This window comes from Excalfactoria chinensis, chromosome 3, assembly GCF_039878825.1.
Source record: "Excalfactoria chinensis isolate bCotChi1 chromosome 3, bCotChi1.hap2, whole genome shotgun sequence".
Taxonomy (NCBI): domain Eukaryota; kingdom Metazoa; phylum Chordata; class Aves; order Galliformes; family Phasianidae; genus Excalfactoria; species Excalfactoria chinensis.
The window spans coordinates 42161263-42286940 of NC_092827.1; the positions used below are offsets into that span (position 1 = coordinate 42161263).

General features: G+C 40.0%; 1 protein-coding gene across 2 annotated transcripts; it reads right to left on the minus strand.

Moving 5' to 3' along the window:
• Window positions 1-14341: 14341 nt before the first annotated feature.
• CDK19 (cyclin dependent kinase 19) lies at window positions 14342-120315 on the minus strand. Of its 2 annotated transcripts, none has more exons than XM_072332596.1 (13): window positions 119978-120315; window positions 104601-104676; window positions 79475-79585; window positions 70963-71103; window positions 41960-42017; window positions 41161-41292; window positions 28189-28332; window positions 27906-27975; window positions 26862-26934; window positions 24422-24519; window positions 22832-22910; window positions 18587-18853; window positions 14342-15083 (listed from the first exon to the last, which is right to left on the minus strand). In XM_072332596.1, the coding sequence occupies exons 1-13, from the start codon at window positions 120103-120105 to the stop codon at window positions 14952-14954; spliced, it is 1509 nt and encodes a 502-aa protein (XP_072188697.1). In that variant the 5' UTR covers window positions 120106-120315; the 3' UTR covers window positions 14342-14951. The 2 variants fall into 2 exon arrangements, with proteins under 2 accessions (XP_072188697.1, XP_072188696.1); XM_072332595.1 differs by lacking the exon at window positions 119978-120315 and adding an exon at window positions 77724-77736 and having other exon boundaries at window positions 104601-104610.
• Between the last annotated feature and the right edge of the window lie 5363 nt (window positions 120316-125678).

The window sequence follows — 125678 nt, forward strand, 5'->3', positions numbered from 1 at the left end:
ACGAGGGATCCAGCGACCTTCCTAGAGGTGCAAAACCTGCGGCTTTTACTGCATCTCTTCTTCCTTTGTGTGTCGGAATGGGAGTGTGAGCAAGGGCCTGAAGGCATTGCTTATCACAGACACTGTTCAGTCTGGACACCAGAGAGATCAGGAGAATGTGTTATTGCTGAGATTACAAATAATATCCAGCTCCACCTTCAAGACAGCAAGATGCTGGAAGTATCTTTGGTGACTGCATTCCCTTCAGCACATCTCTTTATCTTACAAACTCGTCTTCCTGTAGCAAGTGATAAGCTACGCCTCTGGGATGCAAAGGAGCTCCTGCAGGTGCCTTCACAGCTGTGCTTCTACAAGAGACATGCAGCACCTCACAACTACTACGAGTTCTAGAAATTAACCTCATCACAAGATAAAATGAAGCGGGTCTAAGCTAAACTCTGCCTAAAATAGCCATGAAAATATTTTTGCCATTCCTGATTTATTGATATATCATTTACATTTGGGCAAGAGTGGTTTATGGGAATTACATGATCCCAAGCACAGGCAAAGGGCAGTAGGGCAGGAAGGCTGGCCTGGCTCTAACCTTGCAGGCAGGCCAGCAGTGACTGAGAGCACACAGACCACAGCAGCTCCCTCCCCTGCTATTGCTCCAACTGCAGGCCTGAGCACTCTCTCCCAGGCACTCTGTGGATTACGCCCATGACCATTTTTTCTGCACAGAAACTTCTGCTTACACATGCTCCTGCACGTCCCACCAAGAGCCATTCTGAGAAGGTGCATTTCTTAGACGTTTCCATCTCCATTGCCTGGACAAACACTTCTTACCAAGCCATCCCTGTGTTGCCCAGGATCCAGTCCCACACAAGGTGCACAGAGTTGCAGCCTGGTTGCCACCGGCATATCTGAGCACTTTGTGGTTCAGCCTGCAGGGAACAGCAGAAGATGGTAGCTGTGCAGCCCTGCAGGCCTCTCTGGGGCAAACCACCACATCCTGAGGCCATCTGCTCTGTCAGCCTTCTTTCTTACTGGGACTTTCGGAGTTGTCTTCCAGAAAAGTGCTGCTGAGACCACAGAGGTTGTGCTCTGGGCACTAAGACAGCACCAACGTGAGCCTGCACCGCAGTTATGGAGACAGAGATCTCAGATCAGCTCTCCCTCTCACCAAGTGTCATGCAATCACCCAGTGACATGGGTGTCTGCCCACAAAGAGCCACACTGAAACCTCCCAGAAGGGAGAAGTGGTTGTAGGTACGTTCCCAATCTCACCTCCAGCACAGTCAGCAATATGGTTTTCCCTTGGAGAACAATTTCCAGACAACTAATTTGGACTCAAAGTATCTCCCTCCTTAGGGCTTAGAGCTTCAGGAAGGCAGAAACCCAAATTAGAGAGGAACCATCCAGTTTTAGCAAGGGGCTGTAAGTGTTTTAACCGAACAAAGAGAAGGGGCATCAGCCAGCCATTTTAGAATGCCATATAAGAGGCAGCAAGCCAGCCAGGCAGCCCTCAGAGAAAGGCCTCCAAAAGACAGATGCACAAACAGGACAGAAAGTTCCGGCAGGCCCAGAGCAGTGGGGTGGGGTTGTGCTGGTTGTGGTTGGGGATGGGAGGAAAACCCTGCAGTGTTGCAGGACACTGGGTTCTGCTTCCAGCTGGACTGCGGCATGGGGCAGAGAGTGAGCTGCAGCAGCTGGCAAATGGCTCTTGTGAGAACAGCAAAAGCCAGTGTTAAAATTAAATTAATAATAATAATTTTTAAAAAGCAGCAGATACTTCTAAATCCAACATGTATGTTAGTAGGAAATGCGTGTGGAGATACTGCAGCTTCAGGCTGACAAAGCACCCACTGTGTCCACTGCTAATTAATTACCTTGGCCCCCAGCTCTTTCCTCAGCCCCAGGCACTGGCCCTGGCTCCTCTGCCCACCCCATCCCACCAAGTCCCTTACAGCTGAGGGCCCCGGCACTGGGCAATCACCACACCACCTCAGCATCAGATTTATTATTAATTATCATTGTCATTATTACATAGCGCCTACAAGTCCTGGCTGCCCCATGCAGAATATTACACTGCTAATTTCCTTCCAAGATGAGTCTGTGCTGCTGCTGCTCTGCTCATTTGCTTGCAGATGCTGTTTTGCTGTCATGGCTGCGCTCTCAGCAGGCACAGCACCAAAACACCCACACAAACAACCTCTGTTCAAGGAGCTGTGTATCTTGTGTTATGGCCACCCCAAAACCACTGCTCTGCTCTGCAGTGCTAAGGTGAAGGAAAGCAAAAGAAGAGCAAAGGTTGCAGCTCCATAAATGTGAAGTAGCCACACTGAGCAGAGCTGCAGCCCCTTTTCCCGACACTGAGCTTCCCCTGAGAGCTGCAATGCCATGCGCCCACGTCCTGGGCACAGTCTGAGTACCCTCTTAACTTCTTGCTGGTATATGGGCTCACTGAGCTGCTGATACGGGTCTGGAGTAGTTCAGTGCCAGGGCTGATGGGTTCCTGGGCAGTCTGATCTAGTGGGCGGCAATCCTGCCCATAGCACAGGGCTTCTAACCAAATGATCATTGAGGTCCCTTCAACTCCAAGTCATTCTGTGATTCTATGGTTCTGTGTCACTGAGCAGTTTTAACAGGCAGCATACCAGGATGTATCTTTCAGATAAACAAACCACTGTTCAGTCATACCAGGGGAACCAAAACAATTTGGCTGCCAATGCAAGAGAGTCAGATGGACTAGTTAAGATGTACCAAAAAGCATGCCAGGTACCTGTCCCTGTACCCTTGGAGCTAAAGCAGCCAGATGCGGTACCTGAGGTCACCTGTTTGATGGCACCAGCACTGCCCCCTGGCTTCATTTCTGAGCTGCCCACATGTGGCTTCATTTCAGAGGTGGCCCAAAATGTAGGGAAGGGGCAGAACACTGGCTGGTTTTTCATGGACAGATGCACTGGAGTGCCACAGACTTCCCCAAAATCTCATTAAAAGCTGCCCTGCACAACTGGCCCTGCTTGCAACCACTGTCCAGCCACAAAACCCATCCTATTTCAATCCTGGTAAGAAAAACTGAAGGGATCAGGGAAATAAAAACAAAACCCAGTACCAAGACAGGCAGCGCTGAGTGGATCAGTCCAGTTTGGCTTTTCACAGAGACGCCAGAGGTGGGCTTATGGAAGAGGGTGGATACAAACACAGCCACCAGCCTCATCAGCTGGGAGCAGTGCCCTGGCAGGCCCTGCACCCACAGTCCCACCAGAACAGCACCAAGAAGCAACACCACCACAGCTTTCTTCTCTCAGTTCCCAACCCAGGCTCTATCCTCCCCCTGGGATTTGCCAGCAGATGGCAGGCAACCCCTGGCAGAGGTCCTCACTGCTGTGCTTCGTTCCTGAGCTTCCCTGTTCCATCCCAACAGCACAAACATCTCCCAGCTCTCCTGCCTCTTCATCTGCCGCCATGCAGTACCCAAGCAGCCCTTGGATGTGTGGGCAAGTGCAGTGAGGTTTGGTGGCAGCCTGCAGCATTGCAAGGAGGTGGCTGATGAGCCCATCAGTTGTTCAGCTGAGGGTGGACAGCGTTTGGCTTGAATACGAGCAGGCTGGAGGAGAGCCATGCTCAGTGACTTGATGGCCATTCAGCCCACAGAAGCACTTTGAGATTTAAAAGGAAGAAAAAGCAGCCAGGTCTGGCCTGCATCACCTGTGACACCACAAGGGCTATCTGCTCTGATAGCATCAACATTAAATTCTCTTTTAGCCTGTGTAGAATAAGTGTCCCAGCATCAAAGACACGGTGCCAGCACCAGGGGACAGGCAGACACTGCACCACATATTTCAGACTCAGCGTCCCTGCACCAATTCACCTATGTGTGGGTATTGCTCTCTGGCCAGGACACGGGCAAACAAAAACCTCATTTACAAAACCTATTGCAGTCTCCTGGAGGCTCATCAAGCAGAAAATGGCAATTGCTAAGTGCAAATATTTTGTCTTCAAGCCTCAAGGAGAGGTGTGTAAAAGCAAATGCAACTGCAGCAGCGTTACTCTGAAACCTCTCCATGCAGTCAGCACAGCCTGCTCCAAAATGCCTTGGTAAAGCGACTGGCTCTTACTCATGCTAAAACTGCTTGTGGTTTATTTGACAGAGAGCTTCTAGCCAAACTCCTGTCAAGAAGCGTGAATTTCAGCATCTCCACAGGGTTCTCTATCAAGGAGGAAAAGCCCACAAAACAAAATCTCTAACCGATAAACAGCACTGACTTCCTAAAGAGCCACCCCATGCTGGAAGGGCTGCAAAGCTTTGTGGGAGGGGCGGGTCTCACTCTGTGTCCATGTCAGGGTGCTGGTGGGCAGCACTGCTTCACTGCTCTTCCTCGTGCTTCAGCTTGCACGTGCTCCTGCCAGCTGCTGGAAGGTGACAGATGCAGCCCATAGGTTTACATTAGGCAGTTCAGAACTGACTGATAGATTCACAGAAGCAGAATCATAGCATATCCTGAGTGGAAGGGTCCCACAGGGACTACAGAGCCCTGCTCCTGGCTCTTCACAGGACCAAAATTGAAGTCCTTTGTCTGAGAGTGTTGTCCCAGTGCTCTTTGAACTCCAGCAGCCTGGCATCGCGCTCAGTGTCCTGGGCAGCCTGCTCCATGCCCACCACCCTCTGGCAAAGAACATCTTCCTAACCCCCTCCTGATCCTCCCCTGACAGCCCCATGCTGCTCCCTCGGGCCCTGCCGCTGTTGCCAGAGAACTAAGGAAAAGTTGTCCCAGCCTGCTCCCACCGGGCCCGCTGGGTCTTGCATGCACGTGGCTGCTCAAACGTGGTCTAGTGACAGTGTGGAGTGATTCAGAAGAAAATCATGGAACCGCTCCCACCTGCCCACGTGAGCGTGAATCATGCATGCGTGCTCAGACCCCAGCCAGGTGCAAATCAACAGGTAGTAAATGAAGTGTAAAGAAGAACGTCCTGAGGCGGCAGGTAGGTTTGCAGGGAGAGGGGACAAGAAGGTGAAGCTCCAGCCGGTGTGGTTCTGAGGGTACGTCCACACTGAGCACAGGAGGTGGGCAGGCACCATCCTGCAGCTCTGGAGGCTCCCTTCTTGTTCACTCCTTCAGATACCTCCTCACCATTGGCAGGAGGATCAGGTCACCATCCTGTCAGGTATTTTAGGGAGGCTGCTGTGAAATTAGGAGGTGGCCTGTGGGAGCCGCAAACCTTTGCAGGCTGTCTTCTGCCCATCGTGATCAAAGAACCTGGGCTTCCATTAGTCCTTTCTACTTGACTTGCAGGTTGGTGAGGTGCAATTCCTCTGTTGGCCTCATGTCCTATGAGCAGTAGGTCTGGCTTCATGGCAATGTCTGCAGTGCACAGTGCTTCCATCCACCAGTGTATAATACATAAGAAAATCTGAAGATAATTACCTTGTGAGCGCTTGGGGCATATACTAAAATGGGCCATGCTTTTAGATGTCCTCACCCATAAGCAGCAGTGTTGTCAGACAGCTCCCCAGGATCACCAGGGAGCACTGGTGACAGAACATTCTCTCTGGCAAACAAAGCAAAGGGACACAAAACACCCATGGGCTCCATGAATACACCCTGTGTTTGTGCATCTTCCAGCTGTAAAACCATATTGCCAGGTACAGGATGCAGGGGGTCAAGAAAAGAGTGGGTTTGTGTAGGAACATACCAGTAGGACTGGGCAGAGCTGAGCTACAGACTGGAGAGGGGTATTTGGCCAACTCTCCTTCTGACCCAAGCACAGCACTTGTTGGACCTCCCTAGCAACCACAGGGCATAAAACATGCTGGAAGACGGGCCTCCTTGTGGGCTCACAGCCACTGAACTACAGTGGTGTGCCGTGCCACCTTACAGCAATCTGGCCCTCACATGGGCCCCCACTTCTGCCTTTCCCGCCTGGGCCATTCAGAGCCAAGTGCTCACTCAATGGGTGCAGAGAAAATGCCTGAGGAGTAATGGTGACCTGAAAGGTATGAAACCTTCACAAAGACCCAAACACCAGACTCTCTCCTGCCCAGGTAGGAGAAGTGCAGCAGCAGGACCCAACCTCTCAGGTACTTCTGGCACCTTTCTTCAGACTCCCAATTAACACACCTTGAGCTGACATCTTGCAGAAGGTGGGCCCATTGCTGCCAGGGGTTGGACAATCTCCCTTTCCATCTCTGCATGTAGGCTTCTCAATAGAGCTGTGCCCCATGGCAGTGTGCTGCACTCACACCTGAAGCAACAGCCCCAGAGGACCTCCATGCCAACCCCACCACTCTCCAGCCCTTCTCAGAGGACCAACCAACTCAGTAGTTTGCAAATACTGCAGCCATTGCCTACTTCAGGTAGATGCAACAGTCTGTGCAGGAGAGGACAAGTTGCATGTGGCATGCCAAAAAGGTGAGTTTTCTGCTGGTTTTTACTTGACCTTATCTAGGTCAGGTAACCAAGTGACCCACCAGCAGCTCCTGGGCTGGAAGCTGGTCTGGCACTGGTTGAAGGAAGTGATCATGTTACATAGTGGGGACGCCTGGCCTAGAGCATCCTAGGTTGCACTGCAGCATGTAAACTTGAAACCCTCTGTATGAATGCTCAGCACTGTTATATTTAGTACACATAGTTATTCTGGCTACACAGAGTATCCTGATTTCTTTCTTCATCTTTGAGAAACTGGTTCTTCCTTACCTCCACATTTGGATATGTACATGAGAAAAATGATGCAGAAAATGTGGCCCTTCTTTTACAAAACTTGACAAAACTTGACAGATGACTATCAACATCAGTGTGGTTTTACTAGCCATGCCAGCCGAAATAAATGTCGGGCATTTCCTAATAATTTAAATAAGCACACTGCTGAAGCTCACCTATGTGGCAAGAGCCTAAAATCCTAAAGCATGGATGTCTTTTGCTTTGACATTCATGTGTAGCATATGCAGAGTCCATCCCTGATGCCACATAGGAAGGGAGCCTTCCTACCCTATTCTCTTGCCCTGTGCTCTCCACGAGTGTGTCCCATCTGGAATATCAGTCCATACAAGGGCAAGACTGAATACTGCTACTTTGGATTGGATTCTTAAGGTAGTATATCCACTACATGGAGCTGCAGACCAGTGAGTTGCTGTCCTCCCCATAGTACTGTGACAAACACGAAGGAGTTGGGTGGAATACAAATGGAATACCTCAGCTCTGACATATGAGAAGCTGCAGTGATAACAGTCTTGGAATAGCACAGCCTCTGCGTATTATTAATAAAAGTATGACACGCAGTGACTGATACATGAATTTGGCACATCAGGGGGAGGACAACACGCCTGCTTCTGATCTAGCTGGCAGGTCGTTTCTTATATTTTCCAGCACACACAATCCACTATCCTTATTTTATGAGTTTTCCATGAACAAGCCACAGTGGAGTGTTACTCCACAGACCAAATATATGTAAATGTTATCACACAAGATTTGAGTTCTCAGAGATGAAAGCATACAGCCGGCGTGCAAACACAACAGACGTCACCATCTCAGATGATTCAAACACACACAACTCCCGTATCGCTCTGGATGATAACAGAAGTGACACCATTTCTGCTGCCCAGGACTTTGTCACTGGGAACTTCCAGCTTTCACCCAGCAACAGCACTGCATAGAAGCAGCTTTTGTCCATCTGCACTGGGATGTATCCTCCAGGGTGTGTTAGTAGATGTCCCCGTTGTTTCATAAATGGGTAGGGATTTATTTTCTGTGCTAGCGGGATACTGTAAGCTACAAAAAAACACCCAACAATAACTAGAAAAACTTTTAAACACTTAAACAAAAGCTCTATTATTACCAATGGGAGTATTTTGAAACCATGAACTATGCAAGTATTCATTCATTTATGGGTCGGTAAGACAAAAGCCCATTAACTTTTTGACACAATTGAGTCAGCTTACTTGTATCTGGAGGATTGTGCAAAGGTGACTCGCTTCCGTCAACTTAGTATAACTTCCACAGTTGTGATGGTATCACTGAGCTACACCTTTCTCTTCTAAACTCAAATGTTTTCAAAGAACTGCAGTTGTTGCACAGCGCCACAGAACAGTGCTGCCTGCCTGGATCTCTGCAGCAAGAGGGCAGCGGCAAGGAGTCCTGATCTCTCAGTTTCTTCTCTGCTAACATTCTGAGTTTTACTGCCTAGATCGAAACACTGGCAACCATCCTTCCTTCTTCTGTACCACTGCAGGAACAATCTGCACAATTAAAGGAGGTTGAAAACAGAAAATTATAATTACAATTTCACTGACGGCTCATTCTACATCATATTAGACAATGGCAAGACCAAAACCAGATGTTTTTGTGCTGTACAGCCCAGCAATAACAATATGATCTGATGACCTCCAGTCACCTCGTAGCACCATCTATCAAACACAAGAACTTACAGGTTAAAGTTCAGTGTCCACTTGTGTAAATGATCCATGAAGCTCCAAACAGAGCTCCCCTGAGCAGGTCAAGCACTCGGGGTGAGAGGTCATCAGTCCAGAGCCACACTGCACAGATAACAGGGAAAGCGCTTTTAAGAAAGTAAATGTTTTAAAAAACACAATACATTTTAAAATGTATTCATTTAAAAGTTCATCGTGTTCTGAAGAACTTCTGCCACCACTTGATAGCATTATCACTTCATTAGAAGACCAAGAGGCTACAATTCTGCTGCTCCTTCGCTCTCTAACATACTAATAAATTCCTTCTGGTGGACGTAGGTAATCTGACCAATGCAATGCCTTTGAAAGGATTTCCAATCCTTGCATCATCCAGCAGGACCCAGTCTGAGATTAAAACTTCACCTGCTGAGAATAGCTATGAAGAACTCCTCTCTTCAGTGCTTCATGTGTTGAGATTTTCATTACATACAACGCATTGTAGCCCTGTGAGATGAAGAGCGCATTGAATGGATTACTGCTGGTTACCACACCACGTCCAGGAGTCAGCAACAAACACCTGATTTCTTTGGTCCTTATTTTGAAAGACTGTATTTCAAAAGTAATGCAGATTCTTATTTACTAACTTACTAACTCACTTCCAGCTGTGGGACCTGCACAGCAATTTCAGCAGCTCAGCCATAACCACACACACACCTTTCAGAACTTGGTTGCTGGTTTTAATCCAGCTGGAAGAATCATTGTCCTAATAAGTATTTATTTTACAAATGAAAAAACACAGTATTATTTTTTCTTTGTTCCTATAACAATAACAAAATAAACCAATCTTAAGGGCGCAAAGCTCTCTGAAATGTAAAAGAACAGTACCTACCTGCTAAAAAAACATCGCAGGTGATTAACATTGTGATTTGTTAGCTATTGGAATGGTGTTTGCTGGAGTTCCAACTCTAGCCAGATCAAAATGATAATATTCGGCATCAACGTGATGTCTTCTGTGTTCAAACAGCACATGAAATCACCTCTCATGTTACTACTGCATGTCACCCAGCAGTAAAAAAACATGGTATTTGAGTGATTTATTTGCAACAGAATGCCTGCAAGCACTAGTCATGAAACGACCATATTAGGACCAATGGACTCTTCCTGTCTCAGGGATCGCTTTAATTATTAAATTTTCATAGGTATGAAATTAAAAGCAGTTCAACAAGAGAAGCAGGAGATACCTAGGAGGGAATTCTGCAGAAATTTATGCAACAGGAACAAAGGGCAACCAGAAGCAGCATAAAAATGCTGGAGCAGGGTTGGAGTAGATGGACCCAGAGTCCCAGTCAACTTCCATTCTGTAAAGCTATTGACTAAGCGTTAACTGAAAAACAGACAGGGAAGCAGAATTAGGAAGCAAATAATGAGTGGTATAAAATTGGTGATGCCCAATTGTGCTGAAGTAACATCTGTTCATCCACAAGGTGTCTGAGGTGTTCTGGGCACTTTTGTTCTGGGCACGAAACAGACTTGAGAGCAGTACTGTATCCAAGTTGCAGGTAAAATTACAGTTAATGACATTTGCTGTTCAGCTGATCATTTAGCATAACGTAGGAAGCTTTCACAGAATCCCATACCCTGTAAGTATGGCCATGATTGGTGATGGCCTTGGTTCTATAAAATGCATTTAGAGCTTTCTAGAAGAAAGGCACTACAGGTACAAAAACAACCCGTGGAAACATTAAGTACAAATCATTCAGAATTGCTCTGTGAGTATTTTCCTTGTGTGAAAGGCTAATACCTTTGTCCATAAGACACACAGGGAACTGAAGTCTCTTTCTCAGTGTCATCTGTAGAGCAAGGAGAACCCAACCATTCTTCGCCGCGTGACTGTTAAAGGGAAAATAGGGGGGACCTTTAGAATAAGTTAACTGTCTGTGAAACAACAACTGGATGGAATGCAAATACACAGATCAGCAAAGCACACAGAGAGTCACTTTGAAAAATGCCAACATGCTCCAGCTTGCTCTCTTCACGTTGTCAACTGAAATACTTGAAATCCCCCAAGGTCCAGCGGGAGGAAGAAATAAGAAGACATTAAGCTTCGGAATGCAGTAAAATAGCTTTTCATTCTCTCTTACTTTTTGTTTAATTCCCAGAAAGCAAAGCTGTAGGATTGTCTCACTAACAACAATGAATCTCAACAAGTGCCACCAGTGCGGCATAACGGAACACTTTTCAACAGAGGACAAAACCTTAGAGAACCATCCCATCTATTCTTTTTTCCATAAGGCTTTATTATGTTTTGATAGACACACGCCCATGAATATCCTTGTGGACATTTTAAAAGCTATAATTTCAACTCTGAGGTTTTGCAAGCTTTGTTTTTTGTGGCATATGCTATCATAAACATCCTGAATGTAATTACAACTGCAATTTTGTGGGCTGTGTTTTCCCTGTTTGTAGTCCGAAGCCAATGTTTATAAAAACTTTTCAGCACGCTTACTCGATTTCAACTTTTTATTATTATTACAAATGTATATTATTTTATTTAAAAAATTCACACTGAAGCAAAGTCAATTTCATTTCATTACAACCAGGAATATAAAATAAATGCAAGGGACTCGTAGTTTAGTTTTAACAGTCATTTCAAGAGTGACATCGGGACAACTTAAAAGCAGTAAACTCTTAACTCTAGAATGAGAAAAGTATTTTGCCGTGTGGTTTTGCCAGCCCATCGGCATAGGCTCTGCTGAACATGGCCACCACAGATCGAAAGCGGCAAAGCTTTGTGGCAGCATGGGGAGCATATGCAATAATCCCTAATGAAAGCTACAGAAACAAAAGATGCGTGCGTGAAACTATTAGAAAAAAAAAAAAAGTAACTGAGACAGGCACACCTCCACAAACAGTAAACATGGGAAAATACAGCTAGAGCAATCTGAAAAGTATACTACCTTACGTATATAAAAAGTTCTTTAAATTGCTGTTAAAAAGGACACATCCTGTCCACATTTTGTGTAATACTTTTTAGTGTCTACACAAGACAAATTTTTAAAAAAATTAAATAGTATTAATTTACTACTAAATATTTAGGAGATAACAGTGCATTAAGGACTTTCATATAGTAATACACATCGCTCCTGTCCGGCGACATTTTTAGAAGATTACGTATGGCCTTATGTACAATACATTTATTTAACCCTAAAACAATTCTTTGCTTAATGGTGTTAAAGTACCATTCCTGAAGATTATGAAGAGGAACTAAGCTTATTATGTTTATATAAAATATTATACAATTTGAACACTTCTAGCTTCCCGCCATCCCTCCCGCTAAGGATGCTCTTCCCTCCCCCTCCCCTGATACAGTGTCACAGATACAGTGCAGGACTCGCAGCTCTCCCTACATCTCTCCTTCATTGTGCAGTCTGTGCTACATGAACTTCGCCCCTGTGTACCAGGCTGCTATCCCACTCCCAACACGGCCATTGCCTCTGAGCCCCAGTGGGAAAAGCCGTGTTCAGCAGCCCACTCTGCTGCTGCGCACATAGGAAGGAGACAACTCTGCTGGCGTCCCTCGCCTCCCTGGGTACCAACATGTGACACTTCGGTGAAGGAACAGAGCTTATGGGCAAAGACAAAGCTGGGAAGTACTAACCAAACTGCACGGGCAAAAACTAGTAGAAAAATAACATGGCCTTGGCTTCCCATGATACACTACATAGTTCGCTTCTTCAAACCTCATGAAATTACCCCTGAAAAGCAAGGCTTCTTTCACTATGACTGCCAGCCACCCCAAAAATGCACTGCAAGCTCACAAGAAAAGTCAAATTAGTTCCCAAACAGAAGACAACCAGCAGAGCATGCACAGTGCACACTGTCCAGCAGACATCTGTGCTCGTATTCACTCTCCATTCACTTGTTACTTCAAAGGTGATAGAAGAGGTCAGCTCAGCTCTTTGCTTCTGCACAAAAAAAACGGAGGGGACTGGGACATGGTCCATCTGCCTGAGCCAACAAACACAGATACCAGTTCGGTTTGGGCAAAGGGCATGGCAGCTGCTCTAGAAGCTGGAAGCACACTCAACTGAAGGACCTAACACTGCTGTGAAGTTTCACACTCTACACAGTTTAATCTACACCACAATTTTGCCTTGCTGGCACAAGAGCCCAGCATAACCCTACAGAAACAAAACACACCTCCCCGCTACTATTGTGATCAGCTACAGGTCACAGCAGGGGAAAGAAACATTGCATGATTGTAATGGAAGAGAGAAAAGGATATGGGCAGAACTGAAGGCTGGAAGTGGGAGGAGACAACAATTACTCTTCCATGGGTTAATTTCCAGAAATGTGTGATTCAAGTCACAGATATATATTAATAAATGATACCTTACAGCATTGGCCAAATATCAATTAGCTCAAGATCCTTCATGCTAACAACAGTAAGAGGTGGGATGTTTCTCTTACGGAAAGAACAGAACCCCAGTTCACTGATATAATAAACATCAGTCCCCTCAAACAGGCTACTGGAGTAGGTATATACACGCACTTCAAGGGCTACGCATTAGAAGTACTCCTTGGGAGACTATTTTTCCCAGAAAACAACTGCATTTTTTCCTTCCAAACTGACTCATTTCATTTCCACCACCTTCTTACCCACCTGATGACAAAAGCAGGCTTTAGTCTCTTTTCCAGAGAAGCTGGGTGTTGTCAAAGCCACGTGACAGTGGACATGGCCGAGCAAGCCAAATGCTCACTGAAGACATGAAAACAACACATTTTTGAGGGGGAAGGGGACAATAGAGTTGACTGGATCAACTTTAATAACCCAATAAAATCAAGTTCCTGTCTAGCTGTGCTAAAAAGCATTCTCCTCAGAGCAAACAGATCCACGTGTCTTCCTAGGTATGAGCACAACTTCAATGTGAACGCGAGCGGGTATGTACTGCAGTATTTACAGAAGAGAACACAGTATAAGTGATCGTAACATTGACCATTTCGCATATAAACTCTTCTGACTATACCTTTTCTCTGGACACCGACTTTAGAAGCTTGCTGATGTTACATTGCTGGCAGCTTTCTAATGGCATTAATGGTTTTTTCCAGGTTTTCTGCAACAAGACTGCCTTATTTCTGATGGCTGAAGGAAAAATGAAGCTGTCCCAAATTTCTTGTTGCTTCTCTACGAATAACTGTGGTTGCTGAAGCTGGACAATCATTCTCTGATCATGCTTCTGAAAACTGCTTATTTACTGGGGATTTTCTGCCAGCTACTCATCCACTTACAGTCCTTAGGCACAATCAAAACATGTTTGCTCTAGGGAAAAAGAAACATTTCAGTGCAATCAAGCGCATCTGGTGTAACTAATCTGGGTTAATCACAGCAATGTGAGGGACATAGAATATGCATCACAAACATGAAAAAGGAAGAATTTTCAACATGCTTTTCAAACTGCACAATAATTTCTCTTAATTATCAACCTAACATAAATTGACTAAACTTATTCGTTTTTATAAGTCTTAGTATTTCTGTCATACTCAGGAATGTGAAAGAGAAGCTACATTTATAGAACTCTCACTTACATTAACCAGCTGCTTAACGGAAAAACAAGCCATCATTCACATTCCTCCTGAAACTTGAGGGCGGTAAATACGTTTTCTTGACTATTTTGGTGTCCAGCCTGGGAAGACATTCCATTTTTCTGTTCCAACAAATCCTGAAAGCATCTCCTTTTTATGTGACGGTCATGGTTTCACTTAAAACAACAATTAATTTAAAACTAGTCAGAGCACGATCACTGTGATTTCAAGAATTCAATGTGAATGAGTTACATAATATCAGCAATCTTCTGTCTGGAGCTCACTCCAGTAGCATGAAGCGCATTTGCTGCTGCAGAGACCTGGGTCATTTTTTTTCTTTTTTTCCTTTTTCTCTTTTTTCTTTTTCTTTTTAAGACCTCGCCTGAAAACTAGACTAATAAAAACAGAATAGTAAAATACTCTGGAACAGTAAAATTTTGCTGTTCTTGACATCCATGAGCAAAACAGTAATATCCTGTGAAAATAACATAGTGCTTTAAAAAGGTGCAATATACCTGTATAGCTAAACTGGTTTGCCTAGTATAAAACTAACTATATACAAGCTTGAAAGCCTGGGAGTTCAAGATTTTAAAACTTTAAAATCCCATCAAAGAGATTGAAAAGACAGATTTATGGCAATCACTACAGCATAAAGGAAGGTGCACCAGGAATCCTTCAAAATTCCAAAGGTTAAAGAAGTTAAGTGCTGGGTTCAGATCAGAAGGGTTCATTAGAGTAACCACAATGGAGCACATGCAAGGGCAGGGAGGAAGGAAAACTTCACGAGAATCTCCTTTATGGCAATAAAGGGGCAGGGGGAAAAAAAAGTCTTCAGTAAGTAAAGTTTTCCTTTTGCAATTGTGAATTTTAGTTCTGCATCATAGTTTGTATTTTTGGTTCTTCTCATCATCACAAACTTCATATTGCTGGAGTCTTCTGGCTTTTAGTCCATTCCTTTTTTGAGTGCAGTCTGTTAAGCCTCTCAGTACCTGTGAGACTGGTGAGATTGATGATACTGAGAGCTCTGCTGAGATGATGTGGAATAGCCCATTGTACTCTGGGACTGAGAAGATCCCTGAATGTTGCTTTGGTAACTCAGGCGTGAGCTGGAGTGCTGGAGAAAAAAGAGAATGGGATCAGGGAAATAAAAAACAGCCTGTTAGGACTGAGCAGCACAGGAAATTTTCAACCTCTCTGAAGCTCATTAAAATCTGGCTGCTGGAGAAACTAACTGAAAGGTGTTACTGTCTTAAGTCCTATGAACAGGTTATCAGTCTCATCTGTAATCAGACTTAACTCTGCATGTTAAAAAATAAAAAATAAATTAAAAACAATACACCATGTCACTGGCAGACATTTAAAAGTACAGCACATACACATCAGTTATTTGAAGCACAAGCACACAAAGAACATGTCCAGTAAGATAGGACATTTGTCCAGGAAAATGATAATATAAAATATTATAATTTTAGGTGAGTCTTTCAACCTGTTGCCTTAACTACTGGAAGAGAAAACAGCTGCTTAGTGCTGGGCACGTGTGTGTTCAAATCTATATGTAGATGCTAAACGTTTTTTTCCTCCATTGTTTGAGATGTTAGCTGAGAGGACCTCAACTTCAGCAACCCAAATTCATGGATTATTCGTGACCTCCAGAACATTTAATCTGCATGTTTATTATCATACTATTCCCTGACAAGAATAAATAACGAGCTGCAAAATCACTTTGTATGAAAGGTACTGCTTAATGGATGGGAGACTCTCTAGCAAGGTAAACCCTACAATCCAATCCACAAGAAATGACAGTCCACGAAAAAAAACAACACATCTATTCACAGACAGCAAGCCTTTTGTTTTCAGCCAAGTTAAGTGCAGACTCAGGCATCTTTCAGTAGAGATTTCTGTTCACTGTCTAGGGCTTGGTTCTACCTGCCTATGCCTTAGAGTCATCAGAAAGACTGTGTCAAACAATGATGATCTAGAAAGAGTATTAAAATCCTACATTCTGATTAAATATCAAGATTAGGAGTTATGGAAAACATCCAGAATATTTGAGTTCTGAAAAGAAAGCCCACAGATACAGTGGGTCTGTAAGAATATAACGTTCTCCACAGAGAAGACAAATCAGTTGTCCCATCTAACCATCAGATCCTAACTACGAATGCTGTGAAATGGTCTTGACAGCTTTTCAGCCAGATGAAGAAGAGCAAGAACCTAAAGTTCAGGCACTGTCAAAACATTTCTGCCCTTTCTTTTCCTGTACATTAACTTTATATCTTTAATTTCACATAAAATTGAAAACATACTAAAACCTAAAACTACTGCATTATTTTTTCCATGCTCTGTTTAAAGACAGGAAATTGAAGGTTGACTTTGAGGTGAAGGACAGTGATATTAGGGAGAGATAACTGTCCAATCTTCCAGACCACTGTATCTCAATATAATATCAATATAATCAATATCAACTTCACTTGTTTGCAAGGGTCAGCTGGGGAGAGGACAGTGCAGCACACTAGCTTTGAAAGAGGTATCTCCCTGTGGCACATACACTATCGATAACCAGGCTGTGCTTGGACTGTGCAATTAGAGTGTTTACAAAGTATCTGAAACATACAATTTGCCACAAAATTTTGCAACTTTTAACAGGAAAGAAAAAGAATTACGTTAAATACAGTGATCTTATAGGAACCAGTTCTGGATGAAAAACATCACCTTATCACATTAAGCAAAAAACCTGAGGTTATTTAAGCAGCACTCAGTAAAATTCAAGACAGAATTCCCATTGTGATTTGTAAAAGTAACACACACCAATGCTGATGAATCACAAAAGAAATTCAACAGAGACATCAGATAACCAGCTAAATGAAACTCAAAGCAAAGCAATTCTTCCTCCTATTTTCAAGTTAGAATATAATGGAATAAAACTGACACATAGGAGCACAGGAACACATTAACTTGCTCGTGCTTATTTTTATTCTGCAGAGAGATTTATTTATTTATTTATTTTAAATTATTATTATTATTTTCTTTTAGAACTAAGTCAGACTTGGACAAATTGCAAACATTCCTTCCTGGAACAGAAGACTGTCAGCTACAATTTAAGGGCAGAGAGCCAGAGAGAGCCAGATACAAATTTAAAAATGGATAATCAGAGTTTAGCAAGTGATGTAAAGGGAGCACACAGATCATTATTTTGCTGCCTGTGCTGTTAAATCCTAGAAGGAAATGGTCATGGGAGGTAAAAAAGAATTTAACCATCTCAAAAAAAAAAAAAAAAAAAAAAAAAAAAAAGAGAAAAATTAGATTTAGACTGCTAAAAAACTTGTAAGGTGGAAACTTGCCAACAGTTTGGAGAGCTGTGTAAGGATTCTGCAATGTACATCATCTAATGCAGCACATCAGCTCGCAAATGCAGATCAAAACAGGCCAGCCATAAATACTACGTAGTCAGACAGCTGTAGCGATCTGTCCAGACTTCAAGCCCGCCTGGAACTTTTCAAAAAGGAAACCTTGTTGTCTTTACCCTTACATTGCCCTCAGTACCTGCGTGATAATTTGTAATTAGAAGAGTAAAACAGAAATAGGAGAAAAATGTCTGGCACTGAGAAATCAGTTGTGTGTGGAGGAGGTACGGGTGGAGAAGCCAAAGCAATTGCAGAGTTGCTTTGTTTTGGTTTAAAGCTGTTTATATTTAAAATAGCCCAAAAACATTTCTTGAACGTGGTGCACTCTTGAGGGTTGGTAGCAAGCAGAATCCCCAACATGCTTTAAAACATACCTTTACTAAGCTACCTTCCTGTTATCTGATTTGAAGAACCTGGTTGAATCAACTCTTTGGACACTTAGTGTCACTTTTTCAGAGGAAAGCATCATAATTCTATTAAGCAGAGACAAAGGTGTAGGTCCAAAAACAATTCAGTGATACTTCTTTTATGTATGAATGCCACTGAAGCCAAAAAACATGAAAGATATTCAACTCCTGCCACAACAGAAATTACACATTCTCATGCCCTGCTTCAGCATGATTCATACTGAAGAACCAAACTTGTGCTATCATGTAGTTTAACTTTAGAAGTATATTTAGTAAGATACTGGAACAAACTACAGAATTGTTCCATATGTGTGATGATATGAGGTAAAACAAAGCAGAAACCAAAGGGGAAAGCCTGGCTCTAAATTTGATTTGCTTCCCAGGAACTGCCTCTCACACAGGATTTAACCTTGCCAAGAGCCAAGTATTTTGAATGTGATATGATGCAGCATTTACATTCATGAAATAGTTGCAGTGGCTTCGCTAAGATTATTCTCAAATAAAGCTACACACATATTTACATGCTTTCCTGGAGATGTTGAGTCTTCAACACTTTAGAAGGAGAAGCAGATGTAAATCATTTTGTATTGGAAATTACTAACCACAGCGCAAAACCTTTTTACTGCCCTAATAGGCTTCATTTTTATCTAATATTTTATCTTCATTTTTATCTAATGTATCAGAGCACACATGCTAAGGTTACAAGGAAAATTCATTAAAACATGACTTTTATTTTTACTGCAGTGGGGAACAGAGAAAACAACATTTTGCCTCCACTCAATCAGAAAAGGCAGAAATTCAAGAGGTACCTGATAATCTGAAGGCATGACAGGCCCGCCTGAGTTAGCGCCTGAAGGCCCTATGCGTGGTTTCTTGTTTGGAGGCACCTGGTTGAGGCTGGAGTCCTGGCTGTGCTGGAGTCCCGCACCCGCGCCCCCTCCGCCTGCACCCGTGCCCCCAGCCGTCCCGTTGGTTTGGGTGCTGTTCTGCTGCTGCTGCTGCGGTTGCTGCGGCGCGGCCTGCGGCTGCTGCTGAGGTGCTGTTTGCTGCTGATGTTGGTTCTGCTGCTGCTGATTCTAAGGGTAGAAAGAAATGACAGCACACTGTCATTCGCTCTGTAGTTGTTTGTGATCCTGAGGGAGTCACTAAGCCGGGTGCCACTGTGCTGCTGGAAAGGCAGCGGGCCCACATGCTCGCCAGGAAAGCAAGGCCAGGTAATGCATAAAATGAGCTCCCTGCGCGCTCCTGCCTGCCTCAAATTGGGGTATCTCATTTGTGGCTCACTTCTTTCCGTTGCGGTTTTGTGTTGTTTTTTCTTTGTTTGTTTGTTTTTTAACAAAGCAGGATAGACTAGAGCTGGCACGACAGCTTAGTGATTGCTGCAGCTAGGCAAGCACTTCACCAGAGTAACAGGGAGCAGGATGGAAGGAGCTATTTTTAAGCACTTAATGAGCAGAATCAAAGCGCCCCAAATTTCACCAGCTCTCAGTGGCAGATGTGGCGAACCACAATACATTTTCCTAAGTGCTTTAACAGCCCCATTCACTTAGAACCAAAACCACTTTTCCAACTTCCACAGATGATGCACTGCAATAATCCAAAGGAGGCTGGCAGCGCTACCATCAGAAAGGTAAGCAAACCAAGACCAGAAACATTACATCATCTCTTCCAGTTACAAGGAAATTCTGTGGCAGAACCAAAAGCAGGTTCCATTACCCTTTTTCTCTCTTTCTTTTAAAAGCACCTTGGAAAGAGCGGTACACTGGGAACACAGTCCAGCATGGTACCTAGCTACAGGGTCTGAAAATCTTACTGAGACAGCAGAAAGTGACAAATGACCAGAGAGAAACAGCTGAAAATAGAAGAGAAGGACAAAGGTGAGATAAGAATCTGGCATGAGAAAGAAAAGAATAGCAAAGGAAGAGAAGTCAGGCAATTAATACAATACCATGGCCTAACAGGGAGAAAGACAGAGCAAAGTGTTACAGAAGGGAGGAAAAAAGTTAAGGAGAACACAGAAGCAGAAGAGTAAAAGATGCAACTGTTCTGGTTTCATAAGCTATGGACTGGAAAAAGTATTAAGGTCTAGAGAGGATAGAAAAGTAGCAAAATTGCAACTCTTCTCTCCATGGTTAGACATTCACAAGGAAAGACCACCTGTGTTTGTCTGCTTTTGAGCACTACAGAAGACTCCTCCAAGAAAGGAAGCAAGTAAGAGAACTGCAAAGAAAAGCAACTGTGCTCCTAATGTCGGGTATGCAACTTGTTCATCACAGAAAGCTCTGCAATTTTCATGTCTTGAATCAAAAATCCCTACAGTTAAGTCACACCCCCCAATCATAGTGTACTGCATGGGAGTGTGGAACATTTCAAGACCGTCTTTTTTCCCTGTGATATCTGCTTATGTAATTCTCAAAGGTTTGGTATGGCAGCCTTTATTACATCCTCACATTATCAGTTAATCAGAAATCATGACAAGCAACTGCCACTAGCACTAAATTGCTGATGCTCTCATTCACAGCAAGCCATTTCAGTTATCTCAGAAAAATGACATGAAAATCTGTATCTATGCCACTCATCACAACAGTTTCCCAAGATATATTCAGATCAAATTTGCAACAGTGTATGCATTTAAAATCTCAAAGATCTTAAATTTGCCTCTTCAAGGGTGGCTGGATGACATGTATTTCCATTTCACACTGAGCAAAACCAGTAATATATCCTATCACTAGTAATCCTCAAATGCCATCTCAGTCAGACTCTGTTTCTACGGAGATTTAAACTGTAAGAAGTTAAATAAGAGTTTGAAACAGGCTTGTCATAGAACGTGTTAAGAAGTAATTTATCTTATAATAGCGATTTGAGCTTCACATAGCAACAAATGCCAATGACTAAGGCAATATCTGTGCTAGATTCCGAGACCTGTATTTTCAGAAGGATGCTGGGATGTGAATGAGGTGGTTGCTACCTTTGAGAGCGGAAAAATTGCAATTTTTTTTTAAATTATAAGGAGATAATGGCAGGAACTCTTCAATTAAGAACCACCATTTGCAATAGTTGTAATGTCTGGCACTTTGGACACTCGCACAAAATTTTCTTGACTAGTATGAGCTGGCTCTTCCATGCAGCTGCTACTTCGAGTGCCCTGGTAGAGACTGAAGTCTACTCTGACAGATTCTGCCTGGGGTCTAATTGCACCACCCTAGCACATGGGAACAGCTCACATCAGCAGAAATACCTGCAGATCAGCCTAGTTCACAGTGGTTCCTAAACAAAAGACTTCTCCAAAGTAAGTAACGTATGACCACGATGCATTACTGAGACACAAATTACCAAAATCAAATTCTGGTCCTGCCTAGAAACAAACCAAAGAGAACCTGCCAAACAGAATGATTTCATTTTGTTTTACAAACACTTGTTTAAGCTTTGCTGACTAACAATTAACAGCTCTGAAAAAAGGAAGTTTGTGTTAAGGGTTACTCAAGTAAGATTCAAGTTCCAAATAAATAAACACAGAGAACTCTAAGTCTCCAAAGTACACAAATATTTGGGGCTTTAAAAACAAATCAAATCATACACCATAAAAAATAAATAAACAAAAACAGTTTTCACTTGCATCATCATCATAAACAAAGCACAGTACAGACTCAGTCTGTAGAATATTCTTTACTTCCACATTTTCCGCACTCTTAGAACAGATTCAATGAGTGTTTGACTCATGTATCTTATATTACCTACGTGGTCTGGAAAAGGTTTTAGTTGGACTGTACGTAAATACGTGACCGTCCCCAGCACTCCAGCACTCTCAAAGATCACTTACACAATGACTGTTTTGAATATAAACATTCCATTGTTTTTTTCCTCCCAGGACTCCCATGAAAATGATATTTACTTTTAAATACACCGACCTCACAAAAGCCAGAATCACTTCATAAGTCTTGTTCTTATTTTTAAAGTTGTGAGTTAGAGAAACGCCAGTAACTACAATACAATCAAATCAGAATCATGACTTTCATTGTATTTTTGCTTAGGTTTGTTTCCTCTCTTTGAAGAACTATCTGGACAAAAAATAAAAATAAAATAAAAAAATCAGGATGTGACCATTTGTTCTCAGTACAGAAGTACCTACAATACAATGCACTGAAAACAAAATCTTCTGTCTAAAACGTATTATTGCAGCCATGCTTAAACCCAGCTAGTTTCTCACTTCACGGGGAAATTTTGAAAACAGAAGATATGTGTAATCAAAAGACTTCTCAAAAACAGCAACAGTACTTCTATGCAGCCCTCAGACAATTACATTAGATGGCTGTTTTCTTCACATGCTACCTTTATGTTACAATTGGTGCCTCAGCGAGCACTTGCAGTCAAAATAACAAGCTGGTTCATACACTACAGCACTACTGTCCTGCCTTAGCACCAAGATGGAACTATCACTTTTGTCACGTAGCATAGCCAAACCAGACACACAAAGCAAGTTATATATGTTGCCAACACACCAAAATTTACTACACATACAAACATGTTCTCACTCATGTCTAAGGAGCTATGGGAAAGAGGGTACTCAGAGTAAATTGTCACTACAGAATAGCTCATACTCTTTATTACTCTTTTGTCTGAGGGCCCTTAAAACATGATCAGGAAACTGTGTGCAGACGGATTAAATGTTCTGATGCAATGCCAGAAGGCTGCCATTATTTACTTGAGACCCAGACAACCACCTACTTTCAAATGGCTGGATGCATGCCAGTTATACAATGAAAATTCCATTATTTTCTTGTGATCACAACACATTTTCATTGCATGACGCAGGATGAGGTAGGCAAGGCTCTCCTGGAATGACAGTGACTGAAAGCAGGCAGCTGCTGACAGAACTCAACTAGCTCAGTGCCCACATGGCAGGGGAACCTGGTGGTGACAGCACCCAAGACACCCCAAAGTGATCTGTTACTTTTAATCTTTTAATTTACTAGTTTTAATGTGGAAGAAACATAACTCTTCCTTATTTCATAGTTAAAAAAAGAAAAAAAGAAGAAAGGGAAAATCAATTATACCTTATCCCCTTTCTCTTCAGGTTCATCTTCATTGAGGAATTCTCGCTTGGGATATGGAATCTGACAGCCAGCAAATACACTGGAACACAGCAGAGACACAACAAATACACACAACATACTTTTATTTAATGCTATATTAAAGGCATGAATATAACACAATTTAATTTCTATAATTTCATGGCTTCTGTTTCCATGAGCAAGCAGCACTGGCTGCACTCAAGACAGCAGCAGATGCTGATCGTAATAGCAAATCTCTTTGCTGTTGGCATGAGGCCCTCATTTAGAAATCATGGTATGGCTGAACAAGCTTGAATGCGAGTATGACCACTCGTTGCTTCAGATGGCAAAATAAAGTGCTGTAGCAGCCAGATGTTACACAACACCTGGTTGGAGCACGCATGGCTCATTGAATAAAAGGGCCTGATCCAAAGAGAAATAATGTCTTGCGAGTCCTTGCTTGACTTCCAGTGGTCTGAAATAAACTTGCCAATCATGACTACACAGTTATGCTCAATTAGCTTCTCAGATCTTGTTTAGAGAAAAAAGCTTCTAAATTCATGTGGCTAATAGGGCTTAGAACATCCCTTCACGTTTATGGCAGATAAATCATCACAATGTCTTACTGTCATTCGTGAGGTGCTATAGTTCCACATAGGGTAGTCTAAGCTAAACACTACATGGAAGATCATTGTTAGATGCTGACCACTATCAGTTTCTTAGATCTCAGTGCTAATTGCTGAAGGCATTTAAAATAAAACAAAATCAACATGGTATTACTATGTAAGATTTCTCAACAGTGCTTTATCTAGCAGTATTCTGGTTTATCCAAACAGAAAAAATAAGAGGAAGAAAAAAAAAAGAGAACCATTAGTCTCAGCTAGACTTCATTTGCACTCTAGCGACTGTTCCCTTCTTTCCGTGTTTGATGCCTGCTAGTTGAGGAAGCAATGAAAGCATAAGAAGAAGCTTCCCTGCATTCAGATTCTGCAGATCATAATGCTTCTGAAAACTGGGAATAGAAATCAGAAGGCAAAGTTCTGTCACTAGCAACGGCATATATCATTTGAATATTTTCTTACAGTAAAATATACAGATATATAAAATCTGTACTCTCAAGCCTTTCAAACAAGAAACCTGTGGGATTTGTGGTACTCATTGATGTCTCTTCTCTCCTCATATTGTTATGTCACTGCACAAAAGGGCATGGGAACAGACTGTAGATCAAGAGAACTGCCCTAGGCCTAGGGGGAGCACATTGAAACCAGGTAATGGAGAGCAGAGCTCTGTAAGGCTGTGCAAGGCAGAACAGGGAGCCAATTAATTCTCTAAGTACTGCAATAATACTGGCTTTGATAGCACATTCAGAATTACAACACTCATGTAATAGGGGGTTAATGCTCACAGCCAGTCAAGGCATCAGTAAATACAGAATCTTCAGGGCTATGTTAGCAGTTTCTACTGAGCATACCAGAGCTACTACTTGTGGACACATGCAGACATCTGTGAATTTTCAAGCTGCCATCACATACCAGGGATTAGCATTTAGCAGAAAGCCAACCTCCTTGGAGAGCAGAGAAATGGAATACATACTCTGATGTAGGCAGAGGATCCTCTTGAAAGTAAGGGTCCTGCAAAGCCTGCTCTGAGGTAATTCTCTTTGTAGGGTCCATAGTAAGAAGTTTCTGAAGCTGTAAACAGTAAAAATAGCAAAAAGTTTATCAAACTATCACTTTCCAAACTTGCAACTTATGTAACTGTTAAATTATCCATGGCTTGTCCAGACAAGCCTAAACTATCACTTCTTGCAAAGCTAAGTTCCCAAGAACTAGATCACACATTCCCAAGAGCTACAGAACACTATGGCTGCAAATGTCTCTCACATAAGAAACACTTAAGGGCAGCTTGCAGTATTAATTGCTAAGGCTGACACACTGTCCTAAAGCAACATTAAATTTGTTTATTACATGTTCATAAAGCATAATTTCTAAATACTGGTGGCTGTTTTTTCATGTGCATAACTTTTATTCTGTTCTACAGCATGGCACAACAGGAGAACCGTGTCAGGAAAGACTGAATATGATCAGGACGCTACATTTCACTTTGAATCAGAAACGAAAATTCCACTCATTCTGTCACAAGTTCCAGTTCCACTCTAATTGGTATTGAGAAAGAGGAGGAGTACACCCTTCCCTCTTTGTTGAGCTCAAATTATATTGTGTGTATCCTGCTCTCACATAATGCCCTCCTAATTCAAGTTAGCAACAAAGACAAAATTCCTTCTAGAAAGAGTATCAGAATTCTCAATCTTCCAAGCTTCCAACAAGAACACTCTGGATATCCAGCAAAAAAAGGACCATCTGTCACCCCCATCATAAAACTGCCTCTAAACATTGTTTGTATCCTTTGTCTTTCAAAGAAAAAGCTATTGTAACCACAACAGAAAATCTAAAGACATCCAGAACGTTTAAGTGATCTGCTCACTCTCTTAATAATTCCCTCCAACCCAGATGATAGAATGTCAGTCAGCAGCATTGCACAATATCCTGTTTTTTGGTAAGGGTCACTTTCCATCCTGCACTGGTCTATTTGGTATCATGCTCACCCATACTGTGTGCACCACATATGCTGTATACATTAATGCTAAGTCTTGACCAACAAAGTTTACAAAGCAGATGTCTTCAGAGGTCAGCCACCTTGCAAGGTGGAGTTTACCTCAAGAAATAACGTAACTACCTTTGATATGGACAAGAAGTTTCAGCGATCATGTTTCAGAACACATACACCTTAAAGCTCATTACAGATGCATTTCTAATCTCTTGATTTGGGAGACCAATGAACACCTTATCTTTGAGCTCTGCTGTTTTGAGGATCTTTCACAAGATAAAGCAGGTACTGAGCCTTTTTGCTATAGAGTGGTTGTGGTAATTTAGGTACCTGTACCTCCTCAGTACAGTAATGAGAGGTATCAAAATAGGTGTTAGTGACCTGTGTATTCTAATTCAGAGCTCTGGCAGGCTCACCTATTTGAGAACAACTTCCACCTCTGTGGTCAACAGCTAAACCACACCTGCTCAGCCCTGATTATTAATAGGGAGAACTACCTTGGCTAAGAGAACTAAGTCTTCTACATGATGTTTAGTGAACAGCCCTTAGACCTCAGAAAATTTCAGTTCTCATCCTCATGGCTATATAGACGAATACACAGGTTACCAACTATCTGTTTCTTTATTCATCTTGTAATAACCCTGCCTGACTAATTCTCCATGATGAAAAGTTCTTTTTATTTTTTTTTTCTTTTTTTTTAATATACATTTTTGTCACCTTATGGCTAGTTTTTTACTCTTCAGAGATTTGATTAATATTTTCTTCTGGAAAAGTGGCCCACCTGCCTTCAGCTCAGTGTTCACAAGATTAATTAGTGTTAAAATCTAATACTTCCTTCGTTGCCCTTCCATAAAAGCAGGTTTTCTGGTGGTTTTCACCTCTTCTTCTGAAAGAAGAGAAATTCAGGTACTAATTGTTACAACTGTGGTCTTTCCAAATAGACTTTTCCTCAAGATTATTCCCATTTGTGTCCAGTAAGCTGAGTTCAAGAAATCTTGATTTTCATGGAATCTCAGACTTCTTCTGTGAATGTTTTCCTTCACACACAAAAAAATCACGATGTTTTGGTATGTACCCTTTACCTCACACAGGTCTTTAGCTTGAGAGCTTTTCAGCTCTCTGAAACAATGTGGAACCGAGGGTTATGTAATAGTAACCTATTTGTATAGTAGATAACAGTGCAAGGCTGGGTTTACAAATTCCTTGTAGATCAAAACTACGTAAAAGCTTCAGCTCGAGTATGAGCAGTTCAAGCATAATCTCAGCGTGGATGTATATAAAGAAAACATATCTCAAAAATAGCAAGTTAGTGATAAATGGTTTTTCATCAGTGTTCAGAAGAATGAATTAGAAGAACAGACGCAGATATTAATATTAGAAATACATTTCACTCCTACCATCATAGTGATTTTCAATTTGTGCTTACCAAAAGAAAGACTTTGCTGTCAGGCTTGACTTTGTGTTTCTCCATGTATTTTATGAGGCTACTATTGGCATATCTGAAAAACATTGTTCAAAGTCATTTCTGAAATAACAGAGCATTAAGAATATGGAACTGTACCACTAATCACAAAACATCAGCCTTTAATAAGTAAACCGTAGAAAGAACTGCTATCAGAACACACGTCATAGTTATCAAGCAGTTGACACTTTAAGTATGCTTTCCACTATCAGAAGTAGTAACAACAGTGTGCAGATTATTTCCATGGAGCATGCAACTTTTTATAGCGTATGGATAAGCTGTTGACATTGGCATATGACAGAGAAACTCAAGCTGAAGTTCACGCTCTAGTTTTCCAAAGCAACTCTGACACAGAAAGTGCCCAGCAGTTCATAACAGTTAGGCTATTGTTTGCAGCTGTAACTGAGAAGTTAACCATCCTTTTTCCCTCAAAAGAAAGAGAATCCTGAACTCCCTAATCTTTGTCCCCTGCATTAGAGCAGAGACTGTGTTACTCCTGACACCCTTTGATCTACCACCACCACTAATTTGGTTAACTTAGCCAAAGCACCTGGCAACACTAGAAGTAGGGAATTTTCATCCCTGACAAGCTTTACATCACAACCTATTGACTGCATTGCCTTCTGACCACTACTGTACTGACTCCAGATCTCTGCTGGTCAGAAGGGCTAAGCAGGTGCTTACCTATTCCTTCTCACACAAATGAATTAAGTTATCTTGAACACCTGAGTTAAACCAACCTTATATATGTATGTGCTTGCCATAGATTAAATGTCACAATGATCACTTCCAGAGAAATGTCGAGATCACTCATCTAATGCTTTTAACAAACAATTTGAGGAAGAGAACATTATTCAAGCAAAACAACCCATTTAAACAGGATGGCTGATAGGACTTCGGGATCCAAACACTCCAAAATCCCCTCCCCACAAAAAAGTTTCAGAACAACAGGAGCCAATTTCTGCCTATCTGCCTCATTCAGTGCAGTGTTGTGTTATCATTACTCACGTTGTTCTCCTGAAATCTTTCTGAAGAGTTGGATATTCTGGCATCTTCCTTATGTCTTCCCAATCTTTATCTTTGGTGGGGGCAAAAAAAAAAAGGAGAAGCATTTATAATTCTGGAAGTAAATGTTAAGTAATGCACACAAAGAAATAACGACGGTAGTTGTTTGATGTTTGATATTGGCCAGTACTATTGTTCCAAAATAGCCAACATTTCCAAATCCATCAAACCGATGTTTTTTTCACACCTATGCAAACAACTCAAGCCTTTAATGCAAATCAGTTACCTGCAGGGAATCCCATTACACTGAAAATGCGATCTAGCTGATCGTGATGAAAAGGATTACTTGTTTTGATGTCCTCCTGACGACAGTGAAATATAGGTTCTGAAGTCAGTAACTCAGCAAATATGCAGCCAATTGCCCAAATATCTAAGAAAGAAGAACATTCGTGTAAATTTACTGCTCTTCATCACTCTGATTTTCACTTCCCGTACAATTTCTCAATAATCTGTGTAATAGCAGTAAGGTAAAATGCCTCACTGTACAATTACATACAGTATTTTTTAAAAATAATGCATTAACATAGTCATAAAAAAAGAATAAAATCTGGGGAAACTTTTTTAATGTTTTATTTTCTTCACAAAGCAAGCTTTCAAATTCTGTTTCAAGCTGTACAGCAGCAGTCCAGCACTTCACATATTCACAGTTGCAGCAGAAACCTACGTGATATTTGGTGAGAACACAGCTTAAGGGGCATGAAACCGATCATCAAAATGACAATGTGAATACCTCACTGAGCTATACATTGACCTAGCAGTCAACCACTAAACCACAGCTCAGAGCTCCTCATCCAGACGCCTCTTGAACACTGCCAGGGATGGTGATTCCACCACCTCCCTGGGCAGCCATCCCAGTGCCTGACCACTCTCTGGGATGAAAAGTTCTTTCTTATGTCTAGCCTCAACCTCATCTGATACAACTTGTGGCCATTTCCTCGGGTCCTGTTTGTTGCCTGGGAAAAGAGGCCAAACCCCTCCTCATCACAACCTCCCTTCAGGAAGTTGTAGAGTGCAATGAGGTCTCCCCTGAGCTTCCTCTTCTCCAGGCTAAACAATCCCAGCTCCCTCAGCCGCTTGTGCTACAGACCCCTCACCAGTTTTGTTGCCCTTCTCTGGACATGTTCCAGGGCCTCACTGTCTTTCTTGTAGTGAGGAGCCCAAAACAGAACACAATAGTTGAGATGCAGCCTCACCAGAGCTGAGTAAAGAGGGACAATTACCTCTCTGCTCCTGCTGGCCACACTATTTCTAATGCAGGCCAAAATGCCATTGGCCCTCTTGGCCACCTCTTGGCATAAATATAGAAAACAGTTTATCCCTAGTTTAAAAACCTAGCGGGTTGCCTAACTGGAGATTGATGTAGTAGATTCATTTAATAGATTCAAAATGAAGAGAACACCAAAAGCCTCTTGGCTTTGTTACCTGCATGCCACTATTATGAAACCCAAAAATCCCACCTCCTGTGAGTCATGTTTGAACAATGTCACCTAAGAGACATGTTGTTTCCTAACAGAAGAAAAGCACTGATCTCTTAATGGAATCATAAGGCATGAATAAAAGAGCCGTTACGTTCTCTATGCCAAAGCACATCTGTTCCACTTCACAATATTACAAGCACAGAGGCTGGATTTTAGAGGTATCCCAATTTATAAGCTTTTCCACTTTCTTTATTGTAAAGCCTGATAACATCTCATTATTGGGCTTTACAATTTCAGCAGGGTATAACTCGTTCTGCGTGTTACATCAACTTCTTGGGCTTTCATCTTTCTTTGAATTGTTGAAAGCCTTACCTGCATAAAAACAAGATCTACAGCTCTTGAGATTTCATCTGTTCAAGCAGGTAATGCAGTAAATTAATCATGGAATCCTTTGAGTTGGAAGAGACCATTAAAGACCATTTAGTTCAAGTCCCCTGCAATAGACAGCGGCACCTACAGCTACATCAGGGTGCTCAGAGCCCCATTCAGTCTGACCTGGAGTGTCTCCAGGAACAGGGCTTCCACCACATCTCTGGGCAGCCTGTTCCAGTGCCTCAATAACCTAATTGTAAAAAACTTCTTCCTTACATCCAATCTAGATTTCCCCTCTTTTAGTTTAAACCATTTCCCCTTTTCCTGCCACAACATACTGTACTAAAGAGTCTGTTCCCTCTTCATAGCCTCCCTTTGGATACTGAAAAGCCACTACCAGATCTTCCCAGAGCCTTCTGTTCCCCAGGCTGAACAGCCCCAGTTCTCTCAGCCTATCCTCATACACAGAGGTAATACAGCCTGTGGATCATTTTTGTGACTCTTCTCTGGATGCACTCCGACAGGTCCATGAGTACAATTCTGCAACCAATTTCTCTTCCATCAAACATTCCATCCATCAAGTCCATATCTTTCCAATTTAGAGAGAAGGTTATTAACAGAGGTTGTCAAAGATCTTAAATCACAACTTGTACTTGGGTAGTAGGCATACATTACGTATTCCAGTATGGAAATTAATTATTATTTGAAAAGTTGTACTTATATTTAATAGTATCTCCTCACTCATTTTCATACTAGATAGTAAGCCCTTTTGGAGATGGTTTGTTTAGAGACCAAAGGGGTTGCACTTGTAACCACCTTAGCTACCGTGGCTTTTTCAGGACTCACTGTTCATCACATATTGAGAGAGAGGAGGTGCCACCGCTCATTATACTACTCATAACTGCTGTGTCCAGATTGCTCTTTTCCATTTGAAGAAAAAAAAATCACCAATATTTTTGTTGAGAGTAAGTTAACATGAAAATCTCCTTAATGCTTCTAACGTGGCAAATGTCAGAACTTTGTCCCTTCTTACATAAGATGAACTGTGTGAAAGAAGAATCCCCGTGACAATGAATTCTCACTTTCTCACTCCTAACTCTGTGATTAATTAGATTAATTAATTAGAGAGCACATCTTAATCAAAAATTCAAAAAGAATACAAACAACTGAGCCATTGTAACAACTGAAAGTTGCATTGGAATAAACCCTGATAGCTCCCAAGTTGTTATTTTACTTAGCATAAGACAAAAATTACTAGACAAGCCAAGCATGAAAACATTTTAACTCTGACAAGTCATCTCGCAGGTTACAGTGCTGGAGTTCAACCTTTTACATTTCTTGCTATGTACGCTGCAGCTTCAAAGAATTAATATAAAGTACTTAGTATAGAAAACTTGAAGGTTTAATTTCCGTAAGTGAAGATTAAACAGCTGGAAAAGGCCTTGCAGCCTTGAAGCTCTAGTGGGTCAGGGTCTTCCCTTTGTGCATCCAGCTCCTTTGTAACCTGATCTTGAACACATCCTTGGCACATATTGAAATAATTCTCAGAGTTAATGATTTTCTGCCAAATTTGTCTAGTCTCAACCCCCTCCTTTTATTTTCAACATATGGATTTATTATTTTCTTTTCCTAGCAGGAACACCTTGTTAAATTACGGCAAGTTTAAGAACTTCATCAATATGAGCATCTCTTACAGGTATTAAACTACCACATTGTTCATGTTAGTCAACTAAACAAGAATTTCAGATCCGACTATGGAAAAATGTGTCAACAATTAGAAATCTCCCCATCTGGTTCCATTTCAAACGTTTTCTGTCTGTGCTCCTTAATCAGACTAATGATTATAGCATCCAAATAGAATCAAATAATCTAATCCAAATAAGAAGTACTCTTTTCTCACATTTGTACTAAGAATTTAATGAATTCCAGTGACGACACCTCACAAATTTTGAAGCAACTTTGATGAAATTCTGAGTTCAGTGAAATTGACTGCAATTTTCTGCAGGACTTTCGTGGACCACAATTTCTTCATTCTCTCTCTACAAATACTTGCTTTAAGCTGTCAAAATATTTATTCCCCTATTTAAATTTCTATTCCTCAGCTTATCTGGATTAAACAAAGATCCTGGGATCATTTGATTTCATGCTTCTGCTGTGCATTAGACACATTAATTTGTACATTTAGACATTAACATGCAACTACACTTAAATTACTGTGGTGAGTTTGACAACACAGGTACAATAGACTTAGCATGGGGAGCGGCAGTAGGATAGAAGGCCCAAATACATACTCTTTGTGCAGTGAAAATACAAATGTAAGCAAAAATTCTACCTAGAGGAATTCAAATCTTTAATTTGCAGACCTTCACATTTCAAGAATTTGTAAATTTCACATTCACTGTTCTGTATATAACTTCCTACTTTCCTCATGCAGCCCATATGCTGAATTAAACAGGCATTCTCAAGACGACCCTATCAGCAACTGGACCATAAACCACAATAACTGCACTTTCACCAGCACTAGCAATTATTTTTCTAAGTTCCTAATACTTGGCTTTAGAAAAAATAAACAGAACAAACTAAACCTGTAAGAACTTTTAGCACTTGTCTTCCCAAATCACATCTCCACCCAAATCCTATATGCTTTTACCATCAAATCACACACACACCTCTTCAGTTGTGATTCCAAGACTGCTACTGTAGAAACTACAGGTTAACTACATCAGCCAGCAGTAGAGCAGGCTAGCATCCTTGAAAGAAAGAACAGAACCAATGGCTGTATGAAAGCATTTTCCATCCCCTCTACTTCCTGAAAATGTGGTGAATCCCAGTGTCAGGTGATGTCACTTCAGGACAAGTAATTAGGTCACTGGGACAAGTGCTGAGTTGTGGTAAGGAAGTGAGATACTTACAGAAGTGCTTTTTCCCTAATCCTAAACCTTTGGATGCACCAAAGAAGGCAGAGAGCTATTACTGCTCTGGTGCCTCCAAGATGCAGTAATGCATGTGCTGCTGCTTTTGTTCCAGCAACTGCACTGCTTATACCTCACAGGGGCCAAGTGTTACACTGGCAGGCTGCCAAAGCTTTTCAGGGAAACAAAAGCAGAAGAAACATGTTCTTTCAGTGACAACTCATCAAAAGCACACACGGCTCTGCAGCTCGAGGGCTACGTCCCCTTCCAAATATCAAATACAGCAAAGTAAAGGAAGCATGAAAGTTTCCATCACACAGGTCACAAGAGCCTTTTAAGCTGCAAAGTGTTAAGACATAATACAGAAGTTGTTACTGTTTCTTCCTACAGCATGGAAGGAATTAAGAACTGGCAAATTTTGCCGTTGTTTGGTAATACAGTACTTATCAAGTTTTTCAGGGAACATCCATACCTTCGAGTATGCACTTTATCACATGCAAAAAATGATCAACAGTATCAACTATCCATATGACTGGAAGGCCAGGAACTCCTGATTCCTTATTATGGTGTTTTGCCATTAATTTCCAGTCCGGTCTCCATTTTTTTCCCCCATTTTAGCTCTTCACTGCAGACAATGCATATCCAGTGTTGTACAATCTATACGCCACAAATAGCTCAGCACATCGGAAAATCGTTGCTATTGCCTGCACTATTCTGAACTGTAGTAAATGAGAAGACTTCACTGCAAAAGAAATACACTTTTTTTCTTATGCCTAACTAAATGTAGAATTCTGTAACAGAATATCTTAAGAAGCCAGCTGTTTTGTACACACTGGAGCTCTTTGGATGTTAACTCTATGCTAAACACAGAAGGACAATGAGTCTATATTCATCTGCGTTGTACTCTCACTTGGCTTGTGTCAGGAACCATTGCAACTATTTTTACTAGGTCTGGCATATCAACAACTAGAGCTAAAATGAACAAAAGACCTGCCTATCTAGTAGTCTGAGTTACTACAAAGAACACGTGCAAAGAGTACCATCATGGCCTCTTCCAATTCACAAGCCTAGTCAGTCTTATCTAGAAGTTTTTTATGCCTACACCTTATTTCAGATAGCAGAGAATACACACAAAGAAATCCTGCCTCTTAGTTGCACAGAGAGGCTTCTTCTTCCTACTCAACAGATGACAATATCTAAACACTTGTTACTAAGGAGTTCAACCTGAAAAGCTATTTCTAATCAGGCACAGAGAGTAACTCCTACATAATTATATGCAACTATATTGGATAGGCAATGAAATAAATGGCTGTGAAATGTAATTCTGCTGTCATTTATAGCCGCTGCCAAGAAGTCTACTTGTGAAGCAATCCCAGCTGTCCCAGTAATAAGTCATTCGACTGAATCAGTACTGCAGTGTTGAAAGTTTCAGTTGATATCACGGAAATAATTGTGCCTCAAGATCAAACTGATGAATTAGCTAAAATATTGAACTGCACCTTGTTGTGATGGCAGACACTTGGGTTTCAAACAAGTTCTACACCCAATTTATGTGAGTTTTTTAGATATGGTAGTAAACACAGCACTTTAAAAGCCTTCATTACTACACTATTTGGCTGGCATAAAGTATTTGCAGAACTAGGTTTTGTAACAGTCTATTGGATTTTTAAAGGGGAACCTCATGTTTAATTTAAGAAAATAAAATCAGTCTTGTGAAAGAAGAAGAAAAAACAAAGTAACAAGCACCTTACCAAATCAAACCAAATCACTTGTTGATATGCAAAAGGAACAGCGTACCTGCAGTATTTCTCAAAGAATCACTATTTACCCTGATACATATAAAATGAGCTATGAAGAGACAGTGGGAAAATGCACCTCCTAGATTTCTTCAAATGCTGACTCTTGCTTTCTCATGTCATCATTTATTTTTCACTTCCATGTCAGCATCCATTATTCGCTCTGGGCTACAGAAGACACTGCAAGAACTCCTGTCTTACCACTCAAAATCAAATTTTGAGCTGAGCTCCCAGAATAGGAGCTTGGGGAGGTTGGAGAATCAGCCCTACTGCTGCAAAGCTCACCTGCATAGTAAGTGACAAAGTCAGTGAGATACAAGGGAAGAACATACTTGCTGTTACAGTCATGTGATTATCAGCAGCCGGGAAGAAAGTAAAATGGATACTCCTAGGGAAAAAGAAATTAAAAGGAAAAAAGCAAGACTAACACTACTGAGGGCAGGGAGGGTTTAAAATATATATATATACATATATATATAAATCCATAACACTTACTGGAGCTCCCTATTAACTGATTTTATCTTCAGGACAGTAGCATTAAGTAGTATTCTCACTTTATAGATAATGAAGCAACACATGGGATGGGTTAAATGACATGCCATAAGCTATATTCAACATGTGGGACTGAATCCACATTTAAATCTAAGTCTCCTGAGACCCAGCTTACTGTACTACAAGATAACATTTCACTGTCTGCCCCACATTAGAGTACTTCCCCTGGATTTACATCAGAGATGGGTCTGACCCACTACACTGTAAGTCCCAGTTCTTATTCTCCTGACTCTTAAGCTAGTATACACTTGAACACATACACCAGACTCTCCAGAGCTGAAAACAGCTATGAGCTTTACCACCTTACTTTCAGACATCAATACATTTAGGAAGAGAGGGCAATAGAGCAATTAGAAAAATGGAATGCTGAATCTTGAAGGCATTCAAATGTGTCAAACAGTCTAACAGTCCTGTGGATTATATCCTGTGAGCCACTGTCAGCATCCCAAGTTTCACAAAATACTAATTAATGTTGCATTAAAATGTTCTATTTAAAAGACCTGCTCATAAATACTCTGGATTTTCTGGTGACTGCTACAATAAGATTGTGGAGTATAGTAAATTATGACCTCAAAAGAAGAAACATTTATAATATTTTTAGAGAGCACGGCCATGTAAAATAAAAAAGCAGCAGTAGGCCATACAGCACCTGCAATAACTAGATAAAAAAGCAACAATTAATCTTCAGTATTTAAAGGTTTTGCTCCTCAGAAAAAGAACAGCTGTGATTATCAAAATGAAATCAATTTACCATATGCCAAAATAAGTTCATGATAAAATACTATCTGAATCCAATCCCATGTCGTATAACAACACCCAGGGCAGGAACAAGGCTCCCTTCCTGGTATATCCTGAGTTTCCTTTTCAGAGTGCATAAATCAGTATTTACTCAACTACTTTACTCTTTCTTTTCTAGTTTTCCAACAACCCCTTAGCATGCTGAAATAAAATAAAAAATAAAGTAACGCAGATCACTATGTAGCAATCAGAAGTTATCTTCCATTCTGGCTACAGATTTACTATTCTTAATCATCTCAGGTACATACAAAGCAACCCCCCCCCCATGCTCCAATGCATTCATAGACCACAGGTGTGGAACCTCCTCTGCAATTTTTTTTCTTCCCCAAGTCTTCTGGTTGGCTCCATTTGTAATTTCAGGTTTATCAGATTCTTCAGATAGTCCTTAACTCTTCCCACCAACCCTCTCCCAGATCCAGAAGAAGCTGATGCACTGATCCAAGATGTTGAGAGGCCTCACAACCCAGCCAGTATGCCAACAATCTATGCACACATAGTGAGTACAGCTGATGCATTCAGAATGCATGGGACTTGATGTGCAGGCAATGTGGAGCACATATGTATATATTTCCATCCTAAATCCTACATAATACACCCCAGATATTTCTCTCTTTTTTCTTTCCTGCATAATGTTGAACTAAGTTGCTGGAGCTCAAATGGACCTCAACATTCATCATAAACTAATTCCCTTTGATGCACTTAACATTTTCCTGGGACATTTACATTCAAAGGCATTTGATAACACACTATACCTTTTACACATTTCCAGTTTCCATATCCACATCTTCATCTGGAAACAGGATGAGGTGACAGTGCACTCACTGCCCAAGCTTTAAATTGCAAGTTTTCCACGTGTACATCTTGTTTAGGCTCAAAAATGAAGTTCCCACATGGCCACTGCTGACATTGCTATTAACTTGCAAGCTAGGTAAGTGAATTAGGCAAATTAACTAACTTGGGCTAACTAACTTACAGAGACATTTTTGGTTCATATCTATTTTTTCTAAATAAGCAATCCCTCCCTTTTCTGGAACAGAACAGGTTTGGTGTTTTTTTTTTCTTACTAAATGGATTGCTGAAGGATCACTGAAGAACTCTTTTGCCAACAAAATACAAACAAGATAAAATCTTAGAAGCCATGTGACAATGTTTATCACATACTCTGTTTCTTTAGTTAAGGCAAGTGGAAAGGAGAAGTAAGATAACGTTATTTGATAGCACTGCCAACTACACAAGCTACAACTTGGTAAAAAAAACAAGCCTTAACTATGTGATTTCCTTGATATACTGCTCTAAGATGTCCAACAACAAACCAGAGTAGAGAGCGTCACGTTTTCTTAATAGCCTATGATGAGAAATTCTTACTAGTTCTACTTAAAATCATAGGACAGGCATCTTTGCCACACTTCACCCTTATTTCTTTAGTATTTTGAGTAGAAAAGCACTTTTCTACTGCACTGGGAACTTTCTGAAAGTTCAGTAATTTTATTAATGTCAGCATAATCACAAGCATTTCATATTTTCCCAGTTGCATGGTTTCACCTGAGGTTTGTTCAAAGTAACTTTCTTTGCATGTTTTACTTCTTTGTTAGAGTATTAAGATCAGCTGAACACATGGAAACAGATTCTGTTTTTGAATTATGGTGCTGGAAATGCAGACCAAAGTTTCCACGTTATGCAATAAATTTAGTATAGATTTATATTGTGGTAACAGTGCAGATAGTGACCTTTGGCTTCCCTCAATACCATTCTTCCCTATTTGTATTCATCTTGTAAGTCAGTTGAAACTGTGGCAGCAGATTATGTAGGAAACTTCATAAACAAGTAGGGCTTAGATTACAAATGTTCACAGTTCAGGAAACTAAATATTATTCCACATGAATGTCTCTAACATGGGCTTTTTACTACCTTTTCAACATGCAGTAAGCAAAAGCTATTTCCCTGTTTCCAGCAACAGTATTTTCCCGACACCTGAGTCTCCTCAAAATATGATATTATATTTGTGATGAACCACCCCTTGTTCAGCCAGCAAATAAATGAAAAGTACAATCTTTCATAAGGATGAAGGAACACATTAAATATAGGGAAAAAATATCAGTAAAAACTACCTCTAAAAAATGAAATATGCTTATATGTAGTTTTATGTAATACCTAATTCTTTCTAAGCAGACCGCACTGACTCCAATTCTTCCTCAACATCAAGTCTACAAAATGTAACTGATACCAGGTTCAGAAAACAAGACACACACACACAAAATCACATCTGAGACAAAAATCAAATTCCATTTTCATTCTTTGGTCATACACAAGGATTATGTGCGAGAAAGTATATCTAAAGGTTTTATTACAAGAAAATAAATATATCAGACTACAGTAGGCAGTGACCAGGGTATTATGAACATACTGCTAATAATTCCAGAAGCACACTTTCTGATATGCATATTGTATGTGAAGCTACAATAAGGAAGAAAATATGAGATACAGAGTACAGAAAATAAACCAAAAACATTAAGACTAAAGTCAGTAAAAACTTAAGCAAACATCTGAACTACAACCAGCACTGTTGCTACAGCGTTCATGTGTTGCAGTAGAGAACTGATTACAATGCATTCCTAGTAAATTCAAACAAAGGCATTTCTCAAAGTTCAAAACTTTAACAGACCAAAGCTGATATGACAGTGTTTTTAAACTGATTTCATTGATATTTATGAAATACACAAAATTATATTATATAGAATGCACGTGAAAATAGCTCTGTAAAATTAAAAACTACACAGACATACTTTTTCACAAGTTAGTGTATCAAATTGTCCTTATTCTAAATGCATATATTCAAGTGAATAGCAGTTAAATGAGAATCTTACATAATTTATGAGTGATTATTAAAGCGATGCATCAGGGCTCCTGAGGATTATGTAATTTTAAAATAATTTTATTTATTGCACAGAGATTTAATAGGGCTTTAAGAGTTGTACCTCTGCCAAAAACATTCATATATTAACCTGCAACTCTCAGTAGCATGATGAGCTCACTAAGGCAGCTTTGTTACAGCTGCATAGAAGGCTAGAAGCAAAACACAAGACTGGACTCATTAAACACACAAACATCACTGCTGTCATTCTGCTACCAACTTCTTCCCCTTACCTCACAGGGAAGATCACCTCCATACACCTTTCTTTCCTCTTCAGTTAACTTGCTCCTGTGGAAGCATTCCAGCCGTTTTGCCTAGAGTTATAGTAGGCCTCTCGGTTTCGGGACTCACTCTCTCTCCTATTTTACTTGATTCATTAGCCTTAATTTCAATTATGTTGTATTATATTGTGTTATCCTGTATTTCAATATAGTATTTAGTAAATAAGTGTGCCTCCTTAGATCGTTGCCGCTGTTTTCTTTTCCCTTTCCCTTTTTCCCTTTCCTTTTTGGGCCAGCAGCCCTGCGGGCCAGCTGCCCCCCTGTCACGGGCGCAGGTAGATTTTTGGTTAACCCGTGACAAACAGGAACACAGCCAGTAGATTCACCATAGATATCTCCATTTTTTAATGCTCGTGGATCACAGTCGGGCCACTTTAGTGGTCTGAATATAAGGCAAAACTGCAGATAGCTTAGCAAAGAGCTTTCAGGATGTTCAGGATCTGAAGCAGCTGACATGGGAGGAGAAGATGAGGGACAGGGACTTTCTCAGTCAGAAGAGAGACCACGAGCCGCCCAGTACCTACTGAGAAGCAACTGAGACAATAAAGTAGGCTCTCTACAGTGGTAGATGACAGGAGAATGAGAAGTTTGGGGTATAAATTGAAACAAAACAGGTTCTGACTAAACATAAGGAAAACATCCTTCCTTGTCCCCCAAACGTCTCTCAGAGAATACAAACTTCACTCTTTTGAGATTAAATTAAATCAAAAGATGTGTCGCTAACGAGCAGCTGTCCACTGCAGCACACCACATGAAGCCCAAAGTAGTCCCCATTTTGGAGAAATCCAAAATGAATTTAAAGTTGATCTAGGTAACTAGTACCATTCTAGCTTATGGAAATACTTGTATTGTGACACACTACTAGTTAATGTAGATATTGCTATCTTAAGAGTTGAGATTTTTCATTTCAGAAGAGGAAAAGGAATTCCAGCATATAAACCCTAATTTACTCAATTTTACTGGCTGACAAATTTGGTCCAAGGATAGAATTGCAGGTTATCTGCATGCAAGACTGAATCTATATATTCCCCAAAACTGCAATTCACAGCTTTAATGATGAAAGCATTTCTAAACTGTGCTCCTTGACTATAGTTATGCAGAAGCCCTCATAACCTTTTCCATGGTTCCTGCACATTTGGAAAGGCAAGTTGAACAAACAAGCATTTTGTTCAGTTCAGATAATCTCGCACTGGATTCTAAATGGCAGACAAAAGCAGTACAGAAATCTGATGTGAAAGTCCACATCAAAGAAGTCAGATGACAGTTCATTCAATTTTTAAACTTTTTCCGTATTCTCAAAGCGGTTTGATAAGCAGGAGTTATTTCAGACCATGAGATCTTACTGAAAAACACAGGTCTACACAAGTGAACATTCAATCAAGATATTAGTTGATCATAGCAAGCACTGTAGTTTTCTGACCAGAAGCCCACATAATATTACTGAAAATGTCTATGACAGGAAAATGCCTGCAACTGTGAAGAAAGCCACCTCCACATACATACGGGAAATTTAATCCCTTTCAACAGAAAAAGAACTGCAGAGGAAGCAATATCTCTGATACATTAACCTAGATATCTCTTGTGCACTTCAGTGTTTTTATTCTCTAAATAGTTGGGCGCTGAGACCTATTATGCTTATGAAACTTAATAAGTGGGAAGAAAGACAAAGGCCTGACTATCAGCATTTTCTGAACATGCAACGTTAGAAGATCTCAGGAGTGAATCTGCAGAGCGTATAGAGTCCATGAGACTCTCCTTATCAAACCATACACTTCACAGAAGCATGTGGACATAGCATACCCCAGATGAAAACCACTTATAAGTCATAGGTCTTTCCTTTTTAAAGATACTAGAAGATTAAGCCCACATCAGAAAACTATGTAGATCGATGTAAACAGTATTTTTATTAGAAAAAAATAACAAGAAAAAAACAATGCGTTTTAAAATGTGTAACACCAGCCTGAATTTATACTGAAAATAAATAAATAAAGAAATAAATGGTGCCAAGTTTTCATTGAGTTTCACCCTGAGTATTGAATTGGATCATTTTCTACCTACTGCTACTTCATGAAGAAAAGAAAAAAAAAAGGCTAGTCAGCTGACTGTCACATCTACTCTAAGGCTCCCCTCCTTTAGATAACTTAAAAAAAGAACTTACCAATAGCCTTTGTGTAATGCCTGGCTCCAAGTAGCAGCTCTGGAGCTCTGTACCAGAATGTCACCACAACTGGATCCAAGTCTGCCAATGGCTTCAAAGGTGAATTGAACAATCTGGCAAAGCCCATATCAGCTGGGAAAGACAGAACAAAAACAATCTTACTCCAAATAGCAAGTCAGAGTTGAACAACACTGCAAGAAAACAATTAGGACTGAAGTTCAAAACTGTTGAAATTCACAAATTCAAGTTTCTAAGTAATCAACAAATTAATACCAGGTCAAATTTATCTTAGGCTACATTTCGTTTACCTCCTTTATAAGACTACAAAGGATGACATGCAAGTGTTTCCACCATGGTACTATTTAACTATAAATGATAGTTGAATTATGTGTATTCAAAAGTCACACCTTATCCAAATGTGTGATTTATCTTCTACCCAACCTTTGTCTGAATCTTTCTGCTTCCAAAGTTATGAAACAGTGTATTTTTCTTGCAGTCACCCATACCAGTACAAATATATGACTAGAAGATGGTTAACTGATCATTTCCAAATGCAACAACAGTAAATAAACAGAAACGAGGCTCCTTCTTTGTGTTTACCACATGATTTGCAGCTTAAGATCACTGTTGTTTCCTACTTTGATAGCCAAAGAGCTTCTGCATAGCAAAGCTGCAGACCTCTGCAAACGCGCCGATGATGATAACATAAAAATACTTAATATACTGTATATGTTATTACACAACAATGCTATACAATCTAATCTTAGCTGTGCAATGAAATCTTTTTCAAAATATTTACCTATTTTGACTCTTCCTCTTTCAGGACCTTCTCCCATTACCAGGATGTTTGCTGGTTTCTGGGAAATGAAAAGCAGAACATTTAGTTGACCAACCTCTGATGATTACTTTTAGGCACAAAGAAAAAGAAAAACAAAAAAATCTACATTTATTCTGTTAAAAAAAAAGCCACTTTCAAAATTAAAGTATCCTTACACACCTACAATTACCAGACATTTGTTTTGCCAGCATTTGATTTTAATGCCTAGTTGCCAATTTCACAATTAAAAAAAAAAAAACACTGTGAAATACTTTTGACATTTCACAATAAGAATTGTAATCTTTTATTGTGTTTGCATACCCATGTTTTACCAGAACAGTCATGTTCATTAGTGGGATTTTCTTCCGTAGGAAAACATTACAATAGGTGATGTTTACAGTATACACCAAAAATCTGGCAAGATCTATCTTTTGCCAGTAGATCTTATAAAAAACTACATCAAATATTAGCATGCAAATGTATAGCCAAGAGTTGCTTCTGTAACATACAGTGAGACTTTTAGAACTGACTGTTTTGTTGTATAAATGCTAAAAACTATGTCTGTAAAAACTTTTATTCACAATGTTGATTTTATGCTATAATAACGTATGTAAAACAGGAATATATACAGAGAGTTACATCCCAAGCTTTTTGCACTGTAGATGAAATCTCTACAGGTAGGAAAAATCCTTATAGGCATTTTATGCAGTCTTACAGTTGTTCCCAACAAGCTGTTTGTGAACATCATATAAAATCTGCACATGACATCACAACAATTGTTTGGCAATTAGGATCCCTCACACATCAATAGGCATTCCTTGGAAGCTTTTGCCCCATTGTTTTAACAGCTGCAAAATAAAACTGAACAAGATTGAAAACATTAAGTGATTTGTATGAAGAAATGCATAAACTTGCAAACAGAACTTTTGGAAGGTTTTCATCCAAACATCAATTATATTTTAAAACACTATTCACAACTCCCAGCGTCTGAAGAGGTCTGCATAAACAGGATTTGCTCAAGAATCAGAGACATCAGAATCTCCCTTCACTTCTTGATTTCTATACATTTGCTATTATCTAACTGAGAAAATACGCTCAAACTACAGTTACAAGTTTGGCTAAAAGTTACAGTTAATTGTTACACTTATCAAGCCCTCGTTTCTTTACATTTTTCCTTTCTTCCCCCTTTCTCATTCCTCCCCCCCCGATAAAACAAAAACACACCAAACACCGCTACTTCAGTTATTTGTCCTCCTTGCTATCTGGCCCAATTAAGTTGTTCCCCCTTCCTACCTCTGCTGAGTGCTAGATATTGCTTCTTTCCTGACTCCAGCCACAGTTTCCTCTTTCCCATCTCTTTCTAACTGTCCCAGATGCCACTGTCTCTCTTTCAGTCCTCTGCACTTAAGAAATGAGCACCATCTCCTGCATTACTTTTTTTTTTTTTTTTTTTTTAAATCTCAGAATATTTCCCTTTTCTTTCATACCTCACCATACTTTCAGAAACCACTGAGAAGGGAAAATACGCTCCCTTCTTAAGGAAGGCAACAGCTAGTTTAATTAAATTGCAAGTTAAAACTCTTCAAATCTACCACTAAAAAGCCCTACTCATTAGGCACTCCTTCCCTTAAGCTGACTAATGCTAATAGATCACCAATTGCTCAACGTTGGTAAATTAATAATGATGCCAATTTTAAAATGTAAGAAAGGGCTTCTGCCAATTGATCTAAGTCAACTGTCATCTGCAAGTCCAGGATAAAGGTTCTACTTGCTCTAAAGGAATATTTAAAGATAACAAAATCTGCACTTCAGTGCAAAGGTACTAGACTACGCAGAGTATCCTGGAGAGCAGAACAATCACCTTCTACTTATTCAGAAACTGGGCAGCAAGAGAAGTGCATAAAGCACTGTGACACTTTATCTTCATCATAAATCATACAGATAAATCGTCCCAATCAGAACAGCAACAGTTCAGTTTCCTCATCAGGATTCTTCCCTCTGCTCAGCAACCTTGATTGTGACTTGAGTACAAATTAGAACTACTTCTATAGAACATCAGATTCAGGATTGGGTTTTAGGCACTACAGAATGCGTTTAGTTGTCAAGTGATCAGAACTGATAAAAAAGTAATTACCACACTGATTTCCCTGCTAGTTCTTTTCTCCACAGAAGTAGCATGTTGTGAGAAAAAAACTGTGTGATATCAGAAATTGTGCTAAGACAGAAGTTAAAAATCTAAGCAGATAAAGCAGGATTCACAAGACAACTCACAAGACTTGTATTTTATCTTTAATATTACAAGATTCTTCAAGCAGCACTTTCTATATATAACTAACTTCTGTTTCATCTGCTGACATAAAACTCGATAATCACAGAATAGCTGAGTTTGGAAAGGCCCTCCAGACACTGCCAAGTCCAACCTTCTCAGCTAAAAGCAAGGTCAGCTACAGCAGGTTGCTCTAGCCCGCAGCCAGTTAGGTTTGGAGCTTCTCCTAGGAAGGAGCCCCCACACTCTCCAGGCAACCTATGTGAGTCTTCAGCTACCCTTACAGTAATGTAGTTTACAATCATTGCCTCCTGTAGTGTCACTGGACAGCTCAATTTTCTTTAGTTCTTCTTAACAAGTATTTCTACACACTGGTAAGATCCCACCCGAGCCTCCAATTCTTGAGGCTGAACACTCAGCTCTTTCAGTCTCAGGAGGATACCCCAGCCCTAAAGACATTCATTGACACTTGCTAAATGTTGATGGGGACCAAATAGCAGATGTGAGCACAGTGATGTGGTGCACTTGCAGCAGTTGCAGTAGTGATTGTCGGTTACCTCTGCTGATACAGACTGACAGCAGCACCATACAGGCTCCTGTCCATTGATGGTGAAAATGCACACCTAATGGTGATGACTGTGTTGAAAAATAGGGTTCTGTAGCTGACAATTTGCTCTATCAAATAGTGTTATTGTACTCTTTGTTTCTGCTCTAGTTTCCACAGAAATAAACAGGACGTAGTGATTCCAGAGTGACCTACATAAGATTTTATGGCCAGCATTCAGATGCTCACAGGGTCCCCACTGGTCTGCAGATCGCTGTCTCAAAAAGCAGTTTGCATTGTGGCAGCTTTCCAAGAGGTGAAAAATTCTGGTTCAAACGTAATCCCTCAAGTCAGGAGAAAGCATCCAAACTTACTTATTTCCCACACAAGCAAATTCACTGCCTGGTTATCAATTACAAATAGATAAGAACTTTCCAGAGTTCCTTCTGCTAATGAGAGCTGTTCTCTGGTTAGTAAAGCATTTTAACTACATGTACACCGAGCTGCACAGAGTACCACTATTGTGATAGTTAACACGCACCTTTCTGAGATGATACAAGATAGCCAGTTCCTGTGCCCATTAATTTTTACTTACTCAAAACAAACAGCTTCAAAGAGCTTAAATCATTTGGTGGGCTTTCTATATGATAACTGCTTAAACAACAAGAATTAAACCCTCACATGTCCCCAGGAAAATAAGCATGGAACACTGCTGTCATGATGTAAGGGAGAGGTCTGCTAGTGGGAATGCAAACAACTTTTTGGAGAAGGAAGAAAGAATTCTCATCTCTGAGACTAGGAGTTTTAAGCAGGAATTTTAAGTGTCAAACCGTTTTACTCTGAGATAGCTACCCAGACTACTTTAGAATTACAGTCTTATGCAACACACTTACTGGACAATTCCAAACAGAGAAGTTACAAAGCTCCACACCCCAGGTATGTTCAGAACCTTTGAAGGTTATAAACTCTGCACAATTTACTGAAAGAAGTTTTAGAGCTGTGTGATGATGGAAAACTTCATTTTAGGTGGAAAAAGGCCCAAGCAGATAAAAGAAAAATCAGGCACTTTGAGTAAATCACATCTCATTACTGCAAGAACAGAACTTTATTCAAAGGAGACTGGGAAGCCCTACTCAAAATCATTAACTGGTTCCTCCATAAAGGGTGAGGTGCTTCAGCAATGGCTCTACTTCTGAATAAGTTACAACCCAGTTTATACAATGCCTATTTTCCCAAAACTCCTCCCTTGCTGTGAGCTCAAAACGCCAGCTGCAAAGCAAAGCGATACTGCTGCCTTTCCACATAATTTGTTGCTATAGGAACAACAGAAACAGTATGAGTTTGAAGTCTCACATTTAAGATCAGCCATAAAATTGAATAGACAAATCCCTGCTGAGCAATACAGTTGAGGTTTGACTGTCTAAAGAGCATTTGCAAAATGAGCAAGGTCAACAGCAACAAGAAACTGGAGCAAATACCTGAAATATCTGGGAAAAAAAAGGGAAGTTGATGACTGCCTTAATAGATTTCTTACAAGTAATAAGCACAGCTAATAGTATTTACTTTTCTGCATCAGTGAGACTGTGGAAATGAAGCAATTAGCAGATCTTGGTGGGAGATGAATGAAAATGTTGGGCTAACAAGTATGTTTTCATAAATAATACAAATACAAATGGGACTCACATGGACATCCATAACATCTCAACCAATGGGCTCCTATTCAAATATTTAGATAGGAGATTAGAGAAAAGGCTGAAGGAAAAAACCATCTACAGCCTTCAAAGAGCAAAACAGGGCAAAACAGGAACAAGAGCTTAACAATAGATGGCAATACTTCAGTTTTAATGGTTATTGTTATCTCCTTAAATATAGTGGTGACACTGTTCTTAAGAGACTTGGTGCAGAATTACATTCCTATGAGAAAACCTCCGCAGGGACACAGCACTTTCCATACACCATTCTTTATTGTTTATGTCCAAAAACAAATGTGTTTCCCTTTTGGAATGCATCACTGGACAAAGAATAATCTGGAATTAGGAGGCTTCTATTGTGAGCGATACTGCAAGTCTTATTAATAAAAGCTCCCCCAAAATCGAAGAGATTGGCTTGTGATTAGGTCTTTCCCAGTCTTAATGTAAAAAATCTGCAAATAACAGTGTTGATACATAGACACACTTTCAACTCATGGGCCTAAATAAATAAATAAATAAATAAAGAAGCAGAGTTGGTTTCAGCTTACTTTTTAGCACACTACTCCACAAATGAAAAGTTCCTAAATGGGATAACACTGTATGGGCACTGCTCACAAGACCAGGGAGCCATAAATGAGGAGGGAGCTGCTGATCTGCACATCACGTTTGCACAAACATGCAAATAAAAGTTTTACTCTTATCTGCAAGAAAACTCCTATCTGCGTTTCTGCTCTTAAGCCATTGCTATTCAAACCCAGATACACTCTTCTGACAAATCCTGCATACTGCTACTACTGCTTTTGATAACAAAAGATGTAATTAATGTAGGATCTGGGGGGAGGAAGCAAGGAAAAAGGAAGAAGAAGAATTTCTTTAAAGATTTCAGTGCATACTGCAAACCTCCACATTATTACCAGTTCTATTTCAATTGCTTCCACAAACTAAAATACATAAAGAAAACGTTTTATCATCACTTCCTTTTTTAGGACACCATTTGGTCAACATTCTTCTGATCCTGAAGCAATAGACAAACACATAGCACAAAGAGCAAAATATGTTCTTCACATCTGCTTCCCATTATGACCCATACATAGTGTGAACTCTTACTAGACTTACTGCTCTGATTACACAGCACCACTTTCAACTCATTTTTTCAGCTAAGTCAATTTCTGGTGATGCTAAAGCTTGTATTATCTGCCCACCCACAGTCTTCTTTTACTATTTCCCTGTGCACTGAAACATTAACAAATCCCAATAAGATATTTATCATTTTATTAAAATCATAAAGGATTCTATTATCAAACTGAGCAAGGCCAAATATAAAGTTGATCATCTAAAATATAAAATTGATCACCTAGAATGTAGTAAGACTACAAAAGTTGCTAAATATTTTAAAATAATAATCATTCAAATGAAATCAAAACTTGTTTACATCTGAAGAGGTAGAAAACCATGCAGAATAAGTATTTAAAAGCACAGGAAACCAAAGAAAACCACAAAAAGCTTTTAAAATTAAACTAAAATAACTTCAATAATATATAAAAGTCATTATGCATTAAAAGTGAAAATACAAACAAATGTGGACATGTAAAACTTCACAGCTGTTTTGCCGGATTGTTATCTTTGAATTGTTTCAAACTCATACTTGATAATCATCAGAAGAACACCAGGGACAACAAAAATATTTTCCAATGTACTCGCAGTATGGACGAAACACATTTAACGCACATACATTATATATATGTATTTATTAATATGGTAATAATAAATGTGTTAGCACAGTTCTTTTTATCTACAGTCACGCTCCTTATAAGGATTATTTTTAAGTGAAATGTATGCAAAAATGAAAAGAGTGGAGGCATATGCCACTATCCAACAACAGTAAGAAAAAATTTTAAGAGATGGAAATTATATTCCATCATTAACAATGGCATCAGAGAAGAATGTCAGGGACTTACATATTTCATAGCTGATGAAAGGACACAACCAAAATAATCATTAATTTCAGATACCAGAAATTCTAGTAGCAACAAGAAGCACAGAATTTATCTTGAGCTCTGGGACTTGCACAGAAATGAAATACTGCTAGGAACAAACTGGGCAGTAGATATCCAAAATATTTCCTTGGAATGTCTTAGATAAGAATTTTGGTTAAGCACATCCCTTGCCTGTACCCATTTTGTGTTGAAGGGGGAAAATTGCTGCTCTATATATCAAAGCTAGCTATCAAAGAAGTACTTTTGTGTTTATATATTCTTACAAAAATTCCCTCTGCCAAGAAAAGCAGAAATGCTAAATCTATGTCCAGATCTGCACATACTAAAAAGACTAAATAATTATCTAGCCCATAAGCAACAGCAAAGAGGCAGCTGCACAGGCTTCAATACCAAATGACTCAAACCATCGTAGAACTTTGGATACTTCCCTGGAGCATCATTCAAAAAATCATACAATACTTTGAGCTGCAGGGAACCTCTGGGGGTCATCTGGTTTCAGCACTGCCCAAAGAAGGGCCAGCTTCAACGTTAGAGCTGGCTTTGAAGTTGAGTTTGGTTATAGAGAATCACAACCAAGAGAGCTGCAGTTTCTCATAGATGGAGATTCTTCAGACTTTCTGAGAAACCTGTGCCAATGTATGATGACCCTCATGAGAAAAAAAAACAAAACAACCCTACAACATTTCTTACCACTCAACCAAAATGTCTTATTGCAAATTGAGTCTGCCCCCTCCTCCTCCCTCTATGTACCTCTTCCGATGGCTTCATCTTCTCTATGACCTCCTGACACACAGCAAAGTCCACACTGACAGCACTACATGCTGATAAGCACAGTGGCCGTGAAGGTGGACACAGTTTTCTGCAGTACTGTTACACTCCCAGGGTAACCACCTTGGCTGCACAATTGTGCAGCTACTTGCATAGTGCTGGAAACATGTGCATGAGATGACAGAGTCAGTCTGGAAGCCCTGGTTGAGGAACACGCTTGCCACAAATGTATTCTACCATGGGAAAGAGTTCTCATTCTTTCTAACCAAATCGTAACATAAATATACATAATCCAGTCCTTTATATTCAAGGTACTGTACCTTCAATTACTCCTTAAAATACCCATCCCTATAATGAAATCAGCATTCAGGTAAAGTAATCATTTCTCAGTTTTACTTCATTCTTCCTAGCCTGGGCATTCTTGGGAGAGCTATTTTAGCATATACTTTAACTGACAATAATTCTTTAAACTCACTCCTGTCAGGACTCTCTAGAAATGGTCAAAACATTTCTGCTCCTTTATATGAAATCACTGCTTCAAAATTTATTTAAAATAATGGTTTCTAAGGCAATGGCTAGAAAGAATACTTAGTTTAGAAACTCAATGCATTTGATTGCTGTTGACACAAGAAAAGATTATTTACTGAACTCTGTTCTGTGGTTAGTCAACAGGTAACGTCATTGCAGTTACATCACTGGGAAATGTATTGCAAACACTAGGGATTTATGAATTAAGAGTAGTCAAAAGAGAATAATATAATTTTGGGCTAGGTAGAAGCTCAGAAATGAAACAATCGTTCCTTTACACACCATTTGTCTCAGGTTTCTTATGGCTAATGGTGCGTGAAATTACTACAAGACAAAACTGAAAACTCCAGACAACTCTGGACACTGGGCATCGCTTCTATTGTAATAATCTGTACAATGTACTACTAATGATTTTACCTCATTTCACAATGTTGTTCAAGTGAAAAAGAAAAGAATGAACAAAAATGATAATCAAGAGAATGATAAAACATTTGACAGAAATTAAACTTTATGTTGCTATGCAACATTATCCATAGCATTCTTCAGCTTATTCTAGAGTAGCACGTTTAAACTCACTAAGTTACTTGTAATCATCAGGACAAAGAGGGAAGATCAGTGGAAACAAAGTAAAATACCATCATAAATGACCAATGAAAAATAAAAGGTCATAAAGCAAATGTTCAAATAATATACTGAATTCACATTGCTGCTGGGATTTTCAACACACTACAATACACACCACAGCAAAATTCCCACGTAGCTACTCAGGAATCACTTGGGGCTTTGCTCTAGGATCCTGCCTGGGCTCTATGGGAGCAGCAAGTTCAGCATGGGACAAGACTGATTACGCAGTCTCTGCTACCCTATTCTTGCAGATGTGCAGGCCCATCATACTTATGAACAGAAGAGAGACTCACCTCAAAAGTCATTTAGCAAAATGTTCTGCTTCCTCTCTTGCAGAGAGAAATGGATAGAACAAATTCCACTCCGATGAAGTACACAAACTGATATACTAAATATAGTATCAAATGAATAGATATAAATGTAACCCATTTTCATTACAAACCTCATTCTGCTTGGATAGCTTACATTGCTTGAATTAAGTTGAAATATTAAAAGTTCTTTAATGGAAATTTCAGAGGGACAAAAGAAGTAGCAGTGAGGTTACTCAGAGAGTTTCCTTCCAGATGGAGTGGGGGGGACACAAAAGCATCCTTTTTTGTCTGCAAATGGACACAGGAATATAGCTGAAATAGCTTAAGGGACAGAACTACACAACTACAGAACTACTTCATTTTTATTTTAGCATAGAAAATTTCACCAAAATTTTAAAAAGTAGAATAAAAAAAAATAATATTTTAGCAATTACAACAGCATTTCATACTGTTTAATTAACTCTGACAACTTTTACATATTTTGCCAGTTTATTATGTATTACAATTCTGCTGGGTTACTCTGAATTATTTAACCCCTTCTCAGATATGCTGTCTCTCTTTGCTCACAATCTCAAGGAAAAAAGATGAGGACCCATCTTCCCGCCCTTCTTTTATGCTGAGTCTGAACTGCAGAAGAATCTAATCCTTACTTAGGTGATCAGTTTACGTGTTTATTACTACAGAATCAACTTTGCCATTAGAAAATAACTAAATCAGTGACCTACAACTAACCTCAATCTTTCCATAATCCTTCTCTAAGTACCTTTTTGACGGAATCACTTGGCTTCCAGTATCTGCAGGAATAAGATACAACCTTATTGTTAAGAAGATGAGCACCAAAGGCTATGTTCTTTAGTAACAGCAACACTTCAAACCCAGTCTTGCATCATCATAGCTGGAGAACATGGCTTCTCCTAGTTTCCCTTGGAGGCTATCCTGAGGTGTCTTCAACTGAACAAGCAGCTACAAACTTAAAAGTAACCAGGAAATGTGGAATGCTCGGGGCCATGCTCCAATTCAGAAGAGTAACTGTTTCATGACATCAGAGTTTATAGGAAGCTGGACTGCCTTCATCTTCTTAGGAGATGACCGCAGAGACACAAGCTGCATACTTGCAACCATTAAAACCAAGTTTCAGGGGAACCAGCACACTCTGCAAACACCCTGCACTCATGCTCAAGGTGCTTGAGGCTGGGGCTGCACTGGACTATTTGCATCAAAAGGTAGTGATGAGGTTTGAAGAGGCGGTAAACCTAAGAGGAGACAGAACACAGCATTCTTTGATTCACCGACATTCCAGTATCCAGCACCAGACTTCAATATTACAAGCCTAGTCAAAAATCAACGTGAGACAATAATCCTCTTGAAGCTACATGAAAACAGACTAAAAAATTAGAGAGAAATGACGGAAGATATGTTTAGAGATGGAGTTTTACATTACAGTCTTTCTACCTGTGTTCTGTAGCCTGAGATAATTGATTACCTTTCAGTTGTAAATATATTCCCATACAAATGAGATCCAGATACATGAAGCAATGTATCTGCTTGTGTTTACGTTAGGACTTTTTAATGTTTCTCAACAGTAAGTATTTTTAATGCATATGAAACTCAGAGGGATGCTGCACTATCTGCTCACTTGCATGGTAAATGCTACAGATAGGAGTCTGAAGTTGAAGTGGGATTTAAGCTGTTAAGGTATTAATTCCATGGTGCAGGGCCCTCCCCTCACAGTTAGATTAGCCCAGTTTGACTATAAAGGCCTATGCTGGCACAATCAGACTGAAGAGTTATGTGCTCATCATTTAAACCAACAGATTCAGAACTGTCAACATTTCAAAAATAATTTGAAATCTTCTCAATAAGACAATTCTTCAAGTCAAAAGTCACTTGTGTGAACAGATTTTCTACCAATTCAACACAATTTTCTAACAAACTAGGTAGCAACAAGCACAAGCTATTTCACTGCAGCATGCAGTTTTGTTTACAATTGTAAACAACTGAAAATTACAGGTCTAGAAAACTGCTGTTTCAAACATGAGCGAATGCTATCTTCACAACAATCAAATTCAAGTAATATTCTGTTTATTTATGCAGCCATTCTGGTACACATAAAGGGCTCCAAGGGTGAAGCATGATTAATCTCTTGCTTTGAAAAACCCCAAATCCAAGATATGCAAGCCAGTAAAATAACAGGAGGGAACACAGTGTGCTGTGCAGACGAAATAGTGACTGTATAGATAGGACTTGGGGAGTTTGGTGTAAAGGCAGGGCACAGGCTTGGGAAACATCACCTTTCAAGCCAATAATTATCAAAAAAAACCCACAAAATATCCCAAGTTGGAAGAGATCCACAAGAACCATCAACTCCAACACCTGGTTCACACAGGACCACCCAAAATTCAAAGTCTATTATTTGAAAGCATTGTCCCAGCACTCCTTGAAGTCTGGCACCTTGGGGCTGTGCCCACTGCCCTGTGCAGCCCGTTCCATGCCCACAGTCCTCAGGTGCAGACCCTTTCCCTAACCGCCCACTGCCCCTCCCCTGGCACAGCTCCATGCTGTTCCCTTGGGCCCTGTCAATGTCACACAAAGCAGAGCTCAGTGCTGCCCCTTCACTCCCTGTGAGGAGCTGCAGCTACCATGAGGGCTGATAAAGACTGACCTCCAAGCCCTTGACCATATCTTTAGCCCTCCTTTGAATGCTCTTGAATACTTTTAAGGCCCTCTTATATTGGTGATGCTCAAACCTGCACCCCGTGCTTGAGGTGAGGCTGCACCAGTGCAGAACACAGTGGGACAATCCCTTCCCTTGGCTAGCCAGTCACATAAACTAATGGAGATACCAGGAGAAACAAAACTTGGCTTGGAAAACAGAGATTAATAACTTGATCTTAGTTCAGGAAAGTACACGTTATTTGAAGTTATGATTTGGTAAGTCTGTTTAAAAAATAAATAAATAAGTAACAAAGACCACAAATTATCCTTAAAGTCAAGCATTTACCACAGTAACTTACCTGTCATACGTAAACTCCAAGAGCTACGTTTTCTTGATTTGGAAAGGATAAATATTTGTATTTCTGTTACCATAGTATTTATTGCATCCTGATAAATATTGATTTTCAATTGCTTTTTCAAAAACATAAAACAGTTTCTACTTTGTAGAACGGCATCTCTAATCTGTGTTGTGGTTTCAACAGTCGTAGCCTAAGGCAAAATGGAAGCAAAGTCCATAATGCCAGTACATACACTGTACTTGGGCACGAGAACTACTTCTCACCATCCATAATTCCTTCTGTTATCGTTCCTAGATTTTTACTCAGAAAAACACCATCCTGGCTTTCCTGCAATATAAAGCGTTTGGTCCTCTTGTACTTGAATGTATAAATGCAAACTATAAAGCGTTCATAAGACATGTTATTCCTACTAGAAAATGTAAGCTTTCCTCGCACATTTGCTTGAACAACCAAACGCAGTAGTGTTCATACATTTCAATAGCATAAATGAGATGCAGCCCCTTTAGAAACAGTTTACATATACATCCATTAAGTAGTCACAACTACATTCTTAGTTTTTCCTACTGGCATTTTTGTGTGTAGAATAACACATATGGAAATGCCTTAGAAACTCATACAGCCAGACAAATTATTTGGGATAAGTGAAGTGTGAGCTGTCAGCATTTCAACTAACATATAGGGAATCACCGTGGGCACACTCTTATCATATGGTAGCTTGTTTCTTTTCATGAGGAAATAAAGGTACATCTTACTGCAGGATGTCACTAGTAAAAGCACGCCCACATGCAGGTAGTTAACAGGTTTCTAGTTTGTATTCTCACTTGTACTGAAAATAAAATTGTCCTCCATCCATCAAGACAACGTGCTTGTGTCTGACCTACAAGCTTCAAAGGAAGAGGCTCTCCAGCTTAGATACACCATGTGCCTGATGATCAAGGTGCAGCAAAGAGGTGGAAAAATTTCTTCAGAGTAATAATGAGTTTATCTGTTAGCTCCAATCTCTTACCATGTTGACAATGTCAACATAAGATGGACACAATCACACTTTATCACATTCATGAATATTCCATTAAGGCTTCCATAATATTTTTGGCACCTCTCAGCCCCCAAAGTTACAATACCCAGGTAAGATGAAGAATGTACTAAGAATATCTGATGAAGTGATTTGAAATGTTTACAGAAACTAACATAGTTCATTAAAAGCTACACATCAGCTAGTAAAACATTCATCTCTCTCCCCTAAAATTGCATCTTGATTTGTGAAAGAAGAAAAAAATGTTAGAATAAGCAACATCAATCAAGCAGAAATAACATATGGAAGAAGCAAAGCATTTCTTAATGTCTGTTCTGCAGAAACACACAAGAGATTTAGGGAGAAAAGAGATATGAAATATTTATTTCGCAATATTTAGCATGTCAGATGACAGAAGAATGCTTCTCCAATATATTTATAGTAACTTTTTCATTTTATTATCAAATAAAAACTCAAAAGTCAATTAAGTTAATAGATGCTTTCATGAACAAATATATTAGGTATTAATATTACTCATCCTCAGTGCAAATCAAAAAACAGTTCTTGGCACAAAATAAACAAGTGGTTCTTAAATATTTTAGGTACCCAAATTAAGACAAGGTGTGGGAGTCTTCTGTAAATTAACCTCTTTTCAAATGACATGTGAACTCAAAACAAGAGAACAGTAATGTTGGAAAATTTTAACCTAACATATTATCAGTTTTATTAACTTCATCACATCTCTGTAGTTATTTGCATGACTTCTGTAGTAGTTCTATAGTAAACATCAAAATTCCTCTTATATCTTGGACAGAAATGACTACTGAAGTGTATCTAATCCTTTGTAGAGGAGCTATTACTGACTTGGAGTGTCTATAGAAAGTTTCCAGTAAAAACTACTAAAAGGTTTTGAAATCACCTGCTAGTCCAGGCCATTTCTGCACTGAAGTCTATTGCCAATGATACTCAGACGTCTACAAACTCACTGCGCTAAATGACAGCACATTTATTAATGGTGACCTGGGATCGGCTTGATACCTCCAAAAAAATCTGTTGTCCATTTTCACATACACTTGCAATAATATAAATACTAAAATATTCCAGGAAAGTTAGCTTTTGTGGAGGTTTCTGTTTGACATTCACTTCATAAGGGATTTTTCTGTTAATCCCAATATATTTTACAATAATTAAACTATTACAGATCAGAACTACAGAACGTAGTATTTTATATATATGACCTCGGTTACACTAGTCATTCTTAAAGGCACTAACTGAAGTTAAAACCTGGAAAGCATAGAGAAAGATTTAGCACATACAACTACGTGAAAAAGCACAGGAAGGCTGTTTTGGGTGCAAGAGTTTTAAGAAAGCTGTTCTCAAAGGCTTTTATGAAGCAGAACCATCACCACTGTTGGGTCCACTACCAATGCAAGGCCTAGAGACCCTTGATTTTTAATGAATTGATAAGGTTCTCAACTAAGTATGGTAACTTAACTAGATTCTACAATAAAAGAGGATGACTGCATCTAGGAGTGAGCTTCTCTCTCCACGTTGGTCAAAGTAAGTATGCAGAATTCTACCTATGAAAGCCACTGTAATCTCCAAGTTGTGAAGGCCAAAGGGAGGAGCAATAATTAGTGTCGTGAAGATGAAGAAAGAGGAGTATTTCAGGAAAGCCAAAGCAGAGTCAAGGTTGTATGAGTAATGTTGAAGAGGTGGCAAAAGGCAGATCAACAGATAGAGGAACGTGGGCAGATGAGCAGGAAGTTGGATGCAAATGAAAGATTTGTGTCAAGAAAGAAAACAGAAAAGAAGAGTTGTGAAGAGGGCTGCGTATGCCAAAACCAAAATGTTAAATAGTTCAGAGGTAATTATAATATTTTTCCATTCAACAATTATGCCCTTTTTACAAATGAAAAACAACTTGCATAGGCATGCAGTGGCTATGAAATACCGCCAATTCCTGAGAAATGTTCTGTGATTCATGCAAAAAACATGAACACGTTAAAGTATGGCAGATCAAGCTGTCCTAATTATTATTGTTGTTTTAGTTAAAGAGATCCAAACATACAGTATATTTTCAAAGACAGACATGATTGTCCTAACTGACACAAAGTTGTCCCAACTTACCAGGAAAAAAAAATGTGTGGTGTTAGTGATTAAGGTCTATGCTTCCCTTTGCTGTTGATGTTGCCAGAATAAGTCTTTAGTCATTTTCACAAAACACTGTGTGTTTTAAAATGCAAATAAGATTCCTTAGGATTTTTTTATTTTTTTTTTAAATCATGATTATTGTTTTTCAAACTGCATAAATAGACACAGCTCCTATTCCTCAAAGCCAGACCACTATTCTCAAAAGCCTACTACACGACGAGTTATCTCTGAAAAAGATAGCTTTCAGAAAATATTGTCAGAGCAGAGCAGTGCTTACAGCAAGTCAAGGTCCCTTCAACACAAGAGCTCAGAGGGACACAAGAAGCTGGGAAGGACAGAACCAGGAGAAATTACACAAACTGACTTAAGTCTTCCATTTGTTTCCAATTCACTCTCCCATTCTACTGAGGGGGTAGTAAGGGAACAATTGCGTGATGCTGAGCTGCCTGCCAGGTTAAACCACAAAATACTCTCTCCTACATTTTATATGTGCTATGCCTATAAGCTAAAAATCTTCACTCTATTTGTAACAACCATTCTGAAATCAGTGAATTTACAAACTTAGAACAGAGTTAAAGACTAGGATAGCTTACTTGGGTCAATAATAGACTTAATATCAATTTAATGACTGGCTGTACTATTAAAAATCCCAAAGTTATTTAATGATTTGATGACTTGAAATCTGATACTAATACAACAGAAAAGGATACTTGACCCCTATTCCCAAGCACCATTTTTTTTTAACACTGAAGTTGTTCTCACATATTAACACTAGTAGACATGAACTATAGGAAGACTGAGCCCAGAAGGTTGAATCCTTTTGCTATCTCAATATACTATAAAAACAAACAAACAAAGTCACTGAATGACATTTTAGTTACCAACTGTTATTTTAATGAAATAACCCTCAAAAACAGCATAAAACAGACATCTGAAAATTAACACAGCATCTGTCCAATTGTAACAATGGCAAACACTGGTCAATTTTATCTTAGTTCTATGGAACAGCAGGATATCAAAAGTCTATGCATTTTTTCCAGATAAAAACATGCAGGTAAGCATACTATTCAGTAACAAATGAGTGTAAGCCTACACCCTAGGCTGCCTTGCTATAACTTGTCTACAGAGCCATACCCTCAGCTTTATTTCAATAGAAAAACTAAATTCAAATTACTCAAATACTGCAGTAGGGTTCCAAGTTCCATGCACCAAGAAAAACAGCTGCAGCAACTGAAAACGATACTGCCTCTAGCAGACTGCACCATCTCTTTGCTGGAGATAATCACCCAGACAGCAGAAGATGAATGTGGAGACACTCCTGCACCTGAGCCCCACCTTCACCCACAGTGAGGGCTGTGGCCTGAACTGTATTGGGGATATCAACAACAGAGCAAGAATGCTCCAGTACCTTCCACTGCTGCAGCCAAATGGAGCCCCACTTTGGACCTCAGGTTGCTCAGATTACCTCCAAAAAGCAGTAAAGTGATTAAGGCAATTCATTTCAAACACTGGTTAAGACTTTTCAAGAGTGGTCTTATGCACACAACTCAGAGATGAGCGAGATGAGGATCATTCAACACTCATGTATTTCTGCAATGCAGAATAAAGACAACTTTCAGCTCCCCTGATTCACTGCTACCACAAATCTCCTGCATCCAGTTGTAGCTGTTCATGCCCAGGAAGAATGACTATGCCTCAGGTTCCCAGGAGATACAAGGACAGACACAGCTTCCAAGGACATCCCACAGGCTGCCAGCCACAACAATACATCTGATCACAGTAAAATCAGTAAGAAGCTGCGACAAAACTATGATACTACTCAGATAACCAGAATTTGGAGCCCACACAATCTAAACACTACATTTTAAAGGCCAGACTGGATGGGTGCCCTGAGGAGCCTTATCTGGTGGGAGACAGCCAGGTCCACAGCTGGGTACTGGAACTGAGTGAGCTTTAAGGTCCCTTCCAACTGAAGCCATTTCTTAATTTTAGGATTATAAATGAGTTTCTTAGTTTTAACCATCAAAAATTCAAATTTAGAACTGGTTGCCTACCAAGTATATATAAGTTATATTTTGAACTCAGAGAAGCAAAAAAATAAACAATTTAGAGAAGTCATTTACAGCTGGCAAACAGCTAATTACACCCACAGGTCAGTGGCCATAAAAATCATTTTCAGAGCAACAGAACTTGCTATCAGCTCAGTAAAATACAGCCTACTGGATTTTGCACACATTTTAAGAATCAAGATCCACAACTGCTACATCAAAAACAGTTAAGTAGAGGAAAATTGTAAAGGCAAATCAAAGTACAAACATGCTTCATAAAAACTTCTAAAACAGAAAATATTTATGAAAAACCCACTCCAGAACAATTACAGCTTAAGACAATATGGTTTGGGCATCTGAACACCAAGGGGAATTTAGGAATGCAAGATATCGTCTACAGAACTATTTTCATAGACAAGAGTGATACAGAATGTTACCACACTGCCTTTGTAAAATTATTATTTTGGCTCAATATTTAAGTAAACATAAACTCTAAACACCACCATTCTTACTACTCTTTGGAGGTTTTGGGTTTTTTTGGGGCTTTTTTGTTTTGGTGTTGTTTTTTGTTTGTTTGTATTTTAAGTAAAATTCTTAAATAACCAAATAGAAGTAGTTGAATAGAAATAAATGAATGAAAATACTCTCTTCCAGTATCTGAAAGGTGCTTACAGTGAGAGCGGGGCAAGTCTTTTCTCCCTGGTGACAAATGACAGGATGAGAGGAAAATGGCCTCAAGTTGCGCCAAGGTAAGTTTAGGTTGGATGTTAGGAAACAATTCTTTACAGAAAGGGTAGTTAAACACTGGAATAGGCTCCCCAGGAAGGTGGTTGAGTCACCTTCACTGGATGTATTTAAGAGCTGTTTGGATGAAGTGCTCAGAGATATGACTTAGCAGAGGGTTGTTAGAGTTAGGGTACTATGGTTAGGCTGCGGTTGGACTTGATGATCTTTGAGGTCTTTTCCAACCTGAGTAATTCTATGATTCTATGATTTAAAACAACCAAAATTTGCATTGTAGCAAATGAAGGCTACAGAACTGCCAGGTAAGTGTTTTTCCAAGACTCTAAAAGGCAATGAGTTGTGGTCTGGTATCACTGAAGTACTGAGCAAAGGGCAACTGGGGGGACATCTGTCTGTCTGAACTCCTGTTACAAGTCCAGATGGGCTTTAATTTCCAGAGGGCAAAACAACAGAAGAACAAAGAATCGATGAAGTCTCCTGGTACTACACAGGCTTCATACAGTGAAAGATGTATGTGTTCAAGACTGGTTACTTGCTCCATGATGTGCCTTCATTGGTTGGACCCTTGCTACTTCACCGTTGACAGGCAAAAGAATTTCATAAACACTTGTACCAGTGGTCCAGATTTTCTGAAAGTTTGTTCCTGTTTTTATTAAAATTACCTCAAAATCTAATTTGCAAATGTTTGAACATGAAATTTATTTATATATATATATAAAAGAATGCCAACACCCTCCCTCAAGAATTTAATTACCTGATGCCTTGTTTTCAGGAAGACCACTCAAATTAAGTGGAGACCCTTCATTACTTGTACAAAAGGTTTCCCTCACCCTCCAGCTGATACAGCTGTGTTGTTTGCTACTGCAGCTACAGCAAGGTCAGCGGTTTCTGAAGCAGGATGAAAAAGGAAGGAGACAAAGAGGCCTCGAGGCAAGTTGTTGGTGGAATACCAGCTGATCCTCATCTACTGCGCAGATGACATGGATCACAGGGAATGAAACTGAGGCAGAGACTACCATCCTTTGTTAGTCACAGCAGTTTACTGCATCACTGATCAGAGATACTTAATTTAAATGAAAGACCATTTGTAACATTATTACAACATCTTAGTAGAGCAGTAATGACTTCACTATGCTTGCAAATGAACAGAAATACAAAAGGCAAGCAACAGGATGAACAACTGCAAGGAAAAAAAAGGGAAACACTGCATTTTTATCTGAATATTTCATGTTCTTGAATATTGTATATTGTTACATATGGGTTAGTAGTCTTCAATGATTTTAACATGCTGCTTATAAGCTTCATTAATTTCTTTGATCGTAAGTAACATCATGTCAACAATGCTATGGCAACTTTCATTTTGCCCTATTCAGAAAGAATAATGAATCCAATCAGGGGAAAGAAAAAAAGTGAGATACACACTTGTAACCACTGATACTATCCCAGAAGGGAGAAACAAACTTCTAAAAGCTGCAGCTGAACTTTGTATTTTTCATTTAGAACACAAAATTCTGTTTGCTCATTCCAAGGGTTGGCTGCACCAATAAGATTAAGTACATCATGGACTTACTAGAAAGCTTCCCAGAGCTAAAGAAATCTGAATGGAGGCTATTGGAAAAGATGGCATTTCTTTCTGTTTTTCCTTTATCAACAGAATAAATACACGCATTCTGGAACGACTTCAGTATTTTTGTTCCCTTCTCGCCCTTTTCCCACCTCAGGAAAAGAGATATGAAGCTCACAGGAACCATATGTCATCTGTTGACTCTAGCAGTAAGACACAGCCAAAAAAACATTAAATCAGTACCTTTGTTTCTTCTGACTCATCTGAATTTATATCCAACCAGGGTTTTATGGGCATAAGCTTGTTTCAGAACCTGAGGCAAAACATTTTTCTTTAACTGTAATTATTTTTATTACTAAAAATTAATCTACAAACATTTTCTTAATACTCTTGCCAGCAGCCAAAGGTATGCATTAGTCAATCTCAGAAAAATTGTTTTTTCCACGTACTTGATAAATTAGATATTCTGTTTGTCTTCAAAAGCCTTTTTAAAACATTTAGGTTACTTTTACAACCAAAGGATAAAAATCAAAGTTCTGAGGAATGAAAACTGCAACATTTCGAACAGCGATCTCTCAAGGAACAGTGCAGTACAGTATAGCAGGAATGGACCTTCAAAGAACATCCAGTCCAACCTGGCAACCCCAGGGCTGACCAGAAGTTCCAGTATGCCTCTAAGGGCACTGTCCAAATGCCTCTTGAGCACAGACAGGCACAGGGAATCAATCATCCCTGTAGGCAACCCGTTCCAGTGTCTGATCACACTCACAGCCAAAAAATGTTTCCCAGTGTCCAGTTTGAGCCTCCCCTGGCACAATTTTGTGCCATTCCCATCCTGCCATCAGTACCAGGGTGCAGAACCCAGTTGATATTTTAAGGAACACAGAATGGCCTGGGTTGAAAAGGACCTCAAAGTTCATCTAGTTTCAACCCCCCTGCCACAGGCAGGGTGGTCAACCACCAGACCAGGCTGCCCAGAGAAAAGGAGGAAAGTGTATGCTAATAAAACTTAATTTGCTTTTCAGCATGTAAAGTTTCTGTTTGTTTGTCTATGCACACTGACACACACAGACTACAGTTGTTCCTCAGCAATAAATAAAATGATATACTCTCTCCAAACAAATCTAAAAGAATTGTGTTAACCCTACACATAACAAATGCAGATTGCTTTCTAAAACCAGCCCTTTCAAATGTGTAGATCTAGCTTTTACCTTCTTTATTCTCAAAAATAAAGAAGATGTGTATAACCACTAATAGGTTTTTGGACACATGACAGACCCCTTCATGATAAATGGATCATGTACATGCAGGACTGAGAGGCCCTAACCCTTTTTGCAGAATATCAGCCGATAGCACATGTGGACACACGTCCATATGTCCTTCTCCAACACACCTTTACACACGCCCTAGACATAAAATGGTAAGGATTACCACTACAACTAGTGGTTTTAAAAGTTTAAGGATAGCGGCAGACAGAACGACCAGCTTCTTATTTATAGGAGCTGAGCGTGTGCCCAAGCAGGCGTGCAGAGGCAACAAGCCTTTCAAGCTGCTTCACAGTCCCTGGCAGAGGACAGGACCCAGCCGCTCCACATTCCTGCACAGCAGCTGGCTGGCAGGAGAGGGTGCAGGAATCTGCAGCTAAATTTACTCTGGATATCAGCATGTTAAAGGCCTTTTTTAGAAGAGCTGGTGAAAGAGGAGTTCCCTGCACTTGTCATCTTGCATTTTGTCTTTCAAAGCACAGTTTGCCTACTTGGTGAAGTGTGAGCTGCACATTCAAAACCCACTTCCTGCATTTTAGTTTTCTTTTTCAGATTACCTACCGGCCTGGAAAAACTTTGTGGGAGAGCACGGGTGGATAAGAAGAGAGAGTTTAACTACTATACGCTACATACTACTATACTGTAAATTCATAACAATAAGCACTGAGAGATTTTTCACGTTTCAAAGGCTTTAACGTGAAAGCAGAGGTAAAACATCAGTACCCATTTAAAATTCTTAACAAGTTCTTTTGATGTCTTCATACAAAATGCAATTTATTTTAATCCTCAGTCTTTGTTAGTACTTCCATCTCATTAGGATAAGAGTATCAGACAAAAAAAAGCTAATTGAATAAACCACAGATACACTGTTTTCACATAAAGGTTTCACTGCATATAAAGCAGTAAGCTACAGTTTAAAACCATGAAGAGCTACCAGATTGGGAAACAGAGGCAAAGATGGGTTAAATGAGGTGTGTAATGTGAGAGCAAAGATCAAAGTCCATGCATGGGTCCATGATAAGTGCCTGAGGATTTACATAATAGCTACAGGATAGGCTGAAATGATGACAGCATTAAAAGCCAGCTGGTCAACTGAAAATCCAAGAACTCTTGGAGCTTTAGTGAATTTAGTAGAACTGAAATGATGAAAATTTACTAAAGTGTTGGTATTCACATAGATATCATGAAGAATCATTTAAAACAGGTGTTCTAAATTTTTTGCAAATGTAGTAATAAAATCTAATAATAGATTTTTTTAAAAATTAAAGTTATCAGCAGAGTGAGAAGATAAAACACTGATCAGCTGAGGGACTTCTGAAAAGGATGGACCTCCAAGGGAGCTAAAGCTGCAGATTCACACAGAAAACCACTTCACTTCAAGCTTCCCCTTTCAAAAAGCCCAGGCAGGCTCCAGGTGGCTACAGCTCCAGACAGCCCTATGAGAGAATCACCATGTGCAGCTTCTCAAGAGGTGCTGGACTGCAAGACAGAGGAAAGAAGCTTGCCCTGTGTGCTGGCCTCAGCTAGGACTGCCAACTTTACCAGCTTCTGGTGGCTCTGCTAAAGATGAACCATTGGAAAGGCACCACGTTTGTTTCTGCAGTGGTTGTCCACTCAGGGGACTTGTTAAGAAGGCTGAATCTAGGAGCTTACGTCTGATCATCCCAAAGTCTATGTATAGTCATTGTCTGCATGAGCAGACATGCTGGCTCAAAATTATATCAGACCTCAGCAGCCGGTTATGTCCTTCCACCAAAATTACCAGATTAGCACTCTATAAATTCTTCAGGTGACAGAAACACACGAGCACTTTGTAATCCACTCCAGGAAGAAACACCGACTGATTACCTTAAGCACCCAATGAAAATAGCTTAGTACTGATGACATAGTGCAGCAATGCACAGAACATATATAAAATCCTCCCCTGACTTTAACTGGCAAGTAGATGGTAATGAAAGCTGGAGATGGAACACCAGTGGCAAGTTTTCAAATCACCATCATTGGATTCATCCAAAAAAAGAGATAAGTGACTGCTTGCTGTCTCAAATTAAAACCCTTCTCTCTGATTGTCAGCTCCAGGGTGGGAGAGGAGCCATGGGGAACTCTGGAATGAAGTGATCAAAGTACGGATGTGCAGCTTAAGGCAGCACTCTGGTCTCAGGCCCCTCCCTGGGATGCTGTGCTCACTAGGAAAGGGGACCAATCTTCCCAGTAACTATTCTTTACAATCTGAAGCTTTGCACTTGCCAAGGAGCGACAGGGAAGTGTAGAATTAAGATAAAAAATAAGGGAAAACAATAAACAGGGAGCTGCACACTGGAAAGAAAAAATTCTTCCAAAGCAAATGTACTGAAATAAAACGGAGAAGGGTTGCTTTGGAAAAAGAGGGCTACTCTGAGAAAACCACAGGAGAACATGAAAATCTCACCAGCTCAGCCTCACTCTGCAGGTGAAATAGCAAAGGAGAGATTTTGGTGTGACTGGAATGAAGAGATGGAACATCGCAAAAATCATGAGAAGAGCAAGTCTTCACTACCAGCAAGGAAAGTGATGTACAGAGAGTACTGAAAGAGAACTGCAGAAACAGGAAGACCTCTGTTGGCTCTTCTCCTTGCTCCCTCCCTTTTAGCTGCTGAAAATATCCTTTTTTGGTTTAGTTTCTCAGTGAGATTGCTTTTACCTGTTTTTCTTCCCTCTTCTCTACTTCAATGCAGTATATGTCAGTCATAAGCCAAACACACAGACCCAGTTTCTACCTCTGCTGTGCTTAGTGGCTTCACATCTCTAAAACATTTGCTCCCAAGTGACAAAAACAATCATAAGCTTTCACTATAACTGCCTTGCTTCATAGAACAATACCATGGTAAGAACTGTTCTGCAGTACAAAAGGACCCAGCACCCAGAATTTTCTTCAGCATAAAGTCAGTCTTCTGCAGCCAAGTGACATGTCACCACCACCATCTGCTTCCACAACTGAAGTAGGGAAAGTCCCCCTTCCTTGCAACTACAGCTCCTAGTCAGGATATTTGCTTCAAATGCCAAAGAAGGTATACTTACACTGGCAGAGTAGTATTTCAGGTCCTCCAGACAAGCTCCCTGTCACATTGGCAAAAATATTATTTCAAAGAACTAGATTCCTCACAAAATGCAGTTCAAGTCCCCCAAACCTCACACTTTTGATACATAACATCAAAATGATAATAAATTTCTGGTGCTCATTTTTCTCAGGCACCAACAGACTTCCAGATATCCAAATGGTTATGGAAGAGGAACATTACTGATGGCGTAAGTAACACCACCAGCAGGCTATGGCCATGTCACTGAAGATAAAAGTCACCGCGCTCTCTTATGTCCTGTCCTCATAAAATTGGCTTCCACACATAAAACCACCTCACCCACATATCCACCCTACACCACAATTTTTGCAACTGTCAACTGAACGTTTTAACTTGCATTAGTGCTGTACACCCCAGGTTGCAGGAAAATAAGTGCAGGTGAGCAGAAAGGACTAGAGGCAACATGGCCTCCTGCTGCATCACTAGGAACTTACACCTCAAACATAGTTCAGAGAACGACCATGCCTACAATCTAGTCTCTTTGCTTGTACCTACATCTTTAAGAAAAATACAAAATGATTAATTAGATTGGAATAAAATTTGTTTCAAATCTCTGTAATGTTACAACTCACAGATGCCTTTTTCTAGAACACAGATTTTTACAATAAGTTTATCTCCTGACTTGTGAAATGACATGCATTATCAAATAAAACATTCTAAAGCTATAGAGATGCAAACAAGGAGAAACAGGAAGTTATTGATAAATGAGTATTTAATAGTAAAAGCACTTCAGGAGGTTGGCCCGTTTTGACAAGTAAATTTACTTGGGGAGAAGGAGAAGGGAGTGATACGCCCATATTTCTCTGTGAGTTTAATTCCCAACATTTGTTTTCAATCAGTAGTTTTAATAACATTAGGTAGAATTCTAAAGAAAGACTCAGACACAAGTAAAATCTTACAAATGTACTCAATGAGGTTTCTGTGCACTCAAAACATCTCTTGTAGATAACATCCCCCGCTCCAGGCGAATGCATCCAATTTACAAATAGAAATTACGTTTGTCAGGTTCTAAAGGAAATGCATAAGCAACTAACATCAACTACCAAAGGCTTAATAGCACAAGAAAAACTGCTAAAATACTCTCTTTTGGTAATATGAACACATACTGTGAACACTAAATGAAGACCTCCATTTTCAGATGCCTCACAAAGTAAAGCCCTTGCTGAATAATTCTCTAGAACCTCAGTAATTCACATGCAGAGGAGAAGCGAACAAACAAATCACAATACTCTGAATTATTTCTCTTTACATGTTGAATCTTTTGACTTGATACTAACTCAAGGTACAGAGCACAACTTCAGGATTTCCTTCAAGTAAATGGCTCGCAATTTCTACAGAACCCTTTAAAATCCAGAGATTAGCATCAAAAGGATACTTCAGAGGAATGGGGCCCTGGGCAACCTGGACTAGTATCAGATCTGGAGGTTGGTGGCCCTACCTGTGGCCAGGGGGTTGGAACTTGATGATCCTTGGGGTCCTTCCCAACCCAAGCCATTCTATGATCCTCCAATATCTACACTGATATTGGAGAATCATAACAATGCCTTGTTTTTAATGAAAGGCTCCAGCAGCTACCAGAGCCTGCCATGTCTCTGTCCCTTCCTCTCTCCTCTCACATGTGGCTTTCAGGAATGCTGCTGTGTTGAAAATACAAAATTATCTTTGCCCAACAACAAAATACCATCTCAAATGACTTGATAGGAGAAAAGTATTAAGTACATTTTATAGTCTTATGCCAATTCCAAGGTGAGCAAACTGACACCGTGATATTCAAATAAATAAAACACCAGTACTCCTGTCCCATATTCTGCAATGGTTTCAATCTTACCCTACAGAAAGTTGTTACTAACTATTCTTAAATGATGAAATTTAACAGCCTAGCAAAAAAAAAAGTTATACCTAAAAACCACTTAGCACTTTACAGCTATTTTCAGAATAAGGAAACTAGAAACAAAATACTCAAACACTGAGAAATTAAACTACACAGTACATTAAATTATTTTCTTATTTCTAGATGTATGAATACAAGCATACCTGGTATTGTCATTTATTATAATATAATATTAATATAATATAATATTCCTCAGTTTGGGTACTTCCCTAAAATTGGACTTGTGTTGAGAGAGTTGAATCCGAGATAAACCTTACACCAGAAGTGGTTAAGCACTTTAGAATTGCAATGTAACTGAATCTTTCAAAAATCTTCCACTTTCTTGCATGTTTAAAGTATTCTAGCAATAGACTAATCTGATCTAATGGAAGGTGATGCCAGAAGGACCTGTTCTGCTTTCTGCCACCATCTCCAATCTCAGCTCTCTTTTGCACCTCCTGTGACACACATCCCACTTCACAGTGAGATTGTTCATGGATCACAGATAACTCATTCTGGAAGAGAAAAGAGAATGCTTTCTGCTGACAGAGCTTACCATGAGTTAGATAAGTCTCACCTGTCAGCTAATTAAAAGGTGAAAATACCATGGTGATATTGAAGAAAAGAATGAGACTGTCTCCTTGTGGCAGAAACTATCCCTTAGCTCATGCCCAAGGATATGATACGTATTGCAGGTCTGTATGTTCATTCTGTTCACTCACCAGCTTTGTAACCCTTTAATGTTTTTGCTCACTACTGCTGATCCTAAAAACAACTTCAGAGTAACAATTTTACTTATTTAGCAATATGAATCCATTGAGAAAAAAATACCTTATTAAAGCAGTACATTTGTTGTTCTGACTTTTTTTTTTTAATTTATGACAACACCAAATGAAGACTTAAATGATGTTACTAATGCTCCTCAAATGCTTCCAAGCAAGTTCTCTACAAAATACCTAACTTGTCACCTTTCTACTTTTTATTACAACATTTGTTGAATAAACTCTAAAGGTCATTTCCGTAGCTGAGGAAAATTTGACTAATATCATCATGAATATTCTAAAGAGAATCTAATTTTCAAAATAAAAAAAATAAAAAAATAAAAATAATTAAAAATAAATAAATAAATAAATAAAAATAAAAAAGAAGAAAGTACCATAGCATGACTTTTATGGATGTCACCATCTTTGGACTACACCCAAATGCACGCTAAAAATAGTAGGAACAGAGTTATATTAAACCAGGAAAGCACAAGGTGCCTTGATTCAAAATCTTGGTTCACATGAAATAGAAAAATATTTTTCCCATGGAAGTAAACTAAAACAGCCAAGGAAATAAAACACCAGACCAGTCGCTCCTCATCTTAAGGAGACACTGCATGTTTATTTCTTGTAATTACACAAGAAACTCACCCTAGTGAAACTAGGCCTGAGGTAGGGGGAAAAAAAGAAAAAAGAAAAAAATCACAAGTGATGAATAAAAATCAAAGAATGGTTTGGGTTGGAAGGGACCTTTAAGATCATGTAGTTCCAATCCCCCTGCTATAGGCAGAGACATCTTCCACTAGATCAGGTAATCAAACATAAAAATTGTGGTTAACTGATAATTCAAGTTGTTCACTAAATGCACACAACACCTCCTAATTTCAAAAGCAGACGCAACACATACAAAGTACCATCACTTACTGGTGGTTAAGATACAAACCAACAATTTGAAATATCTGAATTCTTCAGAGATTGACAATGATTTTTTTAAAAAGCGACCAATTATGAATATACTTTCACATCACCACTGTACCAAGGCGATTTCTAACATTTTCCTTTCTCTTACGGAGACACTGAAGAATTAGTTTAAACAGGAACACATTAGACTCCCCAATTTCTATTCTCCCTTCCCAAATATGACTACATCAGCCAAGCATTATTATACTGGTGACATGAAGAACAGTTTTTCATGAAAAGCAGCCCTTACTTCCCAAAGCACCAAAAGGAAATACAATGACATTAGGCACCAGCTCTGCTGCAACAACTGATAAGACTTGCAAAGGATCAGCACAGGTCATCCACAACACCTGGTGCTACAGGATAGAAATAGTTTCATGAATACATATTCTTCCATTAAACATAGCTGAATATAGACTTTTCAGGTGTTCATTTTAAACTGTGCCTAATTACATCTCAGCTTTCTGGCAAAACAACAGCTGTCTCCCTAGGAAAGTAGTAATTGTAGCACAGAAGTCAAAGATGTATTTGCACTTGCTTCCTGCTTTTGCTCATGGCTACCAATCCAAAAAAACAACAGAAGCCCACAACTATGCTAACATCTGGAATTTATCAGAAAGGTCAACAATAAATACCAAAGAATGAGATTAAAAAACAAAAAAAAAAAAAGGGGGATCCACAGCAAAACTTGAACCCCAATTCTAGACACTTGTCAAAGTTAAATAAAATTTATTTCAGAAGGTATCTGTGACTTCCATTCCTGGGCTGTCTTAACTCATTCATACCATTTAAGAAAACATTCAATCCACATCCAAAAATTAATCTGAGCACTTAACTACTATTAAATACTTGAGAATAATCTATGTCTTGCTTACAAAACTAAATAAGTGATTAGATGCTTCTGGACACGCATTCTCACTTTGACTGGCTGGGGCAACTAAGAGAAATATCCAAGTAACAACAGTCACTTCATACACAGGCCACACTACACTTCCTACCATAACTCCTATTGATCTTACTCAGTGCAGCATAACTACTAGAAAGGATTTGGAATGTTACCCACCATGTAATTGGTTTGCTTCATGCTCAAAAGTTCAGTTATAATGCACGTAGCAGCAGACACTATGCCCATATTCATATTCTTCTTTTTATAACATGAGAGGCTCATTTAAGTATTAGGAGTGGTGGGAAACTTTAAGGGAAAAAGGGTAACTAAGACAAGGCAACTGGCTGCCCCCGTAATCTGCAGTCAACTTGAAGAGCCACTTCAGGTCATGGGAAATTTCTAAGATGACAACCCTTTCAAAGTTCTCTTCCCACGGTCAGAAAAAAATACCACATGGAAAAGAAACACACCATGAAAAAACTACTCTTTCACTATCTCTTACAGCAACTTGTATGTAAGCCAAACAACGTACAAAGTTATCTATCACCTTTCTAGCTAAGTGCCCTTTCAAAGTCGTACACAAACCTCTAAGAATGTTCAATCAATGCATCATCAGCTGGCTCACGTACTGTTTGCGGATACTGACATTTGCAATCCTTTTACTGGGATCTATCATCATTGTTTGAGCTCAGATGACTCAGACAAAAACAACGCTATTTTCATGTTTAAAAATCACCATTGGTCTCCCACAACAATAACAGGAAGAACTGCACGGATCGATATGCAAGATTACTAACAGGGACTTTTCTCCACTGACACACACGTAAAACTTTCTTAACCAGGTAAAGCATGCTTCACTTACCAGATCTCTATGAAGCACCCAGTTCGCATGGAGGTAATGGATTCCATCAAGGATCTGGTAGAGTAGTGATTTAACCATAGATCTCGGCAATTGCATGGGCTTTTTATTTGCTTTTGAGGCACGATGAAACTTGATAATATGCTAGAAATAAAACAAGCAGAAACATAAGCTTGTTAGATGACAACAACAACAAAAATGTTTCTACTTAAAAAAAAACAAAAAAAACCAAACTATTAAAAATAAATAATGGCATGAAACTTGAAGTCTGTTGAACTTTGCAATTAAAAAGTAACAGTGAGGTGCTCCCAATATCCATAAACTGTTTTGATTCTCTGAGTTGCTTGAAAAATAGCTGTCAAGCTTTTGATAATTTCTGAAGACTGGCTACTTACCTCCAGTAAAATTTCTTTTTCATTCTCCTTCCTTCCCCTTCCCACCATCCCACCTGGGAACCTCCTATCCTCACTGCTGCTAGATCAGAAGCTTCTAAACCAGCAGCATCTACTGGATGCTATATTCCACATTTCCACATCTTCCCTAAAAACACCCAGAAGTGATTAAACCACCACTACACTTCAGTGTTCTCCCTAAATCAAAACTCAGCAGAGAAAAATGAAACAAACAAAAAATCATGTGCAAACATCTAAAAATCTTCCAAGTTTTGGCCATATACTTCATTGATGAAGATATGCTAGTGGTTATTGGATTACAGAAGTCAATCAGTCCACAAGAGAACAAATACTAATTGAAAGCAACCAGGGAATGCAGCACAGATCCCAGCATTAGTCAGTTGAAAGATTAAAAAAAGACTGTCAAGATTGCTGAGATATCATGAAATATTCATAAAGTAATTAATATTTATTGTAAGATCTATGTGAAGATCATGTGTTAGGTTTGGTTTTGCTGCACCGTATAACAAGGAATAAAATGGGAAGAGACCTTCTACCTTTTCAATCCACAGACAAGATAAAGCAACACAAGGGACAAAACTGATTTTAACGAACTGCCACCAATTATAAAATAAATTCATTCATTATGATGAAAAAAAAAAAAAGCACTCTTTTTGAAGTAGATTTGAAAAAGCATTTCAAGCAACTGAACAGTTTTCAATTATGCACTTTTTGTGAGAAAGAAGCTGTAACGGCAGTTTGCATTTGTAATGAAAGCTATTCGAAATGTTAATCTTTAGAGTGACAAGACTACTAATTACCCAGTTTTTAAAGAGGATTTGTCCCATTCCAGATCATCCTCCTCCAAATTTAGGAGATAGTCAATGGCTAAACCGCCACCATTGTCCCCCATTATGACTACCATTACTGATATAAATGGAAATCGTTAAGGGTTAATATTTCCTCTGGCTCTCACCATAACCCCAGCAACTTCCAACACTCAGCTGCTGTTAAATTGTGTTTAGCAAAGATATAGATAGTACTGTTTATAGAGAAATAAGGAAGTAAAATCAAGTGCTTATTTCTGATCAACACTAACGTTTCCATTGATACTTTTACTACTATACATAAAACTGAAGTGCAAAACAAGTTAAAAAAAAAAGTTTATAAGTAATCTGTAGAATATATATATATATATATATATAAACTAGAAAACCAGTACCTAATGCTTTAATCATACAATCACTCTGAAATCAATAAAGGAAAGCTTTAAGGAATTAATTTCCCTAGACAAGTTTTCATGCTGTCACGTCACAAAAAGATTTTGTCAGAACTTCAACTGGGAACCCCTACCTTCCAGCACTGCACAACATTCACTGGATAATGACTTTCATGTGTTACTACAAGATGATTTAAAAAGCAGTAACCATTCAGTAAAACTCAAAATTAGTATCCTAATATATTAAAAAAAAAAAAAAAAAAAAAAAGTAAAAAAAAATACAAGAGCTCCACAAGTCAAGGGTTTCAACACACAGACCCACAAACCAATCTCAGCTCTTTTTCAACACACATAAAACCACTAAACAGGATTTCTCTATCCATTTGAAAATTGATTAGGATCCACATAAAACACTGATATTATAATAAAGGCATACATAAGAAGAATCTGCAGAATGGTCTCATAGGTCACAACATGACTAAATTAGCACCTAGTGCACTCAGGAGGAACTTTACAGCTCTGGCTCCAGTAGAGATGCTTGAGTTGCATCTCCCAAATGCAACAGCAGTAGGCCAGGCCCTCTGGTTTCTGTCCTGCCCTCCCATGTTCCTGCCTACTTTCTTTAGATAAAGTGAGAAACCTGCCAAAAGCTTTGTCCCTTGAGAAATTAAAGCACTGAGCACACATTTAAAGCAATGGGAGAAAGCCCACCTAGGAGCAGGATACTATTTATTAATGAGGATCTTCCGAGGTAGGCATCTAGTGGATTTCTGTAGGGCTCCTGTTTAGGGTCAGAGAACTGGCCCTAAAAATTGATGCTTCCTCCCTGGAACCAAGATCTAGGACAAATTTACCATCAGAAAGGTTAACATAGTAGAAAGGTGATAGAGGAGGGTAACAGCAAAAGGACTAGCACAGATGGAATGGTGCTACAAAGGGAAAGGAAAGGTGCTCACACGTGCCTCTGAGGAGCCAGGCTAGCAGGAAAGATTTCACAAGAAAAGGATCTCCAACCAGAGATCCTCCCACAGTGACACTTAGCCCTTAAATGAGGTCTAGGAGAAGTACAGCAAGGCTTCACCCCTTCATGTCACACAGGTGAATTGCCTTCACCTGTGCTCCCAGGGCTGACCATGTCCTTTCTCCAAATGTTCGATCAGTGGTTCAGGCTGTGACTCAGTTACTATACAGACATTGCCAAAAGAAAAGAAAATACACTTGTGACTCATGGAACAGTATTCAGACTAGTAGTTCATGCATCTTGTATGTTACCAAAAGTATTGAAATAGGCTTGAAAATTGACTTATGAGGAACTGCGTACCTTTTCTAAACCTTCCACCATAAGCAAAATAAACAGAACACAAGATAGCTTGTTCCAAGAAAATCCCTAATATATACACCCAGTTTTCAAATTAGCACTCAAAAAGACCTGAATTTTAGCCTGCTTGTAAGAAAGCCAAGCTGATGCACCCTATGGTTGTGACATCCCATTCCTGATTCCAAGAACTGCTGTTCACTACAACAGTGGTAAACAAACAAATTACATTTGGAAGTTCTTATGGAACTAAGTCCCTAAAGGTGGCATTTCATGTGTGTCTGACTAAAAACACTGCAATATGGGCTGCTACCTCAACAGACATGAGACGATTCATGCAGGAGCTCAATCTTAAGACACAACTCACCAGAAACCAAATTTCTTGAGTGTTCCTGCTTAAATATAAATATTTTTTAATTACATGTACTTCCATCAATTAAAATATAATCTTTCCAATGCGGGTGCATCTCCCTGCTGAAGTAAATCGTCTATCTGCTCCTATTCTTCAACAAAATATTTTTTACATATACCCTCAACCAAGTTCTGATAACAAAATAAAGTTATGTTAGGCAATTCCAAGACACTAGTACAAAGTAAAATAAGGTTTTATTATTAAAAAGATGAAGGTTTGATACACACTAAATCTGTGCCAGGGTCAAGAGGATCATTCAGATTACATGGCATCAAAAGTCTTCTCTCTTCAACAATTAGTATTCAAACACTGTTACAGATCAGATGTAAAAAGCATGTGAAGGGCAATGGAAAAATAAGAATGTAGAAATGTTACAAAAACTAAACATGCATTGTTTGCACAATTTTCAAAGACAGGAAAGAAAGACGGACCCAATTAACTTAATTCACTTTTGTTTGCTGTTTGAGGCCTAAGCATAGAAATAATTTCTGTCAGTGAGTATCAGAAACTAAGCTCATATCAAAACAAAAATGGGTAGAAGTACTTCTACTGACACCGCATTCCAATTTTGGCTACATGATAACAATCAGTTTCAGTTCCCACCTTCTTAACAATGCTGTTACACATTTCTTCTTCAGAATCCCTTTAATCAAATAGCCAATAGGGAAAAAAAAAATCAATTTAAAAGAGAAAAAAAGTCAACATTTTGACAGCGAAAAAAGCTTTAACATACTATGTTTTGATGAACCTGACTTCTTTTAAATATCTATACTTTGAAGCATAGTGAACATAAAACAGATTCAGTATCATTTTCCAAGGTTTTGTAGGGATCTCCCTAGTTCTTCTGGTTCTTTAAGACCAAAATACGTTTCTAAAAAAAGAACAACCTTCAAACAGTAATAAAGTCAGAATTCAGTCACCCTTTCACACTATACCTGAAACATCCAGTGTTCATGTCACTGCTAAATACAAATTATCCTTAATTTCCCACAACCTTGGCAAAAAATAAAGTGAAATGAGTAGTGATGTTACAAGTATGTTATCAGACAAGACTACTATCAACAAGGAACGGTGTTGCCATCTGTAAGTTCAGCCAGCATTTTTGTGTCAAAAATAACCCCATCTATTTGGAAAGGATAAATCATACCATACAGATGACTTCCCGTAACAATGCCTGTTGATAAAAATTATATCTTCAAAGCAAACAAAAGCTATGCCAGCCCACTCCCTTTTGCCCCCATAAATCTTATATTCTTCTATCATCTAGCAGAATCCTTCACTGGTAAAGAAATGCAACAGAAGTCTACACAGAGAATTACTTAGCGGACTGGAACTGAATTAAAATAAAAATGACTACAGAAAATTAGAAGAGAAAAATAAAACTACTACGCTGAGAAAGGTATTCTAATATAAATAAAAATATTTAAAATCAACCAGTATTATTTTCATGACTGAAAGCTAAACTGAAACCTATGCGAAGGAAGAGTTATAACTGATTATACCAGATTTGGAGACGACTAACTCAGATCTATTATAAAACACTCGTGATTAAATACATTTGCAAGGTTACTGCACAAACTGGTATGTAAAATCCCCACAACTTCTTTTAGCATACAAGAATATTATTCAAAACACTGTTAAAACAGAATCCCGTGCATTCAAGATATTTTTTTTCTTTAATTCATTAAAGAACACAGAAGAAAAACAGATATATTAATTAAAGGAATTACACTTTTTCATCCACGCATACTTTTGACTATGAACTCCTAACTGCATACATGAGAAGGTTAATTAAAAATAGTAGCAATTATACTCATGTACTGGAGATTAACTCAGGTATGTGTTACCTATTAAATAGTTTTGTTTGTTTGTCTGTTTTAATCTAAACGTGAATTAATTGAGAGAGAAAACCTAGTTACAATTTGAATGAAAGTTATCCAAGATGTTATGAGTAAACACTGAAAAAGTGAAGACCCTCAACAGGAAACAAACAAGAGGTAGTTGGTTCTCTAGCTGTGAACATCTGAAAAAAGCTTTCAAATAAAAACAGACATCAAAGTTGTGAGACGGAAGCAAATTGCTAGGAGTTAAAGAAAGATTGTAGGCCATAATGCATGAAATACTCAATAACAGCAGCTGATGTGCACCTTTATAACCTTGTGTCAGATGTCTCTTTTACACATGGTGAGGTAAAAGCTAAGGAATCTCATAATTACTTCATAGCATAAGCATATGTGAACAGTGATGACACTGTAGACAAAACACTATAAACAAACACATGTGGCACATCCGATACATTAAAAATGTTATCAGCTGTCAGAGACTAATAGCTCAGAAAAACCATAAGGAAATCATTTATGGGTTACACTAAATGCTGGCAATTGTTTTAATTCAATGTGAATTATAGATCAGTTGGTCAAAAACATCTGCTATATTCTTAGACATTCTTTACTGTAATCCCATTAATACTTTTGCATAGTTTTGTACAACGTTACTTGAGAGATGATGAAGGAAAATCTTTGATAGATTTAGTAATCAGACAGTGAACATGTTTGCTAGCAATGACAACATCATAAGTCTTCATCAATACCTGTCAGAAGTTGTTCTAAACAAGCATAGTTTTCTTTATCCCTTGAAAATGGCATCAACAGAAGTTGAAGTTATTATCAACAGAAGTTACTGCAAGTTACACGGTATGTTTCTATTTTAACTCAAATTTCAGATTTGAGTACTCTAATCCTTGGGAACTAAATGCAAAGTTAAAAAAAGAATGTTGCTCACCATAAAAGAACTTTTTAATAAGCTTAATTGGCACCATCACATTTCCTCATTAGAATGGGACAGCTTTCTTCAGCATTACAAAATGAACAGAAAAAGATAGCATCTAATACAGTTCATTCATCTTTTGCCAAATATTTACAGTACTGAAGCTGAAAATGTAATGATTTTAATTAATCTGTTTATAAGTAACGAGCATTTATTATTCTCATTGAAGCTAGTACGAGTTACTAAAGTTGGGCAACTTTGAACAGAATGGAGATCCCTATCCTTTAAGTTTTGCCGTGTGACACTAAGATATGTACATTTGAAACTGCACTGGTCTCTGGGAGTTTACGTTTCTCTAGTGACAGCACATCAAATCAATACTAAATCTTACTAAACTTGACACCCATGATGAAGAGACTCACTTTGTTTTTATGTGGTGCTGGGAAAGCACATGGTGCAAACCAGTAACAAAAACGTGCCAATCCTCTATTACATTTCTACCTCAAATTGCTGAAAGGGCACAAGTCGTAAAGCACAGAAAATGCAAAACACAACACAACACAGACAGAATGACAAGTGGTTGTTATTACTGAAATGTGTTACAAAATAAGTGGATTTTCAGGAGGTTTTTGAAGAGGATAGTGAAGGATCTTTACGTACGTTAATTGGGAGGCTGTTCCATGTGTAGGAGGCAGCGTGGAAAAAGACACAAAGTTGGGAGTGAGCAAAAGAGACAAAAGGGGAATCAAGAGTGATGCTTGGGAAGTGCTGACGGTAAAGGAAATGAGGACCAACGTTAAGCCAGAACCAAGATTGCTTTGAGTATGGCTAACTTTATGCGAGGGAGGAAAAAGAATTCCTGCAAAGGCTTAAGAAGCAAGGAAATATGGGCAATTATATAGGAAAGGAGAAATGATTTGTGTAGCATGTCCCATAGGGTGAGAAAAAACAAAAAAAACCACAAAAAAAACCAAAGAGCAGTGGGAAGTGGGAGACCAGTTTACATCAAATAACTAATATAACAAGCATTCAATTTCAAATAATGAAAAAGAATTAAATTCACGGAGATTATGACCAATACCCAGCCAGATGTAAGGAGTGGTAGGAACATCAAACTGCAGCAATTCTTTAGATAAAGCAGTTAAGTTATATGAAAAATCACCACGTTGTGTAAAAAGCAGATGCCCCAAATAAATTTGAATGGAAAAGTTCAGCAAAAGTATGTTTTGAACATCTCTCAATGTAGCAGTAAAACGTGTTTGTTGAGATTGTTTTTTTAAATGAGTAAACTCAGCTGATGCACTTATAAATTATGTCCATACAGGGTTTTATCTGCTGCACTCCTATTCATCATCACTGTCACCAGCTGGCAGACATATACAAATTCACTGTACACATAAATGTGATGAAGAAAACTTAAAATACAAAGCTGCTACCCTACAAGAGAAATTCAAATAACGTTTTTAACATAAAACGGAACTGAAATCTCATGATCTCAACTGTCCTGAGCCAAAAATACATTTTTTACAGTCTGTCTACTTTTGTTCCACTTTAAATTTTTTTTGTCATTTACAAGTACTTATGCATTAGCTCTTGTACAAAAAAAAAAAAAAAAAAAAATTAAGAAACCAACCACTCTGTCACTATCATAGTATCCTTACCAATAGCAATGTCCATATTACTGAAGCCTTAAGAAATAATATTGGAATTCATTTTTCCACTTCCTCTTTCTTGCGGTATTTTCAAAGGAATTATAAACATACTGATTACTAGTCATTTTTTATATCTTCTATGGGTTTAAGTCTTAATCTAAATCCAGGCAACTCACTTCTAATTGAAATCTTATCACGTTTCACTGGAAATCTATCGACACGCAAGTCTCTATTCCTGCTCCATATAGTCATAGAGCATCAGCAGACCCAGTCAAGAGTGCTTACTTATTTATTTTTTCTTATTTTCATTCTACTCATTCTGCCACAAATTCACTGTTCAGAATTAAATGACAGAATGTTAATGCCGCTGTATCTCAGTAAAAGGACTCAGTAAACAGTCCCACTCATTCTTTTTCTTTGTTTTGGTAAAACTGCAGGGAAAACAGAATACGAAATACATTTCCAATCCTTATTTTAGAAGATCTCAATTTAGGAATACTGCCTTTAACCCTAATTAAATCTTAAAGGGAAGTTGTTTTAGCTTCAAAATGAAGTCTGGCATTTTAAAAATTCTTCAGAGATTTTGCAGGTTTTAAAAGAAAGATCAAAGTGTAATAAGAACAGGAAGTCAGTTAGACCCTGAACTACAGAGGAAGAAAAGTATGCATCTCTGTGTTATATGAAGGCACATCACATACACTTCAACTTGTCCACGCTCCTATTACACTATATCAAACATTCAGGGAAATCTGTACTTACCCACAAGTCATGCTCAGCATAATCAAACAGCAGCCAAACCTTTCTGTCACTATGAGAAAGGAAAACCTTCTGTAATGCAATCACATTAGGGTGCTTCAACTCTCGTAAAAGCTGCAAAGAGACAGACAAGCTGTTGTTATTTCCATGTTTGTTAAAAAAAGCAACATAACAAAAAAAATATATATATGTGCTAGTGTCTTACCACAGCTAAATAAACAAACAATCCTAAAATAGGCCCTAGGAGTTAAATACTTTGTAACATCTTTATCAAAGGTAAACATCAGGATTTTAAAATGTCAGATTGGAACTGGTGCCACCTGTCAAATTCCTCATGTGGACAAAACAGTTATTGATTACCACACAGTTATTGTATTCCCTATAATTTTCTGCATTTCATTTCTGTGTCCATTGCCTGGAAGCCCATGGGATCCTTGTTTTCAGAACATAAGGGTGTTTTGAAAGAAAAGTTTATCAATAGATTAATAGATTATTAGAGTTATTAATAGACGTTTCAAATACACTTCTGTAATCCAGATATAAACCTGGACTTGCTGTTTGCCAGAAACACAAAACAACTCAGTCTCACCACTACTACACCCGTAATTAAACAGCACACGAAAGCATGCACCGCCGCTGAAGTCACCATTCTGACAGATCAAATCAGTTCTCAGAGGGAACCGGGAAGCAGCAATTCCAAAACTACCATTCCCATGGAATCACTTTGTTTGTTTGTTTGTGACGCTGCCTTCATAAAAATGATTGACCACTTCTGTTTTATCTGAAAATTGTTTGCATCTGCAGTTCTATTATATAAATTGCCAAAAATCAGTTTCTAATGGCTAAAACAGTAATTCTCATAGACACCAAGGTATATAACACAAAGGATTAGCTAGCTCTGAAAGATGTGCCTACCTAATGAACTCATAGGCAGTCATTCTCAGGTATCACTTAGGTGATGCAGTGTAGAAATCAATTTATCACTTAAACAGTAACATTAACTCTTAAATTATAAACTATCAGAAACCCAAAGACTATAACTGTGTCTCCTTGACATACATTGGAAAAAAAATACTGCTATGTACCTTTGTTTCTAGCAATGCTAAAACTATTTTCCAGTACCCATTTGATGCAATGCTTCTGACTTCACACTGCTCTAAAATAAAGTAATAAAATCCTGTAGCAAGTAGTTTTTTATTATTACTTTTTTTTTAAAGACACTGTTAGAAACAACACTGAAATCATCTTAGATTTTGAAACAGTTGGTGAGATGAAGCATTCTCTCAAGAACTTACAGAAGAAATAGCCAAAGAGCACCAAGCTCCATACTGAAAACCAGCATATAATAGAAACGTTAACAGAAATTCTATGTACAGCCTAAGAACAAAAACAATACCTGAAGCATTCTGCATGAACTTAAAGGTGCTACACATAAAGGAGAAAGGCATGCATATATTCTTTGGTTCTAAGCAACAGCTCGCTCAAGCCAGGCTGAGTAGATGACTTGTGTAGTAGTGGTCATGTACCAGAGCAGCCCAACTAACAAGCAAAGCCTGAAACCTTTTCTTTTCATGGATGCCACATGAAAACACTGTTCCTTTTCAAAAAGAACTGGTATATTTCTTACCCACAACAACGACGTGCACTCATTTATAACAAGTAGGCTATTTTTAATGCATTTGTTCTCATCTTTTGATGCACCTTGGATGAAATCACAAGTAACTTTAAATAAAGCTTCTCACATGTAAGAATCAAACTTGTGAGGGTTTGATCTTAAAACTCTGAATTCTGCAAAAACCACAAGGAAGAAATCACTCCATTATTGTGATGTTAGATATGTTGACCTTCCACCAGAATTTCTGTATCTGAATAGAGTACTAAAAGGTCAAACAACAGCAGTAAGAGATGGAAAGAGGTCTCAAATTAACAGACTCTGCTTATCCATGTCACAGGCATTCTCTATCTGCCTGCATTTCAAGTCTACTCTGCTCTGAAAGCAAATTAACATTATTACAGAATTTTTGAGAGGCTACCTAGCAATTTTTCCTAATTATAATGGAAGCTGGAGAGGTCCCAGTTGACTGGAAGCTGGAAGTGTTGTCCCACATTTCAAAAAGGACAAGAAAGAAGACCCCAGTAATCATAAGCCTGTCAGTCTCACCTCAGAGTCTTGCAAAATTACAGAGATTATTCTGAGAGTTATTGAAAAACATCTGAAAGACAAAGCAGCCATTGGTAACAGCCAACTCGGGTTCATGAGGGGAAAGGCTTGTTTAATGAATTTAATTTCCTTTTATGATAAGGTTACTCACCCTAGTTGACCAAAGGATTTTTGGATTGCAACAAAGCTTTCAGTACAACTTCTCACAGCACCCTTCTGGACAAAACACCCAGCACACAGCTGGATGAACACACAATGCAATGGGTGATGGGTAAAGCTCAAGTTATAGCAAACGGGGCTATATCAAGCTGGCTATATGTTCTAGGGTTCATCAGGATTCCATAGTAGGGCCAGTTCTCTTTGATGTTTTTGTCAGTGACTTAGTTACAGGACTTAACAGGGTACTAATTGAATTTGCAAACAACTCTACACCAACCATTTAACTACACTTAATTGTTTTACTAAATAGTTCCATAAGCATGTACTGCTTTAAGAGAAGCCAGGGTAGCATCTAGTTCTTCAGTTAACCTTAAACTAGAATATAAAGGCCCTATGTCAGACTTTCCACTTGTGTTTTTTGACAATTTCTTCCCAATGATGGGAAGTGTCTGTCTTCATCATTGTGCAAGTTGAAGATGAAACCAAATTCAACAAAGGAAAAGAATTCTTCCTTAAATACATTATCAAACAGGAAAGTACAGGGCAGAAAGGACGAAAAGGAGGTTTAAGACTACATTTAGGTAAAACTGTAGACTAGTCTAATGGTTCACCTCACCATTTCACCCTTCCACTATTCACTTGTTGGGCTGTCACATGCCAAATATATAACAGTTTTGAAATGGTTGCACATCTATTCTTCACCATAAACACATTTCACAAACATGCATTTCAGTGGCACCTAGAATCCCAAGGACAACTTCAGAGCCATGGTAAATCATTCTCCGCAGCTTTTCTGAACCACAGATTACTGCATAAACTTTAAGCATATAAAACAGATGAATGAAATACAATACCATTTTTTCTTAGGGCTTGTGAGAACAAAATCAGCTGAGAGACTGGGTTAATTCAAATCTCAAGGCAGAGGGAACTAATACACTGTTTTTATATTTGTAAGATTCCAGTCTACGTGACCACACCTCATTACAAAAAATAATCCGAGCATAAAAAAAGATCTGCAACTGCTAGAATTTATTACCATAATCTTTGCGATACTGGTTTAAAATGGTATATGCAGTTTTTACCTGGGCTTAAACACCTCCCTCTCCACACACACACACACACACACACACACAAACTCTTCCTGAAGAGAGCAAACAATCTATCCCTCAACAAAGGAAGAAAAAGCTTGCCCAATTACTGGAACAAATCAACTACTGAAAGGATTAATATTATACCCACTAAAATACAAAGGTGTGAGCACCAAAGACAAAAGACACAGTTAAGCTAAAAGGCATAACTACAGCAATAGGAAAACAAACAACTGCTATCAGATAAATTCACCCTCAGAGTTGGCATCTCAAACAGAAAAGGTCAGGAATAGCTTCTCAAGAGCAGTGAAAACAGCATCTCATTTGCAGTTTGATCATAACAGGAAATTCATTACTTAATGACTTCAATTTAACCATCTACCACTAGATTCAGCGATGCATCACCTATGAAGTACCTAGCTTTTATAAAAACTTTCAGAAAAGATAGGTTTGGTGGGGTCTTATTGATCACATCTCCAGGAGATGACAGTATTGATAGACAGCTTCTAAAGTAATTCCTTTTAAGCTCTTTGAACTTAGGCTACAAACTGTCTATCAGTATATCATACAAGTAACTTTTGCATGACGAGCAGTTAGGAAGTCTCTTCGTCTTTTGCATTAGGGAAGTTCTGCTTTCTATAAAAAAACTACTTCTGTAAAAAGGACAGAAGAGAGTTTCATTGTTACTATCATAAACAAAGTGATCAATTCTGAAGGCATTTACTGCTACTGAAAATAGTCAGACAGTGCATTTCTAATGGAAACAACTTCCACACGAATAGTTTATCCACTATCGGGTAAATAACGTTTTCTTTCTACCACCTACAAGATCAGGGTGAACACAGACCCTTTCAGCTCACTGTGAAACTAAGAAAAATTAGAGGAAAAAAAGGAAGACAAACACTGATGTCAGTATTTACGCCAGAAAATCTTGCAGTAAACATGTATTTCTACGTCAGTGAAGGCAAAACTCCATCGCCTTCAGAAGCAAATTCTGAGGTCAGATCAACTCATCTAAGAAGTGTTCCCATCTTCCAGTTTAATCTGGCCTTCCAATCCTAGTTAATCCACTCTGGAACACCCCTGGTAATTTCTTTGATGGAAATACAGTCGGTGATGCACTTAACTGCTTTCAAAGTTAGAACCAAACCCTTCAACTGACAGAGATGTGGATCAGAAGTTGTCATAGGAAAGTCCAAAATGTAAACCTAATGGCTCACAATGGCAGTTGTACCCTGAAGAATTAGAACACATCTTGTGTGATGAATATATTTAAAGCCTCTAGGCTCAATGAAGTTACTTTTAAATTGAAGCTGGGATTTTCAGAGGAACTTAAAGATCATCATTTTACTCCTACAGAAGCTCTTTAAGAATTCCAGCCTATTTAGATGTTATTAATCAAGACTAGATCCTCTCCTCCATGTTATTACTATTTTTCTTTTCACACAGACCCTCTAATGCCTATTATAAAACCAAATTCACAATGCAGATTTTTCCCTCAGGGAGGCAAATGGGCCTCTCTCAAAATATAAACAGGCAGCTATTACGTTTATTAGATTTGTAAGAACAATCCTTTGTTAACTTTAACTTGTGCTAAGGGTCCTAGAGATAGAGAAGAAGAAAAAAAACACAGGGATGGAAACAGTGTGCCACATTAAAAAAAATTACATGGAATTCAGGTTTGTTTAGTGCCCCAGTAAAGGCAGTCTCTTGTTCTATGTAGTTCTCCTGTTTTACTCCAAGCAGTCTTCACACTTCACCTCTCTAATGCTGCTTTATGCCTCCTCCACCCATCTCAACCAAGCAGCTCCTAAACAACAAGAACTGCAATCTTCCACAAGAGAAAGAAAGTTAGTTCCAAAAAAAATAAATACAAGAATACACTGAACAGAATCTAGCCAGTAAATCGTCAAATGTCAGGACAGGAAGAGGACAAAAAAAAGCTGTCACACCCTCCTCCTATGACAATGATTAAGAAAGTATTTATAAAATAAATATTTTCACTTCAAGAGCTGAAAAAAAAAATGGTATTCTGGAGAAAAAAAAAAAAAAAAAAACAGCAAAAGATTTCCAAAATATCACACATACCTAATAAAAATTAATAGAAACTACGGTGACTGCATTCTGAATTCCTGAGGTTCCCGGGAAAGCAAGTTAGCTTTACCATGTTTCTTTAAGAACATACAGAGAAACACAAATATAACAACTCTTTCCATTTCCCAGTAATCAATATGTTGTACTTCAGCATGGACTTTCAAAGATAAAGGCTACTGTAAAATTATTCCTCAAACAAGGAAAAAGCTAATTTTTAATACACCTATATGTGGAAATGCTGATGTCAAGATCATATGATGGCAGCTTGGCTCCGGTGCACTCACCCTCATTCATGCACTGTCACACGATTTCACAAACCTAAACATTTGATCTGGCTTTTTGAACTGCAGCTGATCTACCCACCCTATGCTTATCCTAATGTTTCTGCAGTTTCCTGATTTCCTGGCCATCCCTGCTCTTGCACTGTATCTCACAAAAATAAACAGTGCCAGCAACTGATGCTTTCCAAAACACCTGCAGAAGGATAACAAACATCATCGGACATGACTTCTGAGTGATCCTCAATTTTTCCAAGGCTTTCCTCTCAGAAGTATTTACACAAGGAGCATTGCATGAATCAGAGTAAGAAGAATGGCACCTCTGCTTTCGTAATTTTATATTAGAGAAAGAACACGTGTCCAAATCTACGAGTGACAAATTATTTGTCACATTTTCATACCCTTCTAATTTTTCTACTTCTCAAGGGAGGCATGCAGAATCAGTAACAGAACTACTACAACAGGTATATACTACCATTTATTAATGAAATAAATTAGAGATGCATTCATCCAAACAGGTCAAGATTTTTCAAAGACTTTTTTATGCAGGAAAGCTTATTATTTATAGAAGAGGGAGCATTTTAGTTCCTAGGACAAGGAAGGCATGCATTCAGCTTGAAAAGCTCATAAGTAACAAGTTGATTGTCTACAAAACACTTTACCATCTCATGACATGAAAATTCCCTGGATTTGTTTCTGTCCAGACCCAGAGCTTATCAAGCACGACACTGCTGAACTGCTCAGCACCCTCTCAGCTTTATAACCAAATTCTTTGCCCAAAACACCTGTAGAATTATATCTGCAAGAGGTTCTCGGACTAGATAAAACAGATTATGCTCAGTAACAAAATGGCTGGGAGGCTACCAGCATCTCCTCTTAATCTGAGGACTCCTACCAAGGGGAAACCTCTACTTCACTGCACTGCTGAATGAAAGGAGCACAGTAGCTGAAAGGACAGAGCTCAAGCGCATAAGACCTCATGACAACATCCCCAGTTAAGCATCACAGAAATACGAGATATTTCAGGAAGGAATGTTATAATCTTGTACATTGCAGCATTCAAGAACAGTGCCACAGAACAAAAATGTTATGCATTCTTGTATATCAAAGTTTACAGCAGTTTTTATATTTCAAGTCCTCTTTAAATCAGAGTCAAGAATTCAAAACGCTAAGCACAATAAACCCGTGCTCCTTAGGCAAATTAAATGAATCCGAATAATAGCATCCATTAAAGTTTGATGTACTTCATTCATCTGATCTATGTAAATGCTTTACCTCTCATTAAACAAGCTAATAGACAAGCCTGCAGTTGCAAGTATCAATTCAGTTTAATACCACACTGAAAGAAAGAAACTTGCCCACGGACTTGAGATAAAGTGAATATTCTTTGGTTCTTGACTTCATTAATTTGGGTCTGTTTAAAATCACTGAAAAAATCTGCACCTTTTTACAGTCAGGTTTTTCATATGCTCTTTCGAGATAACACTTAAGAATGTCGCTCTGTCAAAGCTTTAATTTAAGAATTATAGAAGTAATTGGTCTGTTGACAATTATTTACAACAAACCCAGCATTTTGCTCTGGAAGCACAAGGCTAAAACATTCTTACTGTTGATTAACACCATTAAATTTGTTATGTCTTTGCTCAAAGCTTTTCACTTTTTACCCAAATCTTCAGCAAGCTTTTAGGCACACATTAGGCAAATCTAACGCGTGAAGCAAGCTAAAACAAGATGTTCACTGGCTGTCTCTCAAGTCATTAAACGCCTACCACAAGATTCCTCTCATACTCTCACGATCAGCCTGCAACTGGGGAAAAAAAAAAACTCCATTTGTAATCTAATGTCTATTTCCTCGTTCTTCAATTAAATATGAAAAGTTATTCGATGAGGCAATGAATATAGCAGAACCAGAATTTCCCCCAGTAAGGACTGATAAATTCGAGGAAGATCAAAAGACTGGTAAATACCTTTCCCCAGAATTGGGTGAGCAGAGATGAAAACATAAACAACACAAATATGTTCATATGGCAAACCCTTAAGAACAACAGCAGTTTTCTGAGAGGTTTTGAAAGAACATTAAGTAATGAAATGGAGAAACTGGTAACTGGCTAATATTTACCATCATGAGAGCTTGTAGTGTTCTGCATTTAATCTTCCACTGAACCTCTCTCTCAACTAAATCCTACTGCGAGTGGGTATGGAACTTTTTGCCCAAGGCAGTAAAAGCAGTGTGGCCCCGACAACAACATTCCACAAACAGACGTTAGACTTTCTTCCTGAGAACTGAGAGCAAATACTTTCCCAGATAATAAGCAGAAATGAGTAATTGGAAGTCATTCTCAAGACCTACAACAGAACTACTCCAGACCTGATATATCTCATTAAGCTTGCAATTAGAAGTAACAAATAGCATGTTTATAATCCCAACCAGAATTACAGAGTTCATTTACACACACCTTCTTTCTGGAACAACAACTTCACAAAGAGGAGTGCACCTTTCAGAACTTAGGAAAGTTTCTTACACAATTATTCCATAACCTACTTCTAAATCCTTGAGAACACAGCAAGCCTCCTGCCTCTTTATCACTCCTAGCACTGCAGAACATTTAATTGTATGGATCAAAATTTCCCAGGTTGGGCAGTAGTGAACACCTCATTGTAAACGACTGCAGTTACAGGAATGCCGTGAAGACAAAACATGTACACATGCTTACTCAAAGAGAGAAGAGTTGCAGTACTTGACTCAGTTTCAAGGCTAACTTTGAGCCTACCCACTATGGTGTCCATGACACAGCTGAAGCAAACACCAAGGAAAAGAGCATGTATAGAAGCATAGAGACAGCACAAGCCTTTCGTGCTATACACAGTCAGCTTCCAGCAATCCATCGCTTCAGGGCCATGGAAACCACACCTTAAATCAAGGTCCTTCACTGCTTTTGTGTTTGCTTCATTAATACTCAAATGAATTCCCCAGTAATAAAGTTCTTTAACTTAGACATATGCTTTGCTCTCTACAATATTTGGAGCTGTGTTTCAAAACTAAAGTTGCATTGCAGAGAGATTTACTACTTTCATTCAGTTGCTCCTGTTTCTCTGTTCCAATAAGCAATGAATAACCATTCTCTAACTTTCTCACATAGTTTCATGATTTCAGACCTCCTTCAGTTTTCCCTCCCTCAGAAGCTGCCATTTTCCAGTCTATTTTTTTCTCGGATTACATGGAAGCACTTTTGCATTACTAACTTTGTTGACTCCTATTTCCCTTTATCCTGCCTGAGGTAGGGAACGATCAAAATGACACAAACACTCAACATCTGAATGCATCAGGGATTTATGAGGTAGATCACATCTGCTTTGTTCTCCACTCTTGACTTGAGCAATTCACTTTAAAGCCATTCCAACAACTCTGAATTTGCCTTTTTGACTGCTCCTGAATTTGGAACATTTGCAGAGGTACAGAAAGGATGTTTTTCCTCCTGTCCTCAACCTGCACCAGTAATGACCATTCAGATCCAGCACTCCTATATGTAGATAGTATGTTCTTCCCCATTTCCACTGCTTCAAAATTCAACACTGATAAATGCAAATAATTTTAATCACACAACCTACTCAGTACCAAGATCCTTTTGCACTTCTGTATTGGTTACTAAAGAAACAAAACCTAGCTATGTAATTTTGTACCATCAGCAAACTGTCATCTGACTCTTCCCTTTCTCTTAGGGAATTTTATCTGCACACACTCAGTAGAGAAAGGCTCACAAAACCTTTAGAGCTGTTAAATGATGCACTTGAGACAACTCTGGCACTGAAACAATGGAAAACATTTCACCCATTTTCCTCCTGCTTTAGATTAGTCCTTGCAGAGCAGGCTGCCTCCTTCTGCAGCAAGGGAGAGGCAGGAAGATAGCAGAGGAGGACTGAGTGGGGCAAACGACTCCAAGCAGGAGCACAGCCCAGACACTGCAGCCAGCAGCAACACCGTGAGTGGGAGGGACGGTGGAGTCAGATTCGACTGTGAAGAAAAGCACAACCTTGGAGAAAGAGCTGGACGGAAAGGGAGTGAGCTACACAGAAAAATAAGACCAAAAGAAAAAGACTGGTTGAGGGGAAAACAAAAGGCAAAGACAGAAAACGTCAAGGGTTTAAGAGGTGCCCCGAAAAGCATCCAAGAGGGCAAACCACTCCTCTAAACTTGGCACAAAGTCCAGAGCCCCAGTCAACCCACTGGCAAGTGTGCCTTCCTCCTTTCTTCTTTTAAACCTTAGTTACTGTGACAGGAGGGCCTTGTACTACAGCACACTAACGTCTGTGGTGTGAGCAGGAGGTCAGAAAGAAGAAAAAATAAGGGAAAGAAGGCATCGCAGAGGAAAAAAAGAAAAAAGGGGGAAAAAAAAAAGAGGTATAGGGAAGAAGCTTCTTCCTATACTATAGCTGCTTCCAGGGTAGACAGTGGAATAACATGTAATAACTGTCATTCTTTTGTCTTTACAGCATGACCTTCAGGAATAAAATTAGTCAGATTTGTACAGAAAGGGAAGAGAGAAAAAAGCAAAAGGCTCAAAGAAAACGTCAAGGGCAGCGTAAAGAATCTGGGATTGAGTATACGTGATACAATTAATCTGTAGAAATGAAGAAAACACTTGCGAAAACAGGTGCCAAATCTACAGAAACCAACTGTAAAATTTCATTATAAGCATTACTAGCACACAAACGGAGCAGCAAAAATATTGCTGCTGACAGACCCCATGATAGAGTAGGGAAACAAAGAGAATTAGGAAGTACATTGACAGAGGAAAAGTAAGGGAGAACAGGAGGATCGGAGTAGTCATGAATTCTTATACACCAGAAATCATAAGGAAGTCTAAGCACCGAACACAAAGGGTATACCATGCTCCAAGGCATGATTTTATAATAGAAATTTAATTATTCTAATTATTTTAAAATAGGAATTTAAGAGACAAGAGCATTTGACGCAAACAACAGAAGAACAGCCCTGCTAGCAAACACGAACATTAGCATCTCCCCTGACTTCAGAGACAAATACAAGCTAATGCTTACAGCTAAGAGACCAGATACATCATCTGCATTAAATCACAGAGGATGAACACATGGGAGTTCACAAAAGAACCAGGAACCAGAGTCAAAGGAAGGATAACAAGCAAAAGAGTTCAAGTTACATGCAAGCAAGCTGGTAAAAAGGATTTTTACAAAATCCTGCAAATAATATTTCTCCTTACTTGGACCACAAATGTTTTACAATGGTTATTGAAATAACTGAATGTCATAAGACATTTTGTCCCAATCAACATGTCACTACTATACAATAGGATAACTCAGCCAAATACTCTAAGAAGTGCAACGTGTATTTTGTTTCCACTCATAATGGTATTTTCCACCGTAAGATAAAAATCAAAACAGCATGCCCTTTATCAAGCCTTACAAAAAGAGCACAGGTCAAGGATTCTTCCTTTATCCCATTTTTGCCAAGAAAGAAAAAAAAGTTTCTGCAATGCTGTTCCGAAAAAACACAGAATAGACCTTTTATATTTGGCAAGAAGCATGGAAAAGTTCAGGCGAGAGGCCAGATGTTTTGTTAAAAAATGTGTAACGGTACGGTCTAGCTTTGTTGAGGACTCACAAATTGTGCCCTGAGAACCTGGTCCCAGTGCCCTCTGTTCTTATTTAATACCCAGCAACACATTTTATTACAAAGGTATAAAAACTGTATATAAACAGCCCCAAAAAACTCTCATAAAAGACACGAGCAACATTTACTAACCTATGTTGTAAAGGCTGTAGTAATCTCTGCCACTATCCAAAGGCATGTTATATGCTGTAACTCATACATGAAGTTACCCTAGCACAGCTTCTGCCAGAAGTGAGACGTCCTGCTGATGGAAGCTGCAGTGAGAGTGCTCTGGCCCACACCACCCCTTCCCATCACATCTCTACTCCTCTTTGTCCTTCTTGAAACACTTGCATCATCTGCTTTTCCCACCAAACACATGCTATGTCCCCACTTAATCAGCACCTAGAAGGGTATGGCATCTATGCCTCTGTTGGGCTCCTATTTTGCCACAGTTTTGTATGGCACGGTCCTCATCAGAGCTTTCACAGAATCACAGAATCACAGAATGACCCGGGTTGGAAGGGACCTCAAGGATCATGTAGTTCCAACCCCCCTGCCTAGCAGGGCCACCAAACATATGCCTTTACTAGATCAGGTTGCCCAGAGCCCCGTCCAACCTGGTCTTGAACACCTCCAAGGATGGGGCATCCACAACCTCCCTGGGCAGCCTGTTCCAGGACCTAACCACTCTCCTAGTAGAGTGCATGCAACATCCAATCTCAGAGCAGACTTAAATGCCCTCCATCTCTTATTCCACTCTGAATGCCCTCTTACCCCATCACCCTCAGATTATTAGGCACTTTAAAAGAATAAATTAAATTATCGTGATTTTACACTGACTCAATGGAGCAAAATGACTCAAAAATAATTAAAGAGGCATTACAAAGACTAAATAGGAAAACCGCATGACACTGAAGCAAATACAATGATAAATGGAAGCGCAAAAAGGAGCACTAATGAATACTATTTCATAAACAACATTTTTCAAAAACCTCACTTAGAAAAAGGCAGGCGAGGAAGATTTCTTGCTTTACATTTTCTTTACTATTTATAGCCTACAAATTGGACTGTATGCAACAACAGAGCAATTAGCTTAAACTCTACCGATATTCTCACTGGTGATAATTGGTTGCTTCTTTTAAGAACATCTGTTCCATCTTCCTTAAGAAATGAGGAGCAGACCCTGTTACCTAGACAACAGAATCCTTCTGAGCATCACACACCAAAAGGGTAGCATCAACTTAAGTCACACTTATTCCTCCTCCCTGTGGCTCCATTATCACTGGTAGCATAACGAAATGCCTTCACTTCTTAAGATGAAATCCCTATCTATCAGATCACAAACTCAGGCCCACTTCCACATGCACATTTTACTGTCCTTCAGCTGAGCAGCAAACAGCTTGAGGTCTTGTATACAGGCAGCTTCCACCACCTTGACCACCACAATGTCACCCTGAAAATGCTACTGAGAATTTTGGGGCAAGTCCTTTCAAATACAGCTCTGTTCCCTTGAATGTGGCCCAGAAACAGTCAGCTTTGCCATTATACCTCTGGATTACTGGAGATATTCAAGTGCTACAGGAACCCATCCCACTAGTGTCAACGCTACCGAGAATAGCAAAGGTTAATCTACCTTCAGAGGATACCTTCTGTTGCCTTAGCAAACTCACCCCAATTTCATACTCACTAAACATTAGCTACAATTGAGTACAGCAGATGACATAATCCTCCATATGCTTCAGTTACATGGATGATTTTTTTTCCCTTTCTCCCCCCACGTGTATGTGATGGAGGACCAATAAACACTGAAACTCAAATGATAAAACAAATGAACTAAGCACAGAAAAGAAAAAAGACAGCTCACTGGGCAGAAAAAGCTGCAAAACAAATACCACCAACCCACTATCTCCCTTAAATTCATTCAAAGCACTTGATTCTCCAATGGCAATGCCTTGAACTTCTTTCCCTCCATCTCCTTCCTTTCTTGACTGGATGATGAGGGACTCATATCCTTAAATGCATATGTAGCTGTCTCTGATCGGGATGGAAACTTCTGTAGAGAACTCCAAAGCCCTTAGGTTTGTTTTTGCAATGGTAACCAGGCTCTGGGTATGTGCTTCAGGCTCAAAACAAATCAGTCAACACACTAGAGTCAATAGCACTAGAAACTTCCAAGTAACAACTATTAAACCAAAATACAGACAATCGGTTCACCACAGACCACACATTAGAACTGAACACTTTAGGACCTTACTAATTCTAACATGACTGTTACTTTTTAGGAAAGCCCATTTTATAGGAGAAAGATAATACTGCAGATAATTCAAGTGGGATAGGAACACAGATCTGTTCTTCAGTCCCATATGTGCTGAAGAAAAAGAATAATAATTCTGGAAGTACTAAAGGAAGCAAATAAGAATTTGAAAATGGTCTGGATTTGAGACGCCCTGAAGATGAAGTGAAATAAACCATCTGGCCCCAGACTGAAAATCTGAACAATGGAGATAGCTGAAAACCATTAAAACTGAAAGTCATAGAAAAATTCCTTATTGGACTACAGGGCTTTGAGCAAGCCCAGTGAATTTCAGATGGGGAATGTTACAGAAGAAAATTTGTTAGTGGTAAATATTTAAGTCACGTGTATAATACATGGTTATAGCAAGAATGTAAAAGGTTCAATGACCACTCACCTTCAAAAAACTTACATACATATATATACATATGTTTTTATACGTAAAAAACATGTATATATATGTTTATATACATATAAAAAACAGACAAGATATAGTCCAGGTAAGAACAAAATCACTAATATATAACAAAAATAACATGTCAAAAGGGAAGGGACAATTATTAGCCTGAACAAGAAAGATATTAAGGCGGACAAGAATACTGAACAAATCTTGGAGTTTGGTTGGAGACACAATTAATCACAGTAATAAGAAACATTTTGTAATTGTAGAAGCTCAGAGAAGCAGCCACTGTACTGCTTGCAAATATTAAAGGCATTTGGAGAAAAAGGGAAAAGAAATCAGGGAAAACAGTACAAAAGGCAACTGACATAAAAAAGAAACAAGAGTAATCTAATAAGCAAGTGAAAATATGGAAAGACAAAGAGAATTAAGAAAAACTCTGCAGGGGCCATGAGATGGAATAAGTTTGTTAGTGTAGAAAGAAAAGGCTTCCTCAAATGACTCCAAGTACTGGCAACCATTCTCATATTTCATGATTTGTCTCAATCAAAATTAATTTACTGATAGCTTCCTTTATATGATGTTCTCATATTCAAAAAACATTTTTCCAACAGTAGAGTCTGTCAAGCCCATCCTCACTTTAGTATCCTCAGATGACTGAGTAGAACAATGCTCAAGGTCAAAAGCATAATGAGCATACATACATACCCACAAATTTAGTGCATGCACTACATACAGGCAAAGAGCAGTTTTAAGGAAACATCTTGATGCTGCTAACGAGAAAGGAGCATTTAACCAGTCAGATAGTGAAATGAAGCAGAGAAAAAAAAAAAAATCATGATGCTCACATCTTTTTCCTTTTAAAACCAAAATGCAAACTCAGCAAATTCTGTGTAGCGTTAACAGAACTCAAGACATCCAACCAATTCATTTGGTGCTTATTGTACTGTTAACTACAGCCCACAGTCTTCAGAAAGCATCCATGTCTCAAGATCCCCATACAGTAATGTATCAAAGCCTCAAAAAGATAAGAAAAGTCTCAAAAAGACAATGGAAGCTGGATTCAAACAAAGCTATTTTTCAACTTACCACAAATAACATACACGCAAAGGTTCACACACACAAAAATGAAGAACCCTACTGAAACTTACAATAGAATTAGCAAGGTTAATAAAGTTTCAGTGCAAGTTTTCAAGACGTCTTGCCTTCAAACACAAAGTTGGCTACAAGCTGGGATATAAAACCTGTAAATATAACTATACACTCAAAACTCCACCTGTTTAGCCATCAAAAAGTTGAAACCAATGCCAAACGAATTATTGAAAAACAACTTTTTCATTAACATTTGATCAACATCGATCATTTTTATTATTATTATTTTTAAAGATGTTCTATTTTCAATCCAGTCATCACTACTCTATTAGTTTACTCCACTTAGGCACTACTAACTCCATTTTTTTTCTGCCTCACAGACTCAGTGAGGCAAAGAGAACAAGAATGATGGGCTTCTGTATCCAATATGCATTGCAGAAACATTGATTCTAATAGCTGAAAATATTTCAACTCTATCCAAATTAACTGGAAGTACAGTCATGGATGTGACACAAAAAAGAAAAAAAAATAAAATTAAAAAAAAATAAAAATCAAAGTTCTTGATGATAATAAAACTGAGTACAAAGAACATAAAAGCTAAGGCTACCACCCTTTAAAAATAAGTACTCCAGTGCTCTAACATTCAATACTCCGCATATTAGTAATTAATTCACAGCAGAAAGTCATTTGCATTTTACAGTGCAGGAAGAGAAACCTCCAATAGGCATGGAAAGCTGAGAGTGCACAATGTAAGAATGAGACTCCTCAAGACCAATAAATCCCAGTGAATGGAAGCCCATCTCAAGCATATGCACACAGATAGACACCCCAAAATAAATAAATAAATAAATAATAGGAACAAACTGAGGTCCATGTGAAAAATGGAAAAACTCAGTCATAGCAGAACAGTTCATGCAGCTGCTAATGCTGCTAAGGACATCCATTCAGGTAAGACATACAGACAGGATGGGGAAGGTAGTATTGTCCCGTGTATGAAGGATGCATAATAAAATATATGGAGTTTTTGTTTGGGACAGGTGACAGGCTTCTCAGCAGCTTGCAGGTCAGAAACAGTGGAAAGACCAGCATGAATGCCATGTTGGGACTGTGACAGTCACAGAATCAGATCAAGTTCTGCATACACCAAGCAAGTTTATGAATCACAGACCCTGGTCCATATGAGAGACCCTGACCTCCCCTACATTCTCACTGGCAGAGTAACATAGCAGAGCATAAGTAACCCGGGAGACCTCTGGAGGGCATCAGCAATAACTTCTTGACATGCTTACGGGATGAGCCAAAAAGAACAGCGTGCAACTATTTTCAAACAATCAAGAACTGGCTGGAAACACAACACCCAACAGCAGCCTTGGCTGTAGAGCCTGAGTGAAGGCCCCAAGTAGCAGGGTACAGACTCAGGGCTTCGGGAAAATGGACTTCAGCTTATTCAGGGGACTGGGCGTGGAAGGCATCTCTGAGAAGCAAATGAGCTCTGGAAAGCTGGCAGGGGTGCTTTAAAATACAAACATCTATGACCTGGCTTAACTATGGCAATTGTCAGAGCTTCAATGCAAAATGGGCAGTGCACAGACAGAGGTGAAATCAGTGATGGGCTACATGGGAATAATTTCAATACGTAACCCAAGCACATAAGGATTGAGTCAAGGAAGCAAAAGTTAACTTAGAATTGAGTACTTGCAACATTGAGGGCAACATGAAGAGCATCTGTTACTATGTTAGTTGTGAAAGGCTGAGCAAGAAAACGTGAGACTGTTGCTAAATGAAGCAAGTGCTTTAGTAACAGTAACTTAAAACAGAAGAAGAACCTTCTGTCAAGAAACCACTGTTTGAAACTCAGTGTCATCAGCTCTCAGTCTGAGGCATCAAAAACGGTCACGTGCAATGTTAAATTAACAAAAAGCATGTTGGATAGTTACATGAGTCAAGATGCTATTCCAACAATTCTACATCTCTGCAAAATAATAAGCTGAAAGTAAACTTCAGCTAAGTTTGCTTGACTGCAGAGATGGCACAATTGAACAAAAAAAACACAGAATGTAATGAAGAAGAGAAAATAAAAATCAGATAGGAATTTAGGAAACAAGATTTTTAAAATATATCAGTTGAAACATTAAAACATATACAGACATGTTTTTGGACACACAGACACAATCTTGATAGTATTTAAGTTTGACAGGTTTTATAAATGTCTTTCCAGCACTACCTGCGAGTCTATTCTTTATCCAAGCAATAAAGCAGCATTTGCTTTCAGCGCACTGCTGCCTCCAGCTTAATCTAAAGAGGGCTGGATTGGCTTTATTTGTTCATTTCTGTTGAAGTCACCATCAGTACGTACTGCATTTGTGTGCATCTGAAAGTATTCTGGATTTGGAGTCGATAGCAAATTGAAAGAGAAAACAACTGAGCCAGAAGAACACTGAACACCCATTTTCCCCACTTAACTTCACTGGGAATTTGGATTATATCCTAAATGATGTTAAGTAACAGAGTCATAGAGAGACCTCTTTGGCTCAGATTGCACTGGAATGAGGGGAAAGCTTTCCTTCTCTTCTTTTTAAGAAACTTGCCACAGATTTGTCAATGCTTTTTTCCTGCTGTGAGCACAAAAATATAACTTCAAGAAAATTAAAATAGCCTCTGTATGAAAACCAGCATTTGAAATAAGGTAGTTAGAAAGCAAGTGTGTTAAAAGCAGTATTTTCCTTCTTCCCCTGCAGCCTGCCCTATTGTTACTGTTAAACTGCTGAAGGAAAGTGGTTGTAGTCGGACAATGGAACTGACTGGTTTCCTCAGATGATGCTCTACTTTTGTCACAATTGCATGACAAAATACTACATCTCAAGCAGTGAAACCTATTTTTATAAACTGTCCAGCACATTTATTTGTCAATACAGTCAACTGATAAAAATCTTTCTATTTAGCAGATTTATTACACGCTTCTTGTTCATTTTTAATGAAGTTAAATTGTTCTTTCAGTTAAAATAAATGTGGACAAAAAGTATCCATGGAACAAAGAAAGAATTTAGGTAACCCCTCACACACAAAAAAAAAGTACTTAAATTACACAGATTAGTCAAGATTAGAGTGTGCAACTCAGAGAGCTCTTATTTCTTCACATAGCATGCAAAACATGAGTTCTCACATAGCTGAACCAAACCTTCCCTCCAGCTGATTCATACTTATAAAATCATGATACACAGACACTTCTAGCCAACACACACCCTAATTCCCTAATAAAAATCCCTTCAATTTTTATTTTTAAACTTACACACATTTCATCACCTCCAGCTATTAAAAAGTAGGGAGTGGAGTTTCAAAGTTTCCACAAACAAATGCAACAATCTTTTCTAATTAGGTAGCAGAGAATTTATGGTGAGATCCCTACATTGCCAATTATTTTACATAATCATATTATTTTGGCAAGGGGAAAAGAAGTTCTGACATTCAAAAGGAATCTCCTACAGTACGTGTACTCGTGGATACACTTTGTTGTTTTTTTTAAAGGATCTTGTTTTACCTACAGTCACCTTGAAGCTAGGGACTGAAGTTAGAAACATTTTTCTACATCGCAGTAAACACTGCAAGCTGCTGTGACGTTGTAAGACAAGGAAAGGGTCAATATAGTCAAAGTAAAGGACTTGCGTGGATTATGAAATTCCATGCAACTGTACTTGAAAAGTGTCAATGGCACTACAGGTTTTCAAAGTGATTTATTTAAATCAGAAAGCTATAGTTCATCCTGTACAGCTGATGCTATCCACATTCGTAACAGAAACAAAGATGGGTCAAACAAGTTATTACACCAGTCTGAGCTACGGTCTCAAGTTCACATTTCACCTTTAGCTCATTTGTCTAAGTGGTTTCCAATTCAAGAGATGAGAGCAGTTTGCAAGTGATGTGCAGTGCCTGACAGTGGCAGGAGCAAAGCAGCTTTCCTGGCTCTATCAGTAAGGAATGACCTGGACCTTCAAGCAACCCTAGACCATGGGATTAGTAGCACTGCTGAGAAACATGGTAAATATGCAAAGAGCAAAAAGACAGAGAAAGCAAGTTTAGTTTGGCTCAGGTTCAGTGCTATGACACCAAAAACTCCAAAAGCTGGGAGGAGGATAAGCAGCCCCAGATGAGCTGCTTATCGCAGAATGCCTTCAGTTAGAGGGGACCTTAAAAATCATCTGTTTCCAACCCTCTGCAATTGGCAGGACTGCCACCCCCCAGCTCAGCTGCCCAGGGCCCCATCCAACCCAGCCTTGAACACCGCCATAGATGGGCACCCACAGCTTCCCTGGGCAGCTTCTAACAGTACCTCACCACCCTCCAAGTAAAAAATTTCTTCTAAACACTTAAAACCAAATGCCCCCTCTTTCAGCCTAAAGCCATTGCCCCTTGTCCTATCACTTCCAGACTGGGCAAAATGGCAGTCCCCCTCCAGCTTGTAAGCTCCTTTCAAAAACTGGAAAGGTTGCAATGAGGTTTCCCCAGAGCTTTCTCTTCTCCAAGCTGAACAAGCCAAGCCCCCTCAACATTCTTCACAAGAGAGGTGCTCCAACCCTTTGACCACCTTCGCAGCCCTTCTCAGAACCCACTGTAACAGCTCTGTATCCTTCCCACACTGAGAGCCCCAGGCCCAGACAAAGTACTCCAGATGAGGCCTTACAATCACCTCCCTCACCCTGCTGCATCTTGTGATGCAGCCCAGAATACTGTTGGCCTTCCAGGCTGTTAAGTGCACACTGCTGGTTTGTGTCCAGTTTTTCATCCATCAGGACATCCCAAGTCCTGCTCTTAGGGAGCTGTTTTCTATACTCATATATGGGATTGCCTCGACCTGAGTGCAACACCTTGCACTTGACCCTGTTAAACCTCATGAAGTTCTTATGTGCTTACTTCTTGAGTCTGTCCATGTCCCTCAGAACGGTGTCCCTTCCTTCTTATTATGTCAGTAGCATCACTCTGCTTGGTGTCACAAATAAACTTGCATAGTGTACACTCAATCCCACTATACTAGTGAAGGTCACAGACTGCAGGGAGGCAATAGAAAAAATAAAATGTAAAAGCAAAGGGACAGAGCCCTTACTCAAGAGATCAGACAATGAGAAAAAGGTTAGAAAACTACCATTTAACCAATAAGGCTTTTAATGCCCTGCCCACCCACAGGAACTGAGAAGCCCAAAATATTCGTACCCTCTAGCACTTTGAAATATACATTGCATCAATAGGCAAAACGCCTGAAAATAATTTGTGCATGCTGAATTGTTTGAATGAGCTTTCAGTGCCTCATTTAACATTAGTCTGAATTATTTTAGCCTGTCCCCATAAATGCCAGTAGGAACACAAAGGCCAGCGAGTGCTCCCACCAGCATCCCACAGTGTGCTGGCACCACGTCAAGGTCTCCCAGAAGGAGCAGCCTCTGGCAGCTTCACCAACAGCCAGTACACACAAGCACAGGATGTGGCAGCTGAAGTGATTATGCATCCCAGATCCCAAAATACACAGAGGGCAGAACTACAACTATTCAGACCGCTCATAAGCAAGGCTAGGTATAAAACACTGCTGTTCTGTGACTCTACTTTTCCCTATTAAACCATCTGTAACAGTCTAATTCTTTCCTGTACATTAAAAAAAGAAAAAGGTACTGAGGTATGAAAAAGAAAGTGCTGATATAGAAAAGTCCAATGAAGCTTAGAATTAAGATCACTATTTACAGAAAAGGTGGCTAGAAATGACCATTTATCCTTGGAAGAAATGAAATTCACAGTGTTGGCAGCAGAGATAAAAGCCAGACAGACCCAGGAGCTGACAGGCAGCCTCCTTAACTCAAGTCAGTGGTTCAAAGGAAAAGAAACCTTTACTAGTAGCCATCTCCCTACAAGCTATGCATTAGGAATAAATGTGATCTTACAGAAAGACACTCTTCAACTTTTCATTTTTAGGGTTAAGAACAATTTCAGAGCAAGACCATATAAACTGTGGTAAAAGTGACTTACAAACATTCATTGGATTCCAGGACCTTTTAGTGCTATACTTTATACACAGTGCTGTCTCAGAAAAACAACAAATAGAACGCACTAAAAACACCGACTGTTTTTCAGAGAAAAATCAAACTTACTTTTGATTTCTCATTGAATTTTTTTTGAAACACATTCAGCCAGGGAACTGCTATAAATACCGGATGAAATACATACCTTGGTGGCAAACGGATAAGAAAAAAATATGGGGACAAGAGTTCAGACCTTACAGAAAATTCCCAAGAGCTTTAAGACACCTAATTTCAGTGACCACTCAGGAATAGTAGCTGTGTCCAGTAAATGGAGGCTTCAGAACCTATCTGGGAAACCTGTGCCAGTACTCAGTTTAAAAAAAAAAAAAAAAAAAAAAAAAAAAAAAAAAAAAAAAGCTGTGGGTGTTTTTTTGTGTTCAGATGGAATTCCATGGATTTTAATTAGTGCCCGTTGCCTCCTGTCTTGTCCATAGGCACCACTAAGTCTGACTCTCATTTCTTTGAACTGTTCCTTCAGGGATTTATGCGTACATAAGATTCCCCCTTCAACCCTTCTCTTCTCCAGACTCAACAGTACCAGCTTTCCCAGTCTTTCCTCATACAAAAGATGTTCCAGCCCTTTAATCATCTTTATTGTCCATGTTGCTCCAGGTCTCTCTTGTACTGGAGAGCCTAGGACTGGAACCAGTTCTTCAAGTAAAGCTGCACCAGTGCTAAATAGAGAGGATCACCTTCCCCAGATTGCTGGCAATGCTCTGCCTAGCACAGCCTAGGATGCTGTTAACCCATCTTTGTCCTGAGGGTGCCCTGCTGGCTCATGGTCAGCTTGCTGTCCAGCAAAGCCTTCTTTGCATAGTTACTTTCCAGGCAGCTGCCTCCCAGCATGTACTAGTGCCTGGAGTTATTTCACCTCTCTGTGGAACTCCATATTTCTCTTTGTTGAGCTCCACAGGATTCCTCTCAAATCATTTTTCCACAGCCTGCTGAGGCTCCTCAGAACAGCAGCACAACTCTCTGATGTATCCACAACTCTTCAATTTTGCTTAACCTACAAACTTCTTGAGGGTACACTCTGTCCCAGCATCTATCTCACTAATTAAGACTTTCATGCAGCTTTACACCCCTCAGAATGTGAAACTCCATCATCTCTTCCACATAAGCCAATATAATGGAATAAGCCAGTAATACAGAAGCCTCTCAAATTGTTCACAATCAGAATTTTTCTAATGATTTTCTGATTAGCCCATACCACCATTTAGCCTTTAGTTTATGCAGTTCCTCATGTGAAATTCAACATAAATTTGAGTGAGTTAATCACTAACTCATTCATATTTTCCAGCTTTACTTTTTTAAAATGTTCTTGCTTGAAGCCCATCAACAACACGTGTCTCAAGAGCACACAAATAGTTGGCATTCAATTATCTTCAGAGTACACTATACTTACAGGGAAGAAATTAGCACCTCTTTCAGATACAATTATTATCACATAAGAACCTCCTCTAGCATTTCAAGATTCCAATACAACAAAATTGGCAGCAATATGGATTCCTGCTTCAGGAGGGTCATAGAATGGTTTGGGTTGGAAGGGACCCTTAAGATCATGTAGTTCCAACCCCCCTGCTATAGGCAGGGATACCTCCCTCTACACCAGATTGCTCACAGCCCCATCCAGCCCGGCCTTGAATGTTTCCAGAAAGGGAGCATTCACAGCCACACTGGGCAAACTGTTCCAGTGTCTCACCACCCTCACAGTAAAGAACTTCTTCCTAATATCTAGTCTCAATCTACCCTCTTCCAGTTTAAAACCATTTCCTCCTGACCTTATAAAAAAAATCCCTCCCCAGCCTTTCTGTAGCCCCCTTTCAGACACTGGAAGGCCACTATAAGGTCCTCTCAGAGTCCTCTCATCTCAAGGCTGAAGAGAAGATAACACCCTGCAGATGAAAAAACAAAAAACAACACAAAAACACGTAATCATCACTCACCTCAGGAGCCAGGATATTTATTCTGAGTATCTAAGCAATACTACATACAAACCAGTCTTGAATCACAACAATCAAATGCCTTTCTATTCAACAGTTAAATTCTTTAATCACACTGTCAGTGTCTTCACGTTACAGAACTGCTAAACGATTCTCAGCAAAACACAGAATCAAGTATACCAGTGTTTCTTCCATCTGCTGAGCTTACAAAATTATTATAGAGGAGAGAATGAGTGCTAAGTTGGGTTTTTTGTTCTTGATGTTTTGGGGTCGTGTGTGTGTGTGTGTGTGTGTGTGTGTCTTTTGGGTTTGGTCTTTTTTGTTTGTTTGTTTTAAGTTAAATGTCAAAAAATCTACCCATGACATTTTAAAACTACCTCTTTTCAGGCTAATATTCATTTCTTAATCAGTAAACACTACACTTTTAAATACAGGATTAACTACTAATGCATTAGTTATAATCCTCCTCTTTGTGGAAAATACCTTTGATCCTCCCTGTTTGCTAGAAAAATAGCCGCTTCTTTTCCAACTATTTCACCTTTACCTTTTACATATTTCTAATGTTCAACAACCCTGAAATTTCAATAAGGCAAGCAGTGATCTGCTGCTTATCCCCAGTTATAGAATTTTACTATGAAGTCTGGAGAAGAGTAAAATAACATCCAAGGAAGATTAAAAGAGTAACTACTGTGAGGATCTAAACAATTTGTGCAACTCAAACCATTTAAAAACAAATAACTAAGGAATGAAATGCTGATAGATGGTCAGTGGATGAAGTAATTTGACACTGTTTCCTCACAATGTTGTGTCTAAGCATGACAGAACCAGCTCCACACCACAATGCTATCATGACAAAAGTCTCATTTGGACTATACTCCATACACTGATTCTTGTATTTTGTCTGTTTTAAATCATACTACTACGGAGACAAAGAAACTGAAAAATACTTCACTGATGTCAAAGCATACTTAAGCAGAAATACCAGCAAAAAGGCCACCACTGGGTAGATTTTATGTAAAGCAATCAACAGCAACGGAGCCACCTCTCAAATCCTTAAGTGACCTTGACCTTACAGCGACAAGCTCTTCAAAAGGACAGTATTTTTGTCAGCTATGGCACTTGACCCACAATTACTGCATGCACTATGCTAAATGCAATACTGCTCAGTTCATGAATACCACAAATTTCTAACGCTTCACAATGCAGTGAACACCTGAATACTGTGTATCTGTGCAACACTACTAGCTTATAAAAATCCACATTATAAATAAAAGAAAAGCTCTCAGTATACTGACAGCATTCAAAGAAGATAAGCATTTAATCAAGCAAATGCACTTATTTTGCAGTGCAGGAAATTCCTGCATTGCTTATATAAATACATGTACATACGACCACTACTGTGCCTGTTGTTTTTTTTCCCCTTTTAAGATACACGCTATAAAGCTACAAGTAAAGCTGTTTTTATTTTGCTATGAAATTTCTCTGTACTTAGCAAAGCAAATAAGGAATGAAGAAAACAAGCTGTTATCAGGTACCAAACCATTAGCCTGAAATAAAATACATTGTTAGCAAGCTGACTTGTAATGACAGTTGTAATCTTTTGAAATCATTTTCTTACAAGTCATTTTAAAAACCACCCAGTTTTGAAACAAACCTTGATTAAAAGGGTCACATTTATTTCCTTCTCAACACAAAAGCATGCAAGACAAAATACCAGAGAAGGCCATTACCATTAACCTAGCAAAAATGTCTCTTCCCGCACACCAGAAAAAAAAATGCGTTATTTACATTTTATGAAAAGCTCATGTTTGATTAACTTTCATGCTTGCATACTTCAAGGAAAACATTTACATAATTTTACTGTAGAGAAAAATAAAATACCTATTGAATAAGAATGTCAGTAAAAAGAGTTTTGTTTATGTGCACTTACTGCAATCTCTCTACAGGCCGACATGGATATCCCTGTACCTTCAATTTGCTTCAGTGCATATTCCTTTTCATCTTTTCTGTACAAAATAAAAAAAAAGAAAAGAATCTTTTTAGCTCTGATTTATGTTATATCAATTAGTACAAGTATAATGATTTATTTCGATTTGATCTGGATCAAGGAGCTAAAAGTCTATTTTTTTAATGCATAAATTACAATTAGACATTCAAGGCCTAAAGGCTTCCCTTAAATACAGATTTCAAATATTACAAACAAAACCTCCTTTATAAATAAACGTTGCCAACCTATCTCCATCTCTCTCTGAACTATAGCAATAACTGCAAATAGATCTACAGACAGTTGTGGAGACCTTTCCTACAATTATCAGATAGTGGCTAACACAAAGAATCAACGCAGTCACATCCCACACCTGGAAAACTCCCCTGAAAGTTTCTAGAAACTGCAAGAATCTTACTTGATTTTATGAGCCACTGTCCATCAAGTTTTAAATTAAAACATAATAGCATGTCAAAAGTGAAATGTGGATTTCACCAGGCAAGTCTGTTTGCCAGACCCAAGTACAGGATTCCTGCTGAGTGCCTGCTACCACGTACCTCTACACATTACATGAAACTGCACTCTGAAGTGCAAAGTTGAAGAACATGAAATAACCACAGTTTGCTGCAGGTTGCTGGAAAGCAAACAGGACAAGCAAATGAGTAGTATATTGGTCACTCTGAAAGGAATGCTTCCCATTTATTTCCACGGAAACTACAACAAAGAGAGCACAGTAACACTATATAATAGAGCAAATTCTCAGCTAAAAAACACTACTTTTCAACACAGTCACCACCTTTGGTTATGCATTTCTGACAGCGATGAACAAGAGCCTGCATGCTGAGCTAGTAGCAGTCTATACCAGCAGAGGTGATCCACTGTCACTGCCACCACTGCCAAAACTCAGCACCCAACACCTCACATCCACCGTTTGGCCTCCATCAATGCTCAACAAGTGTTAACAAATGTCAGTGGAAGCAATTTGTTCCACATGGAGGAACTCAATAATACACCTCTTCTTCATACGCACTTCCATGTCAGACCGTCCCTCTGCTGCCATCAGTCACACAGCAACAACACATACGGAATACTGGCAGGAAGGTTCAACCTCTACTGCCATATCACCAACATCCACCTCTGACATCATGGGCCAACACAATGAAATAGGAGGCACTGCTTTCAGAGCAGCTCTCATGATACAGCATTATCTCCTTAATGCTCACAGACAGGTTTGGTAGGATTCAGCTGTAATAAGCGGGTGTTGATAAGCACCATTACCCATAGTGCTTATGCACTTACGTTGGCTCACCAATTACAATTTCTGGAGAATTCAGTAACTCACAGTCTCCCAAATTCCCTACAGCAAGTTTCCCTTCTTTCCAGTCCCACATCATTTCATTTTACTACCCAGAAAAACTAAATTGCTCTCAGCCTAGGGGGTAAAAATTTAAACAAATGTTGTTGCTTGTTCCAGAAGCACTTCAATCTATGCTATTTTAAGAAGAAACAACTTTTTAACAAAAGAAAAGAAAAACCTAATGATGGGAGTTGCCCCTCTAAACTTCCTGACTGTACTCCAGGTTGCTGAGCACAAGGCTCCTTGAGGCCTACAGGCAACAACCCAGAACCTCTTGTTACGATAATCCATAGTGGTATCAGGCCATAACCTTGTCCTTCAGCTCATGCTTTCTTCCCTGGCCAATAAAGATAACATTCCTTACATTTTAGCTTGTACAGTGCAAAAAGAGAACACTGTCCTGTCCCCACATTTTACTCAGTTGGCTTTATTTCCATTTACAGTATTCAATTCAGGAGATGAATTTACGATTATTTCATCCCCTAGTAACACTTTCAGTTTTCCTTTTCCATAGGCTTTAAAAAAAAATAACATCACCCAGTTCACTTTAGAAGCATACAGTTAGATAATTTAGAGTAAGTAAAACATTTCAAGGGCATCACACTGCCTTACCTACTGCAATTATAGTTCAGAATAGTCCCATCAGATGAGAAACATCTACATACAAGGCTATGGAAGACTAGAAACAGCTTGTTCAAGATGATACAGGAAAAAAAAGACCTGAAAATTGCTCAAGTTATTGTTTTATCCATATTATTCAGATTCTTACACTTTTAGCAATGGACCCTCTTGAATTCACATTTAATTTAACATACATACCTAATTCATTATTAATTATCCACATAAAAGAACTGGCTTGGAAGCCTATAGTCACACTGAAACTGCAGTTGTGACTACTACATCAGTTAATACAGATATTAGCATTATACTACATACAAATAAAGATTTTCATAAATAAGTGCATGGCACTGTAAATAATAAAAAATAAATTATACAGCATCTTGAAATGAATTAAAAAAAATAAAATAAAAACAACAACTAACAGAAAATAATTCACTTCTGTAAGCAACATTCACAGAATAATTGTGACTTTGTAGGACAAAGCCTGGGAAAACTACCCAGCTCAGCATCCTTAGAGCACAGCACTGCAGTTACACCATATCCTACAGACAGCTTGTTACACTCTGATCACATTGTTTAATTGTTGCCACACAGCATAAAGTTCAGCAGTCAGCCAGGGATCAAACTCCGTTACAAACTTTTTTCCCTCCACCAAGCAAAGGTAAAGATGTGACACTGAGGTGCACCTAGAAATGAACTGAAAAACCCTTCATAGTATTTAGATCACTAAGTGTTGCAGGAACAAAGCCACTGCACGGATCACATTTGGCACTGGCTAACAGGCACAAGCTGCTCGCAGCTAGAGTGCATGTGGCCACAGCCTCTTAAGAAGGTATTAGTAGCGGTAAAAGTTGAAAGGTCTAGAATTAACTGGAAAAGGTGTCCTAATCCTTCCAGAAAGGAAAAGTTCTTACACTTCAGTGTTTTCCATGCAGTGGAAGTACCCATCAGTCTAAAAACAGTATGAGACAAATAAATAAATAAATAATCGGCACATACTGTCCCTGTGGTACACATTCTTCAGCAAGCAGGGAAGTCATTTGCTGCTCTTTTCCTCTCTCTGTACCAAGCCTCAAGCAGCTAGCAGCTCAGCCAGCTCCTTTTTGCCCACACTGCAACCAGCCACAAATGAAATCTACATGGGAATCTACATGCTGATCTTCATTTACTTCTACAGAACAGTATCCATGTTGAATTTCAATAAATATGTGTTATTTGACGAAAGTAATGGATAAGACCACAAAATTTCTGCCTCATTTTCCAGTGGTGAGAAGTTCAGCATCTCGGTAATGCCCGTGGGTTTGCTATGCAGTTGACCTGCCTGCTGATCCATCCCTGGGAGCCTAGTAGAAGGCTTCACTGTGCTGCAAGTGGAGCAACACACGTGTAGGGCACAGGAAACAATGCAGTAGACATGCACATCCCCTCATGTGCTCTAATTCATGGGACAGGATGGAAAGCACTGGTGAGGCCACACCTTGAGTACTATGTCCAGTTTTGGGCCCCTCACTGCAAGAAAGACATTGAGGCCCTGGAATGTGTTCAAAGGAGGGCAACAAAGCTGGTGAGGGGTCTGAAGCACAGGCCATGAGGGGAGGCTGAAGGAGCTGGGATTGTTCAGCCTGGAGAAGAGGAGGCTCAGGGGAGACCTTACTGCTCTCTGTAACTACCTGAAGGGAGGTTGTAGTGAGCTGGGGGTTGACCTCTTCTCTCGTGTCATTAGTGATAGGACCAGAGGGAATGGCTGCGGCAGGGGAGATTCAGGCTGGGCATTAGGAAATATTGCTTCTCAGAAAGGGTGGTGAGGCACTGGAATGGACTGCCCAGGGAGGTGGTGGAGTCACCGACCCTGGGGGTGCTCAAGGAACAACTGGATGTTGTGTTGAGGGACATGGTTTAGTGGGAGCTATTGGTAGTAGGTGAATGGTTGGACTGGATGATCTTTTAGGTCTTTTCCAACCTTGGTGATTCTTTGATTCTGTAAGCCAGTCTCCCTAGCAGGCTGTGACTAGACAAGCCCAGTGCTGTTTCAGAGTCCTGACACCCAGCTTGCAGACTCAGCGACCACACTCATTCCTCTCCTGGCATTACCCCACACTGCCTGGGAAGATAGCATGCTTCATCACCTACAGGATACACTCTCTGACACCACATGGTATCATTCTGAGTGTGGTGACGAACAAGTTTCTATCTCGAATAGAAGCTGTAGGAAGCTTCATACTTCAGAATGTTCCAGCAAGTTTAGCAGTCTTTCATGAAGCACTGCAATGCCAGAAATCACACAGAAGTGAGAGACAAAAAACAAACAAACAAAAAGAAAACCCACAAGACATAGTGCATACATTTTTCCCAGGGTCCTAAAAAGAAAATACAACAGCAATTACAAACATGTGCTCAGAGGTGACAGACAAAATAGAATGAAGTGTTTTAGAAACATTTATATTAACAGTAGGCATGAGCGAAGTGTAAAATGATACACAGACTAAACTGAAGTAGAGACCCAAGCCAGTTGCAATTACACTCTTCTGCCCTCTAGAATTAAAGAAACAATTCCTACCTCCAGAACAAAGATGGTACCTTATATCAGGTTATATTCATGAGCGTTTTTTTAAACAAACCTCTGCATTTCTAGCATGGTGCTTTTGAACCACGTTGATCAAATGGAGCCTCTTGGTTCAAACCCCAAACCCACCTTGGTTCAAACTCAAACTGTACAAGTTTGAGTTGCACAAGATGTTAGAACATAGAGCAACTGCTCACAACAGCTAGCCTTTAAAATAGTCTGCCTTTCATTACATACATTGCAAGAAACACACAGGAGAACAATTACACTAAGCTTAGCCTGCTGGAAAATCTGACACATCCCAGCCATGTAAAAGGGATCGTGTTAAAAGTACCATTGGCATCAGGCTATGAATAGACACCGGATGTTATCACACTAACCTATTAGAAGCTGACCTATACCCTACTTTCATTCCATTATTCATGGAATATCTTCAGGTATCCCTTTAAAAAACACTTGATGTGGCTGCTCTTCTGCTTCTTATTCCTTTGGAAACTAATCTATGAACTCAGAGGAGGTGTGCATGTTAAAGAAGAGAAGGGAACTGAAAGTGCTGCTAGGACAATAGCCTTTAAACATCACTTCCTCATATTGTGTCCTTCCACAGAATCTCAAAAAAGATGCTAAATATGTATGAAAAAATATGCTATTGTCACACCACCTGTGGCAGATGCACTTTTATGCATGGGATGAGGCAACAGTTGATCAATAAAGGACAAAACAGCAATCTGAGCACTAATCACACTTCATGTCATTAAAAAAATAATAATAATAAAATCATTTTCCCCACTATAGTTAGACCAAACAGAGCAGGGAATAGATTTGTTAACAGCAACACGGCAACTGAAACTATTCCGGAATCACTGGATCTGACCTAACCAAATTCTTTTCATCTTTCTTGCAGTTCCTAAGTCATAAAATTAAAAGCACAGAAAGTGACTAACTGCAAACAGAGATTATTTCGCAGCCACAGCCACTGACAGATGTTTAAGATCCCTGTAACAACAGAAAACTAGAAATCACATCAGCCATAGCTTAACCTTTATGTTTTAATAACAGAACATCTTAAGAGGAAAGAAAGCACAACTTCAGTCGCTGCCCCACCACACCGTAGCCATTGCGGAAGATGCACAGGGCTGGTGTAACTGCTAAAATTAGGCTGCCTCCAAAATATCTTGAGCAAGTGAGAACTGTGAATTTCAAACGAGTAGGTTCATTTTATAGCAGATTGGCATAAGCAGACCTGACAGCCTGTTTATAAATTTAAAAGCTGAAGTGTTCACATTAATCTTTGAAAGCTGTAAAATTATTCTGCTGCTCTAGGTAATTTCTGCCAGTGTTTGCTGTATTAAAGCAGGGGATGGAGCTGTACCTGATCTTATTTCTTTCTAGACAGGCTTGATTACAGATAATGAACAGCTTTAGGAAATACGTCCCTTCTGGAAGGGCTACTGCATCTGAGAAGCAGCAAGGAGAAAAAAAAAAACCTTCAGAAAGAAAGAAGAAACAAGCTTTTACTTATCAGTGAATTATGTGCCAAGGCCACAGATCTACGGGCCTTTAAACTTTGCCAAAAGCGAGTCTGCCTTTTGTTTCATAAAATCACTTACAAGAAGAATGTGACTAACCACAACCTTCGATTATATTAGCCATCTGTTTTTCAGTAATTTTAAAAGTCCTAAATCCATAGTGTAAAAACATACTGTAAATACAAAGCCCAGCACACCAGGTTTCTTTCTTCAGTGCAAATCTAGCTAAATAATACAAATTCTACAGGCAGGAAAACATTCTTAAAAAACCAGACATTGAGAAGCCTGTAGTTCTTTTGCAAGAGCCTCAGTCTGATGCACTGCAGAACTTCTGTTCTTCAGACTTTCCAACTCACCAAAGAACATGTGAAATCTCCAACCGTAACACAACACGGATCCAATTCTTAGTAACAATGCTAACAATCAAGACCTTGTTAATAAAGCAAAATATATTCAAAAGCTACAGTCCAAATCATTAGAAGGAAGCAAGATTCCATACTAGTGGAGCATCGCTATTTTTTTCCCTTTATTTCAATGTCAGAGGATCAAGATTTCACACCCCTACAGATGTATGCCAGCTGCTAAGACTGCCTCGCTACTTCCCAACAATTAAGACAATCTTTGACCAGTAATCCCCATCTGTTCCCAGGGAGCTCACATCAGGCTTGATTTCCTTGGAGCTTGAAGTCCATGCATCACACAGTGAGAACAGGCTTCTCTTGCTCTTTTAGTAGGTTACAAGCATAGGCTGGACAAAACTTTACACCAACATTTTCTCCTCACCTCTGAACTCATGCTCAAGGTAGAATAAATGGCATTTCACTTATAATGGTCTTTCGGCTGACATGAACTGAAGGTCAAATTAAATTTGGTAATTTGTCTACCCCTGTTTCTCATTTGAAGCATGACAGAACTGGGCAAAGAAACAACTGGTTATCCTCTGGTTTTAATAAAAGGAACAAACACAAAGCTGACTTTGAAGTCTACAGTGTCCTTGGGAACATGGTAACAGCTCATATAGGAACTCTGTTTCAGGAACAGAAGCATTCAAAAGACAGACTGAAACCCACTGCTACAATAATTGCACTGAACAAAGCCACAAATACAGCACTTCTCACTGAACAAGACACTAGAATCTTATCATCAATCCATAGGAATTCATGGAAATTTTAATGCTGGTGATGGCCTTCTCTAAACACCTTTATATTTGCAGAATTCATGAACCACACGTTAAGAAGCCCCTCTCCTAAAAGGATCTACTTGGGAGTCAAACAGCTCATCGCACACTGCTGGCATTTCATGCATGAGCAGCCTTTATGCCATCAGATCTCTTCAGGCACAGGTCTCCATGACATTGCAAAAGCCATGGGAGAGTTGATCAAGGGCACTTGCAGTCAGAGCAGTCAGTCCCACGTTACCTGCTTGGATGCTGCAGGCACTCCAGTTCAGGCAGGGAAAGGAGGGACACAACAGGCAGGAAACCTTTTCTGGCAACACAGATGTACTTTTTCTGCAATTCACACATGAGGAGACCAGATATATTGCCTCACAGTAACAGCAGTGTCCTACTTCACCTCTGGATGTCGTTTCCTGCCCAGAAGATTTAGCTTCTGCCTCCCCATCAACTGCCTATTATGTTTATTGTCTCTTGACCATAAAAAAAAGAAATCAGTTGCACCTTCTACTTGTGGGGAATGGTAATCAACAAAAGAACCTTACTGCACAGTTTCTAAGAACCTATGTTTAAAAGCATATTAAGGCTATTAAGCATATTAAGGCTATATTGCGCTCTGGCAGCCCGGAAGGCAAACGGGATCCTGGGCTTCATCAGGAGAGGGGTGGTCAGCAGGGATAGGGAGGTGATTGTCCCTCTCTACTCTGCTCTTGTGAGGCCCCATCTGGAGTACTGTGTCCAGGTGTGGAGCCCTCAGTACAAAAAAGACATGGAGATTTTGGAAAGGGTCCAGAGGAGGGCCACGAAGATGGTCAGGGGGCTGGAGCACCTCCCCTATGAGGACAGGCTGAGGGAGTTGGGTTTGTTCAGCCTGGAGAAGAGAAGGTTGCGGGGTGACCTCATTGCAGCCTTTCAATACCTGAAGGGAACTTACTCCCAGGAGGGAAGCAAACTCTTCGAAAGGGCTGATAATAGCAGGACTAGGGGAAATGGTTTTAAGTTAAAAGAGGGAAGATTTAGGTTGGATGTTAGGGGGAAGTTCTTTACTAGGAGAGTGGTTAGGTCCTGGAACAGGCTGCCCAGGGAGGTTGTGGATGCCCCGTCCTTGGAGGTGTTCAAGACCAGGTTGGACGGGGCTCTGGGCAACCTGATCTAGTAAAGGCGTATGTTTGGTGGCCCTGCTAGGCAGGGGGGTTGGAACTACATGATCCTTGAGGTCCCTTCCAACCCGGGTCATTCTGTGATTCTGTGATTCTGCTATCCACAATTCATATTTGCATCAGAGCCCTTACCCAGGAGTTTGCAAACCAGCACACACAGGCAGCTGTAGCTGAGGCTCTGCCTATTGGAATGCCTAACTTCTTGTGTGGTTTCATCTACACAATGAACGACCCTAAAGCTGTCCAAAATCATAAATCTTGTGGAAAACAGATGACAACTGAGGGTGAAACGAGAAGTTACGCAGAAGCCTCAATCAAAAATTTACTAAAAACTGCTAATCCCAAAAAACACAGAAGCAAACATAATGTTCTTCATAATGTCAACTGTTCCAGCAGTCCCTGCTCCTTCAGTCTTTCTCACAGTAAGTAAAGCCACTTTGTTTTGGTTGTTTTTTTTTTTTCAGTTGTAAAAAGAAAAAATAACACCCACTAATTCTGCAGAAGTCACTTAAATTTCACAACATTCCTTTCAGCCGGTCTTATCAGATACACTCATATTTCATGTCGTATCTCAAATCATGCAGCTTAAGCAAAGACGTGTGCTCTCACAGAAAAGACTAACAAAACATGAATGAGAAATTCAGATACAGAAGTATCCACTGATTTACAGACTACCACAGGATTGTGTTAATAACAACCAATTTGGATCTAAAACGTTTCTGCATTGCTCCTTCCCAAATCTACCGAGATAACTGAACTCACAAGAATCATCATTTCTACTGTCATCACAGTTAGCATTTCTACCTGTCAGTCATCTAGCTGACAGTCAAATGATCCATATATACCAAGTCCCCAGAGCAGGGAGGTGTTTTCTAAAGCTAAATTATTTAGATACATTCACTCATAAGTCAAGTCAAAACAGTAAAGGTTTGGCTTTGCTACACAGAATTGTTCTTCATTTCCTAAGTGACACACACACTGAGCTAGACAATTTGATCCAAATGCAGCAGCCCTAGACAAGCTTCAGCGTTCCTTCAGGCAAACACGCTGGTACTGAAATGAATCAATCTTTTTAATTTCTTATACTTTGCAAAAGAAACGGGAAAAGTTCAGCCTGCTTCAGTTCTTCAACGCCAGCAAACAAGCTCAAAAAACAACACATCTTTGGAAGTCAAACATAAGAGCTTCCAAAGATCCTTTCTTACATTATATACGTGGTCTGCATTAACTCCTCGACTATACTTAAAGCAGCAGCAAGTGTATGTAATTACAGTCCTACTTTGCAGTGTAGAATTCATCAGCTTAAAAAAAGAAATGGACAAAGACTGGTCAGATGGACAAAGACTGGTCAGATGGACAAAGACTGGTCAGATGAACAAAGACTGGTCAGATGGCATCTGTAAAAGTCACCTGTTTGATTAAGGCCACCGGAAAAAAAAACATTCTTTCTGGGGCTATTTTCAGAAGACAGGAAAATTTAATGAAGCAACTAATCATCATGTCATTAAGTGAAATTTGCTTAACTAGTCCACAGAAACAGTGGTCACAGAGGCAACCAAGCCTGCAGCATCCTAAATCACGGTGATTTCTCAGTTCATTTTCTTTTTTAAAACCATGCATAATGTGATATATGCTTTAAAGTAACATTACAAAGAAACACTTCTACTGCAGTACAAGGGATTACACTGGATGACCCAGAAATACACTGACATGTTAGATTTCTGTCCAGTTCATGAGAGAAACATTCAGCTTCTAACCCAGCTCCTCTTCTACTTTGCACCCAAGTGGGGTGCAGAAAGGAACCCATTTCTCTTTCTACTCTAGTTTCCTTTTCCTGTAGAGTTATTAGGAAACTCTTAACTCCTCATTCTACAACAGGAAGCTTCTTATCCTCTCTGCCACTAAATCTTGATAAGTTTTCCTTCATAGGTTATTATGGGCTACCTTCTGCATGAGTATTCCTCTGCAATCTTAGCAATAGTCTTCACGTGTTTCTCAAACGTAACCTCTCCTGCTTCTCATCACCCACACCCATCTCATTTTTAACTCAGTCTCCTGCCACTGCCCCAAAGCCTCTTGCCCTCACCCCAGCACAAAATGAAACACCAGCAGATTGCTGCCTGCATTCTGACAGGCCCAGGCTGCACGGCTCATCTCTGCGCTCAGAGAGCAACACGAGAAAGGACAAAATCACTACAGGAGAGACCATATGTGAGAGCCTGTGGGAAGCACTGAGAATTACTCATCACCACTCACACAGTCCTTTTGGGCAGGAAGCAGAGCCATGGTGTAGCTGCGCTATCAGCTCTCAGCACAATTATGAAATACTAATGAGCTCTTCCTAGCTCAGGGTTTTTCATGAGAAAGCACTGCAGACAACTAGTCAGACGGGTTCCTCTTAATTCTCCTGCTTCTTCTCACACACGTTAACACCACTCACTGCTAGGAAACATCCTCAGGATTTGCACATGACCCCGTATTTAGGTTTACCTGGATGTGCAGAGATCATATAGTGAGGCACCAACACCTCAGTTCCAGACAATGTCAAATAGTGAGTACGAAGTCTGAATAATAACTTATCACAGACTCTCAAATACCTTACAAGCACATACTTGCACTGGTACACAACGCTGTAGGTACACATTCAAGAGCGTATATTCCTCACCACATCAAGGAGCTGTCTCTCAACAGCACGGGCAGCTGCAGCATCCAGGCACTCATTGCCCTGTGACTGCAACCCCAGCACTGCTTGTTTGTAGCATTTAGTCAACTCTAGTGTGAGTTTCACTTCCTGACATGCTTGTGCTCTATTAGCTCAGTATTTAAGTTCTGAAGAATAACAATACGGGAAAAGCTCACACAAATTACTGTTACTCCAATACTGATTTAGAAGATTACACAGACTGCTTCTGCCTGTTCTAAGCTGCAGGTTTTCCATTACCAAAGTGATGTTGGTCATACGTGTGACCAGATGCAATCTCTGAGCAACACGGCTCTGCCTGCAGAAATCCCAGATGCCTGAGCCACACCACAGAAACGCCTGTTTTGTTGTGTGCGGCTGCTTCCCACAGCATTCCTCTCTTGATCAAGATCTTTCACATCTGCTTTGAACAGATATGATTCATAGTATTAAAAAAATAATAATAATAATGTAAAACTAAAGGCTACTTGACAGGAAACAAAGCCAGCGTTCTTGGGTTAGATTCACACTTACTCTGACTGTGGACTTCCCCTTCCTTTCTCTTTCCATCCCCATGGCCTTTCCCTAACTTTCACTCAAGCCGAGTGATGTGAGCACTTCATACCAGCATTAAGAATTTGACACCCACACTTCTGCACACTGACACCACATGGAGCAGCACAGACTCCCCTTTAGCTCCAAGCCCTCGGTACTCATGAATAGGAGCAGATGGATGGGCAGGGGTGGCGCTCACCTCTCAGCAGCTCCCAGCCCTTCCACACACACCATACTGGAAGCTGAATATTCCTGTCTTTCCCTGCACCCACCCAATTTTTAAAAGGTGTTTTGAAACGTAAGGATTAATAATACTACATGTTTACGTTTTCGTTTTGTTAACTGTTGTCGGCAATTTTGTTTTAACAACTACTGTTGCCCATAGCCATACAGTGAGCCAAAGAACGGTAACATGACCACTGTGTGACAGAAAGCAGCCAGCTCAGCTGTTTGCTTAAAAGCAAGCACAAGTGGCAAGAACTAGAGAGCTTTGGCTCCCTCAGACCTGTCTCACCTTTTACAAATGCTACATGGGCTACTGCTGAACCAAGAACAGCCTGTTTCCAGTTGTCTCCTGAATCCCATTGCTCCTGGTGCGTTCCTGACTAACAGCAGTACTTTCCCAGCTTGCTGACATGTCCAGACACACTCCTACAGGTGAGCGCAGATGACGGAACGGAAATACCCTGCAGTGGCATGAACTGACAGACCAATCTTCTCAAAGAGTACAGGGAAATAATGCAGGCATCCTCAACACCACCAACAGAAAACAACAGAAATTCCAACCCACGCTTTTTCCTACAAATTGCAATAAGGAGGTATGGGAAGTCTAACTAAAAACACCATCGTGGCTGAAACTGTGAGCAAAGAAAGAGTAAGGAATGTAATGAGAAAAGGTACGACGTGAAACAAATCATACTTCCCCAGGCACAAACTGGTGTAAGCGTACTCTTTGTTTTACTGCACAAATGTGATTTGGTGCCCAGAGAAGCTTTAGCCAAGTCAGCATGCTATTCTTGAGGTGATATGTGCACAAAAATAACAGGTTTTCCAGCTACATGAAGAGCTAAGTACTTAACGCTGACAGCTGAACTGCAATCACAAGGTTTATCTCTATATTCTTACCTCCACCCCTCCAAGGTGCCTGTCCAGCTTTAGTGCACACTGAAATAAGCCATTAGACAGCTTACACAGAGATCTATTTTCTAGCCCTTCTGGGCTACATAGATTCTGAAATTCTACAAACCGGGTGCCTTACTTATCTAAGCGTATAATAAAGGTAATACTTCTAGACCTCATCAGGCCACACTACGGGGAAGGATACCCAAGTGTTCAATACGCTCGTATGACATACAAATGTCAAACCAACATTGTCCAGACCTGACTACCTGTTAAAAAAATGCCTTAATACTTCAGTTTCACAGAAATCAATCAGCTCACCAGAAACGTGCCCAAGTGATATTCCAATCTAGGCTGAAAAGGCCAAACTCGATTGTTACGCCGTCTAAAAACTTCTTTTATACCCAAGCCATTCACTGAGATCCAAGCAACCACTTTTACAAGCATTTGATCCAACAGCTTGCCAAGCTTCATATAAACACATTTTACTATTTCATAAAGCTTGCGTGCCAAGTTTTTGAAACATGAAGTGACAGGCTCTCTGTGGAACTGCTTCAGAGCTGTGAGGCTCTCAGTGCCCCCAGCCTCCCGAGGCCGCAAACTGACTATGAGACACTGAGTAGCCAGCATCTTATATACGAATGCCCTGCAAATGTGAAATACTGAGGCAGACCATGATCAGCCAAAGAAGAATTCCTTTACACGTGCCTCAAAATCCCCCAGTGATCGGCACGCTATAAAAATGCATCATTGTTGAGTTTCTGGGTTTTTTTCTGTTGGAAAAGTTTCTGTCATTAAGAAAGCCACAAACTTAAAGATTAATGATAAATACACTCTGCTGCATAAAGATATTTTAGCTATCTGCTTTTCCTCTTCCCATAAAGTAATCACCTCATCTTAATGATTCTCTTAACTCGTTCGCATCTTACTTTCACCAAAGGTCCTAGAGCTATGCAAACTGCTTAAGAGTGAAGTTTCTGATGCCATAACCCAGTTTCCATGCTTCACAAAGCAAAACTTGACTTCTTACAGTGAAGTTGCATTTGTACCCTATTCAGCTGCATTTCAATCTAATTGACCGCTTACTGAAACTTCTCACTTCCTCTCCCCAGCTGGCCTGCTCACGGCTCCAGCCTTCCTTTAGCTAGTGTATCAAAGCTGGAGATAATCTATTTTTTTGCCACGTTTACTTCTAATTCGCTGCTTATTTGCATTCCTAATACTATTACTTAAGGATTTTGAAGGCCCGTCCTTTATGGTGTTTTGTAGCATTAATGTAAATCTTATCACAACTTTCCATTACCACTGAAGGAAATGAAGCAGATAAGCTAGACAGACATCAAAAGCCTTTTTTTGGCCATAAAAACAGTAAACTCGAGCTTCTACCTCTTTTATGTCATTCCTACGTGCAGTAATACCAAGAAGGCTGTGAAGTTTCTTTTTAGAGTTAGTTATGCTCTATTTTTCAGGTTGCAGAGGCAGTTAGGCAGAGAAGGGCCCACCTCTCAGTGCTCAGTCCCTCACCTGAGCCAAACTGCTGACTGTTGCTGATCCCTTAGATATTACAGCCACTTAACTCGCTGTTTAAATTGTTGAGAAACACATGAATGCAATCTACTCCTACATTAAAAAAGCTCCTAGGTTTCTTTATGAATGGAAAGCAGCATTCCATCAATCACTTCCAGAGCTGCACAACACAACCAAAAAGCCATTTTTCCATACTCGGTCTTTTCAAAGTTCCAGCTGCCTGGAATGGAAGGCTCTTCAGCGTTCAACTTAGAAGGATGCCGCTTCAGGTTTATGAGTCTTTAGAGTGTGCTTAGAACACTTCCATAAGGACGGTCCACGTGTGCGCACCATTCGCAGGACACAATAAATGGAAAAACGGCCCTTCCAGAAGGACGGGGTCAGGCTCAGAGCTCACCCCTACACCGCTGCCTTTCAGAGGCCTGTGGTGGCTGTGCGCAAGGCACGATCTTGACAACCTCAAACGGCAGCATGAGCTCTCCAGCCCACAGCGTGTCAAGCCATAGACTGGGCACCTTTCAGCTGCCTCTTCCTCAGAGGCGAGAAGGAAGATCTAGTGGGCTCAGCGACCCACCTGAACCAAGCCGGCAACGAGACGCGGTGCTCAGCCGTGGGTTACGGGAGCAGGTGGCGATCCGACCTGCAAAGGCAACGCCGCCCGCTGAGCCCCGGGGAGCACCCAGACCCCATCCCGCAGCCGGGGCTATAGCGGCCGCCGCGTTCCGAAGCCGCCCGGCTTCCTCGGGTCCTCCCGGCTCACCGGAGCGGCGCTCCGACGGGTCGCGGCCGCCTCACGCCGACCGCCCCGCGGGGCGCAACCCCGGACACGAGCGCGACCCCGCGAGGCGGCGACGGACACGCGTGGGCAGCGCGGGGCCGACGTCCCCTCGAGCGTCTCCAGCCGCGCAGCCCGCGCACCTGCCCGCCCGGCCGGGAAACTTTCCGTGCTGCGGGTGGGGGTCGGCAGGGCGCGGGCGGCGGTCCGGGGGTGCCGGCGGCGCGCGGCCCCGGCGTCGGTTGGCGGCGCGCGGCCCTTACCCGTCCTTGCGGCGGGCCTTGTAGACGTGCCCGTAGGTGCCTCTGCCCACTTTGCAGCCCTCGTACTCGAACAGATCCTCCACCCGCTCGCGCTCGGCCGCCAGCTTCGACTTGAACTCGTAGTCCATGTCTCGCCCATGGGCGGGGAGGGACGGGAGGGGGACGCGGCGCCGGCTCAGCACCCCCGGCCGGCGGAGCCCCCTCCCGGCGCCGCCATTTCCGGGGCTCGCTGGGGGCGGGAGGGATTCGGGGGCCGGGGGGGGCGGTTTGTTTTTGTTTTGGTTCGGGGCTTTTCGGCGGGGGGAGGGGGCGCGCTCCGCCGCCACCCGCTTCAACTGGGCTCCTCGCGGCGAGGCGCGGGGCAGGCTGGGAGTGGTAGTGCGGCGGCGGGCGCCGGCCCCGGCGGCGTGGGCGGGACGAGGCCGCGGCCGAACTACGACTCCCGGCGTGCCCCGCGCCGCCGCGGCCAGGCGGCGTCGGCGCACTGCGCTCCCCGGAGACGGCCAGCGTTTCGGCGGCCGCCGGGAAGTTGCCGACTGTTAACGGCGCGGGAGCGGGGAGACCGACACGCGGATCCGCACCTCCGGCACGGACGCCGTGCGAGCCCCGCTGCCGCGAGCGCCGCGCATAGAGCCGCCAGGAGCGGGGCGCCGAGCGGGGCGGTGCGGCAACTTGTTTATCTCGGCAGCTGCCACTCAACGCTTGGCTCCGCCCCCGCGCGATGCCGCCCCCTGATTGGCCGGCGTGGCTCCGCCCCCGCGGCCCCGCAGCGGCTGCCGCCGCCGAGCCCGGCCCGGGGCGCGGGCGTTGTGCTGCGGGGCGGGACGAGGAGCCTCCGGCCCTGAGCTCCGGGTGAGGCCGCTGGGTGGGCAGCAGCGAGGCGCCCGACGGCCGGGGCTGTGTCGGGGTCTGGCTCGCAGAGCGTCCCCGATGGGTGTTAGAAGCGCGGGTTTTCCACGGTCGTTCTTTATACCAAGAATCACGTGGACGGAGTTCAGCGTTCACCTCGCAAACGCGGACTCCCTCCCGTGTGACGGTGGGGCCTGACGGTTGGGTGCTCTCACAACAAGCCTCGTCCCTTCGGCCCCAAGCGTGGAGATGCTTAGACAGATGTGACGATGCTGACGGGTTCACCTGCACAGTGAGGCCTTTTAAAGTCACATTCCAGCCGGTCGTTGTGTGATTTCTTTGTGCCAAACTGCTCCCCACAAGCTTGCAGAGCTGCAGAAGCGCTCCAGGGACGCAAGGTCCAGACCAAGGCTGTGCCGTGACACAGGATCAGTGACGGCCCTGCCTGCTCTGCCTCACCTCACTGCAACGAGCAGGTGGCACTGGGCAAAGCCAGAGGAGGAAGGAAGAAAAAGCAGTGCCCGCCCAGCAGCTCCCTGCAGTGCTGTTGGGAGGAGCAGGCTGGCTGCTGTGCCCCCCTGACAGAGCTTTGGGAGCAGCCTGGCCAGGTCTGTGTGTGCCATCACTGTTCCCGACCCTCAGCCTGTTCCCAAGCAGGAGTGTGGCTGTGTGACATGGTCAGTTCTTCCAGAAGGCCCCTTGTGTGAGTCTCTGACCATCAAAGCTCTCACAAAATGGTTGCTCCTTTACCAATGTAGTATTTCCCACAGAACCGCAAGTACTGTTCGATTTCTTTCTGCAGCTGCAGATATGGATCTTCCTGAACAACACTCAGTCGTGAGCTGGCAATCTTCCTAAATGCAGGAGTGACCATTTATCTTTCAACGTCAACATTAAAGACGTTTGCTAAAATTAGAGCTAACCATCTACCTTTTGCAAAGCACTCGCATCTTTAGTCACCTAGCAATCAAATCCAGCACTGAAAAGAGAGCACATAGGCTTGCAAAGGCAAACATGTCACTGCCTCAGAGGGCTGTACTGTTGGTAATAATAAGCTCTACGAGATCCTGTTGCTCACTGTGACCAAAATAATAACTGTTTTTCCCCAGTCTTATCACAGATGCTCTTGTTTTCTGCTTGTCAGGTCTGATTTTCCTGTAATTTGCTGTGTGTCTGTAGCCCTGTTTGGAGAGGGCGACAGCACATCCAGTTACAGAGGCTCAGCACGGCTGGCAGCTGTGAGCCTAGGCAGATCAGTTCTTTTCCATCCCACAGCATACCCAGCTCCTCAGTGTTGCAAATGGCTGTTTTATCCTTCCATAAACTGATCATGCTCTGGCAGTAAACGCTTCACCCCTCACTGCTGCTGCTGAGAGGCTGTCCAACAGAAACTTCTCTCACGGGAAAGCCTTTTTTTAACCTTCAAACCTGCATTTCCTTGAGACTTGTCTACATCCATCTTCCCATGCAAGTACTGCCCTAACGTAGCCTTTCTTCCCCTCTTGTGTGTATCCCCTGCCAGAATTGTTTACAGACTGCAATCTCATTGCCTCACACCCTTTATTTTGCTGGACTCAAACAGCTCTTCTCATTCCCCTAATTAGCTCCCTACTCCCCCTTCTTTTCATCATCCTATGATATTTGCAAATCCTGCAAAGGAGGATCCAAGTTTAGGCCAGCTCAGAGTCCAATAGGAACAAGATTACCTTCTCATTTGAAGACTGCAGAAGTTTAAGCAGTTCGCGTCATGAGGACGAGCGCATTTGTCTCATCTTGCAATTGGAGCATATGGCAGGATTCTGCTTCACATTCTTATTGTAATTTTTCCTACTTGGGGAATCTCTGATTTCTGAGCTGCCATTTGGCAGCAGCCCTTTTCGGAGAGATTGCATTCCTGTGCAAAACGGCTGCTTCTTCAGATGGGTTTCCTACCATTCTTGAATTGTTTATCATTGTGTTATTCATGTCTGTTCAGTGCAGAAATCAATGTGAATGTTTAGATACCTAATGCCCTTTGTTAGGAAAATAGAAAATGGCAGGCTTGCAAGTTGCTAGTGTGATGTTTCTCAGGCTGACAGCCTAAGTGGAGATGAGGGGTCGTTGCTGCTTGTTAACGTCACCATTTCTCCGTGAGCTTTGATGGTTACGTAGTGCCCAGACTGTAGGAAAGGAAAAGTGTTTCAAACAAGACCGAAAGTTGAGGCACTGAATAGTCTCACCAATTCTCTATTCAAATCCTCCTAGAGAGATAAAGCATGAATTTCTAGTGAAAATAAGAATTTGCTCTTTTAACACTTTCACATCATGAAATGGCACAGACCATTTTTTTTCTTTCCTTTGCACACAAAATACAGCGTTTCATTTTCTTTCCAGTTTGTTCTCTCTTCCTCTCTTGGTAAGCTGTATTTTCTGTCTTAGCCAATTACTCTTTTTTATTGGTGAGATCAAAAAATAGTGTTTTCTGTTAAGTTTTTAGGCCACATCTGGAAGACGTTGCACCACTCTCCTTGAAAGCTTTTACTTGTTAACACAGTGAGAAATTTTGGATTCTTAGGGATCAGAGACAGCATATTTCCAGTAGATCTTGAGAGGGGCCTTAATAAACCTATACAGTATTTACTTATGTCTGTCACATTCTGTCACATTTGAGTCGATGGTGCTTCTCACACATCTCAGAAGTCCAAGGCAGTTCAGAAGGAATAGCAGTCTCACATGAACTGCGCTATTATCCCTGCAGAAGCAAAGCAGAACTCATAGTTCTGTTCCAAAAAGTATTGAAATTTACTAGGGAGTTTTAAACACCTCAGTATGAGGATCTCATGAAAGTGGGCAGCATGTCAGATGATTTCTAATAGGTGTAGCTGGGTACAAGTTCAGACACTTTCATTCTAGGTAAAGCTCTACATTTTGGAACCTTTTCTGTTGGTTAACTTCGAAACACCTATAATAAACGCATTAACTTTATTAACTTAGAAAATGAAGTACATAACTGAGGTGCACTATCAAGATTTTACAGTAAGTCTAGAGAACATGCGAGGAATGAAAGATGGGAGTCCTGAATTCTGTTACCATTATATAATTAATTGGCCAGCTCTATGTTTTTAAAATTCATTTTTTACAGTACCACAATCCAAATACTACTAAAATAGAAACCTTGTGTGCTTTTCTTGAATAGAATCCAAGAAACCGGTCTCAAAATAGACAACGCTGCTTTTAACCATCGTTGAGTTTTTCCTGAGAAAAAGAAAACTCTCACAAAAATCACAAAACCTATCCCCTACCTTCTCTTTACAGGCTAAAACCAGCAAAGTAAAAGCAAAATAGTTCCATATGGTATGATGTACCGCAGCTCGCTGTACAATTACAACCCAGCCTTACCACTGATCGGACAGTGTCATCACAAGTGTGTCTTCTTAGAAGACCCAAGTCCCCATGAGTTGTGAAACAAGACGTGTCAGTTTATTTCTTTTGGAGTACAACATGTAGTACAGCATATTTGCTTCAGTTTCTCAGAAAAGGCTGAAAGTTGGGATACTGTTAACTACAGACATCGTGTTCTCATCTGATAAACAGCATGACAGCTGGTTTGGAGGGCCAGTCATTACCACCAGCATAAAGAGGGAGTTTAGAGAAAGCTTTGAACTCTAGAAATGTAGAATCTGCACCTCATTATGGAGAAAGCATAAACCCTGATTCTTAACATAGCAGCCAAAAATGTGGTACTTGGGAGCCTCGCAGTTGGTGTCACTGAGATTCTTTGGGTTTTTCAATCTACTTGCACCATCAGTGTTCCAGCACCACCATATTCCATCTACTACTGCTTCCCTGGCACTGGTCACAGTTTTCAGCAGCTAAAATGATTCTCAACTTCCTTGTGGAATTCACTGATCTTTTCTTTTTTCCCATGGACTGGGAAAACCAGTTGTACATAGTGAAAAATGAAAGGTGTTTCTTTAATTCCTAGGGAAAATAGGCTTGAAGCTTATAAAGGAGAGCACAGCAAAACACACAGTCTGATAGCTTTCTGAAGATAAACCTACTCCTGCAGAAGAAACAGAAGTGTGCTGAACAACCCAAACTTTATCAAACTCAACTACTGCAACACAGCAGTAACTGCTATGTTCTAAGCTGTTTCCATTGGGTATAACGAGTTTTATACCACTTTACTGGGAGAATCTGCCCTAAGGACAAGGCGTGGATGCAGGAAAGTATTTCATCACAGATCTGTGGAACAATATTTTATCTTCATGTTGCTTCTACCTGGACCGATTGTGATGCCCTCTTACAGCACATTTTCAAAAAGGCTTTAACAAATTGTTATTGGATGGGAGACAGAACAAGGAACAACAGACTTCAGTTGTGCCAAGTGAGATTTATATATACAAGATCCTTTGAGCAGCGAAGACAGTTGTGTACTGAAACTTTTTGGATATGAGTGAGGTATAATCATTAGATTAAAATCATCAGATATTTTTAAGAGAAGGTTAGATAAAAGGCTATCAGAAATCTTGCAGCTGAGGAAGATTTACTTGAAGAGGAGAGGGGAAAGAAATCAGTTTTCTTGTTTTTCTGACCTGCCTTGTTTTTCTATGATGGTGTTATTCTGTGCAAGGTTAGAAGGAGCGTCATCTCATGGGCTAAGGTAAAAGACAAAGGTTAAAAGACAAAAGAGAGAACTGAACCATGAGTTTCTATGACAGAAGTGTTATCCCATATGGATTGCTTAAAGCCGAGCTGTTCACAGCTCATAAATGAACTGGGAAGAGGAATGCGCGATGATGTGACAACATTTGAAGAACATATATATTAATTCAGATCTGAAGCTGATTGAAAAGTACTGCGAGAGGCTCCC

Coding starts and splice junctions, on each gene's coding strand:
- CDK19 (XM_072332596.1), bottom strand. CDS start 120,105: ATGGACTACGAGTTCAAGTCGAAGCTGGCGGCCGAGCGCGAGCGGGTG. Junction 104,677..119,977: donor AAGGCCCGCCGCAAGGACGG/GTAAGGGCCGCG, acceptor TATTTTGTACAG/AAAAGATGAAAAGGAATATG. Junction 22,911..24,421: donor GATCCTCTGCCTACATCAGA/GTATGTATTCCA, acceptor GCTGTGTTCCAG/TGTATTTGCTGGCTGTCAGA.